Raw genomic sequence first — 144,179 nt, 5'->3', positions numbered from 1 at the left:
AATAGTGATCATAATTATAACAAGTGCAGTCTTATACACGTTGATAAACTTTATGGAAAAAAAATTCAACCATTTTCCTCAAGACTACCCATAACATGGTTCCGTAGTGTGTATGGCCTTCACATTGCTTGCCTGAATGTGGAGGCTCAAAAAGTTTCATGGCCGTTTTGGCTTATACTGACCCATGGCAGCGCTGTCAGTAATAGCTACTGTATTACACACACACACACACACACACACACACACAAGTGAGCGACAGGTATGGACGGAAGGAAACAGCATGAAATCGAAATACTCAGGAATTATTTATTTTTGTCCACCAATTTTTGGTTGTGTGTGGAAGGTTTTCTGTGTTAACGGCCTAAAAAAAAGGGAGTTTTCAGACAAGTCCAGACAAAATGGATGAAAATTAAATTCCATTTAAGGTCATTTTATTTGTTCCATCAGCGGGCCCTGCTGTGGTATGTTCGGGCCGACCAACCAATATGGCTGGGCTTCAACATTTCCAACATTTTAACAATCACACTTCATCTGACGAAAGACCATAAATCGACTCCACTAAACGTGTTGATAATCTGATTTTGGTCAAAGTGTGAAAGGCATTTTGTAACCATTATCCTTGTGATATTTGTGATATTTTTAATATTGAGTATTCAATCAAAGACACTTCTACACAATCGCTCTGACAAATACAATGCACTGTAAAAACATAAATTTACTTTGGTTTAATGTATCCGCATTCTCTTTCCCAAGATAGGACTAATAGCACTAATACCATTTGTACACTGTGAAAAAACACAATTTGTATTTTTACAATAAAGTGTTATGATATTTATGGCAATACTGTCGGTTAGCGTAAGAAAGCAGGCAAGTTGTACGCTGTTAAACAATTTGCTCAGAATGTTTTTATTTCGATCTTTAACATAGAGAAAAATACAAGAGGCAGTTAATTCTGTAAACCATTATTTCTTTGTTGAAAATGCAGAAAACCAAATTTTCACATTCGTAAATTTTTAAATATTTTGTAGACTTGCCCAACTTTAAATTTGGATTTCACTCAACGTTTTTTTTGTATTTATTTACAGTGTACACACTGCTAATTCTGATAAATGAAATTCTCGTAAGATGCTTAAAAAAATCTACATTGTTTTTGACCGGACAAGCCTTTTAAATGTTGGCATATTGCCATGTACTGTAAATAAATTTTGTAATGCTCTCACTTCAGAATAAAATTGTTTTAATTTGTTTCTAAAATTTATCTAGGAAGTCTTGTCTCACAGTTCATGGCTGTTACTGGCCTCCCTTTGATTACTTGGCCATCACACCTCCTCCGAGGTCTTTGGGACATGCTCAACCCTCCCGCCTCTATCAGTCTGGTTTACCAAACTGGTGTCTCCCTTGTCACCAATAAAGAAACAAAGTAGTATAGTAAAAGACTTGTTCAGCCCATTGAGAGAGCAGCACCACTGGCGTGGGTCAGCAGTTTGAATGCATTTTAGTGCACAGGAGGTGAGAATCATCCAAATGGAATGGGTCCTATGCTGCTGATTTTTTTTTTTTAAATTCACAGACCAGATTTTTACACTGTGTCCTGCTTTGACAAATGTGTTAAAATGTTGATGCCAAATGCCAACGATGGGGTCCGCCTCCTGTTTATTAAAACTAGAAAATATTATTGTATTTATTTACTTTGTCATTTAGTCTTTCATTCATTATTTTGGTGTTATTTTATTAATTGGATATTTATTACGGTTTTTGCTCCATCTTTTGTCTGCACTTTCTTACAGCTGCGAATGTTTTTCAGTCCTTCATAAATAGAGCTGGGGTGAGAAAAGGTATATTTGAGAGCCTTAAATGACACAATACTGCCATCTAACGGCGGACGTAAAATAGCCACACACTGCGTACACAAGTTGATTGTTCTAAAATTAGGCTGCCTCGGAACAGAAATGAATGTTGTTTTTTACCATGATCCAATGTACTATCAATTCCAGCGCAAAACATTCACAATGTTCAAATGATGAATGATACACACAGAGTTTAAATTGTATATCCAATTTTGTCCATTTAAAGGCTGGCTTTCGGTACACCACATTGACACATTCTGTGTGCTAATTTGGAGATCCATCCAGAAGAATTATAACATTTATGCAGACAGTTGCGTGACTAGTACAAAATTATATTACATACACAAATGGTTTACCACCTTTGGCTCAGACGTCTGCTCGGACGAGGCACCTTTGTTGCATGCAGGACACTGTCAGGGTTATTTATTAATTATTTTCATTTTACTCAGGCTGGTGGCAAGGTTACCATTAGGTGGGGAACTCGTGACCTTTTTCACGTTTGAATGAACACATAACTCACCAATTTCAACTATGGGATGTATGGATTGTCTATTAGGCATGTTTGCAACAGAACATTGTTCATTCAAGGATTGGAGAACAATTTACTTTACTTTACACTTTTTTTAAAGGGACCATTTATTTTGAGATTTTTTTGTCATGTTTTCAAGATAAACAGGTAAATAAACCACCATATAATTTCATTTGTTTAGCTAAACCACCAACCATCCCTTTTATGAGATATTTTATTTGTCATATGATATAACTTGCTTGGTTTGGCGCAACTCAGTTTGAAACATCTGCGTTTTTAATTTTTTTTTGTGTGTGAATAAATCCTTTGCATTTAAATGAAAAAAATATATTTTACAATTAAAGAATACTAATTCAGTTTTATTAAAAATTTTTATTTGTTTATTTTTTTCTAATTCAGCTTTAGTATTCCTCTAATTGCATTTTAGACAATGTTCAAAATCTCAGTTGTTTGGAGGACCCATCACTCACTCAAACTTTCAGACCATTTTGTGTATTCACATAAAGTAATCAGATAAATTTCTGTACCTGGAGTTGCAACTTTTGGGACTGTATGATGCAAATATTAATAAAGGTCATTTTAACAGCCTTACTGAAAGGATGCCTTGAAAATCAGGAAGCTGGACGGTGCCCAGCCGGCTGCACTGTTGATGAATGTTTCTGTCGAAGTTCCTTCATTGAGCAAACTGAGCAATGGTGAGCAGTCAATGAGCAACGGTGAGCAGTCAAGAGGAGGTAATGTGCTCACAGTGGCCTCTCATTGTCACCATGGCAACAGATTGACATGAAAACACAGACATGATCAGATAGCTGATTCAGTCACCACATATCTAGTTGTTAGAGTTTACGTTTTTCGGCGTGTTCAATGGACCTGATGCAGAAATATGACGGTGATGATTGCCTCAAATGTTATTTTATTTTATTATCTTGCACCTACTATACACCTGACTAGATACAAATAAATTAATAAATAAATAAATACATAAATAAAGAATTATACCCCCAAACTTTACCTCTATACTTTAGTCATCTCAGGAAACTTAAAAATATTTTTGCTGTTATCTTAAATTAAGAATGTACTTTTACTTTTAATGTACTTTGTTTCAACTTAAATGAAGTGGGTCATAGTGAAGATTATAAAAGGTAAGTTTACTCACAAAACTTTGGACGAACGCAGCCTAAACACATACTATAAAATGTGGGCACTTCTGTAAGGCTCAAGCGCAAACACAATTATACACAAGTAATATGACGAATGAGAAGGTGACATATCTGACCCTGCACTGCAGGTTGTGGGAAGGTCATAGACTCTCCTCTTATGTCCAATCTTGTCATTCCTTTTAGAAAAAAAAAACATTTTATTGGCACTGTGATTAAATGTAGATTTGCAGCAATAAAACAGGTCAGAAGGTGAAAAATGTATGAAGGTGTCATCTGAAAAATATCAAGGGGCTCATAAAAGCCCACTGATGGCAGTTGCCACTCCCCCAGCTTGTGTATTATGACTTCCATTTTCTCCGAAGCTTTATGCAGTATTTGCTCGACACTTGCCGAAAAGTAGACATGACTCCATTCCGCTGCCGTCCAATATAACGTTACCAATCTAAGACAAATCTTACATTCTGTTGATGACTCATGGATTAGCACAAAAATCTGTATTTCTGCTGCTTCACATCATTCTGTTACATGTGCAAGCCGTTCCCTACAGTGAGAGCGGCCTTCACTGCCAGCAGGGTCCTTAGGGAGCTTGGCCGCCCATGTGGGACCCATTAAAGAGGGTTGCAGTGGGTGAGAGAGTACAGAATGTGACGGTGGTAGGTCAAAACACTTTGTGACCAAGGAGGGCTATCATTTATTGTAATTCAGGTCCTGTCAGACTGAAGGAGAAGGAAAGTGAAGTAGCGTGGCGTGCGCTGGTTCTCATCTGTCTCAAACCCCCCTCAACACCCCGCCTTTCACGGACAATGGCTCTGTGGCTGGATGAAACGGAAGAAGGGGCCACAATCCATGCGTCCATCTATCCATTTTTATGTACCGTGTCCTGGCTGAGTCCCGGGTTCAAGACAGGGTGTACCCTCAACTAGTCGCCAATCAATCACAGGGAACATATAGACAAACAATTTAATTTAAAATAAAAAAAAAAAGAATAAATAAATAAATAAATATATATATATATATATATATATATATATATATATATATATATATATATATATATATATATATATATATATATATATATATATATATATATATATATATATATATATATATATATATAATTATTAAATTATTCCAAGATATATTTCAACCAGTTATTTAGGCACGTGGTTGAAAATGCTGATGTGGTGGAGCGAAGAGATGTTTTTCAATAGGGGGCCTAGTTTTGCAATATGAGTTACTGTCGTTAAGACAACAATGCAGTTTAGTGAACAAGATCAGTCAATAGTGCTTGTCCTCATTAGGTTGGAGCGTATCTAGCCTATTTTTTATGAAAAGTGGGATGATTCTTTTCCTGGGAGTCAGTCAATCACAAGGCACAAACAGACAATAATTCACGCCACTGGCCAATAGAGGGCGCTAGCGGGCCGCCATGAGACTCACCATGTTACTTTGAATGAAACAAAATGGAAATGAAATAAGACATTAATAATTGTTAAAACACATGTGTCTATATTTTTAAAGGCGTGTGATAATCGTTAAACACTTGATGATGATTAAAGTTGTTTCATTCATCTGTCTTGTGACATGTTTCTGCCCTCGGAGGCGCAAAATTGTTACCACAGACTGTCGTTCAAAGTTGTACATGCAAAAGTAGCTCCGCATTATTACAACGGATTGGAACGTTAGGAGGATTCTTGCTGCCCAAGCTAAATGCGTAGGATTTGCGTAAAATAACCCTCCTAATATGGGGTCGACGTCACACGTCCAGGGGCGTTACTAGTTTTATGGACAGATGGGGCTGAGCCCCCAAGAGATGTCCAGGATGTGAACGAATCCAATTGCATAAGCGTAATTTACAAGCAGCTAACAAAAACGGATGACACGGTGTAAAGCTTCAAAGTCAACAGATTACATTTGTTATTTCATTTTTTAATGTAGTATAAAAAGTATTTTAAAAAAACACATTCGTACATTGTATGTAAAAACTGAATGCAAAAAAAAAAAAGGGTTACAGTGTTTTTCAGTTATAAGAAACTCCCAATATGCTTAAGTGGAACAGATTGGAAAACGACTCATGGCTGCAATAAAAGCAGAAAACCACTGATTTATGATCATATTTAAGAGAATGATGAGGAACGTAAATCCATCCATCCATCCATTATCTGTACCGCTTCTCCTCACAAGGGTCGCGGGGGGTGCAGTAGCCTATATCCAATGTAAGTAAATAAATAAAAAGAAATGAAAAGGAAAAAAATATAAAAATGTAGCTAAATCATTTAGTGGGGGCTTGAGAATATTTTAGGGGATGTTTAGCCACCCTAAAAAAGGCCTCACAACACCACTGCGTCTGTTAGATCGTTTGACTGACTGGTTGATCTGCGGTAGCGCTATGGAGATAATTAGAAAATCGCGGAAAGGACATTAAATAATAAAGTGGTGTCACATGAACAAAATCTTCCGAATACATTTGAGAAAATGCGTAATTCACTTTTTGTCCAGGATTGCATAAGGCATGTTTGGCGCAATAATAGGCAGTGCAACCACATTATTTCAACAGCGGTTGTTGGCTGACATGTTAACCACACGCACACACACACACGCACACGCACACGCACGCACACACAGACACACATGAATCACGTTACTACTGAGTTTGAGGTCTTTCAATTTGAATGGTTGTTGAAAACTTAATCTTTGTCAGACAGGAACACCATCTTTATTGTGTTGCGATGATTATGAAGTGTCTTTAAATTATGAATTAGCATCATATTAAGCTTTATATAATTCCTAATAATATCCAATTTGTTACTCAATAATTACTTGCTTACCTTTACTAAACTTCTTTCTTTGCCAATTGCCTCAGAGATGCTCACGTGAGTTGCGATCATGAAACCAGTCAGTAGAGGGCAGCATCTTCTTCTTCAACAAAGTGGGAGCGTTGGAAACGCCCTAAATTGTTCTGTTGTCACATTTGGCCTCTTGAAAGAAAGAGGGAAGGCTTGTGCAAACCTTATGTTAAACTGGCATCTGTAGGTCCAATATTCTGCTAATGGTGAGATGATGAATTCGGATTCATAAAATAATTTTAAATCATTGATCACATACAGCCATTATGCTATTAGTTAGCAGTTGGATGTCTAAAATTTGGTCTAAGGGGAAAAGATGTGAGATAAAATGTTGTGCGTGCAGGCTTGGCAACAATATAAGGCTGAATTCAACTAGTACAGGTTTAAGATTGCGGCAATCATTCCGTTAATGATCTGTCTGTGCCTTTCCACATGGGGGCAGTGGTTAGCCCTGATTTCATATTGTGCCCCCAGAAAACAAAAACAACAACGCAGCTTAGCACAAACTGTCACAATAAATCAGTTAGTGTAACCATTCAGCACTACAGATGGAAGACCTCTGTCAAAATCCCAACGGCACAAAGTCAAGCTTACGCATCACTTGTGTTACGTATTCAACGACCTTGTTCTTCAATCAAGGGAGCTTTGAGGATAAACCAACACGTTCTGGGCCCTAAAATAAGCCTTTTCCGTCTCTGGCTTTGAAACGGGATCTTAAAAACAAGAGGTTGGCCCAGACGCAGTCTCTAATTAGACGGCCTACAGATGCTGGAACACACACACGCACACACACGCAGACGCATACACACACATGGGGGACTCACGTATGCACGTACTGTATGCAAACATACACACAAAAACACGCAGACACACACACACTCAGGCACACACCCACGCTCACACACGCTGGATATAAAAATACAGGCTTGATCAAAGAGGCCAAAAGCAAACATTTTGAGTACACTTAGTCTCCAAAAACACTGACATGGAACAAATGTTCAGGGAGCAGTTTTATTTTCTTATTTGTTTATTTTTTTCTTCCATCGAAGCGATGTCACATTTAAGCCATAAATGCTACCACAAGGCTTGTGTGTGTGTGTGTGTGTCTTTGTGTGTGTTGGTTTGTTTGGATGTGAGTGAAAGGATGCCTGTCGCTTTCTATCTATGGGCTGTTTCAGCAAAGTGTCAATGATCAGCAGCGCAGCCATCGCCATCTTTTCTCATGCTGATGTTCAATTTTCCCACACAAAGAGCATGCATCATGTGTACAAAGGACGGCTTCACGCAGGCCTGTAACTCTCTATCTATGTTCCCTTTCTCTCTCTCAGACATACACACACACACACACGCACACACACAGAGTCCCAGAGTGACGAATAACAGTCATTCTTGTCTTCTGCTCGAGTGCATTGAGATATTCACGCGACGACGTGAGACTTGATATCACCTTTAAGTTTTTCTAAATATTTGCATTCCATTCGAAAGTACGCAGTGTGTATATCAAAACATTACCTCTTAGTCTGGTTGTGCTGTGAGGCTTACTTGAAAAAAGCGCTCATTTGTGTTGTGTGGCTGTTTTCTCGTGGTAAGCTCTTCTGATTTTTTTTTTTTATTATTAAGCAATGTTGGATTTATAATTGTGTTAGGTATGATATATTCATTTTTGATTGTCAATAATTTTGGATCACATGGAGTTTGGTCAATAAACAGTATTGATAGCAATTTTAATTTTTCTGCATTGCTTTGCGTTATTAATTCAGTCTTGGATTTCACTTAATTGGCAATAAGAGCAGTATAGTAATTCACTATGGCTAGTTTCTTGTAAAAATGGACAGATGGAATTTAAATAAAAAAAAGTAGTGTTGCAGTTCAAGTAATACCACTATTAATGTAAAATAAAATTGCAATGTTTGGTGTGTACCAACTAATCAAGAAATAACTTTGGCTGTAAATATTGAAATAGCTTGCCATGAACTGGTAAAAATAATTTGACAGAAGTTCCCTTCGCACGTCATTAACTATGCAAAGACAGATTTAGAACATTTCGAGTCGATGTTTTGAGCTCCTACTGTGACTCACATTAGAATGAATTCATCCTTTGACATAACATAATTTCTCAACGAGAATTACGCTGCAGTCACTGTGTTACATTTGCTTTTTGCATTTGAATTTAATGACAATTGGACAATTGTGGGTACAAAGCCCTTCTTATTTTTATATTGTTCAAATAAACAATTGAATATCGGATTGTTGGACTCGATGTTAATTCTTGGTTCATCAAACAAAGAAATTTAAGTATTTATCACTAATGAGTAATGACCTGGTACTATTATAATTATTATTATTATTATTATTATTATTATTATTATTATTATTATTACTCTGGCATTGATAAGTGCGAACACATTTTGTTTCTTGCTGCGGGCTATTGATGTTGAACATACACGCACACACAAATGCAGCACATTCAATGAATCTCCCTCCCCATTTGAATAAATCAACGCATGAAGCATATCATTCTCCATGTAAGGGCAATTTAAAGGAACATTATGGCCTGTTTTAAAATCTCATTAGCAGGGCAGCTGCACTTTGCACCCCATGCTGACGACTCAGGCTGTCTTTTTGTTTTGGTTTTTGTATGAGGGGCCCCAAACACAAACCTTAGCCCCCACCCGTAACCTTCTCGAAGACCCATACCTCTCCTTGCTCAGCATGCTTAAAAAAAAATAATTGAAAAAAAAGAGAAAAAAAAACAACTAATTCACTCCCCCCACCCCAAAAAAAAAAACATTCGGGCCTAATGTCTTGCAAGATAATTGTATTTATATTGTGATCAACCGTAAAAGATGCAAACACAAATCCTCCATTGACTGTTGGGAAAAGTAAAAATAAATACATAACTAAACAACAACAATAACAATTTGATTAAAAGCTCTGCTTTATTCTAAATAGTGTTCATGGAACATAACCGTAGTAAAAGGTGATACATCTCCCTATGCCCTCATTAGGCTGTTAACTCGGCTTTGTTGCTGATTCCATCTGCAGAGATTCCCATAGAGCTTATAGTAGTTGACGAATTACCATTCGAACTATATGCCATCTTTTTTTAATATATTTTTTTTCAGTGGAAAATTTGCATTTGTTAAACTAAACGACTATATTCAATCATAGTTCGATTCAAATGTATTTTTGTTCACGCAAGTAAATGACAATGTTGATGGAAAGGCTGAACTTTAGCTAATATTATTTCTGAGTGTTTCCCCTTCTTAAAAATAAATAAATAAATAAGAAGAATAGTATTCCCCCCCCCCCGAGGAAAAAAAAGCAACATAACAAAAGGAAATATACTGGATCCTATTTTCTCTGCTAGGAATCATTAATTTGTATTATTTAATTCAGTTTTTTTTTACTATGTTTGTACAATGACATTATTTTCCTCCTGCTTTACAAAAATATGCGAAAAAGAAAACGCCCACGCTTGGAGCATTCACTTTATGGTAATAACACACTCGCTAAGAAAACGTTGCAAACCCTGAACTATGCATTCATATGATGGCCACTTTGTCACACCCTTGAATAGACCTCATTCTGGCATTGTCAGTATGAATTTGGTGTTAAATTGTCAGTGTTAGGTGGAAAAAGAGATGGGGTGGAGCGGGCATGGGGGGTGAAAAGTTGCCTAATTCAGAGAGATGTTGAATTTAGCAAGCACACTTTATAAATATTCCCAAAGTTTGCAGCCTGTATTTTATGAGGAGGTTACATGAGACGAGATGGAGACGGACATGAATAGGATTTTGGCAGTTATGAACCCATCATTTGGTCTTTTTTTGCTCTTTTGCTTTTGCCTGTTTCTTTCTTTTCTTTCTTTTTTTTTTTTACAGCGTTGTCTTCTCTTTCTTCAGCGCCAAAAGGAATGAGCAAGACCTCAGATTGAAAACATGTTCAATTATGCTGTCACAAAATTCTGTCTGTCACTAGACTAAATAAGCAAGTTATTGGCTGCATATTTGTTTACTAAACAGCGCGTTGGTTTCCAGCATTCTGTGTCAATATTGCTCTTGCGGTCTCCATATGTGCCAAAGGAAGAGCTGGATTTAGAATAATTCAGTCGACCATTTACACTTGTTCTCGTGTGTCAGGGATGTTAAATAAATGCATCTCAAGAAAGATTGTTTCATCTTATTGGGGTAAATATAAATTTGGAAATATTAAATTAAGCATCTCGCAGCTGTCAGTGGGGTGCAGTGCTGCAAATGACTACAGCTAACATTTCTCCAACAGTAACAAAAATGAGAATTATTAACTTTGTCAAGACAGACTGAATATGTAATATTTCCTGTCATTAACATGATTTAATCCAATTGTCATTCTTTTTTTCCCTTCACAAATATCTTCACTGTATTGTTCCCACTTATAAATGATACCAAATGTGCGTTTTTTCCCCCCTCATGAATTAGCAGTATGCTATTTGACATGTTCCGTGCAAAAAGAGAGCAAAGAAAAAGCGAATCAGATATGATTGAAGCTTTGTGGTCCCTCCACCTGATCCACACATCCACCAGATCGACTGATAGAGGCCGAAGGAGAGCATACACGCCCCAGACAGGATATTAGGTTGGACGTTTCCTTCTTCCACTCGCCAAAGGCGGCCCCTTCTCCCCTTCGTGTTCTCCACACAAGACAGAAGAAAAGATAAAGATGTGAGGGAGGCTGACAGGCTGCCTGGAATCACCGCAGCCGTTGCTGTTTGGATTTTGAGACGGTTTCTGATTTGATCTTGAGAGGTTGATTAGTGTTATAACCAAACAAGGGATGATGTTCGTCTCCATGTCTGAGGTGCAGGAAGCTTTTCGACAGTGAAATATAGCTATTTTTCTTTTTTCATGCTTGCTGAACTCATATGTTCGTTTTCATTAATATGCTGCACTTTCACCATCTGAAAAAAAAAAAAGGTTAAAGTCATCATTTTAATTGATCTGTTTAAAGGGATTGGGCATTTGCTTGAAAGTCTCAACTCCGATTTTGACGCTATCGGATGCGAGCAGGATAATGTTTAATGAGAATGGAACTCAATTTCCCATGGTTGATGTCAGGTGTCATGTGGTGGTGCTTTTTTCAGATCATCAGCTAATTGAGACTAAATTGACAGTTGACACAGATGAGTTCAGGGGTTCGCAATAGTGCTTGGTGGAACGTTCTACACTAACATGACGTGGTTAGTGTGACTGGAATTCACCCCAGAAATATTTGCCTCAGAACAATGAATTTGAGTTAAACTTACCAATCAACATTGTGAGCTATAATTAAATATAATACCACGCTATTTAATAAAATAAAATACAAGCATTTGGGAATTTTATTTTACAACCACAAAAATAAAGAATTTTCAACAAACAAATTTATCAATCCTAACTGGTAATTTTTCACCACACGTTCAAACTATACAATATTTCCGATTTTAAGTTTTGGGATACAATGTAAGATTAAACTAAAAAAATAATAATAGTGCTTTAATAAAGTATGAAGTTTGTCAAAAACATTCAACAGTGCACGTTTAAATGTCTGGTCCAGTAGTAAGCCATCAGATTTAGTGTGCATGCATGCTGCCAGTGGTACGTGGATGTACATTTCACATGTGCAAGCATATGTGCATGCATGCAGGAATATTTCCTCTCATATGACTCTCTCTGCCTTCATGCTTGTAAGGAATAGCGTGCATTGGATACCATAAACTTCTGAAGTTCAAACAGTGTTTCATGCAGGTTTAAATCAGCGAGTTCCACAACTAATGGTGTGCAAATGAGTAACTCTTCCCAACTTCCCACATTACCCCTCGCTGTGATTTTTTTATACAGCTTTATTATAAAATGACCTCATTACCATGTAAAAGTGGATTCATGTGTGCATGTTGTGCATCTGCATGTGAACTGACACATATTTTACAGCTAGCCAAGCGCGATTAAAATGTGAATCCTAATGAGACAGGCAACATCGTGCAACGTATGTCTTGATCAGATGGGGCCTGAGCCGCCTCCCCCCCCCATACCCATTTAGGCCTGGAGCGAAGCACCTCCGTGACATCTGAACAACAACATGAATGTTTTCCTTAGTTTCTCAGGGAATGCAAAGGTTGAAAACAGCCAAAGCATGGATGCATTTTATGATATTCTGTGGAGTGCCAAGTATGATGTTCGAAGTAAATATGGTTTTAATCTCCATGCAAAAGCAGATAAAATTTTGCAGAACAGTATCAGTCATGGTTTAGACTTGAATATAGAATATAGTGGCCTGTAACCTCTACTCACGTATGCAGCCGACTTTGAGGAGTCACTGATGAAAATAGACAATCATGCACTACAGGTAGTTTTGCTTTCAGTTTTACTTGCTTGACGCTTGTTGGAGAAATTTTCGGACTTTGAAAAAGGCAAATTCAAGTACCATGTTAGTTGTACATTTTTGGCATTTTATCTCAGGGCAAAAAAACCCTGCTAAGTGACCTCCATGGGGCCTCACAATTCAACGATGCTGGCTTGTGGTGCTCGTGGGCACAACTGAATCTGTAAGTGGGAAGTTTTGAGAACTGTTTCTATAAAAAGAATGTAAGAAAGATGCATGCTAAGCAGTCAGGTTTAATGGTTTTCTTTAACAGTTATATTTTACAGGACAATGATTGTACTCAAGGATCTGGGAAAGCTATTAGAACTCTTTAAATCTAAATACACATTCTATTTCATGATTTTACATTAATTTCCCAAATTGTTAAAAAGTAAAAAAAAAATAAAAATCTATATATATATATATATATATATATATATATATATATATATATATAAATAAATATAAATATATATGCATATATATATATATATATATATATATATATATATATACGTATATATATACATATATATATATATAAATAAATATAAATATATATGCGTATATATATATATATATATATATATATATATATACGTATATATATACATATATATATATATAAATAAATATAAATATATATGCGTATATATATATATATATATGTATATATATATATACGTATATATATATATGTATATATATGTATGTATATATATATTTTATATATATATATATATATACATATATATATATATATATATCTAAATAAATATAAATATATATGCATATATATATATATATATATGTATATATATATATATATATATATATACGTATATATATACATATATATATATATATATATAAATAAATATAAATATATATGCGTATATATATATATATATATATATATATATATGTATATATATATATATATATACGTATATATATATATATGTATATATATGTATGTATATATATATATTTTATATATATATATATATATATCTAAATAAATATAAATATATATGCGTATATATATATATATATATATATATATTTATATATATATATATATATATATATATATATATATATATATATATATATATACATATATATATATATACATATATATATACATATATATATATATACAGTGCGTTCAATCAACCGACCACGCATGATTGTGGAATGTGGGAGGAAACCAGACTACCTAGAGAAAACCCACGCAGGCACGGGGAGAACATGCAAACTCCACACAGGAAGGCCAGAGCCGGAATCGAACCCTGCCCCTCTGAACTGTGAGGCCATCGTGCTTACCAGTCGCCCACTGGGCAAAGACCTTTGTTCCCCAGTAGTGCAATTTTTATGGGAGAACAAATTCTTTCTCTGTCTCGCATTCACTCTCCTTATCCCATCCTCTTAAATGCAGCCTACTGTAATTGCCTTATACACTGCAAGTTAAATGAGAAAATGTCTGGCGAAGTCAATCACCGGGTGCAGGCTATTTGCTCCCGGCGGCAGATTATTTCAGTGAATGAGTCCCCAAAATGGGATCATTATGGAGTGGCCTTTATAATGAGGGAATGACAGAGTGTTATTCTAAAAAGGCACGGTGCTTTGTTAGTTAACTATTTCATTTATTTAATGTTCACCATTCGATCAGTTTGCCTTCCCACAGGATGGGGTAGGATAGTTGCAGCGCATTTAGGAGATCATTTAAAAGAACCTCATGAACAGAGGAGGTAAAAGAAATGTGAGTGTATAAGCCCAGGAATAAACGTGAATGACCTGTGGTATAAATGTTTTTGCAGTTGAGTTTGTACATTTTTCGTCAATTAATATGAGAATTTCTTTTTGATTTACAAATGGATATTCCCTTTTGAGTGCCACTGAAACATACAATTTGGATGTATGTTTTACTAAATGTGACTGTGCGGTGACTAAAAAAAAAAAAAAGAAGTCAAACATGCACAATATAGATTAGATTAAATAAAACATTGTTTGGTTATCAGTGGATGTAGTGAGAGCTATGAATCGACACTTGTAGAGGAGAGACAGTTGGGGCAGTGAAGCAACTCACTGCAGACAGAGATGCTCTTGTGTGACACATCCCAACTCTGTAAACAAGCAAAACATCCGAAAAGTGGACTCATTCTTATATACAAGTTTACGTTTCATAGTCACATGGAAAAAAATAATTCCCTTTCTATTTACAACACTCCACTAAAAATAAAACAAATGTGGACCCGAATTGACGAATGGATATGATTATGGTTGGTACTTTAATTACACAAATCCATAGAGCACAATGAATATATGAGCTGGATTCTGCACACAGTCAGTCGATCCAGCACCAGCGAGGCTGGAGAGAGATTTTGAATCGTGCCCATTTTTTTTTTTTTTTTTTTTTCGTTCAGTGAGGAGCTGGAAGTTTTCCCAGTTTCACGGTAGGCTGAAGCCCCAAGTGATGACTTCACCCCTAGATGACCTAATTGGGTAACTGTCATGACATTACAGCTAAATCCTCCTTATATAAAGCTTGACTTTGAATCATGCAGTGAATTATGGTCTTAAGAATGTCACCTTCTGGGATTTGCATTCTTTTTTCCTTTTTTTTTTAATGGTGTCAGAGGACAAATAATAAATAGGGGGTGCCTGTTTTTGAGCGGACCTGTGAATGCCAAATCACATCTTCAGTTCTGTCGCTAAATGTTCATGACAGACGAAGCCTTGAGCAACTTCACAACAGGCGCAATAGGAACTGAGATGTTTTTTGAAATGTACTCTTGACACTAAAATCATGAGTCATAACAACCGCGATAAATATTTATTAAAATACCAACAACAATCAAATGTATTTCTCGTATTAAACAACACGGCTTTGCCACATTACGAGAGTATGCTTTTGGCTACATTTATGCTATGTTTCTCGTTTGCGCAGCTTTTTTTCCCTTCTATAATCACGCCATCCTTCATTTTCTTATGGTCCCTTATGGTCTCCATGACGGCCTTCAGGGGGCTACTGATTCCAGGATGCTCAAAAGTGCACTTCGGTTTACTCCACTCCATCACGGATGACAGTATGTTCTCTCCTGGCCGGTCACGTTCTGATGGGGTCCCTCATTTTTTCTAAACATTCTGTCAAGGCTTTTTCAAGATGGAGCGTGGACGTTCGGCAGCTTTGAATGGTGCTCCTCTGCCAGCCCAGTTCTGGAGTCTGCGTCAGCATGGTGGCGCACGTACTGTTTGATAATAATAGTTTTCCGTCAGAAACTAATTCACTAATCCTCTAAAGTCTCTTTGTACTGGAAGATGTGCAAAAAAAAAAAAGCCCGTTATTCACATACACACTCCAGTGTGTTCTCATTGCCAGAAAATACTTTCTCTTTCTCACTCTCTCGCAAACACACACACAAACACTCATCCAACTCATTCAACATTAGGCATTACAAATTGATAAGCCACAGCGGGCATTGTAGCTAAATTAAACTCATTGCTTAGCTTGAATGAGGAAGAAAGACCTTTACAAAGACAATTCTACCTGTCATTTCTTTATTGTTAGCTGGAGGGTGTCGAAGCAGATACTTTATTCCTACTTGCTTATGTTCTTCTTGTCAAGAGGTGTTGGTTTGATGCTTTTGTTTGGTCACACAGAGCGCGAGTGCAGGGGTGGTTGCCTGGGTGTCTCTCCCACTGTGAAAGCACGCTTTAAAGATACTCATAGCCTCCCCATTGGACACCACTGCCCTGTCTATGTCAATAAAGTCAGACACTGACAAGATTGTCAGGAAGATTTTGACTTTAGACAAATTCTGTGTGTGATTGGAGAGATATTGAAGTATATTCCCACTGGGTAGGCCTGGCTGAACCTCGCCAAGACCATGGAGATGTTTTAAAGCACAAAAGATAAGAAGAATTGGACAACAATGTGAAATGAAATACCAACAACCTATTATTGATGAATTAATTTTTCAAGATGATAATTTAGTGGTATAAGGACCAAAAAATGTCTCGAGTTGGTAAATGGTTTGGTCAAGCGGATTCCTACAGCATATTTTGTCCATAAGTGGACAACGTATTTCATGCTTTACATTTACTCTAAGAAACAATTCAACACCCTTTAATGCTATAGTGCACTTTTGAGGAAGAGTTAATCTCTACTAAATAGTTTGAGTCATGACAACCAAGCAGCGCAGAAAAACGTTCCTCTAACATCAGCCCTTAATATATATATATATATATGAGAAATGCTATTTCAAAGTAGCTGTGGAGAGATTATAGTAAATGACTTAAAATGGAGTACAGTATTAGTAAAAGCTGGCGTCACGACCCGTCAATCCCCCCCCGCACCCCCAAGTATTGGAATAGCCATGTAAATTAAATGTAAGGAGTACAAATTGCTACAACCATGTTTCAAAGACTTCAGTTAAAGGATTGTCTTGTATCCGTCACTAAAAAACATTTAGGCATGTCTTAAATGTATTTCCGTTCTTGGTGATGACGATATCTGTGTGTGTGTGTGTGTGTGAGTGTCATGGGGGCGGAAGTGCCGTTGTGTTGATTGAGTCACATCCAGCAGTGCTGCTGTGGTTGAGAAACAGCCTCCGGTATTAGCATGTATAAACAGGCTTATAAAAGGAGCACTATTTGGTTGTTCATTTTCATCCCCTTAACGGTAAACAAGGCGGAACAGGCCCTGACATCCACAAATAAATAGAGACCCAACACACGCAAAGTCAGATACCGAGGCGGGTTGTTTTAGTTAAGGTCAATCCTGTTTAAATTACGATTTTTTTTTTTCTTTTTTGGGGGCATTTTGTTGGCAGCGCTTTTCTGCCTTGGGAATCATGTATTCTTAAATCTATTGTTGTGTTTTAGGCACGGCATACCGGCCGCATGTTTATGAGTGTGTGTGGATGTGGGCACTGGCCACTGACGATTGTTCGTCAAATGCAAAAAAGATTTTGCCCGATGGGCACCCTATTGCGAGATTTTGTCAGAAGCCTGTTGGGGGAAAATATCCAATATCAAATCGCTCCATGGAATTTTGAGAGTCTTGCATAGCACAAAATGACACCGCCGTATTAGTTTCCACACAGAGATTAAGTAAAAATACTTAAAACATTAATGCGGTAATCAAAAATACTACTATTACTACTACCACTACTACTAATAATAATAATAATAATTCTAATATCCTAGCTATGTATGCTTCCTCCAATCAAGTTTGACATGCCCTTGGGCAAGGCTTATCAATCCCCAGAGTCCTGGAAAATGTTCAGTTTATTACTTATAGCGTGTCTTTGCTCCTATGATGACTGATATCGCAAGGTCATTTTATGAAGTACGCATACATCGCATTTTAAGGAGCCATGTCTTTACTGTCAATAAATGTGAAAATAAATAAATTGATAAGATTGATGTAGCAAAACATGCTCTTTGGTATAGTATAAAACAGTCTGAGGTTGTTGATATTTATTCTGTCTGAAATGTGCCCCTGAAGGTCAACTAGTGACAGAAAAGAAATTGCTAATAAAACAATTTAATTCAAATTGTTCACACTCCTTTCAGCCATGCTGATTTACAGCATAACTAGCTTGGAAATATGCCACTCATAAGGATAACGATGATAATCACAATAGAGGACAGGTTATTTATTAGATGCCATTGAAGAACTCATTTCAACGACGGCAGCGGAGACAATGCAGCCAGCGTGTCATAATGGGAAATCCCAGCCTGGCGCTTTTAAAACGGCACAAAAACAAAGACCGGATTAAAAGCATGGATTGAAATGGTAAAGCAAAGTCAAATACATTTGTTAGTGTAAGGCAACGCACACTCTGAGCTCCCTCCTGTGACCCGCTCTCGGTTATTTATGATGTTGAAATTAATCTCACTTAGCACGATGGGCTCTCGAAGAGGCGCCCTCCTTCTTAGGCGGCCGCCAAGAGAGGGATGAGTGAGACTAAAAAGTGGTGAGAGAGAGCACAGAGTCACTGAGGACTTATTCAAATCCTCCCTCACAGATTAGCAATCGCGCCTTGACAAGCGGCCGTGTGAGTTATTATTTATTACATTTTTTTAATCGAATCGGTTTCTTAGCCACGTGTCAGAGATTGGTGGGGGGTGGGGGGCGTTGCTGAGGGTAATCCGTTTGGAATTTAGTGTGATGAGGCAGAAGACAAACTCGCCAGTGTGTCACAGAGTTCTGAGGATGCAGAAAGTTAAACATGCAAATGAGGTTTACAGGCTTTGAAGCTGCTGTCTACGCAATCGCCACTCTCTTGGCATTGTTTGGCCTAGATAAATGGAGAATTTTATCACGATGAGAAGATGAAAAACGATGAGCTGGCGTGACTAATAATTCATCTACATTCAAATTTACCTGAATGTTTGACGGGCTTCCTGATGCACCATAGCAGTACAGTAGTCAGGTTTTTGCATTACAAGCCAACACAAGTGTTTCTAATACAACTAGTTTTGCTGTTTTTGTTTAATAAAAAACATAAATACTTTCAATTTTGAGGCTGTAATGTTAAAACAGTGCTTTTTTTCCCATGGGGAACGACATCAGCCGGGGCTCTAGGCAATTGCTTGCCTTGCCTACTGTGCCGTAATGCCACTCCACACATGTACAACATGTATGTAGGGGTGCATGAATGAAGACATAATGACTTGACTACATAAATGACTTGACTACGTAAATGTATATATATATATATATATATATGGAGAGAGAGAGAGAGACATTAAAATTGAATTAACAATACTAAATGAGAATACAAATTATTTTTACATTTTGTTAAGAAATAATACAATCATAAAATATCTGAATCCAACAGTCTCTGTTTGGGGTTTTTAATTGGACAGAGAATTTAATTGCAGTTGTTCGATCCAGCTTCTTTTATCTTGGGCAGCTGGCTAAGGTAAACTATTCCCTTTCTCAACAGCACTTAGAAAACAATCACAATTATGCATGGCTTTGTTACATCTCGGCTACATTACAGTAATTTATTTTTATTTTGGAGTCAAGTGTTTCCTCTCCAATCTGCTGCTGCTTGTCCCTTAACTGGAGCATGAAAGAGGTAACACATAACCCCAATTCTGGCCTCACTTCACTGATTCCCAGTTCGTTTAAGAGTTCATTTTAAGACATTGTCTATTTGTCTTAAAATCTTGCAATGGCCTCGCCACACTGTACCTCTCCGAGGTCCTCCATTCCTACGCACCTCCTCGCTACCTCAGGTCTGCAGACCAGACACTCCTGGAGGTGCCAAGGACTAAGCAGAGCCTCAGGGGGGATCGAGCCCTTTCTGTTGCTGGTCCTTCTCTCTGGAATGACCTTCCATTAAATGTTATACCAGCTCCCTATCGCTCCACTTTAAAAAAACTCATTTGAAGAAGCATTTTTAATCTTTGACTTTCGACCCAACATGAGACACTGACACTGTTCTGTTGTTTTTTGGTGTCTACTGTATAAGTGTTAATATCATTAATTTGTGTTTTAATGTCTTGTATTTTTGCTGTTTTATGTTGTACTTTATGTAAAGTGCTTTGTTACAGCTGCAGCTGTTGTGAAATGCGCTACACAAATAAAGTTGCATTATAATATATGAGTTGTATAAAACATATCAATAATACAGACATCATACAAAATAACGGTATTTTACTGAGAGCAGCAATCCAGTAATACTATAATCCATAACAAATTAAATAAATGAAAAATAAACTGCCTATAAACATATTGTATTTTACTGGAACTTATAAGTGTAGCAACAACCTGTAGGAAATTTCAGTAATTCAATTTGAAACATCAGTATTTTACTGAATCGCTCCTGCCAGTAAAAGACTGTAATTTTTGTAACTTGTTAACTATTCTCTGTTTTTAGTTTGATTCATGAGATTCATCAAATGATAACCGTTAACATTTATAATGAAATTAACAAACCACAGGTGACAAGCGCTGTCCAATGAAATCAAAATATCTCTTTGGTTCCTCACTGGGACAGTGTTAGACGAAGATAAACCAAGAGTGCAAGTGAACACCAGTCACCATGGCTAACTTGTTCTCAACTCTAATTGAATAAGCGGCTTTGTGGTGTGGAAAATTGGACCATACTACTACAAATAAAAATGTGAAAAATCACAGCGACACCTAATTAACATCAAGCTAACAAAGTTACCACGCATGCATAAAACGCACACAAGATGATAATGATTGCAGACTTCTGGATTCCAAATGGTGCTCATTTCAAATCAACAGATATGCAAGTTTAAGTTTCATTTTCAGTTTGTTAAATGTTCTCATTTTTTTATGTAAAGGATGACAGGCAGTTATAATCAGCCCTAATCTGATTGTGATGCTCAACATATCAAATCAGTAGCTCTGAATTCCCAGCTATCATTTGAATGACTAAAAGTAGCTTAAGCATTTCCAAATATTTGGAAAACAGATAATTGGACTCAGTGGTGGGTTTGTTATTGCTTTAGACCTCCTAAAGCAACAGCAGGATTAAAAAAAAAACAAAACAAAAGCAGCAGTATAAACACATAGTGTATGAGCCACATGTGTTTGTAAGGCTTTGACCAGATTCATGAATTATTGTCAGAAAAATCTGTGGCAATGTTTAAATGTAACTAATGAGTTGTTTCTTGACCCCTTCAATCATCCAGTCTGAAATTCGTCCCAAGTCATAAATGGGAAGATGGTGGACACCATTGTCAATAAAATCATCAATCATTTAGTACTCAATTTTGCAACCAACTGTTCATGCAATACAGTCAAAATGAAATATGAATAGCAAAGAATAACTGATCATTGATTTAGTTAAGAATAATTTTGATCATGTGAAATTTGATTATGTAAGCATTTGTCAAAGGTGACCTTTCATAGAAAACTTTCACCTAATAAAGTTCAATCGCAGCAAATAGCCTGAAGAACCTCAGGCATTTAATCAAAGATTTTACGAAACATATACAAATTTACAATTAGCATTTCTATCCGCTTCATATTTTTCAATATAATATTGGGATCATTTCAAAGTGTGCCCCATTTTGGCTTTGGTCAGCTGATCACAATGCGAGTCGGATTCTGTGTGATGACATCTTTGGTTATGTGGCGCCGCAGTTATATGTTTTAATTTGTGCAACAGGTTGTTAGTCTTCATGTTCGAAACACACCAAGGTTTGGATGATAGCATTCACAATGTCTTAAACAAAATGCACTCTCAGGGGAATCGTACCATTTTCACCAGACCGAAGCAGTCAAGCGTGAAACATACAATTAAAAAGAAATTCTTAAAGGGCAAAGCACGGACTAGATGCTTTATCACAGAAATGTATGTTTCATTGCTAATTTCTTGTTTATTTTTGCATGATTCATGAAACACTATCAATTGTCTTTGTGTTTATTTTCAATGCGCAACCCGTATATTAACTGGGCGTGATTTCTGACGATGCAGGAAATTGTCATTGGTGAAAACAGAATGGTATGGTATGCGTGTGGGTGTGCGTGTGCGTGTGTGTGTGTGTGTGTGTGTATGTATGCGTGCATGTGCTTGCGGATGTAGTAAACGTTCCACTGTTGTAAATGAATAACAGGTGTTGAGGCCACGCCTGGACTTTCAGCTCTAAAGACACAAATACCATGTAATAGTTACCATGTTGCTAATAATACACTAAGCATTGCCTGCTAGGGCAATTCATTGCGTTTCGCAAACAAAATACAAATAGGTCAAACTGGAAAAACACCAGAACATTTATGCACACTCACTGTATGCGTGGAAAATTTACACCGTCTGAGGAAATATGCATTTAAATGCCATGCTCCCTTGAGGTTTTGTTATTATTTCAGTGTGGTTCAGCTGCCTGTAAAAAACTATTTAAAAAATAACATTAAACTAAAATAAACAGACAGCTCTGCTAGTGTTAATGTGTAAATAATGTTCTTTTATTTTCTGTCCATTTATTTTTAGATTACAAAAGAATGTTTATTTACTATTATACTTATTTGACTAGACTGCAAGTAAATGATTTTCCCGTAAGAAACAATAGTATTCCTTATGATGATATCTGCCTGACTTAACATGCATATAATAATACAACCAACTTCTTATGATGACACCATTGTCAAAATTAAATAAATAAAATTTGAACTTATTTTTTTACAATGCACTGAAAAAAGGTTTTGTTCAATTGGCACAATTTCATCAAGTGGTTGCCCTGTTTTAAGTAGACTATATTACTACAATATATGCTACTTAAAAAAACAATTGCAACTGGATCCAGATGACTTTATTTTGGGCAGCCGCTTAAAGAAATAAAATGGAGTGAATTCCACAATTTTTTTGCACATTCACCCATTTCCAGTGGTAGGCCTCATTTCACAAGCTTTTTCATTTTTTCACGATGGGAAAAATGCAAAATGCCTTTTTCTTACTTCCATCACAATTACAATCCAACACAACTGTTAATATTCTCGATGAAATGATTATCTTGCCTTCTTCATGTGCAGGTTTCTCTGTCTGTTTCATTGCTGTAAAGTTTTCTACATTGCCACATTTTTGGTCTCCCTCTTTGGTTCTTTGCCAACCGCGCCTGCACCTCACTGTTCTTTCTTCACCTACCCCCCACCTTCCTCGCTGTCTTTTTCCTTCCCGTTTTGCTTGTGTGCCAGGGTCTAGGATGGCTCGGCACAGTGTACAGCCCGGTGGCCTAAAAGTGAATACTTACGTAACTGCCAACTGTCTGCAATCATTAGGGGCAACCCTTAAAAAAGACATGCTTCGCCGACAGCTGCGTCCCCTCGCCTTTGCCAGCCTTTCAGATCATATTTGCTTTAAAGGGCTCATCCGCATTATGTTTAACCCTAGAGCACTGCGTGTGCACTGTAGACTAAGGGGGAAACAGACAGACGATGCACAATTTATGCAGCGTTCCACAATTGGAAGAATACATGATGATTATGAGAACCGATCTAATTAGTGTGTGGCATTAACACATTTTATGACCCGACTTTTAAAGCACTAATTGAGCATTGGTAGATAAATAAATTTGTTTCTAACCAATATTCTTATTTTATGAATGTCATCATTATTAAAACATTGATAGGACATTTAACTGAGTCGCAAGCAGAAATATTGCTAAACTTACACCATACACAGCAACTCCTTTTTTCCACCTCAATTCTCCAAGGACGGCAAATTCTATGTAAAGTAGTGTGTGAAATCAAGGCTAAGATATGCTTTGAGGAGACTCATTTGTTTCTATTAACTACTGACAATTGCCTGGCAGTTTCTGCTGAGACATGAACATACATTTCCGTGCTTTCAGCTCGACCTCTCACAGTACGCTAAGTGACAGCTGGGTCAGGTCCCCACATATTGGGGACACAGCTGCCCTGCAGATATGCACACACGCTTACACATGAACACACACACTCGCCGGGCAAAAAGGAACAGGAAAGCGGAGCATGTGAAAAAACCTCGGAGCAGAAACATGCAACAATTTTTCTTTTTTTTTTTTAGTATTTTGTAAATTTGGTTGTTTGGTAAATTACTATACATGGTCGGAAAGGAAATGGAATCTATCCGGAGCGTACCACACAATAATATTATTCCTCATAATCTTGAAACAAAGCAACCCCATAATAAGAAAAAAATATATAAAGTGGATCAAATTATATTTTTAAAGCAATGTTAAAGGTGAAATAAAATAAACTGGTCATATTAAGTACAGAAGATGATATCCAAAACCTTTTCAGAGGGAGTTATCTTCAGCAGCCCATTCTTGACACACTCACAAATAATAGTAAGTACGAACGATACGATGAAAACTTTTTCCTTGCAACTTTTACTCGGCAGCTAAATATCTCAATATTTCTTTTATGTTGTGTCAAAGTAGGGGTGACATTGCTGTGGGTTCAATGGATACTTTAATTAAACTGACTGTCTAAGATACTCCAGGATGAAAGGGAGCTTGTCTGAAATTACAAATATACTCTTCAGATCAAAAGGGTTTGAGGCAAACCAAAAACTGTCTTCTGTCAAATGTGCCTTGCCTGCTCTTGTACTTGGGATATCTTGTGTTTGTCGCAATCACAAACCGATTTGGAGTACGTATTCACTCAACTGACACTTCATAAAGGAGGTCCTTTGCAAGAGTGCTATCATAAAGAATGCTTAGCACTGTAGACTCACAGCAAGAAGGTCCCTGGTTCAATTCCAGCATGCAAGCTTGTTTTGGGGTTTTTCTGTGTGGAGTTTGCATAATCTGCCTGTTTGATGCCTGCATGGGTTTTCTCTGGTTTCCTCTCACAGCTGAAAACAGTCCATTTCAATCAGCGTCATTGACTAAGGTGCTGACACATGATCTTGATTTGGTCCCAGGGTGCAATACGATAGCTGACCACTGCCCCTGCGGAATGGCATGCACAAAGTAGAAGACAAATTTCACTGAACATTGCTTTGTGTGACAAATTAATTAGCTTTACCTTTATCAAAAAGTCTGTCTTTCTACCGTCAAGGAGGCTTTATTTTGTCAACACGTAAACCGACTGCATAATATCAGTGAGTGTGTCCAATAATTTCCCCCTCTAATTGGTCCAAACACTTATCAGTAAAAATAATAATTTTAACGGTGGACAACGTATGTCCGCCTCACAGTGCAAAGGTGCAGGGTTCAATTCCGTCTCCGGCCTTCCTGCGTGGAGTTTGCATGTTCTCCCTGTGCCTGCGTGGGTTTTCTTTGGGTACTCCAGTTTCCTCCCACATCCCATAAACATGCATGTTAGGTTGATTGAACACTCTAAATTGGCCGTAGGTGTGAGTGTGAGAGTGGATGGTTGTTCGTCTTTGTGTGCCTTGCGATTGGCTGGCAACCCGTCTGAGAAGCGGAACAGATAATGAATGAATGGCATAATATCTTAACGCATCTAAATTATTTGAGAAATGCAGTAGTGTACCGCAAGTTCACTGGTCCCCAACCTTTTTTATTACAAGTCCATAACACGTATAGGTGCTGGCCGCATATTGTGCAGAGCGGGCTTTGTATGTCATCTGTTTCTTACTAATTTCGCTAGCTTGTGGCTGTAATATTAACGTAATGCGACCAAGAGTGTTAGCATCTTGACATGAGTCCATCATAGATCGATATGACGGAGAGAAGAAAGTCACTTCAAAATAAAATATTTTCACCCTCGCAAAATAGATAAACCGGAAGTACTGCAAGTTTTTTTTTTCCTTTCATGTGGCCCACTTCTCTATTGGGATGAGTAAAAATAAAGAATATTTCAACTCGAATACATAGTAGGTACCTACTATCATGGATATCGAGTTAATTGTTTATGATTTACTTTAGATATTTGACTGAATTGAAAAAGTACACAATATTTGTGTGTCTGTCCATATAACATTACAAAAATAGAACATTTGTCCAGCCCGTGAGCTCCAAAATGATGAAACAAATAAGTGATGACACATTCAAGGCCCATAATTTTATTTAGCTGTGACAAACGATTTGAAAAAGATATTTCGCTCTTCAACAACAAAAACAGAAAGAGCAAGCACAAGTGTGTCAGCCTTGCATAAACGGTCCCCTAACAGAGGCTCACGGGGCCATGAATCAACCATGAAGGATAATCAAATCACATGCAAATGTGTTTTATCTACCGCTGATGCTTGATGCCCTGAGGGGTCTTGTCAGTTGTAAGGGGCGGGGCAGGACATAATGAGGGGTCATGCTTGAGAGGGCCTTTGTAAACATGGTAAGTGTGGGATCTTTTATTGGGGACAAAACTAAGGAATTGTTCAAGACAAAGGGTGTGTGAGATGGGAGCACACTCACTTAATATCAGTTCAATGAAGAGCTTGGGGTTTTTCTTTTGGGTAAATTAAGTACTGCAACTGCCCTCTGAATTGCTGCAATCAGATGCAGCAATACACTTATGAAGTGGCTGCATGGTGCTATCCTCAAAGTGTTTTGGGTTTTTTTTCTTTGGGGAGCAGTTTTGCTAATCAGTGATTTAATTGCAATTCTTAACAGGTTAATCCCAGGGACTTGAAGCAAGGATTTTATTAAACAATAAAAATACAATATAATAAATGAAAAATGTTTTTATGTACTAATCAACTGTTTTTATTTCTGAAATCCACCATAATAAATTTTTGTTTGTTTCAAATTCAAAGAGAAATTTACATTTTAATTTAAACTTAGTATTTCTGTCTGGGTGGTGTGGTCTATTAGCTAAATTGTTTGAAAAAAAGATAAGAGCTACTGTAATGTAATTTTGAGAACATTCATTGTGCGGACCTCAAAAATTAAATTAAAAACTCAGGACTGTACTGTGAATACAAACAAATAACATTACAGTACAGGAGGTCATCAGGATGTGACATACTCAACCCCCGACATTTGGACTTTATGACGGCCGTGCCTCGTCTGACATTTTAGGTTCACAAAGCGATAAAATGCGGTTCAGATCGAATTTTTTTACATTCTGAACGGCTTACTTACAACAATTACAATCTAATGTATGTAATAATGCAAAGAGGGTGTTTTTTTAAGCAATAATATAATTTATGAGTCATGTAAAAAAATTAAATATAACGGTAAATAAAAATTCAATTTTACATTTTGTCTGATAAGATGACATAAGATGATGAACCCAAACCATGAGTTGAATTGGCCTGACTGGTATTGAAACACCAGTACAAGTACTGGAGGGGAACACAGATTCATTCGGGCCTTTTCACTTTATTGAAATACAAAGTTGGGAATAAATCCTCATTCAAAATTGTCTTTATATCTTTTAAAGAGGTGAGAGAATTGTAGGGTTAAGCAATATAGTGGACTTGTGAGTTTTTCAGACATAGATGTATTTATTCATTTGTTTTCTTTTCTTTTTTGCCTTGACTTCCAAGCAGCAATGGCAAGTGAGTAAAGTGTTGTAAATTAGCCTTCAGTAATACTTTCTCCCAAGAAAGGCAAACATGTCAGCAATTGTGCTTTTAAGAAACCCTGGTTTCCGTTTAGCTCTCTAGCACTTGCTGGCAAGGTATGCCCTCCTCGGTCCACACTCCCAGAGCTGTGCAGAGGGGAGAGAGTACGGCGGAGGTGGGTGAAGAGTAAGAGAGAGCGAAAGAGAGAACCAGGGAGAGACAGAGAGAACAAAAGAGAGAGTGAGAGACAGAGAAAGTGAGAGCGCAACAAGGCACCCCCGAGAGAGGCCACTTCATTTAAAGACACGTATAACTGTGTGTGTGTGTGACTTTTGGTTAATTACACTTCATAAAGCCAGTTTATTTTGTGACATTATCTTTTATTTATGCTTTTATATTCAAATATTTATAACTTATTTAACATTTATGGTGTTATTTTCATCGCTTGAAATGATGTTGCAAAAAATGGCGGTGGGTTTATTGGGGGTTGGAAAGGATTACTGACATTTCTATTCATTTCAATGTGGAAAGTTGATTTGATATAAAAATGAAGCTTGGTCGCGGAGCACAAACTCATTAAACTCACAAGTTCATAAGTTTATCAGTAGATCCATTCACGTGCTAAACAGAGCCACGTGCAGGAAGGCTTGTTTTAATTACAGAAGAGGCGTCTCAATAGCATGGCAATTGAAGGCCCGGCTTGAAAGGGGCCGTAAGGGTTTGTCACATGTTGGGCAGTTTATTGCAATGAAGTCTCAGGCAACTGCTTTTCCAAAACACAATGGGGGACAGAGGAAAACAAGGGTTGGTTAACATGATTGCACTTGTTTCTTTGCAAAGGCCTGCGTGTGCTCTGTTGTCCCGCTGCTGCGTTCTCTCTCAGGGGGAAGTGCGTCATACTGATGACAAAAGCGGCAAGTGCTCCAGAGCATTCTGGCTGCTTAATTATAGCCCTAAAATACAGGAAGTGTCCGTTCAATGAGGATTATGAGGCGGCAAAGAAACAGCACATTCTGGGCACGAGAATGGACCAGAGTCTCAGCTTTTCGGTGACTTGGTCGACACATTGCTTGCTCCATTGAGAGATAATCAACAGTAAAATTGAATGAATTCATTATTTTAAAAATTAGGTTGCGCTTTTGACTGCTGCTTTTGACATCAATACATACATTTAGGAATATTTTGAGTTTTCAAGATGTTTTTTTTTTGTGTGTTCCTATAAATGGGGACTAATGAGAAAACGTTCACAATGAGAGAAAAAGACAAAAATTATATCACTTAGATGCTGACATAATCAACCTTGTTAATGGCATCTTTCTGTTAAAAAATAAATAAATCAATTGCAAGCAAACTATTCACAATTGTTAGCCTGACAAGGTCGTAAGAATAATTCACATGAACATTGTTTTCCGGATATGCACTTGGAGAGAATTTGTCAAGCTGAAAACATTGAGCCCTCCATGCCTCGTGTGCACAAATGCATCTCAAATGAGTGGTGTCCTACTTGTTCAATTCATTACTGAGATTTTTCAACGCTTTCATCTTATGTTGAGGCAGCCTCCGTGCACGACTACAAATGGTGTTTCGTATGAGTTGTCCTTGTGTGTAAGTGTGTTGAGCGTAAATAAAAAAAAAAAAAAAAAAAAGAGAGAGAGAACAATAAGGGGTTGGTATTTTGTACACATCCGTATTATCTCTTGTGGTTCAAGAGAGGAGGAGAAGGTGGCCGTAATTACAACTGTCTGCCTGAGTCACTAGCATTCTCTCGTTCCTTAAAAATAGACAGCAACAACAGGCTACAGTGGTGTTCGCCTTTTAGCCTGAGGGCAAATTCTCTCCGCCAACAAGATAGGTAGTTTGAGCCAGCATCCCAACGGATCCCCAGAACTCGTTCCCTTGGGTCTTGTTGACTTGAAGCATGGGTAGAGTTAAGCTTGGCTAAATCCACTGTTCATTTTATTTTGTACCTGATTCGCTGCTTTTGGCCCATCCCTTTTTGGCCTTTTAAAATCCGCTGTATGAAAGCCACGCTAAGCTCCGAAATGGTGGCTGAAGGAGAAGGCTCAAATGAGTCTTTTAAGTGTTCAGAGAATATTCTTCTGTCAAACTGAGACAGAGATCATCCCAGAGGCGTTGTGCTAGATCCATCCCGACTGCTCTGATAGGGTCTTGGTGTGTAGGCATTTTATTCTTAATTCACTTCCAGTGTCTGAAGATGCCGACTCAAACGAAAAACTTCAGATGGAACATTAATCGAACATCTGGAAAGACAAGGGTCGGCCCATCAGTGGAAAGCTGGCTACGGCTTAAACCTGCAGTAATTCCATGCATTCTTTGTGGGAGGAACTTTCCCGCATATGTGAAGAATTTTATTTGATGCTTCCATAAAGTTTATGACAAGGCTTGGGTTTCAGCCAGGATATCCAGGCTGGTTTCTCACTATAGACAAGTTGGAGAGCATGTTCTGGAAGATCACATAAGCACACTTCCACAATGCTGTAAATACTTCAGTGATGCAAAAGATGCACCACAGAAATATCAATGTATTGATAAAATGTATCCCGCAAAAACTGCGCATGATTTTTCACTTTACCTTATTGATGATGGTAACCATTAACTTGATCGACCAAGACAACAATACCAGAACAATAAGTTTCGGAATACAAAATAAGATCACTCCTAAATCTTTGGTGTGGTGCGGAGTGATGGACATTGACCCGTGACAAGTAGACAAAAATAATATTGAAATAGAGCGGCACGGTGGACAACTGGTGAGCACGATGGGATCACAGTGCAGTGGGCGTGGGATCAATTCTGGCTCTGGCCTTCCTGTGTGGAGTTTGCGTGTTCTCCCCGTGCCTGCATGGGTTTTCTGCGGGTACTCCCGCATTCCAAAAACCCGTTGATTGAACAATCTAAATTGCCCCGAGGTATGAGTGTGAAAGCGGATGGTTGTTTGTCTATGTGTGCCCTGCGATTGGCTGGCAACCAGTTCAAAGTGTCCCCCGCCTACTGCATGAAGACGGCTGGGATAAGCTCCAGCACCCCTGCGACCCTTGTGAGGAGAAACAGAACAGATAATGGATGGATGGATGTCACTGAAATGCATGACAGGAGAGGTTCCTTCTGCAGTCGAGGCCTTAAATAAGAAAAAATTGAGACTTGAGGAGCACCACAATGAACATGAACACTTATTTCATGTCTTGATACATAAATATTTACATATTTTGTAACAAATGAATGTAAAGTAAAATATGTCTTTTTCTTTTTTTTTTCATTTTAGAAAGGCACCATTGTTGTATTTTCATTAATTCATAATTAACCCCTCACTTATTTTTTTTTGCTCACTAACCACTATTGCCTGTTTATTATTATTATTTGCATTGTTTTTGAAAATTGTTCAAATACATCGCCTTTTCTTACTAGGCATGGAATATAGAAAAATATGTTTTTTTAAAAATACTAATGTGTTTTATGCAAAACAAATCACAGTATAATGCCTGCTATTGTTGTAAAGATTTATTGATCGTGACTGAATGAATGAATTATGTTATATGGTGGCAGTATTTAGCAAATTAAGGCCACAGCAAATTGTCACAAAATAGCTGATGAACTGTATTAAAACCAGGCATCAGTCTTAAATGTAAAACAAATATTTTAGAGGTTGTATAACAATGTATACTTTTTTAACAGGAGAGTATTTTACGTGTGTGAATCAATTCTATGGAAATGCGATAACATTCACAGCCATTCACAAAATAAAAAAAAAAATCAATAAAAAAATTGTGATAACTACATTTTTTGGCAAATAAAGATATAATGTACACATTTTAGACAAGCAGAGAGAAATTGACTGCCTATTTTGGTCAACATGGAGGAAGCAGATGGAAGAATATCCTCTTATGCTGACTGAAGGCTTGACATTGCCAATCTTCATGGCTAATTGTATTACTGTACTTTATGTTTTCTATGTGCATCTCGAAATTACATTTGGAAACTAACCGAATGCTGTTTTGCGATCATCCTGACTTCTGCGTTGGCACCATGCCTCAATCTGGTTGCTAATGTTCTTTAAAAATACTCCTCTAATCCATTGAATATGAAAATTTGATACGGCACAAATGCAAAAATCTGACACCCCTCCCGCTTGTATACCCGTAAATTATTTTCTGTTGTTGTGACATAAAAAAGGGCGAAGCAACTTTATAACGCCCAGTGTATGTCGATTTCCCAGAGGGGCAGAAACAGAATCAACATCACATCAAAATAATTCCCAGTACCCAATTATCCCGTGATCCATATACAGAAGGTATGGCGAGTGGCCTGGAAAACAAATCTCTAATCAGGAAACAGGCGTAGTGAATCATAAATGTGATGACTGTGGCAGGTCAAAAGCCAAAAAGGGGAAGTGCAATTGGCCGGACGACAAACATGGAAAAAAATAATTCTCAACACAAATGCACTCGAAATGCCACATTAAAATTCAGCTGAGAAAATAGATCACTGACATTTACGTTCTTCTCTGCCCTAATTAACTGTGGTCCAACAAGCCGAGAGCAGTCACTAAATTGTCAGTAATTACCATCCTGACCACCACAGCTCAAGATGTTGTCAGGTCATCCCAAACATTGCTGTAATTAAACCAGATGCTTCCCTATCACATAACGGAAGACCTACAGAACACGGCAAAATTATATATATTTTTTTTTGGTAGCAGAGGATAGCATGATTTTGGTGATGGTTAAAGAGTTGTATTTTTACTTTGATTTCCTTTCCAAAGTATTTTGTCAAGATGGAATTTTAGCCAAATGTCCTCGTTGATGCTATTGTGCAAAGCAAAAGTTAGGCCAAGATTAACTTCCGCGATAGTGCTTCTTCGTTTGTTGAAAAGAGAGAAGAAAAGAACACAACGAAGAAACGGCAGCAAGAGAAAAAGTGCTCTGCACAACAACAAGAAAGGATTAAAAGTGGATAAATTCCAGCAGGATTTGAGCCAAAATGCACCATGGGATTCTAGTTAAGTCCATTTTAGAATAAAAATTTAATTTTAAATTTTTACACATTGACTTTGCATCTCCCATGAGTAACTACTTGTTTGAGCCACAAAAATACATCCGCCAAAAGCCTCTGGTGGCTGGAATTTATTTACGTTAAGTGGCGGTCCTCAATGTAAAAAAAAAATAAAAAAATTCCACCTTCATCCCTGTGTCATGCGCACACTCTTGGTTGACAATGAAGCGCTCTCAAGCGGCTTCACTACCGCAAAGCACCGTTCCATGCTGGCTGTCAACATCCCAACCAATTTTACCCTCCACACTCTTGCGCCTTTCTCATTGCATCATTTGCACTCATGGTCGACAAAGAAGAGCTTTAAAGTGATAACGCCTGCTAACTACACATTGCAAGAGCAGCGTATAAGTGCCAATGCAAACAAAAGCGCTCCTACAGCACAACTGCACTGTTTAATCCACAATGCTTTGAGTTGCAACTTACGGTATAATGGTGTCCTGAGTAACACCCAAAAAAATATCCCACTCGGATATTTTGATAACAACACCGATCTGTTCAGTAAGTTGTGGCATCCAGAGAAGATGCATTTTCGGTGTGTTGCTAACTGCATGCTGCAGTGGTAGAATGGGCCAAGTAATTCTAAATAAGTAAGACGCAATTGTACCGGATAAGTGCCGATCCGAACAAAGGCGCTCAGGTTCGTTTACAGTGGCAAATGGGCGACTCACTTCGCTTTAGTCACAGCCCAAGAAAAATGAAGGAAAACTGAAATGATGAAAAACCATTTAAAGCTTTACACAATGTAAGATATAATTCTCAGTCTTTGCACATTCTCAGCAGTCCTCTTCAAACATATATTTATGTATTTATTCACTTTAAAGGGTCTTTAAGGATACTAAAGATTTTAAACGATGCCACGAAAAGAAAACCGTATGCCAAATCATCTCTGAACAGTTTTCGTTTAATCTCTGGAGCTCTGATACAAGACCAAAGACTGCTTAATCTAATAAAATATTTTATCTTTTTTTTTTTTATTTATTTATTTATTTATTGCATTTTTAAAAGCTTTGACCTATGGATTAGTGGTACTCTTGACCTACAAGTGCTTGTTTCGATTCAAGCCTGGCTAGTTGAACAGCATTTACAAAGAACATCTCAACACAAAATCCACTGTTGACATAAACAATCAAGACAGAAAAACTGTCCGGCAAGGACACAGTGATAGGTCAAGCTTGAGACAAAGCGTTCAGATAGAATGCCTCACGGCCATGGAATGTTATTGCTGTCAATCACTTTGTGAACAAAATCTAAGGTGGCACTGACCAAGTCCAAAGGTGACTTTATCCTTTGAGATTTTGTCATTGTGCTTTTCCAAATAAGAGAAAACGTGGATCACTGAGAGAGATGACATTTGTCATATCGTGACAACCTGAATATGATTGTGTCTGACACTTTCCTCCCAAGACAGGATAGTTCATAATGGTTCACTCAGAGGTTTACTCTTAATGTGAATATTTAGTTTCAGTCAATCTATACTAGTCAAAAGCTTTGTGGAAAAACAGTATATATGACACTATATCCACACTATATTAATGAAATCAGTGTGTCAATGCTACAACATGTAAGGTGTAAAATAAATAAAACAATATCTTAAATGATGAATACATTTTTACCACAATCAAGAAAATGCATTTGCAAATTAAATTATAAAAAAAAAAAAACTCTTGAGTTGCATCACTAGGGTAGCCGAGGCAACTTCAGTTTATGCTTGAGAGAACAAGTAAGTAGGCCATTTGCCATTGGATGCGTCACACACCCCGAGGTGAGCATTTATTTTTTTCAACACACACACATCAACCAAGCTTCACCGCATACTTGTGACAAAATTGCGACCAAAAGTTGAGTCATTTCTACGGTGAATAAAGTCAGATTATCCGCATGCAAAATCATAAAATTTTATTTTAATTTAAGACATTTCACTGTGGGAGCATGTACCACTTTATAGCCCAAATCAGAACTCAAGTCACACACAAACACGATCGATCACAGTGGAAAGCAATCTCCAAGTATCCACTTCACAGATATGTGATCTCCCTGGACAACTTTGCATCCCTGCTCGGGGAGGTCTGCATGTAGTTCCTCGCAAATTTCATGCCAGACACGAGCAAATCATTTTTTTTTCTCTTCCGCCATGCTATCAGCACACCTCTTGCCCTCTACATGCAAACGGAATGAGAGGAGCCGCTTTGTTTGGCGGTGAATGAAGTTGGCTGTGTTCACACCCACAATGGCACAGACCGCCCTTCTTTGAATGCGCCAGGTAGTGTGCGTCTGCGCAAAAACTAACACTCAGCAGTGACATGGCACTACCTGTAAATATATGTATAAATAAATAAATAAATAAATACATAAATTATGCAATATATGCATATATATATATATATATATATTGAATATATATATATATATATATATATATTAATCTAACCAAGTATTGTATCCAGTGCATTTCATTTTACTATTTAAAAATAAAACTTTTCATGAGGAACTACCTTGATTGATGTCTGCTCCTGATGATATGATGACTCGTATAATACTTGGCCCACTTGATGAGAGCAGGATTTAAATCTTTCATCGTCAGAGGATACGTTGCATGTGGTTCAATCCTCGATGTCAAACTATCTTTAGTATTTACCCAGATGTAAATCCCCACTGTGACAAAAATTGACGCGGTGAGGTTTGACTTATCTCTGTTCTGCACTGCAGTCATGTCATAGTTAAGAAATACATTGGGATATTTTCCAGTTTTTATCCCGAATGAAATATATAGAAATACAAAAAAACACAACCCTGTTGTGTTTAGTAGGAGAAATGGGTAATAGTAGAATGCCACATTCACTCTACAGTTACTCAAGTACCTTTTTGGAGTAATTTTTTCTTCTTTACTTCCCTAGGAAGACAGCATGACAGCTATAAGGTTTAGCGATGTGCAAAACTGCAAGCTTTTGTATTGCCACGATAACAATTAGGCATGGGGTTTATGTCCAAATACTTTTTTCAGATTGTGTCTGCACCATCAAATATCTAAATATGAGTCAGTCTTCAAGATACTTTCTTATTCCTTCCTCACGATTTCTTGACTTGTTCATAAAAAATAGCCTGGTCTTTATTCATGTTTGTTATTTTTGGGGGAATGTTTTGAACTGAATAAAACAAAACAAATCACGTCCATACAGTGTTAAATAAATAAATTCAGTAAATCAAAATTATTATTTATTTTGAAAAAATTATCAGAAACAGAGATGCGAATATATAAATTAAATATGAAATAAAAGTGCAATCACTTCCTTTCTGAAACAAAGTGCACAAAATGATCACCTCACACAGCAAATATAATACCACATTTCATTTTGGTTTCTAATCAAATTTGTGCTCATCAAATACAATACAAAAAATATATATATTTTAAAAATAAATCTCCCTTTTGGTATACTTCCTTTCTGTCATTGCGAAAAATAAAAATTAAACAAATAAAAAAGTGACGTACAATAAATAGAGTACAAATAACTAAACCCTCGAAAGCCTTAAGTTCAAAGAAGAACAATATTTTCATGTTTGATGAAGCCGATAAACACACGTTAAACTTGATACACAATCGTATAGCACATGTATCGATCAATATCATTACGAACGTAATTATTTTTATTGGTGAATTCATTTATCATACAGACAGTTTTTGTTGTCATTTCTTCAGTTTCACTTCACTTCACAGTACACTCATTCATACAGACACACACACACGCGCACACACCCACACGTATACATTAAAGCTCTTTGTTCATAGACAGCACAGCCGCGCCGGAGCATAAAAACTGGCATAGCCTGATCTTTGTGCCAATGCAAGCCTTGATCCGCTTGTTTGGGAATTTGGTTCGTCTCTCTCTGCGCCGTGTAGTGGGCGTTCCAGTGTACTGAGGACATTTCCTTGGCCAGTGCTCCTGACAGTTAGATGGCTTAAAGTAAATTAAACTTTAAGCATACTGGAACCATGTCTAAGTATTGGTACAGGTTGTGTTATGCAAATTTGACTGTAGCATTGCCTTTCCGATGAGTTTATTATTCCTGTTATTTAAATCTGTTTACGGTATCTCTCAAAGTGCCTGATAATAACATAGCACAAGTGTAGTTGCCATACTTGTGTTATGATATGTTAAATTATTATTCAGAACAAAATTGTGGCATTCTTGACATATTTTCCAAGACAACTGGGTGAAAATGTTGTCTGACAGAGTGGATTTATTGATTGATTCATTTAAACACATACTGTATGTACAGATGAAAGTAAATAATAAATCACAAATGAATCAACCACTCCTCAAATACTCGCTGTTTATACAGAAATAAAACATGTTTGGCTACAAATGCAAATATGGTAAATCCAAAATTAAAACATTACGGACCAGTAAAATGGACAAGAGTAGGCTATTTCAAAATGCTAATAAAACGAATGGCATATATTATGGGAATTAAATACCATTTTTTTAATGAAGCCACATCGTGAAAAAAATGATGTATAATATGAGAACTATGATACAACAGATCACATTCTTTGATGTGACTGGGCGAGCCATTCCCTTTCCTTGTTATAAATCCGTGGTGAGATTAGATGAAATTTGAATACGAATAGACGTATGTGGGCTAATTATAGCTCCTTTTTCCACTGCCTCGTCAGTGTCAAGCGACATTTGGTGCAATCTGAAAACTCGAGTATGAGTGGAGGGGGAAGCAAAGAAGAAATAAGAAAGTGGAATAATTGAGCGAGTAGGGAGGAGTCAAAAGATCAATCCACATTTTGGGATTATGTGTGTTCAGATAAGATCCTACATAATAACTCCCCCACTCGAGATCTGACTCCTATTTGGTTTAGACTTTCAAGGTTGCATTGAATAATTTTCTAACAACACCCCCCAACACACACACACACACACACACAAAACACTTTTGTGAGTTATCCCTCCTCCCCCAATCGTGCATATGCCGCTAGCCAAATGTACACCTAGATCTGCCGCCACGGTTTCTAAATGCAATTAGCGCTTATCTCAACGAAGACCAAACTACCTTCATCATCAGGTTCATCATCATCACATCTATATTCAAGCCATTCCAGTCGCTGCAAGAGTGAAACTAAGGGGATCCAACCACATAAGAACATTGAGTGCTTTACAGAAGGAGGATTGCAGAAAATCTATTGAGGTCACAGCACGGGAGAAAGGAGACACCTCGACCAAAAGATATCCACTGCTGGATTACAATGGCAATCGCTGCCACAGTGGCAGGCTGCTTGAGAATGATGAAAATGTGCGTTATACTGCATTTAGAGTCTCAATTGGGTTCGTTTTTACCCATTTAAAAAAAATTCAAGGATTTACAATATTCACTGATGATGTTGTGGTATGTTGGCCTTCATTCCATAAGAGGGCGAAACAAATTGTTCTGCAGCAACTTTTATGAGCGAATGATCATCCTTTCTGCTCCTCTCCATAGTGTCCAAAAAAAATAAATAGCAACATGTCTGGCTGGTGCAAAAACATAATGACAGGAATAGCATAAGTAGCTAGAAAATTGAGATAACATAAAAATTCAGTAAAATGTCAATATGCCAGCAAACATATTGAACTCAAAATGTAAAGGAGGTGAAATTCAGTCATTGTTTTGAATATCGTTTTAAATAGTATAAATTATGTGATTTTGGCCTCTCAAATGTGAAAACTTTCGGATTTCCTTAGCCCCCCTTAAATTTTTTGTATCAAACACTTACTCTGTCATCGCCAACCTTGAATGAGAGTCAGACCCCAATTTGAAATCTGAAAAACTTCTTTAGCTCACTCATACCTCAGTGCTTGAGAGGAGGGTAATTTATTTGAGTGAGTCACATTTCTCATAACAGTAGGGTGTGGCATAGACATATACACATATCTAACATGCAGCACTCAAACCTGATCCCCATCGAGTTCTGCTGATGGAAATATAGTAAGTAATACAGTTCAGGCCAGCCTTTGTTTTAGTCACACAGCCCACACCGTTTTATAATATACTGTATTTTATATTTATCATTCATTCTTTTCCATTGTGTCATCTACAGATCTCCACCTTTCTGTAACGAATATTTCCTTCATCAGCCACATAGGCCAAACCACAAAACCACGTCTTCAACGGTTTGTTACCACTTCCACCTTCTTGTTCGTACTGCGTATGCTAGTCTATGTACGTGTAGTCTTTCTTTCACTGTGGATAGAGCAGATGTTTGGCCAGAATGAGAACAAATGAACTATATTTATAACTCATGCACTAAAGGGGAAAAGGCCGTCTGATGGCTCAAAGGCAAATATGCTGAACCCTTTCAAAGTATTGGCATTATGCAAGATATGCCCCTTTTCACGGGTCTTTAGTTGACTCCTTGAAAGAGAGACCTTCCTCACTTCTCTCCACATTTCAATTAGTCCCAAGGCATTAGATGCCTATCTGTCCATAATCTAGTTTACCAATCATTTTATCAAATATGCCGTAAGTAATCTTGGTTCACAATTCCACTGTTCTTTCGTTGTCCCCTCAGCCATGCAAACCTCGTTTACCTTTTACCCTTGCAACACTCTCTGAACAGAACGGAGAGAAAGGTAAAGCTGGAAAATTGTAAGTGATTGGGGGATCTTGCTTTCAGATTAATCTGCAAATTAATTTAAATAATTTTCAAATGAATTAGTGAGGCCATATTATCCGTATCGATTTAAAGTTATCTGCTTTTGTCCCATGGAAACTTCACTTTGAACCTTAAAATGCATAGCACTGGCGTTGGGCAACATCCTTAGTTTTCCAAAACCATCATTATTCAAGAAATCATTCCCCTTAACTTTGCAACGTCAAAGAGAGCAAGCCTTTTTCAATACATAGATTGCTCGGTCATAAAATAGAATAAATAAATACTAGAATAAATAAATATAATAATAAATACAATAACACTTTATAATAAGTACACAATAATAAGCATTAGCTAAGCATTTGTAAATACTGCAAGTGAGCGTATGAGTACTAGTTGATTGCAGTTGCTTTTTTATCTATTATATTCTATCTATTTTTTATCTAACCACATTTATGAAATATTCCTACAAAAATAAAGCCACTTACTGCAAAAGGACTCACTTTAAATACAGTAGGCTTTACACTCAGAAGCACAACAAAGCACGGCGCTCTATTTTTATTTATTTATTTTATTTTTTAAACTTTTTTGTCTTGAAGTGAAAACAGACACAAAGTGTAGTGGTTGTCCAACGGCCTACAGAGTGATGATACAGACCGTCTTAAAATTGAGTTGTCATTTGGACAGTCCTTGTCCTTTGAGGAAACAGCAACCGTCTACCAGCCGTGTGTGCCTTAAGTCCCCTTGAAATCCTCGGGAGTGATAATGATGAGAACATTGGACACCCTGGATAAATGGAATATGTCTTCTTTCAGTCCTCTGCATGTATGATGGACTAAAGTTAAAATTGTCAAGGGAATTCCTGCCATGTGGGTGTTTTATTTGACTTTTCTACTCATTTTCTATAGTTATTGTGCTAAATTACGGTCGCGGGCACTCGTTGGAACAAATTGGTTATGAAAGATTTTATTCCACTTTTTTTGTCAACTCGAGGGCCAACTTTGATGAAACTGTCCAGAAAGCAATGTAAGTAAGTGGGAATTGTGCAATTATCTTGAATTTTGATCAATTAAGGCTTCAATATTTGGTATTTTACAATACAAAATACATGAAGTGGAGAGTGTCATGAGTGACACTTCTCATCAACAATATGTGAGTATAAAAATGATTCAAAGAAAAATGATGCATGCAGTATATTTACTATGTAAAAGTGTTGATATGCTTGACTTGTTAGATAATAATCTTCAAAAAAGATTTTAAGGACTTTACCGAGCCCAGTAAAAATGAGAATGTTCTCAAATTCACACTTTAGATGATGCTAAACATTCATGTTCAAAGATGGTAGAAATAAATAGGCTAATTTAAAAGGTCAGATCATTGTAGCAGAAAAAGCAGCAAAAAAAAAAAAAAAGCCTCTATTGCATAAGTCACACTTTGTCAAAAATGAGCAAAAGTACAGCCAGCCAAACTGTGCTCATTCGTAATGACCCGAGGCAAGTCATATGAATTGCGCGACACAGTCATCAAAACTTCATCCGTACGCCGCGGTAATATGATTCAGTTGTGCAGGGATATTCTTCATTTTCAGCCGGTTATGAGGTGGCTGGTGAGATGACGATGAGTAAATTTGTTATTTCAGAAGTGGCTATCAAAAAGGGAGCACTTTGCGTAAATCAGTGCACAACAAGTAAAGTAGCTCTCAGTTTCAAAATGCTTGGTGACCCCTGCATTATATACACAATATTAAAAAAATAATTACTTATAAATATAGATTTTTTTTTTAATGTCAACAGAAAAAAACAAATGGAAGTCACATGACCCCCGAAAAAACACATCTTTGACTTTTATCTGCCGTGTCTTGTTTCCAGACGTTGACTAAATAAATATAGCATTACAGTTGCAGTCCTACGATGCCCCACCCCCATCTGAGGATGTGATGTAGTGTGTGTGTGGAAACACAAGAATCCTGCATCATAACCAGTTATCGTTTTACCTGCTCACTCATTGAAATCCTTTCAGCTGAATGTCATAAAGGTTCAAAGAAAACTAGCAAAGTGAATTCAATGAAAACATATGCAACATGTTCACAGAATTTAGGGCTGACTTAGAAGCTTATTCAAAGATGATGAAAAGAAAAGGGGATTTTTAAAACATAGTTTGGTATAATGTCATTTAATAAATGGAATTAATAGCGCCATCCAAATTCAAAAAATTAAATAAAAATGTGTTTATACACTAAAGCTGTTACGATCATGCATGTATAACCTGTATGCCTTTTTTACTTCAATAATGTTAAGCGCGGGTACAGCTGAAAAACTCGTGTGCAGACAAAGACAATATATTCAGTATTTCTTTAAAAGTGCTTTTATGTGCTAATCCTTTGAGTGCGACTTCATGACAGGCTTCTAAATTTAGCAAGGAAACATCCATTATTTTAATATTTAATTCAACTAGCTCTTAAAATCAACTCCAACTTCAAATGGAGTGCTTTGGAAAAGTGATGACAGATCCTCTAGGCTCCAGAGAATGCGAGTCTAGATTTGTCAGCTTTTCTTTTCACTTACACATATAGTCAGGGGTCATTCCCAAAACCAAACGTGACCATATTTCCAAACCTTGTGGCCGAGCAGAAGAAAAAAATGGCCTAGTAGATGCCTGCTGGCTCCCTCGCACACACTGGCTCCATTCTTCCATGGCATGAATTGGAAAGGGGGGTGCTGGAGCTTTTTAAGCCTATGTTAAAGAGTGTATTGGTGCAGACAGTGTACAAGTTCAGCTGGAAAGTTGGAATGAATGTATGCGCGTGTAAACTTGCTGCAGCTGAGTGTGTTTTATGTATTTTAAAGCATTGCTGCTTGTGTGTGTGGGTGTGTGGGTGTGGGTGTGGGTGTTGCCTGTTTTGTGTGCAGAAGTTTTAGGGCGCAGCTGGGTTCCATGCATTTAGGCGATGATGTGTGCATGTGACAGAGAGAGGGAGGAGGAGACATCCACAGAGAGCATGTCAGGATGTGTGCAGGAGTATTGGGGCCGATGACCCCATGCACCCCTTCTGTTACACACACACATTCAAACCAATGCCTCCACCCACCCTATAGCCTCATCTAGCCACACCTCCACTCGGCAATGCTCTGGTCGGTACACAATGTTCTCACCAAGTGCGGCCTGTTATCTCACTACACAGGGTGACAAAACAGCAAATAGAAATTTCCCAAGGTGCATGTTAAGGTTAAATTGAGGTTTTAATTTTTATAGCTGTCCGTGCCACATCGTCACTTGCTGATGAAACGATATTCTGCATTATTAGTTTGCAGGGTCTCTTAACAAGCCTAAAAACTGGGAGTGTATTGTGTTAAAATTTTTTGTCTTTGTACATTTTCACAAAAGAAGTAATGATGATGATCCGGAGTGGAGAATTGTAATGATGAAAAATAAAGCATAGACAGACACGATTCCCCCAGTCAAATTAATAATCATTTAATATTTATGTTCAATGGGCATCTTGCTGGATTAGAGGAGGCATATACTTAGAGAAAAGTCCCCCAAAAGAAAATTCTGAACGGATGCCAGCCCCAGTTGTACCTTCCAACATAGCTTCCTCAGAGTTCCGCTTCGACCACCCTGATTTTGATGCAAATGAGGGACGACCGCGCGAATTGGCTGGGAAAGATTTACGTTCCATCCCACAACAGCACAAAGACGCAGACACCCCATTACGCCCAATTCTACTGGCGTCGTCTAGCAAAATACCAAAAGAAAGAAAACTCCACCCATGCACACATTTTTTGAAAGTTTTTATTTTATGTATACACATGTGGACGCTAGTACAAGCGAGGTCGCGAGCATGAGCAACTAAGACTTGTGTCCGCAGTGTTTCCAATATTTATTTTGCGATTTATCCGAAAAGGGGACTAGCAAAAAGTGGTCCTAATCTTAGCAAAGTTTTTATTGGCGGAAAGAGGGCCAAAAGCATTGCCTGATAATACCATATGCAAATCTACAATTTTCTGTCATGTACGTATTGGGTGCATTCAGTCATCACTGATTCAGTATAATTCACTGTCAATAATTTTCAAGAAGCAGCTCATAGGAATTGACGGTTGGGGCACAAATTATTGTAAAAATTTGAAACAATTTGAAAGTGTAAAGAGGTAATTTTAATGACACTTTTTTGTCTAGATCTGCATTTCCTAATTATAACAATACATATCATATCAACACGTATACATTTATTGAAACAAGACTTTTTTTTTTTTCGAAATACAAACTCAAAATTGAGATTACTGTTGACTTGGCAAGTGTTCCAGTTTCTCATGTGGAGCTTTTGCAAAATTAATTGCCCACCTCAGCACTACAGGCTAGTTCACCAACATAAGGCACTGAAGGAGGTGACCCAGAGACGGCTTGGCTATAATAGAAACACCCAAGTATAATAAAAAATAAATAAATTAATTTTAAAAAAGTACAATTCCTGTATGTTATGTGCTCCTTTTACACAAGTGTACTACTGTATGGTGAGATTTTTGCATCAAAGCTTCCCATTCAGTTCGTTTAGCTCCCTGTTACTGTGAAATTCTGTTCCACATTCCAACATAACCATGTTGAAGGCCTACAACTAAATGCTTTTCACTACTTGTAACATAAGGCCTTTAAATCTCAGAGAAATAACGGCAGCTCACCTTTGTGCCAGCCTAAGGCACAGAGCGACATCTCGACTCCCGCCTTGCATTTCTTACTTTGTTGCCTTTGCCAAAGTCTGCCACTCCAACTCGCTTCCTCACCTGCCTCCTTATGGCTGCAGCGCTCAGAAGGCACGGACCATCGAGTCACGCCATCTGCTTCAGTGGGACATGCAGTGGAAGAGGGGTACGGGCTTCCTACCTACGTCAGTCTTCTTCCTCCCTCAAGAAAATCCTTTCTCCTTCCGTCACCCTCTCTTGTTCCGTGTACCAATTCCCATACTCTATTTCTTGTCGTAAAGATAAAACCTCCTAATAATTTTCAAGGGATGAAGAGTTGGATTTATGAACTGCCGTTGCCATGACAACCATAGCTAACTTTGGATTTTGGGAGGGGTCTAGGGGGTTTTTAGGTGGCAATTGTGAGCTCGTGGGGGAGTCAGAAGACAGAGTAGAGGCATTGTTGTATTGGCATTCATGGTGTCAGCAAACCAGAAGTAATGACTTGGCTCTATAAAAGGAAAGCATTAAACACTTTTCTCCGTTGGTGCATACTTTAAAAACCTCGCAACACAACATGGCTTCAGGAGGGAATAATGCTCATTTTGTCATTTGATCAGAATCAGTCTTGATTGGTTTCGACACAACATCAATGAAACGTGTTGAATCCACCATTTGAAATGTTGTTGCAGTTCTTTACAGAAAAATGCTCAGCACTGTCAACTTGATTAGATTTTCGCTAGCCGGTCAGCTCCTCGATCCCATTCTGCAAGTAACGTTCTTTACTGTCTTCTGTGTATACACATGATGTACATATGTGTTTTCAGCTCCTTATCAGGACGTCACAGCGTTCTCTGTAAAGCAAAGACTTGATGACATATTTTACAGTGAAATGACAGGGAGAGGTACACACATGCAGGGAAATTGTTTGGGGGTGGTTGGGGGGAAAAAAGAACTACTGACACCTCAGACTCCACTTCACAGGCAGTGAAGGAAGAAAGTGAGCAAGCCGCTAAGCCTTTCCTCCCCGCAGCTGCCTGCAAAGGGGAGATATTACCGTTCACATTTAAACGGACACATGGATCCCACTGTGGTGTGTGTGTGCGTGTGTGTGTGCGCGTGTGGGGGGGTGTGCGCGTACGTGTATGTTTAAGGTATTTATCTTTTTTGCTTTTTTTTTTTGTCTATCAAGTAAAACCCTTGCACTTTGCAGTAGTTCGGCTGCGGTCAGAATTCTTTGCGATTTTGTTAAACATTACAAAACAACTGTAATTCTCTGTTGTTGAGGCTTTCCAGACTATACAGGTAGTCGACTTGTCGATTTTACTACTACAACTACTTCTAATGACATTTTTGGCTTGAGGAGGGGAGAGGAGACTTGCAGCAATAAATGAGTGTGCTTAATGAAACGTTACATGTAAAAATGTACGCCAGCAATATTTCCACGAGCACACTTTAAAAAGGACTTCGAACTGAGCTGCCGAGAGGAACAAGAGAAACATTTACCGAGACACAGGTGCCCTATTGAATGTAATAATGTGTTCTCAGAGAGCAGTGAGTTAATAATAGCATAATCAAACATGACATGATATTGTTTTCCTCCTGAGTGTCAACTGTTTCGGAAGGAAACAAGGTTGTGCAAAAGTCTGTAAAATAAATCCTCAAATGGACAACAGCTGGAGTCGGCGTACAAACCAAATGGATAACAAGGAGGAAGTCTGAGTGACTTGTCTAAAGCCTCCTCTCATGACTTATGCACTTTCATGTTGCATTATATTTAATTATAGATCATAGTGGGGCAGCCCCTAACACGGCCTGCTTGCCTCACAGGTACAAACAGTTAAATAATTCAGCAGTGAACATGTCAGATAGGAAGCAGCATGAATACAGCGAGAGAGAATATACTCGCTCTTATTCACGTTTAGTCCTCATCTCGCTGCAGGACAAAATAAGGATTTGATTACGTTAATGATGTTACATTTGATAAAAAAGTACATTTTCAGGAAACTAACTGAAAATGTCATTTTATGAGGGACAGAAAACAGCATCCCATGAGGAAACTACTTATCCCAAAAGGGAAGGGATCCCATTAAATTCTAGAGAGTGGTTAAGTGATAAGAGCTTGAATGATTGATATTTTGGAGTCCTATATCGAGGGGAAACTGTTATGGCCCGACACCAATACCCACCCTACACCGTACGGTATTCAATGAAGTCCACATAGTGTTTGAGGGCGTAGTTTACAAGATGGCACAAGCGTGCGAAAAGTGCAAAATTGAGACAGTGTGTGTTACGCCATCGACTTGTCAATCAAACATGGTGTAGTATTTGCGATTTCACGGCTTAAAATCACATTTAAAAAAGGACAGCAAGACACAGCTTTGTGGAGAAAAAAGTGGTAGAACTGAGAAAAATTTCAGTTCTATATCTTGCTGAAAACAAAAAAAAAATAATAATCATTGGCATAGTCCAAAAATATAAGATGGCAATTGGTTAAATAATACGTCTGATCTCATATATAAAGTGTCTTAAGTGATTGTACAAACCTTGCTTGAAATTACAGCGAATAACATGCACTTCCGAAAAGTATCATTCTCATGAAAGGATGACGAGACATAAAGTAAAGAGAAGATGGAGTAGCCATGCTAATTGCGAAGCTAAAAATTCCCTTTAAAAAACTGAATTCGGTGGTGAGTGATTGGGTACACCAATAGACTGAGAAACAGTTTCTTTCCGAGAGCCATCTCTATTCTGAACTCTCACACACACACAAGAACACCCTTACCTTGCAGAACAGCATTGTGATGTGTTTTTATATACCCTATTCAGTACTAAATTCCATTGCACTCTCTTATTTAATTATCTAATTTATATATTTGTTTGTATTATTGTTGTATTGCACTGGAGAGGGGAGCCCTCTAATCTCGTTGCACACTTGAGTACAATGACAATAAAGGGATTTCTAATTCTAATTCTAATTCTAACACTTGTTGTCATATTTGACCTCTGGTACAGTAAATATTTTTACATCAAGTAACACTGAACAATTATCAACTTATGTTGAAAGATGATTTGTTGAATTTTTTTGATGAGTATAAAGTTTTTATTTATGTCGTAGAAAAAAAAAAAGATCGTAAAACTGTTAAAATTACATACAAAAATGTGACAAAATATATTTTGGGAGTAACTTTAAATGCTGTCCTTGTATTTCCAGCCAGCACACAGCAAGTAACAATAAAGAAGGATTTAGCCTTTGGAGACCCCCTACAAAAATAAGATTGCAGATTCAGGTCAAACAGTGGCAGTCTAAAACCATGTTTCACTAACATTTTAGTTGAACTAAGATCTAGTCTGACGGTCCACCACAGGAAGTGTAGAGGGAATGGCGATAGCTAAAAACTCAAGTAAATAGTGTGACGTCACACTACCGCAACACGGTTTAAGTTGCACAATGAAATAATATCCACACGTTGGTGGGAACGATGAAATGCCATGCCATGTGTCAGAAAATGAAATATGGAAATAAGATATGATTTATTGGACAGCCAGCAAAATGTGATGCGGGATAGAGTGACAAGCTAGCAAGAGAGCGGAAGTGTTAGAGGAATGAAAGCAATGAACAAGAAGCATCCAGAATGAATTCCCTGAGATGGTCATGCATGGCTGAGCTGAATTGGCCTGGATCGAGGAGGTGAAGGCTGGGTGGGGGTTTGAGCGGCTTCTGCACGTCCAGCTGGACAGAAAGACGACAGAGAGCGAGAGGCCCCCAGGTGCTGACAGGTGTAGGCCTCCACTCCAGCTGAGGCCTCAAAGCTGACCTGGATATTTGGATAACTCTCTCTATGGCTCTCTCTCTCCCTCTTATGTTTGCTGTTTGCCATCTGATTTAAAATAGCTCTTCCAATGCGAAGGCTGCAACGTAGTGACAATTAAGATGGCAGATTGTGAAATAGTTTTTTTTAAATCTGTGAGACAGACCTCACATATAAAGATATAGAAAATTAGGTACTTAACAGTTTTGCTCAAATTATGTGTGGACTGCTACACTCAGACACAGACAGAACACTACGCACATTAAGATTATGTCGCACCATCGATTTCAAATCCAAGTCCTCCAAAGCAGAAAACTTGCGTGATCACACGCTTGCTTTTATACAGAACACGACATTGAGTATGACATAATTGGTTCTATTTACTGATATTTCCTTGTATTTCAGTTAGGGTGCTCCGTTGATTGGCTACATTATATCCATCACGTCACAGTACGCAGATTCAAATGACTCTTGGAGATATTGGCCTTCCCCACACACAAAGATTTTTCAAATAATGAGAATGTTAAATATTTAAGATTCCCCGGCCGACTCGCTTTGGACCCTATTATTGGGACAAACACATCTCAAACACAATGATAATCTAATAGGACCTTGTTGACGGGAATGGGCGAAACTGGGACAAAACAGCCCGATTGTTTTTATGTGTGTACCCAGCCGAAGGTGGCATTTTCACTTCGTGGAGAAAAACACTTGCATTAGACTATACAATAAACAAATAATCTATTGTGAACAACTAATTGGAATGTGGAATGTGAAGCTTTTCATAACACTGATCAAATTTAGCCACCAGGCCAATGTGACATCTGAGAATCAGCAAATATGTTGGAATTTTAGTTGACGTGGGCTTTTATAATGTTTACGTTATGTAACTCTCGTGGCAGCCAAATCTTTCAAGCGCTGTTTGACTGCAACATGTTTTTTTCACCCTTATTTTGAAACTGAAGATAGATAAGGTAAGAAACATTTTTATGTTTCCATATTTTTATAATTACGGCGGTACAATTTATCACTGTAATGTAATTAGTGCAATTCAACAAAATACACACACAAATAAGTGTACAACTACAATAACGTAATATTCAATTGATTATTTCTCTCAATGTTGATTAGTCAATCATGAACATTATTATCTTTGTAATCATTGAATTGAGTCTCATTTGATTTTCTGTGTGTACCTATTGGAGTTTCTGAATTGTATAATTAGTGGAGTTAGTTCTAATTGCACTAACTCCACTAATAATACGATTCATATCTGAATGCATTTTACTCATGGCTATTTAAATGTATTATCAACTTGCAATCACGTGAAAGAGACTCATAGCTTTCCAATTAAAACTAATAAGTGATTTGTTCATCTTCCTTTCAATGTACTATTATTTGAACGTTCTACATGAAAAAAAATAATTGTCCTCACTGCCTCATTATGGTGTGCCTTTCAGCATGACAAGTAAATGAGTGTTGCAACAAGACAAGTTATCAAAGTCAAATAAGGTCAGAGCTGCTGAACAAAAACCGAGCTATATGTTTTTCATCTGACGACTATATCAAACAATTAATTCAAGAAAAGTAAAATATTTTTTTTTTATCAGTCTTAAGATGAAATAAAATGTGTTGAATGAGATTGACACATACATAACAATTATAACAATATATAGTTTAGCCATATATATATATATATATATATATATATATATATTTATTTATTTTTTATTTTTTTTAAACAACAGAGTTGAGTTCTTGGTCACACATGCAGAGCTATACATTTTGTCTCTGTCGGCTTGGTGCCGCGTCATTCAGGTTTCCTGTGAGGAAATCCGTGAGAACACTCTTCTTTTGGCACCCAACTGTACAACTTTCATCATGAGTGGGAAAGACAATTTGTTTTAGCTGTTAAATATAAGCGCTCAGACCAACATGCAAGCTTGTGCATCCGTGCATGCTCCTACCCAAGGCAGACACACAATACTTGAAACGAGCTTCTCACGCCCATGCACCCGACCACCCATACTCATAGTCATACTCATACTCATGTGGATATTATCAGTTGTGCTCAGCTGAGGCTCCAGGCTTGTCCGGTCCCTGTGGCGTAACGGTGACCAGGGGAGGAAGAGCTTATCTGGGCTTCAGGCCCCCCTCCCTTGGCCCCATGCCTTGGCTCCAGAAGCTGGGAGGCAGATGCCATGCAGGCTCCCGGTGAGGCCTGTTACTGTGGACAAAGCTTGTCGCATTCAATGCTGAAGGGACAAGCTTTTGAACCTCATAGTCAATCTTGGTGTGCATGTGTAAATGTGTAGAGGATGAAGGTAGCAGCTTTTAGTAGTTGGCAAATCATTTTGCCCATCTGGATGAACACAGCACTCAAAAAAAACGACACATTCTATCCAGTTATTTCTCTTGCGCTTTCATTGAATGAGGTAGTAATAGACATGGATCATAATGAGGCTAATTATAAGGCATATTGTGAACTGTCTGGACAAAGCTCTTTTCAATTCCAGCATAATTCCAGCAAGGTGCATAAAGGCAGCTCCCAAAAAATTTAGCTACAAAAGAGAAACACATTTTAATTGAGCATAAGTGTAAACGCTGCAAATTTGTAAGTGTCGTGGCATTTTTTTGAATGAATTCGAAATGATCTATAATTTCACATGAGCACTCTACCAGCTCATCACAACATTTCTCATGGACTCATTGCATCATCGCCTTCATTCACAATAAACAATTTCCTCCTCGAAATGGAGGGCTTTTCTTAGCCCAAACAAAGGCAAGAACAGGTGTATGTTGGAATGCGCAGCTGAAAATCTCCAGATGAGTCTTGCAGCTAGTTAACAGCTTTGAAAGGTTGCTTTCGTCTCAGAGAATTAAGCCAAGTGTTCACAAAACACGAGTCTAAATATAGCGATGGAACATGAAACAGATTAACGCCACACAGTGATGGGTCTCGAAGACGGCGGCACGCAGCTTTCTTCCCGCTTTGACTGGCACAGCTTTGAACCCCACGGATTGAATTCAGTGAGTAAATATCTGTGGGTGTGTACGTGTGTCTACCTAGGAGCCTTACGGTGTATCTTCTCCTCAGAACCAAGGGTGAATAACAGTTCAGGGTTTGGGGCAAATCATGTGCGTTCAAATGTCTGGTGGATGTCTAGGGCATGCGACGCAATGCGGTACAGGAAATATGACGCCACTGGAGTTTGTTCCCAGGGTGAACATCTTCCTTTTGGCTGTTTAAAGGTATTACCGACTGCCATTTTAGCTTCGGGGGTGAACCATGTCGTTCGGATTTACAAAGCCACCCCCCCCCACTTTGGAAAACAGTAAACGCTTTGACTTTCTCAAACCCCGGTTTGTTCGTTCGGCGAAGACTCGGTGTGTTTTAATATTGAATTTTTTCCTTTGATGTGCAATCACACATGCGCATGCCCGCCACTCGCACAATTACACAGACACAATGCATTTGCTGAGATGGAGCGACTGCGGTGTGTTTGACCCATTTTGCAGAGGCAGGCTTTTGCTTTCATAACGATTGAGTGTGAAGGAGCGCATGTGTGTATGAATGCATATCCAGTAGCTTGCAACAGGGTGATGTCGCACGGCAGGCTTTTAAAATCTTGAAAAGTACTAAGCTACTGTCTGGCTAAAAAAAAAAAAAAAATGTCTGTCCGACACATTTGCTCAAAAAAGAAAATCCGTCTGTAAGCTGAAAATTCAATGCAAAGAATACAATAATGAGAAGTGTCATTAAATTCGAGCTAAATTGTTAGGTTGTATGCAATGAAAGCTATTTAACGTATTGATGTGAACATGTTCCTCAAGCGGTTATTAAGTGTTCTCTCACAACAGTGCAGGGGTGTCACTGACATTATATTTTGTGTCACGATAGCATGTTGCCTTATTCCTGTCACTTCCCGTTAAGGCAGGAGGCAATTGGAACGGGCGCCTTGCCTTGAAGCTATCGCAGTAAGGGTGTCTGCCACGAAGTAGAAGGAAGAGGTAGTAGAGGTCATGGTGGTGGGGGTTTGGAAGTGCCACAAAAATCAGGGAGCGGCTGCCGACCCTTGCAGCGCATCATGGCAGCAGTCAAGTGAATGTGAAAACAAGAGAAAGCTTTGCGGAATATTGATTTAATGCCGCAGCCGGAGTAGGGGAGGGCAGCAAGATGTGCGCTCCAGATTACATTCGCTCTATTTCCCACTCATACAGAACCTTGGGTTCCTCAGCCTCCACACTCCAGAGAACCAGATGGAGACAGTGAGAGGATGTTCCTTCATTGGCTTTTGTGAAGTCCAACTGTGTAGAACGCAATGATGGATGAGAATAAAATATACAGGACATGTAAAACGATGATCCCATTGTTTATCTAGAAAACATCAAGGCATCTTTTTGGCATTCAAATCTATTGCTTGTGCCTTTCAATTAGCTCCCTGCCTTCTAAATAATAAATGGCTTCAGACCTCATTAGCATCAAACATAGATTAGGAAACTCGGTTTAGGGCCATCCAATAACGAGACACTTATCGAAATAAAGGATACGCAGGATGGAAATGTTTGTGTTGGATGTGACAGGTTTTTACTAAATTAACATGTTTTATTCAAGAAAGAGACGAACAGCTTTCAATTAATCTCACTGAATTGAATGGGAATTGTGATTGCATGGCATGTTATTTTTGCACTGCTGATAGGGATAAGTTAAAAATAATATATACAAGACATTCTATTTGACAATGTTGTTAGGGTCAGTCATCTATAAAATATAGATCACGTAATCAAATAGTCCTGAAGTTCTTATAAAGTGTTGAGGACACGAACCTATTAAAAATAAAAATAAAAAATACTATAAAATTGGTTCAGAATAAAATGTCTTCCTCTGTGCTCCCTTATTAATGTTTAAACATGATGTGCTTTTTAAAGAGGTGGAAGAATTCACTTATACATTTTATGACTTCTAATGTCCACATGATTAGGTTGGCAGCCAGACGTGAGGTGCCGAAAAGAACATCTTAAAATGTGCGTCCCCCCAAAAAATCTTTTAACAGTATTTGAATCGACTGCACGCACCAGTCCTACCCACTCGCCCCCCCCCCCCCTCTCCTCCCACCGCCGATGAAAATGATGAACAGAAGAAGCGTACTCCCATTGTGGTGCACGGCCAAGTGAGGAGGCGCCTCTACTGGCGTCCTGGGCCAATGGAACACTGCGCAGCTTGGTCGCAGTGTGCGCGCCTGGCCAATGGCGCGCGCCCCCCCCTGCTCACATGATGCCGCCTTTCTATATGTTGGCTCTCCGCTCAGCGCTCAATAGTGACCAGCCCAGGCATCATTGCAGACCTGACATCGGCCGAACCGGACGTCCAGGCTCTACGGTATGTGCATTGACAATGTGTGCTTGAAAAAAACAACAACCCCCCCCACCCAAAAAAAAAAATAACACCACATGAAGATGTGCACATGATGACTCTCACTGCCGAGGAAGGACACACTTTTTCCGCAAGCAGACGACCGGAGACGCACGGCGGCGAGACATAAACGCCCATAAGTTGCTGAAAGGAATCGTAAGTACAACATTCGTATACTTTTATTTGTAATTACTGCTATCTATAAATCCATTTGACAAATAGCAATTATCACCGTGAGCAATTTGGAGGATCATCAAGCTTGTTTTTTTTTTCTTTTCTTTTAAAGGTGGTACTTTTTTCGCGAACGCGTGAGCTCAATGAGGAATCAAACATAATGAAATGCTGCACGAAATTATTTGTAGTGTTTTGCACGTGTGCTTGTCATGTCACCTCTTTGTGCCGCCACGTGATTTTTTTTCTTTGTGATACATGCGGGGAGCGGGGATGGGGGGGGGGCAGCTGTCTGCACAGCGCCATAGCATGAAATATAGATAAAAAACACGCGGTAAACCCGATGACCCGAGCCTGGCTGTCTGGCTGGCTGGCTGTGCACCCGCTCCACAAGGCTCAATGAGGACAATTAGGGAGGGGGGCTGGGGTGGATAGAGGGAAAAAAATTGAGTTCTTAAAGGACTCTATAAACAGGGCTGCACTTCACTTCAACCCTCAGGGGTGGGTGGTTCATAACCGAATACTAAACTACTTCAGTGAATAAATAAGTAAATATGCAAACATCTACTTTCTCAAAGAATGTGAGATACATTTTCAGTCAGAACACCCTCAGCCCATTTCACAGCCGCACAACATTGCCTCCCACCACCACCACACCCTAGAGAGGTCATGTCACTCCCAGAACCTCTTTATCGATTTGAAACCGGTGGGGTCACGGTGGGTGCGGTGGGGGATGTAGAAATGAGGTACATTTTAAAGTCCAGCCTAAAAACGGCTTCCTTGCGATTGTACGTTTATTCTGCCTCATAACATGAAATGGCATGCAGGACAAGCACCATTTGATGTTCCAAAAGGCGTCATATGGCTTTAATTAGGACCTTTAAAATGTGTCTGCCCTCTTCTCGGCGGCGGCACTGAGGAGCTACAAAGAAGCGGCGCTGGTTTATTTAAAAAAAAAAAAAAAAAGCAACACAGAATGTCACTTAGCTGAAAATCTTATCAAATTTTTATGAACCTACTTTTTTTTCCTTTGCTGCACCCCCTCTCACTCCCTCCCTTCTTTGATGCTGGTATTATGTAGGCAACACTCTTATTCCCGCTTTGTCGGCGTGCACCCCCCACCCGCCACTGCCACCACCACCCTCAACCTAACCACCACCTACAGTCTCTCCAGCCACCAGACACCTGGAGGCTCGACATAATGATCAAGATATGTTCCAGTCCACCTGAAATACTGGCGGTTCTTTCTTTCTCTATTTTCTTTTGCCTTTTTATATTATTTTTATGTCCGCCTAATGGTCCGACTGCCTCCCCCCCTCTTCCGCACAGGTCCTTGTCTGTACTTAAGGCACACAATGTTGTTCAGGAGTTACTGCTCATGCGGCATTGATGTGCAGTTTCTGTGGAGCCCTGCTATTCATGGGGAATAGAGATCAAACCAGAACGCAAATAGCAAATTTTTGGGAATAATTTCCCTAAAAGTGATTCTTATCTTAACAGTATGATCCCAACTTTAATTGCATTTCAAACACATATGCAAGTATGCTTAAAAATACACTACAGGACACTTAATGATGCTAAGCGCGCATATACACAATGTCCAGTACCTGTTCTTACACTTCAACAACTCTGATGATGATGATGGTGATGATTAATTACTTGAGCAATGCAATGCGGCGTAAAACAATAAACAATTGACAGCAAAGTGCCAAAGTTACATCGAGGGTGCCCGCACTGCTATGCTGGTGGGAACTGCAGCTGCTTCGTAGGCCGACTAAAATTAACACGGTTCAGTGTTATTAGAGATTCTACTGGTTTTGATGCCGTGTTCAGTCCTAGTATGGTGTTGTTAGGAAAAGCATCCACCGAAAACGCGGGTGACGCCATCTTATCTATTGTCTCCCACGTGGTCAATTGTCGAACATTGCTGCTGTTGGATTTGTGATTGGATGGGTAAGTTGGGGGCTGGAAGTGGAGCAAGTGAGCGTGTGTGTGGAGGTGGAACTTCCACCTTCTGCCTTCCACTGTAGAAGTTTGGTTGAGCGGGCAACCAGTTGTAGTAGATGTTTATTTTTGTCATGTTTACAGCTGATAGTAATCACTTGGTCTCTTGATTAGAGAGATGTTACTAGAAAATAAATATATTTATCCGCGGGAATATATATATATTTTTTTAACAATTTCGTTTTTACATATAACGGAAGATAATTTCCTGTGAATAGAAAAATTGTGCACTACCAAACCGTGAATATGCGGGGGTCCGTCATACATAAATGTGAGACTGGAGGATGGGTGACTCACACAGCGACAGCAGACATTCCCAAGGAAACATCAAAGAGTTCTGTGTGTGAACGTGTGTGCAGTTGGGTGCGTGTGTGGGCGTGTGTGTGTGTATAGCTAGTTTTATAACACACGCTTTTACATGAAATGTGCAGTTTTTGGGTTGTCTTTTTGTTCGGTAGGGTAATACATAAGGACAGCATTGTCTTTTTGTTCATGCATACTGTATATGTACTGACTAGAACATCAGCGTCAAAAATGGATCTTTTGACTTTGAAGATCAGATGCCATTTCTTTTTTTTAATTTTACAAAACCCTCAGTTGCGGACTGCCGCAGCTCCCCTTTACTCAGTGGCTGGGAGTTTTCAGATGGAGGCTGAAAGTTGTTTCTGAAGTCGAGCAGAAAGAAACACTAATTATAGGAGGTCACTGGTAAAAATGGATCAGCACACGTTCGTTTTGACTTCTTCAAGAGCATCTTTCTTTAGAGAAGGGCAGACGTTTTTGAAGTGTTGGTTAGGGATTACATCATCCGAATGCTGCCGCTTTTGTGTGATAATGAGACAGAATATTTAATAGAAAACAATTGTTTTAGATTGATAGCTCTATTCATACATATATTTATTGCAGATAAGATCCATAACCCTGGAAAAACAAAATGCACGTTATTTAATCTATCTCACAGCTGTCAAAAAAAAAAACATTGATACTGTTGGGCCAAACATTGGCAGTTTTGGTAAACATGTTTGTTAGAGGATTATTTGTCGCTTCAGCTTCCAAAACAGCATAATCTCGTCACATGTGACAAACGAAACGTAAAAAAAAAAACGTGCACACTGCACAGGGGTCCAGTCGCTATCCTGACACTTGTTTGTGTGTTTACTGAGAGCTGACGTGTGTCATGGCGTCAAGGGGATTGAGGATACTTCTTCCTCCGCCAGGACCCTTTGAAGGGGGAAGTAATAAAAAGTTCAATGGGTGCAACAAGCTGTTTTTCCCTCCTACACTTTGAGGCTTTTCTACCTGGAGATGAATAGGAGGCCCCTCCATAACGAAGGGGGAAAAGAGAACATTTTATTGAAGGCTAAGGATGTGGGGGATGCTTTTACAACTTATAGACACTTGGTGTGAAATAGTCTAATGCTAACCAGCACTGCTATGTTGAAAAAAAAAAAAAGAAGTCCTTCTCTTCGTACGAAAAATGGAAGAGAATTGCAAAGAACCACGCAAATTATGCAAACACTTAGTTTAAGTAGGTCAAACGTAAACAGTCCGGTTAAATCCTCCTTGCAGTGAAATAGCTCCATCCCAGTGTGAACGTGCAACCTCCATGTTAATGACTTTGGACAATCACAAAGACACAGATTAGGATTTTCAATAACCAGATTTATGCGTGAAGGGGTGAAGTCATGGTCAGTGCAGAGTCATTCAATTACCACCGTGCCCTTTCCTGGGAAAAGTCCCCAGCCGTAAAGAGGTTAATTGTTTTTGAATCTCCATCCATGGAGAGAAAATGGAATGGGAATGGGGGGGGGGGGGTTGGATAATTGGGCCGACTATGGATTACTGCAATTTTTCCAAAAGAAAAAGAGGTGGTGGCGGAAATGCAAGGAAGGAAGGGGTGTGAACACGTCACAAGAGTTGCTTGGTCCTTGCAGGGAGAAGGAGAACCTCATTCATGTTCAGACCCACAAGATGACCTTTGACCCTCACATGCTTCTCCTTGCTCCAGGTGCAAGCCCTCACTGCCTTCAGCTCCCACACAGACAAGCATTGCAAGTTAATTTTTCACACAGTAAGCAAATTTGCCCCTATTTTTTTTAATGCTATTGTCATGGGTAGTCTTCTAGCAAGTCCTAATACTTTTTTTTCTCTTCTAAAATGTTTGCTGTTCTAGAAAATTGATTCCACACCTTTCAAAAAGGGTAATAAACGAAAAACTGATGATGAGAACTGCTGAAATAATCACAGGAGTGCTAATCAGATGCATGCCATGTATAATTACTGCAATGTTTGATAACAGCAGCGCAAATCACCGAAGGCCATGAGTGAAAGTTTCCTCCCGCTATTAATAAGTGTTCGTAAATTTCAAGAAGTGGAAGGAGCAAGCCCTCTTCATGGCCCACTGGTTAAAGCACAGCGAGGTTAATGAACTAATCGTCATACTTGCCGCAACCATCTGGGGGAAGACAAGGCAGATGCTTGCTGCTCGACACTGTTGCACCATGCATGGGAGAACGTGGCACGACCATATCGCTTGATGAACACATTTAACATTTGCCAAATGCTTGCGCAAGTCAAATCCCTGTGGCATGATGGGAAAATTGCTAATTTTCTAGCATTTAGATGAGATTGAGATGAGAAAGTTCAATCATACTTGCAAATACGTTCAAACGCCAGTCGAAAAATGTTTACTTCCGCGCTTCTGTCGTGTACATAGAGGGACATGCCTTAACCACAGACTCTACATTGTATCAATACATTTGAAAATGATTTACGTAAATATTTTTTATTCACAATTCTTCTTATTTATTATTATGCCTGAATGATTTTCATTCAGCATTTTTATTCCTTGATGTTGACTTGTGCATGCATACCCCAACTTAATTTTTCAACGTGTTGGTATAATGTAGGCCAAATGCAAAATAAATTGTAATAATTAAAAACAATAAAAATATTTGCCTGTGCAAGTAAATACCCGGTGGCAATATGGGAAAACCGTCAAACAGAAATCATGCACTGTACATATAATAATAAATAATAGAAATTACAAATATACAATTTTTACTTCATTTATGAACATATTTGTATAATGCAGGCCAAATGATAAATAAATAACATATTTTTTTACGTGTGTATGCGCTAATCACTACCCTGTGGCATTATGGGGAAAAATGCCATATTTGTAGCATTTAGCCTCCAAGCACTTTCAAATGTACTTGCAAATTACCTTCAAACGTACTTGCAAATATCTTCAAACGTACAATATTTAAATACGTTCAAATATACTCGCAAATATGTTCAATTTTTTTCTTCATCCAAAAGGTTTCGTGGAAATCCTTAAGTGAATTTCGTTTGTGAGTTTCTTGGGTGTTCAGCTGTCCATATCGTTAACATAATACAGATGCAGAGTTTGATAAGACAATGCCTGAATACAAATTTCACAACCTTTTTAGACTTTAGAGCTAAAGTCTATAAATAGTTATTACCTTAGCATACACACAAATTCATGATGGAAAAATATAACAGTCACAGCTTGCAAACACGTTGCAGTCCTCTTCCCCAAGAAAAACTGGCCCTAAATTTGAAACTTTTCATCGTATTTGACGACACGATCATTACAAATGATCTTATACAACATAAAACGACAATTGATGTCTGCCCATTTCAACATGTAAGGTAAAACATTCTTGATGCATAAGAGGACTTTGAGGACTGCCTGCGATAATGAAACGGAGTGACAATGGGGATCTAGTTGAAAACAAAACAAAAGATTGGCAATGCGACAATCGCACCCTGCTTGCTGGAATCAGATTAGAAAGCGAAGACCTAATGGGACGGTTATTGGGCCCCAGGGCAGCTTGATTTGACGACCATCTCTTATTGGCACACTGGTTTATAAATGTACAAAAGCAAAAGTGAGAAGCATCTTTTTAGAAGAATAGCTGACGTGGGGGTGAATGGCAAAATGAGGATCATAATAATCCCAGTTGGACGGAGGGAAGAAATAAATTGAGTTATTTCTTAAAACCTCCTTTTGGCCTCTCTCTGGAATGACATTTACCATTTTCTTCACTTTAATGATTTAAAAAAAAGAATAAAATCCTCTTACTTTTCACAAAGCGTCAGAGCCGGTGTGAGTGTTCATCTCAGATTAGCTCTTTGTACTGTAATCAGAGGTGAAAGGGTTGTGGTGGGAGGGCTTGCATAGGACAATCCAGCTGCCAGGTTGAATAGAGAACATTTTCACAGTTTTATGAGAGCTGTGTATTTGTCGGATGGTGCTAGCAAAGCTGAATATGATTTAAATGATGATGTTCGCCTTGAAACCAGCAAGATGTCAGGTTAGAGTCATTCCTCAGATGAACGCTCTTCTGTGCTCTCAACTTTTCTTGAGCTGACGTCGGCACTGTCTGAGCTTTTTCCTCACAGAACTAAGCTTGTACAACATTTATGCGGCGGTGAAGATGAAAAGACATCATCGCTTCACTTCATGTCAGCAAATTCCTGCCTAGAAGTAGGCTGGTGTTCTCGTCTCATCCTCCACTATAAGTATTTGTTTCTAAAAATATCCCTGACTCCTCCTTGTTAATTTGTGCTGTTTGTAAGTGCATGTTTTTAGTAAAATACCACTTCATACCGCGAGAGGCAAAAGTGAGCCGTAATAGGATGAAATTAGATATTTTACAAAGCCCAGGAAAGGAATGCCTTCAAGAAAAAAAAAAGTCATCAGTTGTCCCACTGTATGATACCTCGTATGAATTTTGTGTGCCAAAGCAGAAACTTGCATGTTATAATTTTTCTACAAATTGTTCCTAAAATTACAGGTCTTAAGGATGGGAAGTCAGGTCATTTAACATGAAGGGATGGCGCGTAATTACTCGGGTAGATATCCTTAGTTAGCCTCTGTTTCAGAATTCTAAGTGAGATTTTCAGTTTTTCCACTTTTGGAGCCTTTTATGCTTGAAAACCTCCCATGAATGAACCCATACATACTTGGGGTTTTATCGTCGATGCGGGACCATCGGGCGTAATGAAGTTCTGTTTCCCAGCATGAGTCGGAAAGCCTCATGATTACCAGTGCTTCTCTCATCATCTCCTACCTAATTGAAGACAATATAATGAGACAACGGGGTCTCGCTTATCATTCTGCATCAAAGGTGCGCTCTACGGAACGTGCCGGTTCGTTAAAATGACAAGGGGGTCATTAGACGTATGGGTACTTGAATTCAGTCGAGTTTGTTTAATTTGGCTCGAGAAGACGGACAATTATGGCACATTTCCCGAGAGACTGCTCATTTCGGTCAGCTTCTCCACTTCATGGCTGCCCACCCTTGTAAACACTGGATGTGTCTGGGTCATATGTAGGGTGAAAAGGGGCGGGGGGTCTGAGGCGGGAATGGATTTGGTGGAGGTCTGCCTCTGGAGGAGTTGTCTCAGATGATTAGGAGACCCGTGTGGGGAGGGTCCCCCAGTGCCTGGCCTCCTTCACCTCCCTAATATGCTCTGAATAGGCCCCCCTCCACTGTGCGTTTGTTGTGGGCTTTGATGGGAGGGAGGGGGGGGATTATGTCTGGCCATGGTTTAGGAGTGTTTGTCATCTGCCCCCTCGAGGCCCGCATTGGTTCCTTTGTCTGGGTGTCAGGCATGGGTACAATGTCACAGTACACAATGTGCTTCAACAATAAGGGCATCTCGGGTGAGGAACGAACACAGGATTTCATGTCTGGGTTTGTAATTTTCATCGAATTGGTTTATTGGTTGGGAACTGGTAGTGGCAATGCACTTTTACAACAGACTGGGTTAGTGATATAAACCTCCATATTCATAAATCAATTGTAATTATCTTAAATTGATATCTGTGATAACATGACAATGCTCATTGAAAATGAGCACAATTTTGCCTGCATGAAATCGGTTATTCCGGGTTTTTTTTGTTTAACAGTCAGAACGGATTTATGTCGTCTCTAAATGTTGATAAAAATTCGATACAGTACGTATTGTTTATCTGCCAATGCGACTTCAGTGTAAACAGACAGGTTGCCTCTATCCAGTCAATGCAATTCAGATGTCAGCAGAGGTGTCAAATCCAAGTCCAGAACGTAAAAACTCTGCTCCAGTTTGGTGCTTTTATTTAACCATTTGGTAAACATGCTCGTGTGCTACTGTAAAAGCACAGATCATTAAATGTGGTCTAAAAATGATTATGTATTAGATCCACCATCCATCAACTAGTCATCAGCAATTAGTGTATCCTTCATCTTATAATGAAAATAATTGTTGATGGCGGCCATCCGAGCAATACCAAGGTTTCCTTTTTTTAAGTCCGCGAGGGAGAGCCCAGTCCAACTAAACGGTATGTCATTTTTTTTAGTTATTATTATTGCTTACTTCCGTGCTGTTGCCGTTTTAATATTTTTAAAAAAGCTCCCCATATATATATATATATATATATATATATATATATGGATAATTGAGCATATTTAATAAAAAATAGGTTTTAACACAAAATTATGTGACATACAGTTCGGCACCCATTCACAGATTTTTTTAAAAATATATTTTTAAATTGTTTTATATATTTATTTTGGGGGGCAGTCAACCCCCGCTTTTAAGTCAGCGCTTATTCGAGAATTTTTTTTTATTCTAATGTAATTGAATGGGCATCAATTATTCATGGGTATACGCTATTCGGAGGCGGCCTCTGTCCGTATCCCTTGTGAATAGGGAGTGCACTGTATAAAAGTAACAGTGACAACTGACAAGAGTCGATTAATAACCAGACTTACTCAACAAAATTCTGAACAATCAATTGATCAATGAAGTCCTTCTTTGATTGTGAGCTGAATGGTGTAACACAGTGTAAACATAATAGCCATAACCCAACTGTACTTTTTAATTTAGTGCCGTATTTGGCTAAGGATTGAACACAAGTTCTATCTGATCACTTATAAATAGAAAGCAAATATATGAATGTATGATGAAACCACACATTCACGTCCCAAACATTTCAGGATTGTGTCTGTAAAGTCTAGAAATTTGATTTACTGAGGTCATTACGAAATCTTGAAATACATTCGACCATGTGATTAAATTCAAAGGTTACATGAAAAGTAATAGTCCAAAGAATATTGTTCCTCTGGAAAATATATTTAGTTTGAGGCATGGCTTGTCAAGTGTAATGTTACATCTTCTACACATTGACAAATGCATACCGATAAGTAATTCAGCAACAAATCAAGATTAATTGGAATTTTCTGGGGGTTTTTTCATGATTGATTTGCTAAAAATTCCCACTATTGCTGCGTGACAAATTATAACGTTTGTCTTCCTGCCTCAGTTTTACTCTACTTGAATTAGAACTGACTCGGAGTAATAAGAAATAATGTCACTTGCCTTGTTACAATAAACACGACTAACAACGCGCTCCCCTCAAGGGCACGCTTGAATGGATACACCAAGCAGATCTGTTGAGATGACACACAAGATCCGCTATTTTTGTCTTCCGATGCTCTCATGCCTGGCTTGTCATTTGTGAAGTTTCCATTTTTATTTTTTAAATTAATTTAAAGCATTTTTTGGAGCGGGGTTCAAGTTTTTGGTTTTAGAGTGGAGACTGACACATCAGTCAGAACAAGTCACGACTGTTTTGTGTGCTCGCACAGTTTTTGGACTTGGGTGAAAATTGCACTTGATCAAAGCGGATTATATCCCCCCCCCCCTTCATTTTTTGGAGTGCAGCCGGTTTCCGTAGGTTGGGGTTCTTGCACACACACTTACAGACACATAATGTATGCAAATCATCTATCAAATTGAGTCTGTTTTTTTCGGCTGGTACAAGAAAGCAAATCCAGTGTGAATGATCTTTGTGTGGGCAGGAAGCCTTGAAGCCTTGCATCATGTCTGCCAGGTTCTCCCTGAGGACGATTCAGCCTCCTTTACATTCACACTCACACACGCCATCTATTGTTTTGCCTCGCATCCCAGCAGAAGTCTGTCTTCATCTGTCCTATTGATTAATGAAGGAGGCGCAGCAGGGGAGTCCGAGGGAGGCGGGAGTCTAGATCAAGGCTGAGCTGCATCACTGGGAGTTGCACACACGCACACACATGTTCACACAACGCTGTCTGTCGTGTTCCGTCTGCGTCGGTTATGGAAGGCAGCAATGGCATATATGTGTAGATGTTGAGAGACATGTTGCGTATAAAAATACTGCTGGCACACACATAAAAGCTAAAACTAAAATCGTTTTGATGTATGTGATGTTGATTAGTTAGGGTTAAGGATGTGAGCTGCTCTGACATCTGAGCTGAAGCGCGCAAGTTTGTTTTTGACGAACAAAACAGGAACTTTTTGGCCAACTCAAATCACCTCAAATGATGCTTGCCATGAGACCAATTAGAAGAGAAGAACCTGTTGTAGTTGCAGGGCTGGTTTCAGTACCCAAATGAAATGGCTAAAATTGTCTCTCCTTGGGCAAGTTGAGTATTTTTTTTTAAATTTTTATTCTTTTGCTAGAAGAAAAAAAAAATAATAAAGCTGTGTACTTAGAGACTATTTTTATTTACTTGTGTGGAATATCACCCACCTATTTGGAGCTGTGTGTCAAATTAAGTTTTTCCCCTTTATGGAGCAAAAATAAAACTGAGTGTCAGGTTTGTTTCTATTTCCCACATTGTTGCTCTAGTGGTTGAAATTACTGGTGGTAAGAATTCCTTCAACTTATGACTTTTTGCTTCCAGATTGGCTTAGTTCAGTCAGGAAGGTCGCTTTTAACGTCACAGGGACATGCAAAAATAAATGGAAGGTCAGGACAATTGCAATTGCAAAAAGGGCAATCATTCTTTTGGTTTCTTTCAGCATCACTGCCTCCACCTTCCATACCTTCACTCCATCCTTCGCGTCAACAGTGTTCATGTTGCGACATGCCTTTGTCACTGCTGAACAGCATCATCCACAGCATGGTAAAGGGCTCGCAGAAAAGAAGGGGAGTGGGGGGTGTTGTCGGTGGACTGGGGGGTTTGGGGCTTTTAAACAAAGGATCACTGTTTCTGCCTGGCTGTGGCTTTTTGGGAGGGTCTCCACCCGGCTGGTGTGGTGCGGGTTGGGCGGGCGGCGGAGTTTGGGCTGGAAAAAGAGTGTGACTGAGGAGGGTTTATCATTAAAATGAATGAGGAGAGGAGCGAGGCTGTCTGTTTTGTTCACAGGAATAAAGAGGACCAACAGTGCAAGTCATTTCTTTTTTTTTTCCCCCAACTCACACTGGCAAAGCTGCAGCTAGTGCGTGTGAGGGAGCGCGTGAGATAGGCCATTAATGGGAATGATACATTGTCTACGTGCCATTATACACAATTTGGTTAACCTTTGTGCATTATCCGCGCAGCTGTACAAAACAAATGAGACAACACGCTTGTGTGTTTGCGCTCGTGGTGGCAGCTGTCACAGCTGTAAGCAAATTCATACGATGCCATGTATGCACCCTGAGCACATACTGTAGAAACATGCTTGTACGCACGCACAAGCCCTGTCAATTTTCGAGACAGTGGCACAATGATGATCACTCGTCGCTGCGGCATAATTAATTTTTCACGATAATGGAAAGGAGATGAAGTATACAGGACTGGGAAGCCAGTAGCAAGTCAATGGAGGTCTCCAAACTAAATTTGGCAACAACGCTTATGAAAATTTTTTTTTTTCAAAAGTCATTCATCCTGAAAGTTACTTTCCCGTCTACCATACCTAACCTTAACTTGAACCTCATTCCTTGTTCCACTGAGCAAACTTTTTCCCTCAACTCAAACACACAGGTTTGCCTTCTGCCTCTCAAAAAAGGGACTAAAAGTTTGGATACAATAGAAAACATTGAAGTAAATATACCCTGCCTTTTATGTCAGCAAATTCTGCAGGAGGTCGTGAACTACCACCAGCTGCGCTTATCTTGTTCATACATTTTTCAAACACGCTGTGGGGAGATTGACTGGAAGTGGCAATAACTAGAGATTAAATAAAGTATATTTAATTTTTCAGGCCAGTTTTTGATATGAGCTCATTTCATACCGCGTATCCCTTCTTTGCTCTATTCCGGTTAAGGTCATGTAAGGGTCTGCCATAAGAGGACGAAACAAGAACCAGTGCCTCCAACACAGAGGGGGAGAAAGGGATGCCCCAGAGCACAACACGACAAGGAAAAGACAAAAGTGATGAAAGCGAGGTAAGAGAAGTCACTTTGCCCTAGGCTTACACATTGTCTCAGGTCGGCGTGCGCCTTCTGGTACCCTTCTTACCGTTTACCTCATTCATCTGTGTCCCAGAACTGGGATCCCCTCTTTTGCGTTCATCTGTTTGTTTTGTGTATATTTGTATGTGTGTGTCTGTCTGGAGTTGAGTCACAGCTGCCAGGTGAAGACTTTAACTTCCTGTCTGATTCACCTGCTACATCCTGTCTGTCATTTCCAGCATTTCCTTATTTTTCACTAACATTCTGCTGTTTTAACATTTTACTGGTTGACCTATTACAACATTTGGATTCAACTCAAATTCACATATACAGTAGTATTCACACACTACAGTAATTACGGTTAACGCAAATACAATAATATTTCACCCCTAACAGCTGTTAGATGTCCCAACAAGTTCTGAGTTATCTCATAGAACATGATAATGCAAAAGACTATCACAGCTAGGAAAAAACTGTTTGAGTAATGCTCTCTCTCTCTCTCTCTCTCTCTCTCTCTCTCTCTTTGTATCTCTGTATCAGTGCAGCACTAAATCATGTTCTCGTATGCAAGACGAGCATGGAGAAGGGACTCGTTAAAGAGGAGAGGTGAATGGGCGAAGAAAATGTTTTTCCCCCCTGTGCCTTTGTCATGACAACACACCCTCCGGTCACCAGCTCTGATGACGGCCTCACCGTCCAGGACTTTTACAGTTTTGCACTCTGAATTAAACACTGCACGCACAAATGCATGGTCCCTATTTGAAGTTTTACATTTTTGTTTTAATTATAGGCATATACACTGTAATATTTTTGTATTCAATACAATCACGTGCTCATTTAATTTGAATGCTATTTATATTAAGGCAAGCGTGTTAAAAGGTTATTTCCAGTCTTCTGCTGCTCTTTTTCCCTGTTAAACCTCCCTTCTGTTCCTTCTTTCTTTAGCAGTCACAGCTTCACGGTCTCCTCACTTTGGTTGCCCACACACACACACACATACCATCTTTCTGCTTTCAGACTTATTGTTCCTGTCGCCTTGACGGCAGAGTTGCCTTTGCAATGGTCCAGGTTTTTCTTCCACCTCCCATGGCCACTAAAGTCAGTCGTTTCAAAAACAGGAAACAAGAGGTCAGAGGTCCAATGACTGCTTGATCGGACCTTTTTAAACACATCTCATCAAGAATTTGGTTCGAGCCACCTTTTTCTTTCATTTGAATTGATGGATGCGAATGCAGACACAATTATGTACTAGCCTATTGATTTAGTAGCTGCTATAATGAGGCACGTGAAGCCAGGGAGGGAAGAAGAAAAAAGAAAAAAAAAGGCGAGTATGTTCAAACCACCCACCCTCCGCTCATTTCCTCTGGAGTGTCTTCTCAGTCTATTCTTTGAGCAGTTGTCCAAGTCTCTCTAAACCTGCTGGACGAAAAGAAGTCGGGTGGCTTTCTTTGTGCATGCACGGGCAGAGAGTTCAACGCCACACTTTGTCACATGGTGTCATATTTCAAAAGACGCTTACGGGAAGTGACAGCCAAGTGAGTCACTCAGTCAAGTCCGTTTGATTCACTTCAGCACAACGGGACAGAGCAAGTCATTGTCCCTTTCACGCTCACGCCAAAAGGACAAGCGGAAGATGGGCGGCAGTTTACATCGGCAAGGAGCACGAAAATGACTGCTGTAAATGGCAATGAAACGCGAACAGTGGTGTTACACCTGCATCCACACAAAGTATGGCAGTGATCAATTTTTAGTGCTATTTAGTGTTAAACAGTACAATTTAACTGTGCTTAGTCTTACACTGCGACAAACAGGAAAGGGAGCAATGTCTACTAATGTAACTCATAAGGCTAATGCAGTAATTGGCCTCCAAGGTTAGGACTGTTGAGACTATTTCTGGAGTGAAAAGTCATTATACAACTGTAAGTACAATCAGTCCTTTTTTCTTTTTCTTTTTGGTTTGTGTCAGTAAGTGAAGCAATAACCAAAAAGAGAGCTCAAAATTTTGCAGGAAAACAACTACTTTTGAAACTGCCAATATATGTCTATATATATATATATATATATATATAGAGAGAGAGAGAGAGAGAGAGAGAGAGAGCGAGAGAGAGAGAGAGAGAGAGAGGCTTTGTAATTAATTGTGATTAATCACATTTCAACAAACAAATTATTTATTTTTAAAAAGGTATTTAATGTATCACTGCAACAAAAACACGTGTGAAGTTTGTAAATTTGAAAACAAATTTGTAATTGCATTTCAATACAAAACAAAGGAAAAAAACAATCCCTTGCCATTTAAGTTTTTTTTCTCAACAATATCCATCCATCCATCCATCATCTATACCGCTTCTCCTCACTAGGGTCGCGGGGGGTGCTGGAGCCTATCCCAGCTTTCTTCGGGCAGTAGGCGGGGGACACCCTGAACTGGTTGCCAGCCAATTGCAGGGCACACAAAGACGAACAACAATCCGCGCTCAGACTCATACCTAGGGGCAATTTAGAGTGTTCAATCGGCCTACAATGCATGTTTTTGGAATGTGGGAGGAAACCGGAGTACCCGGAGGAAACACACACAAGCACGGGGAGAACATGCAAACTCCACACAGGATGGCCGGAGCCGGGATCAAACCCACGCCCGATGCTGTCTCTCACTGTGAGGCCATCGTGCTAACCAGTCGGCCACCGTGCCGCCCTTCCTCAACAGTATTAGCTCTAAATTAAGTCTGTGTGGCAGTTAAAAATTTATATTAGATCAACGATCTGTCTTCTGCCACTAATAGTGGTCTACGGTCCAGGGGTAGCTACTACTTTATTACTTTGCTGAATTTGTGTTTGCTGGACGTTGACGTACTAGATTTGGTCCTGAAGCCAGTGCTTTGATTCAGCCTTGTTTGCTACAAACTCGTACTGGGATGGCTCAGTTTAGTTCAAAGCTCCTGTAGTTTCTGGGATCGCTGCGACGTGATTTGCATGTGGGTGGTACCTGCCACAGATCTGAATAGAAACCGACATACACCACTGCGCTGGTGGGGGCAATGTTCCCATTAAGGCAATGCATGGATATTGAAAATAAGTCACAACTTACATATTTGTAGAGCAACATTTACTTATTTGCTAAGAATATAGCATGTGCTATTAAAACATAAAAATGGAAAAACGAGAAAAAATTATATTCTGAAGTCCACAAGCGTTGAGTATGGTGACTCCTTACCCCCACTGCACGTAGCTCAAGGAAGCATGTCGTATCTACCTGTTCTTCATTTCGATAGTAACAGATGGTTAAAGCGCTTTGGCGGTATGCCATCTGATTTTTGCACAAGTTACACAAAACCATGCTTTTCCATTAGGTTGTTAAACCGCGAGGTGCATTGTTTGCCAAGCACTCATGTTTGTGTCAATGTTATTGGTTGACCGGGAAATAGCGCACTGAAGAAGGTTCCGCTTGGTTTGGAATGCAATCTACAATTATTTTATTAATGCATCAATTCTTTTGTAGTTAATTAATTCTAATTAACACAGTCAGTCATCATTTGACTGGTCAAATTCAGATAAAAGCAGACAATTGCGATATATTTTTGTGCAGCCCTAATGAGCATCCCAACCTTGACAGACTTTCAGCAAATCATGAGTGTTAGTTCATGAACCACCCAGAGTGGCAGATTTGTTTTTCCATGATGAAGACAGAACTGTATTGTACCTACGAAACATTAAAACCGTGGCCATTTTAGCATTCATTTTTATCAGTGTTTGAAAAAATTAAAAGACTCAGTGGCAGGGGCTCCCCCCCCAAGGCTTTCCGTCAAGCCTTCCGAGAGGAGACAAAGGCTCACATTGACTGCTGGGTGTCGATAAGACCTATCATTAGTCTGCCGGTGGTGGGATTACCAACACACACTAAAACGCTTATGCACACACGAATACACAGTGCTCTTGGGTCCTCACGCTCCCTCACCCCCCATTTTTCTTTTACATTCACAAGCTTGAATATTTCTATGCGTGGCAAAGTAGGGAGCGGTAGCTAGACTTGATTTAAATCAAAGAGACAGATTAGACAACCCGCTCTTCTAATTACAGCACAACTCATGCCAGTTTACAACAGTGTCCACACACAGTAACATGATGTCAATATTCAAGCAAAGTAAAACTAATTCCAAGTATACTCTAATATGGGAAAGAATATCAACTAAAATACCTGGATATTATAGTCAAAGCATCATAAGTGCCACTGTCGGGTCGCGACTAGAGATGTTGGTTTATTTAAATATCGCGATTACTTAATCGCAATCATCTTTGCAGTAGCAGGTCGAATTTCAAAGTTCCCAAGTAGATGATGAACCATAGCTTGCATTCTTATTCCCTCTCATTAGCATGGCCCCTGGAGAATATATGAGTTTACTTACCTTCGCTTGATCGGAGCTCCCGGCCAAACACAGAGCATCAGCTCAGGGTCATTAGCCTCCCTACTTGGTGCAAATAGCTTTCGATAGCAGCGCGGCCAAAATACAACAGGAGCACGATTAGGCCATTGATCTGTGGCGGATAGCACATTGGAAACATTATGAGGGAAGGAGTGGATGGGGATAATGGACATTTATTGCTGGTAGTCTTTTCCATTGTCAGGCGCTGTGAGCCTGCGTTGGTCTACTGATTATCAGTGGCTTCTGGGTGTCCTCATTTTTAGGTCTTGGACTCCAAATGCTTTTCACTTAAAAAAAATAACAATCCCAGGGACAAGTGGGCACAGGATCAAAGCTCTGAGCAAACACTCACTCAACGTCTTCATGTATTTATTGCCTCATTTACACTGAGTGGTATTATTGTAAACATGAGAATACAACAGTGCTGCCTTAATGTTTAAGTATAGAATTCATCAATGATGGCCAAACGGCCACCACGGCATGTGGATTAATGTTATCATCTCGCTTTGTCTCAGTGTTTCTTTTTGAATGAGCTCCACAGCTATGCAGTTTACACAGACACAGTAGCAGGCTTGTTATAAGTTGCTGAGCAGCATGTTAAAGAAAATTATTTGTCATTTTTAGTGCTGTTTTTTGGGGGACGGGTTACTTACGTTCCAGCAATAATACATCGATTGAATGAATAATAATAAATTTAAAACAAATATATATAAAAAAAAAAAAAAACATTAACTCAAGTCAATGGGTTTGAGTGTAATATCAAGAAGGACAGCAATGAAACATTCCATTCGGGAGCTTCAGAGAGAGGTAAAAGGACTAAGTTAAATCTAAATTATTAGTTATTAATGAGACAATTTCACTGTTAGCAGAGGATATATCTGGTACAAAAAAAAACTAAACAGAGTTTATATAGGCTAGTGCATCGTCTTGTGGCCACCATCATTTTGTGATAAGAACTATGGTTAGATCCATTTTACCCAAACTTCAATGATGAATATCATGGCATGCTTCTTTTGTGCTGAATCAGAGTTAAATTTCTGTGTCTGGGTGGTTCTGTACTTCAATAGAATCCCACAATGTCCATTTGCAAATTATAGATTGTATGCAATTGCCCTTAACCTTTCATCTTTGTCTACTACGAAGTAAAGGGACTTTTTAATTTGCAGTGTGTTTGTATTTGCAACCTTTGTCAAACTGTCCATGCAGTGAGTATACCATCCATTTGACCAACATGTTTAGTAAAGAAAATCTGTCCAAAAGGCATTGGTGGAGGCTCAGATGTTTGTTTTGAGCAGAGAGACACACCCAGAGGATGGATATAATCAAGACTGTTGGAAGTTTGGCAAGTTAACTGTTCTGGGTGGTCTAGCGCTCCAGGCCTCTACCACAATATGGTTTAAAACACAGATATATTCTGATAAACTCCCAAAGTCAGTGTGCTAATAGCCCACTATCTGACATAATAGGGTAAGTAAAATATGATCTGCCCTAATAGGGTTCAGAATAAAAATAATAAATACTTAATAAAAATGGTATGACACAAAATGTGTTTGTCCTCACAACCAAAATCAATTCCAACCATCAGAAATAACAGCCTATAGCCTATTTTGCACACTTTTATTTGGTTCTGACAAAAACTCATTTGGTATTTCTACCCACATGTCTGAATTGTATGTCAGTTGTTAAATTAAATTTCAAGCCCAGAATGTGGTTACTTTCCACAGAAGGCAACAATCCATGGAGCTTTCAACATCGCCCTCAATGATCTGGTGAGAGTTGGACTCCTAACTCTCATAATGTTTGTTTTCCTTCGCTCATTCCCGCCCTTGATCACTCGTAAACCCTGTGATTAAAAAGTTTATTGATGATTTCAAGCAGGGTTATTGCCTGCCTGACCCTGCTGTCATAGGAGAGAAACATTGCAATCGGATGGCCTAAAATAATCTTTCGGCATCCTGTGAATTTGTTGTGCAACTTGAATGCTGGCAAAATAGCACCAAAGTATGATCAAGACAAAAACAAATTGCGATTCAAATAAGATTACTTATACTGCGTTGAAAACAATTGAAAGCAGTCAAGCCCAAAGCCGAAGATTGAAGCAGTCAGTCTTGATTATCAGCATCTTTTATGATTAACACCATGTGTGCTATGAAACATTTCAAACGTCTGTAAAATGGCTCATTTAGCTGGCAGCACATTTGGTTTGAGCCAAACCAAAACATGCAGCTTATCCCGTTATTTGTACCCATGTAGCAGCAGAAAATTGAGGACTTTTAAAGAAAAAAAAAATCATCTTTGCAACATAGGAATTGTAGATTGCAAGTAATCGGCAAATGTGAGGCATTTAAACAGGAACACTATTTCTTTATGATGTGCCAGGGTTGATCAACAAAACAATCAGGATGCAATAATCAGGTCGGTTTCGATGAAACTGTTTTTGGTTGCTACTGGTTTAGAGAAAAAAATAATTAAGGGACTGTACTAAATGCCTGATCCAATTAAAAACTGCGTTGCAGAGTTATGTTTCCAATATATGAGGTACAACAAAAGTTCCTTCAACTTGACTTAAGTCAAATAATCGATATTACACATTGGCTACCAGTGACCGATAGAATTATTTGTGGATGGAATGTAAATATGCAGACTGCGAAATATCTCTGAATTTGTGACAAAATACTATAAAGCAATTTTTGCTGACATGGAAAGCAAACTCATTTTTGTGGAAGGGCCACATCGCAGTTGTGGTTTCCCTCAGAGGGCCGTTATGACTTTGAACCCATATAAATGATCACCTTACATTATCACATGCAGAGCACAAATTGATGGAAAGCCAGTTTTGAAATCAGAAGCGAGTCAGTAATTGTTTGTTCACCAATTCTATCTCAATGTTGTTAAAAGTGAAGACAATGTGCTACAAGCAGGACATGATTTGCCCTTCGTGGGCCACATAAAATGAGGTTGCGGGCCAGATCTGGCCCCCGGGCCCTGAGTTTGACACCTGTGCTGTAGAGGGATCCTGGGAGCATGGAACAAGAAAATCCTTCCTTACTGCAGCTTTAAGAACAAGAAATGAGATCAGTCGTAAGAGCACAAAAGATGCAATTTCTCCTGCGGCAGGCTTCCTGTGCTGACCCGTCTCACTTTATTTTAACATCAAAGCCGAATTTGAACAATTGAGGCAATTTCTCATCCAACCAAGGTCAGCCATTGTTTCCTCTCCGTGATCCGGCTGGGAGGAATTCTGAAGAAATATATTTTACTGACAAGTTTCTTTGTAGCAAGCCACCTTTCAACCATTTTTTGAGAGGGATTGCCGTTTTCTTCGGCAACTGCGTTTACAGATTGTCCCCATAATTTCTTTGAATTATCAAGTTAATTTATTACAACAGCGTTTGTGTGCAGCACGGGTTTCAACAGAGCATTGTGTAGGCTGCTTTAAATAACAAAAGCTTTACCGCCTGTAAAGAAAAGAGAGTTGCAATAAGGGTAAAAAGAAATCCCTCGAACCGGCTTTAGCATCTGCATGCAAATGTGTACGTTACGATCTGGGGCTTGTTGTGAACGCAAACCAGAAATGCTTAAACACACTTTTGGATATTTTTAGAAAGAAGCCCTTGCACTCACCACAGGGAAATTATGACCTCTGTCGAATGTTTGCCAAGAACCGAACGCTTCTTACAGCAGAGGATAGGGTGGGAACATCTCTTTGAAGAACCTCTCCAAAGTATTGTGTTCAAAGCGGCTTAAAATACTTTTTAAAATATTATCTTCCACTGGAATTTCAACGGGCTTAGTGGCCACAAATGAGCCCCGACCTTACTTTCAATTGGATTTATCCAAGTTTGGATTTTTCTCAGCAGACAATGAAAGGGCTTCATTTATGGGTGGGTTGTTTCAAGCTCACTCTCTCCCAATTTTTTTAAATTTTTTTTTGCGATTATTACAACACAATTTCTGAACATTACACTATTTGTAGGCACTCAGTGACAGCTCGTGTATAAGTTGCATAAAAAAAAAAGCAGACGAGACTGTAATTTTATATACTCTGGCCAATGCGCTGAGCTCACTTAAAGCTTCACTGATATTTAAGGGGTAGGCAAAAAAAAACGATGAATCGTGTTCAAATATACACCCAAGTGGGCTCTTCATCTTTGTTTCTCAAGACCACCCACGGTGTTTATAGGTTGTGAGTGGGCTTATTGTACATAAAGAAAACAGTGTGACTTATGTAGGGGAGACAAAGGGCATTTTTGAAGAGTTATTCCGTTTAATTATGCTCCTCATTATTCAATAGCTCTCAACACACATTACCGCATCAAATGTGTCACGAAATGATATGAAAGAAAAATCTTAAAAGTGCCGTGAGTGTACTGCATCACTGCGTGCAAGTGTGTGTGTATTCAATTACATTTTAATAGCGTGTAATACCAACCCACACCTCAAATTATCCTTTTTTTGTCTTGTTCTTTTTTTTGCCCAGGTCCAGACATGATGGAGGCACACACACACACATCCGACGGCACCTTGGGTCTGTCTGCGGTCTAAAACCAGCATACCACCCCCGCCATCCCCCCCGCGATTGTCGCCACATGCCATACACACCCTTGCCTTTTACGGTATGAGACTATAGACAAGAAAGATGACAGCAATCCTGTGGATGGGATATAACTTGCTCATTATGCCGTATTGTTATTCTAATGGAATGCTTTAAATAGAAACAGACGAGCTTTATTTTGTAAATATTTCTATCTAATAATTTAAAAAAAATGCACAACTGTGTAATTCAACCAAATATCATTTTGCAAAAGTAAACATACGCCTTAAGTGCGCGTGCTTCATCTCGTCTATTTTCAGCGTTCCCAACCAATCTCCTCGAGTTTAACAGCTGCACCACATATCCCACAAACCCCCTCACGCTTCCCAACCCAACAAGCGCCCCTCCCAAACCTCAGCATCCTGTAGCCTCCCTCCAAAAGCACAAGCCCCAAATTACCCCTCCCCGTGATTTATGTATCCATTGGAATCTTTTGTGACAATATAAATTAATATGAGGTCATTCATGAAATCCTGTCCGAAAAAGCAAGACTGTTACATTAAAACTAATCCAAGGCAAGCACTGGCTGTCGTGCTAGGACTCGGTTTCATCAGTTGGGTTTTGCTTGATTGTCGCTCATTTGCTTCCCGGTCCTTCCGAGGCACAACTCAAGAGTGTGATTGCCGGCTATTAAAGCACTCGAAAATCAGAGAGGAAGGCACTATGCTCTGCTTTTTGGATGAGTCTATTGATGCACATATTTTGCCATACAATGTAAATGACACTGCATGGATTGTGCGGGAGACTGGAGGGTGCTTCGGCCGGGTGACGATAATGACAAGGAACGTTATTATTTGGTGCCCCGAGGAGTCTCTCGTGCATTTTAGGTGTGTGTGTGTGTGTCAGAGGAAGGGAGGGATAAAGTGAGAGCGAAGTACTCTTACTCTTCCTGCAGCCTAGTGCCTATTATTCACCTCTGCCGCTTCCTCTCTGGTTCGCTCCTCTCTCATGACATTATTCACTGGAAGTCCACATCGACTTTCTCATATATTCCCAGCAATGGTGAAAACATTTTGATATGTGAGGTTAGATCAAAGAAAAGAGCATTGTATTAAATGCTCTTCATTAAATAACAAGGATTGCAAATAAAATAAAATGAAAGAACAAATTGTTGGTTAAGCTCACATGAAATTAAAAGCCATGAAATAATATTTGTAAATTGTGTAAATTACGTAAAATGAATACAAAAGAGTCAAGTTAGCGCGTCCAAGTGTGAGGTAAATTGAGGCTCTTGCCTTCCTGTGTTTGCAAAGTTTTCCTTGCGCTTGCTCTAAGGGTCTCTCCGGTGTGAATATAGGTGGGAAAGTTGTTTGCAACCGTAAACTACAGTGGAACCTTCGAATTCCTCAACCGCCGCTTTTTGCTTGTTATCTAAGCTCAAAACTCTTCCTCCGGTTACGCACATTTTCGTTCAGCTAACAGAACCAGTTTGAATCCTTATATAGTATATCTTCAATTTCTTCACCTTGTGCAGGTGGCACCAAATCAAGTGACCAATTAGTGCCGCCATATTCACCCCATGCAAAATTTTGACAGGCACGTGTCCAGTTTATGCTTTTGTCCTCCCAGCTGGGATCCATCTGTAATTTCCTGTATGTGTCCGTAATTGCAGGGCAACAGATAAAGACAAGCAACATTCCAGCTCTGACGAGACAGAGGATGTCAAGATGTACACACACACACACACACCCACACACAGCCAGAGGCGCGTGAGCAGGTGAGCATTAAGTCAGGCAACTAAACAGATCACGTCGCGGTTTGATATCAGCAGACAGACAGAGGAGGCCGGTCTATACCTGCAGGGAGAGAGCAGCACCCTCACCAGGAATGTCCTCCCACTTGTGAGACGCACATAAATGGAACTGTGGGCTTCTCTCGCAGACATCCAAGTGACCGGCTGAAACTGGTCTTCAATTGACATTAATCATCAGAAATGTGATTAGTATCGCAGACAGCAAAACCACAAAGAAACCGAATTACAATAATCCTAATTCGGATCATCGTCAATGTTAACATCGTCTCATTTTTCTGGTTTGGATTTAGACATAATTCACAAAGAATTAATGTAAATGTTGCGCAGAAGTGGGTTGGATGGGGCGAGCCTTGATCTGTGCGGAAATCAATATGTTATCATTTTAGTTCATTTTTTGCATGATCTATTGTAGTGATAGACCGATTATCGGGATTGATATTAGGCATTTTGCTGATTATCGGCATCTGTCTTTTTTTTTTAAACTTTCACGTTGTCCATTTTCTAAGATCTAAAAAAAAAAGCTTTAACATGTAAATCCCTAAAGTTGTTTAAAACTTATGTGCTTAAAGGCAATTAAACTAAGTCAAAAATGGAGTTATTAGTTTTCCAAATTTTTGACACAATTTTACCTCTTTTTTTCAACAAATGAATATATTGGTCATCAACCTCCATGTCTACTAATAATCGGTATCGAAACCATATCGGTCTATCACTAATCTCTTGCTATATGTTAAAAGTAACACTAATTTTAGCTTCAATTAAAGCTCCATTACCAAGGTAAAACAAAACATATCATCCGCAATTCTAATCCTAAACTCCTTTACTATACTCTTCCCTCCTCTACTTCGTATTGAAGTTCAACCCGAGCCAAGAAAGAAACGGTTATTTTATCTATTGACGTTATATTTGAGCACACATTCACAAGCTACTCTGAAATTGACTGCAGGCACTTCCTTTGTTACTTTGGAGTAATATCATCGCCCCTGTGTGAATTTATCTTTCTAGGATTACAAAGATGTTACAACAAGGTAACCAGCATCATTGGGGAAACTTTGACGGTATCAATTACCAAGACTTGTTCTGCGAGCTTGCAGTTGTGGGAACTCCACAGAGAACATTTGCTGGTGCGTTTTAGACTGATATGTATGATTTTTTTATGATCGGTAGTGAATTTAGAATTCAGCTGCTCTCCAAGCAGAACCAAGAACTCTTTCGGAGGAACTCAAAAAAAAAAAGAGTGCTAACAATTCTCATCTCCGGTGCAGATTTACATACACTCCTCTTCGTACTAACTTTGTTAGTAAGCGCCTCCTGAACGTTTATATTTTCCTGAAGCAACCACCGCCTACGCTTATCTAAGGCTGACTCAGTAGCTAAATGTCAGAGCTGTCCATGCCATTAAGGCCAACATCTTTGAAGGCTGGACCCGCTGAAACCCCACCCTCACTTCCCCCTTGTCTCTTCGCATTGCCCTCTCGCTCCCACTCTGACTTTGCCTTCATCCATCTCCCACACATCCAGGCTGGTTTGAGGGCTGATGTGTGCGCAGACCTTGTCATTCACATTAGGGCAACATTGTCAGCTCAGGGCCCTTTCCTCTCTCTTCATGGCCCAGATCTTTCTTCCTGTCACCCCCCGTCCTGCGGCAAGAGAAGACCTTATAAAGCAACATCCTTCTCATCCACTTCTGTCAATTCCAACACTGTCATTCAAATCCCTGGTTCGTGTGGGAGCATAGAAGCAGTTTGCAGTGAAAAGAAAATGCAATTTTTTTTTTAATTGGGATTTTTTTTTTAGGACACAGGCGGTAGAAGATGAACACGCAGAGGGGATATGGGGTGCTCTTTAACACCAACTATGTATAAAATTAATATCTGAAATACTTAATGGTTGATTGTTGTGTCAGATGGAAATTTGGTTCACAATACCCAATCAACTCATCTGACTGTTCTTTAAAAGCTTTCCAAATATCTGCTGGCCCCGTTTTGACTCGTGGCCTCAAATGTAATTTTACATGTTTTCTAATGAGCACAATACCGACATTGCCTCAAAGAGCAACAAACAACACTTCACTGTTCAGTAAAACGTTTCATGCGAGGCGTTGGGCATTTTTAATCGTTGAAAAGGAAGTTTGACATCATAGCGAAACTGATTTTTAATTGATGTTAGTCAACAGTTTCATCTTGCACATTGCAAAAGGCACTTTGTGCATGACCGTGCCCTTGCAGACCCTGCCACGCCTAAAAACTGCCGTGACTCAGCTGTTTCAAGATGACATTTTCCTCTCTACTGCTATTTTAAACGAAATAAAGCCCTTTTCTAAACACCGACACTATCCTTAGTGTCATAATGAGAACGTGTTATCGGAGTTACGTGCATCCAACGCTTGGTGACACTTCATGACAGGCCAGTGTTAACATTGCTGGCATTTAACAATGAGTGAGGCAAAGCCAGTTCTTTGTGAAAGGGCCTTGGTTAGTGGAGACTATGGAGTGTGCACTGGCTCTAATAATACACTTCTTTTTATATTCATATCAACAGAACAGTTCCTCTATTTTCAAACCTTTCCACTGTAATTCTCAGGGTCAGCAATGTGTGGTGCACACGTAAGGTGGGGCTATATGCATAGCAATATATTTGTGTCATGTATGCTTACTAATGTGATTGTGTTTTGAATTAGCATTGATTGCAGGCATTTGCAGATTGGGGCAGAAGCAAAGAACAGTGATCCCCAATCTTTTTTTCCGCCAGAACTTTTGTTTGTTTAATATTAGTGCAATGCAACTGAGATAATTAGCATCTTTTCCCCCCCCCATCAGTGCAGCCCGATCCGCGGCCCGGTGTTTAGAGAAGAAGATGGTGTTAAAGTATGCTAACACTGTGAGAGCATTTGTCAACATAGAAACATTGAAGCCATGTTTTTTTTTATGTCTGGTCACCATCGGTTTGCGCTTGCCCCAGTGAACATTCAACGCTGTCGGTGAGTTTGGCTAAATTGAAGAACCATCGACCGTTGATTGTACCCTGTAGTAGGCCGTTACGCCCAAAAGAAGCAAAATGTAAAGATCCTGCAAACGGGCATTGGCAATGACTCGTTGACCTTTCTTTACAATCAAGATGACAAAATTAGTTTTTATTTTTGCAAGAAAAAAACCCACAAAGGTCACAATCAACATTCATTGCTGTCGGTGGGTTTAACTGTATAGAAGAGCTCACTGAACGATGAATGCAACTGTGTCCCAGATTTCATCCGCCGCTCACAACGAATAATGTCACGATATGCTGATGATGCTATTGTTTATATCTGCGCCTGCCCTGCTCCAAGCCATCCACCAATAACAGGCGAACACGGCCAGCACGAACTGACAGGAAGTTCAGATTGCATCTAGATCACACTGGCTGTGCTGGAGGGGTTCAAGTCTAGCAACAAAATCAAAGCAGGAAGCGGGGTTGGTTGAAAATGCAGAGATAGTTGGGGAAAATATGACCTTTAAAATAAATTGCATTTACTTTTGATATATGAGATTGCTGAAAATATTAACTGAAGCAATCGAGCAAATAAGTACATTTATATTACTAGTTTTTTTTAATGAATGTGAACATGAACAGAATGATTATTTTTTTTCCATTGCCCATTTATTAAAACATCATTGATTGTTACATTACTTGCTGCTTACATTTTATTAAATAATTGCCACTTCAATGTGTCAGATTATTTTTTTTCCTTAACAATTCCATCCACAGCCATCTCAACCAACTGCCCTCAAAGTATTTGGAGCATTCCGACTGACTTTGGACGAAAGGTGAGGTACACATGGGACTGGTCACCAGCCAATTTCAAGACACACAAACAACCCATCTCACTCATATTTTTTCATAAGGACAATTAAAAGTCCGGACTTCTCAATGAACCTAACATGCATGGTTATGAGATGCAGGCGGAAGCACTGCCTCGGCTGAGATTCAAACCGGCACTTCTGGACTGTGGGAGACAGATGAACTAATCACCGTAATAGTCCACCTCAAGGTTTTTATAGTTAATGGAAACTAACAAAATAACTAAAACTACAATTGGGGAAAAAGTTAAAAATCATTAACAAACTAAAACAACGATTCAAAATTAAAGACAATAATATATATATATATACATATATATATACACATATATGTATTTGACAAACAAATGTGACACTGTGAGAAAAGTCAAGATGACGTTTAACAAGTCGCCGAGGACTTTATTATTTTTAAGTATGATTCATTAAAAATAAATAAATCACTTGTTATAGTTGTTTTGGGAACACACAATAAAATCGATTATCCCGCATTAGGTCAAGGGAAAAAAATCCAGGTGACAGGCTAGGTAACTAGGTCGAAGTTATATTGGAAAACATTTTAAATTAGTTGCCAATTATGACCATTTTGTGCATATAAAATATCTTATTAAAAATACCATTAAGACACATTAATAGCGCTATAGGTTTGTATTTACAATAGTACATAAAGATGTGATGTACACTACATCTGGCTGCAATGCAATAACAGTTATGGTTCAAGATAAAATGTGTGATTCTTCCAATGGCCACTAGAGGGACTCCATAAATATTCTCACAACAAAACCATGTAGACAGTTCAATCCTTGTTTTTTCTCCTTTATTAAAAAAAATAAAAGACTGAAAGTTAAAGAAAAGACATGGCATTAAAATTTTCTATTTGTACTCACAATAAAAAGAAAAGAACGCGGCTTTACAATCCTAGTCATGACAAAAACTGTGACGCACTGACGGCATGTCTTGATTATGCAGAACATCACATTACTCAAATTCTAAAACAGAATAAACAGTATGGTTTAAGACTATAAACCTATTCAACTCCCATTCAGGATCACATGCTTTTATGTACATAAACACTCATATTTCAATATGTGACAGTTTGTAATATTAAAATATACACAGTAGTCAAACATTCATCAAGTACAATGAGAATTCCCCCCCTATAAAAAAATAGTAGCACAACATAAAATCAAAGTCAGATCATGAAAACAAATTATTTTCCACTTCAGCAATTACTGCTATACATAACTAACCAGAACTCCATTGCTAGTACCAGCAAGCCTCGTATACTTTGCATTTTTAATCCACTAAATAAAAATGGTTTCTCTTCTTGGGGCTAGCAGTTTAAATTATGAATCTTGAAGAGATTTAAAACAAAACAAAACATGTCCTACAACTGTTGAGATCATTACACTAAAATTGCAGCATTGCCGTCACTGAACAAAAATTTTTTTTTTATGACTGATTGTGCGTGTTAATGATTCATGCGAATGTCAATGTTCCGTAAAAAAAGTGAACTAATTTGTGATTTATGTAATTAATTCATGTTGCGTGAATAATCTGATGAAATCTGCTCTGATATCGGAAGAGAACCTTGCCCATGGAACATAATTAGTGAAATGGTTGGCAGACCGTCCGGCATTCGAACCAGCGAACCGCTAAATGAGTGCGTCTATATCTACGGATAGTTAATCGTGGGAGTAGAATCGGGACTCTGTTGTAGTGGCTCGGGCTGCTCGATTATGAAAAAAATATTAATCATGATTACTTCAGCAATAATTGCCAGCACCCCCCCGCGACCCTTGTGAGGAGAAGCGGTTAAGATAATGGACGGACGGATGAACTTGCGATTATTTTTTGGGAGGGTACAAAATAATTTTTTTAAAAAATGCATAAAAGGAAACAATATTATAATAATTCAAATGTATTTTATCTTGAGATTAAAAAAAAAGAAAACAAATCATTGCATGGCTTCCTTGTATAGATATAGTGCATTGGCGTTTACCTGTGATACACTAAAAACATACACTATACAATATACACTATACAATATACACTATAATGATACACTATAAAATGTTGTAATATCTAAAAACGCTCACATTTCTAATTCAAGTACACTCACATTGTAAAATCAGAAATATTTTAACATCGTTTCATATATAATAATCATATACTCTGTGTATAATAATCTTTTTTACGATTATGACAATTTTGCAATCATTGAGTGTAATAATCGTAATCGGAATTGAATTTCAATTAATTGCACAGACCTATTATAAACCATGCAAATGCATGTTTTAATAAATACAACGCAAAGGAAGTCTGTGCATACTTAAGCATCTAGTTAGAAATAAACAATCAATGCTAAGCATCATGTTCATACACCATCGCAGTGGTATGCATACTTTTTACACAAAGTAAAAAGCGATATGTGGTTGAACCAAAGCCCAAGTAATAAGCTTAAAAAAAGGACTATATACAGCCGGGGAAGTGTGGTTGGTAAATGTCCTCAGATGTAACCAATAATAAAGTAATTGTTCATGGATCATCAGGATCGAAAGTAATCATGATATTTTCTGTTCATTTATTACTGTCTTATGTCTGCTGGTCTGAGCTGTCGCTCACCTTCAGCCAGGAAAATCTGCATGGCCCTGTAGAGCAGGTGGACACCGAGCTCACGCTTTTTCTTCAGCTGCCAATTTGACACCACGCCATAGAAATCCCCACGCTTCAAATTGGTGAGCATCTTCAACCCTGCGACATGAACAGAGGGAGGAAGGGAGGACGGATGACAAAATGCAGTTCAGAACTAACATATTTGTGGGGTATGCTGAATTTTTTCACTAAAACTCGAGCTACATTCTAGGAACTTCCATAGAATATATATATTAATCTGTCTGTGATTTCTCAAATCCTAACGGACACCTCATAATAGGTATTAACAAGGGCATTACAGAGACAATAATATGGAACTGGTGATTATGTCACACGTTAAATGGTTGCTTTTTTCACTTACCAATGGCCTCGACCATGCAGGCCTCTCTTGTGTAGGCCTCCACGGGAATGACGTTCTGGAAGCAATGCAATGAGACGACCCCCTGCCCGGCATTCCATATCTGAAGTATTTGCTGCACTTTGGGGCACAGTTTCTGTCACACAGTCGAAAGAAACTGTTGCATCAATGCAGTATTTTATTTATATTTATAATAGGTTCGAGAATGTCAGCAACTTCTTTTTTAACTCCTGCATATTATGTATCGTATTTTCACGACCATAAGGCGCATCTAACAGTCATAAATTTTCTCCAAAATGAACGGGGTGTGTTAGCACCCTCTGTTGGTGAAGGTTTGAGACTACAGTCAGTTGACAACAGACCAGTATGTCCATGCAGGAGAAGGTGGGATAAAAGGACCGCTCTCCACGATATCGTAGTCGGTCTTCTCGTTGATGATATTGCAAGCAAGAAACATCACAGGTCAGATTAAGATTTACACAACAGATGCTGCCCAAAGCACACCACTCACAACATCTGTCTAACCAGCCATCTGATTGGCTGAGGCTGAAGCACACCCAGAATGCTTTGTAGCACTTGGAATATGACTGGCATGAGAATACATGTTTAGTGTTAATTGTATTTCTTTGTTCCTTGTTTTGGTGGCTTCATTGTTTGCTAGGTTGCCGTTCAGCGGAAGTTGGGTGATAGCTGTTAGTTGGTATGGCAGATGTAACACCGCGACCGTACATAGTCTGTTGACTAGTGACTTGCCTTCATCAGCATTGTGTGATCTAGCGACTGTGAGCTTGTGCGTACGTTTTTTTAAAGTTGGTAGAGTCGGTCATTGTCGTGAGTGCCACAGTATGCGCCCAGTAATGCAAGTGCGCCTTATGAGTGTGTTAAATACAGAAATTGTTCCCGCAACTGAGCCTGCGACTTTTAATGTGGTACGCCTTATGGTCATAAAAATACAGTACTCAACATTTAACATTTGAGAAATTATGCGATACATAATGATACAGATTAGATCAATTGTTAGACTTCACCTTTGAGGTCTTATCGCCTTTGTGGTACTCCAAGGCCTCGTAAAGATGACTGTAGGGGCGTGAGCGTTTTCCTTTGCCCACATAAAAAATGGCATTGACAAATGTCTGGAAGCAGTCCTGCGTGGTCATTCCGTGACTACGGCACGGAAGATTTTGTGTCACTCTGACGGAAAAAATAAGCAAATAAGATCAATTAAATTGTGGAATTCTATTATCACATGAAATCCATCGGTCAGATAAAATTTCAAAAGAGGTTGCACAGCTAACTAAATAGGTGTCTAGAAGGTTAAGCCACGCGACGGCTGGTGCCTTCTGACATACATGTAATATACATATAGCCATTTGTATTATTCTGGCTATTTCAAACAAAAGATGCACAATCCTGGATGGGGAAAAAAATGAAAAAAGTGGTCATACATCTCACAGTGAAGGACTAAAAGATGCAAGATAACACCATGCTGTAACCAAAAATGACAGAAACATATTTCAAGGATTTCCTTCATATTTCAATAAATTAATTAGATAATAAAAATCAACGCTTGCACATGGTAAAAATTGTAGTTTGAACAGGCTTGACAACAATCCTAATCATCACCTTGGGTCAAGGAGCAGGTAGTTAAAGCTGGACTTGATATTGCCCTCCCTCCACTTTCTGTTCTGATCTGGTTGATCAAATTGTTGGCATAAGGCCTGCTCATCATCTTGACAGTCAGGCAGCTTGAAAGTTCGCAGGGCCAAATTCAGTTCTGCGCTATAACCTGAATGTGCTACACACAGAAAAGAGGAAACAAAAACAAGGTAAGTCTAGATCAAACAAATTAAACAGACTATTTGAATGTACGACAATACTGATACCGTTTCGTGGTTTTTCCACTTGATCTTTGTGCTGAGATGGTTTCGAGTTGGACTCCTGCAACAAGCGGCACAGCCTTTGAACGTAGACTGGTCTGGTTCGACGACTAATGGGGCCCGGACTTACCCCCACCTCTATGAGCCTCCGTCTGAGCTCTTTATCCGTCATCCCTTCGGTCCCCAGCAACAATCTACACTCAACCTCATTGGCCTTCTTGTCATTTGGGCCTTCTGGAGGTTTCTGGTTTTCTTTGCAATCTCGCATTTTGGTCTGCATGGAGCGCCAGTCATAGAGGATGGTCTCCTCACTGCTAGAGGTACTGATGCCGGAGCTGTGCGAGGTATTAGCTGTAGGTGGAATGTGGGCCTCAATCAGTTTGTGACCCTGCTCCGTATCTGTGTAAAGGTACTCCACTGGTTCATCTGCGTTCTCAATGTGCGGACGCCCCCCAGGAGTGTAAGACAGGTTGGCCAGGTGCTGTGATCTACGGTGAGCTGATAGCAGACTCATGCTGTATCTGGGAGTGCATCCAGTGCCTGGAGTGCACGGAAGGTCTGAGTTTTCCCTTCCCCTCCTCGGGGAAAAATAGCTGGAGCTGGATGAAGACGAGACAGATTCTGATTGAGAGCCAGCGTCCCCCGTGATCCAGACATCTTCCCGTTGTTGGCAAGGTACTTCGGGAAAGTCATTTGCCTTCTTTGTTGCCTCATCTGTACTTGTCACATCATCTGTCAAAAAATCCCTACCTTCAGGAAGTCCAACCTCTTGTCCTTGAAGAGCCTGGATAACCTCTGCAAGATTTCTTTCATAGGAGTCAATTGAGGATTCATGATTCTCCTCTAAAATAATTGTGTCACAAAGAGTCTGTGACTCAACAAATGTGCCACAGATGCTTTTGGGTAAAATGAGGGTATCAGCCTGGCTCGAGCTCACACAAGAACCTACTCTGAGGGTGCCGGACAGAGATTCTGGGTAATCTCTGGGCAAGGAGTCTGGTCCTGTGCAATTCTCTGAATTGGACGATATGCACCAGGGGGACCGTGGTGAACTGTAGTTTTTATTTTGAGATCTGGGAGTTGTGTGCCTTGGTCGCACCGGTTTAGCCAAAGTCTCCTCGAAAAGACAAGAAGTGTGAAAGAGGCTCTCAGGGGTCCTGCTATTTCTAAGTGAGCAGCGACTCTGCCTCGACTGCGTCCGGCCTGTAACAAATGGACTTGAGGTAAATGGTTCTTTGAATGGGTTATCTGACTGAATGTCTTCCATTGGGTAGTTTCCCTCACTTGAAGTTATTACAACAGGATCATTGCCAGCATTAAGCACACCGGTACTGGAATGATTATCCTTAGTCAGGCTCAGTTCATCAGGTTTAAAAACATCAACTAGAGCTTCACTTTGAACTTGTTGGACATCTCCTTCAGGGTGTTTGGTAGTTTGTTCAGATGGAGAGAGCCGTTTTGGGTGCATGAAAATATCCAGGGCACTGGTGTAATGGTCACTTTCACAACTACTATAACTACTGCTGCCTCCACTGCTACTGCTGGGCTTACTTGGATGGGTCGGATGTTCGTATGCGTTTCCAAGTACTTCATTTACGACCTCATTCCCCTCTTTATCGCCATCTTCCAAAGCACAATGACTGATGACTGTTTTCTCCAAGTCCACGTCTGTACTTTCACTCCTTTCCCGGCAAAAAAGAAAGACATGGTCTGGTGAGGTGACATCTATGCCTTGCTGCGGTAGAACTGTTGCCAAACGTTCAGAATCGAGGAAGCCAGAATACTCAGATAGGTTGAAAGACATGCTGTCGTTACCCTGTGCACCAACAGCAGCTGCCATTTTTTTGGGTGATTCAGGACTGAAAACAGGAAAATATTCATCAATATCACAGAAGCTGACACTTTTACCATTCGCTCGTCTGGACAGAAATGTGGGCAGAGAGTTAAGTTTAGCAGTCGTTATTTGTCCATTCTCTGCCTGTCGATTAAGTCCACCTCCCTCTGCCAAGAGGACATCCTCATCAGGAAACAAATCGTTCTCCTTAGGAAAGGGTATTACGGGTCCCGCTGTGGATATCCGTGTGCTTGATAAAAGGGAGACATCGTCAGCTGCCCAGTGTAGGAAAGTGCTGGAGTTCGGATTATGTTGCATTTCAGTGTCGCCATCAAAAGGTTTGTTATACATGAATGCGTTGCAACCCGTCCTTCCATTTCTGTTTGAGCGCTGAAAAAATGATGACCTCCGTGTGCTGCTTAAAGGGGCTTCACCAAGGTCACTTATCAGAGACGACTGTGAAGTGAAGCTGCAGCCAGATTCGGTGAAGACAGATGTGTCTGTGTGGTCGGAACATACCGCTATGGAGAGATAAAAGATGAAGAGGAAACTGATAAATATCATAGCAGAACTCTGAAGAGGTTTAGCTATAAAACATACCTAATGTTGCACTTCACTATCAAGTTCTTTTTTTAAGGACCTGGAAAATGCATTTTGAATTTCCATAACCTTTCCAGGTTTTTCATGACCGTAAAAACTCTGAGAATGGCTTCAGAAGAAGAAAATACTTGCTCTGCAGTGGTCCAGTCAATGCTCTAACCTACTTCATTTGTTCATTTTTATTTTAGGCAATATAAAAAACAACAGTCAGTGTCATATTCCAACAAACAAAAGACCAAATTGGTAACAAATGTAAATTTTGCCTGAAAAGGAGTGGAAAGAAAGACTGTTCCATACTGTACTGTGTTAAAGTTGCACGGTGCACAAATGAATTGTATTTTTGGTAAAACAATAAAAATTCTTACCATATTTGAATTGAGCTAAGTCCTCTTCTTCTGTGCCAACATAACTGGACAGAAAATCTAGTAAAAGCTGAGCACACCTTCTGTTGTCCTCGAGTTCCGCAAGGTGCACCGGTGTATTTCCTTCCTGCATGAAAGAAGAAGTGTTTTAAGATACACTGTGTACATTTTGTGACCAAATATACAGGCGGTAGAACGTACGTTATCTTTTATTTTGGGGTTCCCACCATTCATCAAAAGCAACTTAAGATTTTGATAGCATCCCCAAATTGCAGCGACGTGAAGGGGGGTTAGGCCTTCTGAAGATCTGTGAGGAACAGAGAAAAATTCCATGACTTTTTTTTTTTTGTTTTGTTTTTTTATTTCAAGGCTCAAGAGGAAGCGGATTTGCATTTTTGGCAATTTTGCACTTCAATCCAACATATTGACAAGCAAAACTGCAAAAGGGCATTTCTACGAGCTTTCAAATATTATGGAAATCAGTGAACGCACGTTGACCTTTTTTCTGGACTGATGATGTAACAAAAACTTCAATCAGATCAGTGAACAAGTTAGCAAAAGGAACAACATCCAGTGACGACATACAGTATATTATTTTATCAACTTTTACTCAAAGTTGACGTATTTGGAGATGAACAGTGCAATTGTTACATCAGTTAGCAAATTATTGTCATGAAATATCATCTCCAATCCGAAAAGCATCTCATGACGCATACATGTTCAATCAGTTAATGAAGCAAAATATTTATTGCCAAACTCAGTTTCTTTTCCCAACAAAATTATTTCCATAAAGTTAAGTAAATTAAAAAAAATATCACAAAAGCCAAAAAACATGAGTCACTCACCTAACATTCGGGTCAGCGCCGTGTTGCAAAAGTAGTTTCAAACAACGCACGTTTTTTTCAGTTTCTTTGCCTACAGCCAAATGTATGGCCGCTACCCCTTTACTTCCCACAAGGTCAGGGATTGCACCCTGGGATAGAAGTAGCTGCACAGATCTGTGGAGGAAGAGAAACGTTCTCAAAATTCATCAGAAACGTAACTACGTCAGAATTAATTGTACCAAAGATGAAGAGAGAACGCTACTCAAATGCTTGTCCTGCTTAAATAACGCATGAATTTAAAAAAAAAAAAAATTTTTGTCATTGAATGATTTTTATTTATTTTTTGGTCATTGATGTAATTCATGCAGTTTTGCTTTAACACACACTGACATAATCAGCGCCTCAGATGTTGTACCACCATCTCATCTAATTCTGAACAAATTACAACATTAATAGAAAGTGTAAATGCCTTGTGTTCTAATTACAGATTTATTCCAAACAAATACAGCAAAGTCCAGTTTATGGTGAGTAAAGTGCTTTTGACATTGCAATACACTTATGGCACAGTACACATCTGTTTCACAGTTCTGGAGTTCAAAGTTCCAATATCAGTTCCAGCCTTTGTTTGCATGTTATCCCCGTGCTTGCATAGGTTTTCTCCAATTACTTGGCTTTCTCCCACACATTTCGAACACCATGTATATCCGGTTAAGTGAAGAAAACATCACTACATGTGTGATCACCAGTCACTTGAACCAGAAGTAACCGGTTCTGTAGCTACAAAAAAAAAAATATTCCTCCGGGACTGCACAACCAGTTTTTTTTTTTCAAACAATCATGCATCATTGATACTAAGTAAAAAGATGCATGGAAGAAAAAAGTCACTACAATTAGATGTGGAAATGTCGACAGAAAGAGAGAGAGGGAGGGAGTGGGAGATTTTTAAATAAACGCTGAATGACGCTTGATTGTGATTACGCGCTTACTTACCGAAAAATACTCCACATCATGTCATGTGCTGCTTTTTTCCAGTTAAATCATTTTAGACATACACATTGTAGCAGCATCGCCAACGTAATACATTTTCTCACAGAGGTCCATTTGGATCAGTAAAGTATCCTAACTAACGAATATCCTCTTACGCTTATTAAACGTCACCCAAAGTGCATTTTGACGATGGCCACGAAAACATAAAAATCAAAAATATGACGTACAGAAGATTTATCCGAATCGAATGATTCGATGGGGGTTTTCGGGCAGCAGGCATTGCATAAACAAAAGAGCCATGTTTACATCACCTCGGCTCTCCATTCTTCACAGCTGCACATAGTTGGCTTTCCAATCTCCTCTGCTTCCGATCCATGACCACATTCGTTCAAAACATAAATCTATTCTCAGTCATTACGGTGGTATTATCTACATCGATGCAGCAACTTGATCGAGGTAACACAATTGCAGCTTGCAGGCTAAGACAGAAACCAACAAGTTGCGTTTGGACATGATGTGTGCATATCGCAACACGGTCGACGGCGCACGCTTTCTGCAGTTCAATATTGCAATTGTACCTCGACTACATAATTTAATGCAAGGTCGTCGTACACCTTAGAAGTAGAAACATTGTTTATTATTTCCGACAAACCAAAACTTCCCTCCAAAGAAAAAGGAACCTCCTTTTTGATGACGATTACGGATGTCGCGATCCGACTACCAAGGTTTAGGCGCATTACCGCTACCTCCCGGATTGGAGTGTGCAGCAAATATTTTTTTTACAATAAATTAACTCACACACACTCACGCACGCACACGCACAAACGCAATGGCCTAGTAATTCATCCTTTTTCCTTTAGATTACGAATCAACTAATCACCTAATTCAACTTTTATTTTTCATTTTGATGACGTCACACATCAGTCAATACTGTATGTAGTATCCCTAAAACTTAAGATGTGCAAATGAAAAATAGATCTATTAAAAAAAAGTATCGCTAAAACTGTTCAGATATAATGGAAGTTTCATATTTTACCCCCCGCCCCCCAATAAGATTAATTTTAATTTTATTTCACTGGCATGTTCTCCCCTTGCTTGTGTGGGTTTTCTACTGGTAGGGCCTCATTCAATTTCTTCCCACATTCCAAAAACATGTTAATTCCATTAAAAGTCAAGATCAGGAGTTGATAAGTAGTGGGACATTGTGATTTGAAAGGAATGTTGTAGAAGTAATCATTTTGAAGTATAAACACTTGCAGGCATATAAAGAAAGTGCTGCATATTGTTATTTATCAGTTATTTATTCTATCTGGGTAAATCAATTGTTGACAGCTATTGTGAGAACTTATATACACGATCAGTGTGCACATAGATGACTATCATTATTAAAAATAACTTATAATTAATGATAATTTTAGCAAATCTGTTTATTTCCAAAGTGTGTATAAGAGTACTTTTGGTTTCAATAATGTCGGTGAGCCCTGTTTTAATGCGTGAATGTGAGTGAAAATTGTTCTTTCTCAAAATGATCTCTGCGAGTGGTACCAGTCCAGGGTGTACCCTACATCTCAGCTGAAGCCAATTGGAACAGGCTCCTGCACACCCAAGGCCATATAGTGAAGGTAAGAGGCATAGAAGATGGGTGAAGATAATATGCATTCAAAATATGTTCAAAATTAATTACAAGATTACTTTAAAAAAGCATGCGAAGGCCAGTGGCTTTAAGCCACAAAGACATCAAATTCGAATGTACAACAAACAATTATTTTAAGGTCAATAAATAAAAATTACTCGACAAATGTAGTGGGGTTTTGCCACTCTCGATAGTAGCCCATCCATAATATTGTTGGATAAACAAGTGATGACATTCAGGCACAATTATGACGAGGAGACACAGAAAAGAATTAGGCCAATGAGGAGAAGCAGCAAGTTTGGATAGACGGATGCAGCACTGTTCGGAGAGTTGATTTTGCAGTCCTCGTAAGGCGGCAGACAAGCTGCGTAAGCCATTACGTGGGCAATGTAGTTCTGTTCCTGGACCCCATGGAAGAGGTGGGACATTGGACCTTTGGCGTATATAGCCACATCCTCTATGCCGTGGGTCTCTGAATCCAGAGGGACTGTGGCCTGTTGACGATACTCTTTACCCCCTGAAAGAGAAAGGTAAAATGGATGCACTACAGACACAATTTAAGTACGAAAGAGTAGATATGATGCAGATTTGAATTCAAGAGGAAAGGAGGAATGGTGCATACCACTTATCTGTATGTATACATTTGACCCCCCATGAATGTCAAGTTAAGAACCTTCTGAACAAAATAAGTTCCTGCGAGTTTATCAGCTTTGTGTTCAGTGAAAAAAAAAAAGGGTTGCCAGGTCTTATAGTCCACACAGTCAGTTTGTGAGTAAATTAAGACAAGATCAGAATCATAACAAAATGGATACTTCTCGTGACATTTCTGTTTGGTGGTGTTCTGTTAGATTTTTGTCATTTAAAATGGGCAACTTGGTTCAATATAGGTTTGGAAACATCTAGGGCTCCACATGTTACTCCACAAGATGGAGCTACTATATTACAAACTCCCGCTGACAGTCCACTTACTTGAAATTGTCTCATTGACATCTGGACGAGTGCCATTGATAAACTGATATCCTGGACCATTTGCATATCCAGCGATAGTAAAGTGCTTGTTGTCATCAGCAATTCCGCGGGACACTCCTGTAAATCATGTGATAGATTAGCATCGGAAAGCGTTTCTCCACTCAACTTGTGTACACCTTAAAAGCATCACCTAAAATGGGATTTCCTCTGGCTGAGTGTCCACCCAGTGAGAAGACGTGTGAGTGGTCTGCAGTGACTATAGATAGCGTGTCCAGCTCATTTGTAAGTTCAGCTGCTCGCCCGATGGCTCGATCAAACTCAATAGCCTCAGTGAGAGATCTTATGGCCCTCCCGGCATGGTGTCCGTGGTCTATTCTCCCACTTGATATTCAAAGACAAATAACTCTCAGGATCACAAATCTGTTTTGGTCATTCCACAATTGGAGAAATTGAATAATTTAAGAATGCACTTGTTGGGTTAATTATTATTCTCCTAAAACAAAATGTAACTATAGCTGTTGACCAACTTAAATATAAAAATATCTTTTTTTTAATTTTCTAAATTTACCATTTTTAATAGAAATAAAAAATATATATTTTTAATTTTCTAATTTTTAAAAATGTAATTTTATTGTTTTATTACAAACATGTTTTAAATAGTAAATATGCTCTCAAATTGTGCCTTGCAATGTAGATAAAATGGAGTATGTCACAAACCAACTCCTGTTACTCATAATATCAGAAAAAAAATTACATTTTTCCGTTTTTACTACATAATTGAGTTTATTCTTGACCAATTGCATAACAGCTAACAGCTTGCATGAGCTCTTGAGCAAAAACTACAACATTAGAATTGATCTTCAACCCTGTACTTCAACCCCATTACTATAAATAGCGTAATACTAAAATTAAAATAGTGTTAAAATAAAATGTAACTTGCTTTATTAAATTGTAATAGATTTAATCAGCAATTATTGGAAATATCTGGTTTTCAGGTCCCTGAGTGTCTGCGAAAGACAAACACAGCAAATTACTGTACCGTATACAATCGGACAAATAACGTAACTTATAAAAAACTAAGCTTTCTGGAATATCCTGTTCACTAATATCAAATATATTACATTGATCTGTATAATATGTATATTTTCTGTTTGTGTCTGATGAGAAACAATTATACTTATCTTCCACAAAAAGGAAATATCCTTTTGTGTTTCTGCTCAGAATCTTAATAGCTTTCTCTGTCATCTCAGTTAAGGATGGGTCGCTAGACGGATCACGCTCTATCTCATAGCGACAGTCCTTGGGCTCAAAAAGACCTGAAAACAGTGAGAAGAATACAAAATTAAAACAATATGGCAGCTTGTTTGAATTGATTGATAAATGAAACACAAATCAAGCCTCGTGTTTGTTACAATACATACCCATCAGGAAGTCTGTTTTCTTCGGATTGACATCGTCAAACTGTTTCTTATTCCAAACATATTTAGCTTTCTGTTGGCCATGAAAAGTACACAAAAAAAAACCATTACAGAAATTTTGGCTTGGCTGGCAAATAATATGAAGAATGTTTCATTCTAATGGGCGTTGCACATACTATTCAAGCCAAACGTCCACACTTGTAAAATACGGCCCTTACCTTTTTATTCTTTAGCCACTCAACAATAAGGTTTTGTCCATCATTTCGATCGCCTTTTACGTTGGGATATTCTGGGTCTTGCATGTCTCTGGGAACCATGTACTCTCGACCACCACCGAGTATGACCTTAATATGGCACATTTCAGCAGCATTATTGTTTACTCTTGGTCAATGATGATGAAGAACATGTAAAGTTGTGGTAAATATCTGTAACCATTCAAGTAAAGTCATGTATGTTCTCCGCTTTAAAACTTACATTTATCTCAACGTTGTGAACAAGCTGGTATGAAATGTCTCGACAGCCGTTTTTGACAGCCTCAGAAGAGAGATCCGAGTCGGCGTACCAACCTCGGTTGGCAGTGTGAGCATAGTTTGCGCCTGGAGATGCATGCTGAACTCGAGTTGTAGTGACAATCCCAACTGATTTGCCTGAAAAAAAAAAAAAAAAAGACGTGATCGTGTGAATATATATCAGAGCTGAAAAGAACCTAAATAAAATACAGATGGGCCAGTGTAACTTTTGCACACCAATCTGCATCTGACATGTCAATCAAACAGCCTCACTCCATTAGAATCACAGTGTTATTAGTACTAGCAGTAGCCAGAGATAGGCATTCCATCCCACGGACGGAATGGTCCGTCATTCTGTTCTGGACTAGTAAAAAATAGATAGAGCAGCAAAATCTAAGTTCACGTTACTGCTTCAATGCGAAAAGGTGCCCAGTAAGGAATGAGCCCAGGCTCCTGTTAGTTATGCGACCTAAGAATCCCTTCCACACCCCCTCTTTCTGCACATTTCTCTGTCATCCCTCCAGCCCTTTTTCCTTTGTGTCGCCTGTAAATACAATTTTAGAAGCATTGATTTGAAATTCTTGCACAACTCAATCACTGGCAAGCGGGAAGGTATTACTGTAAAATGATGATAATCACAATTAAATAACCCAAATTATCATTCCACCAAGTTTTATTTTGCGTAATAAATCAGACCCGCTAAGCCTTTTGCACATTTAAAATTGTAACAAGCAATAAGCCAAAATATTTTCGTTGTAAGCTACACCCCACAAAATGCAACTGAAATTACAAAGATGACAGTGATATATTTAATTTTACAGTATGTCTATATCTAACAACCTTGCATGTGTGTGCAATTTTGGGTGGTGAGATGAGTCAAAAGATTTCACGTGTCCCCTGTGCAGCAATTATTTTCTTGCGTTCTATGAATACAGTGTAATTATCTTGGATTCACTTTCCATCTTCTGTCTTATAAAAAATGAAATACAGGCACACGTAAATGTGGGGTCGTCTTCTTCGTCTTCCCTTTCTTTTATGGTTTGCTGATGCGCCGCACAGTGGATGCGAGAAGAAGACTACTTTTAGCTAAATGATAGTGACAAAACTGTAACATTACGCTTTTGAAGTAGTCAATGATTGGGAACTGAACCCACGTTGCATGCACCAAATTCAGGAAAGTATACCACTAAACCATGTTAGAAGCACCAATTTAAATTTACAACCTGAATTCCATGAAATTGTTTCATTTCCTTCCCAAAAGTGCATTTTCTTCAATCTATAGCATTACTCTTGGCCGCCGATTTACGTTAATTCCTGTATGCGAATGTTAGATATTTCTGGGCCAATTACATTTCATCCTGCATGTCCTCTATGTCAATCTAATCTGGCCAAGGCCTTTGCAATCAATTTGAAAATATTTTTTTTTAAATTTACCCCACTCACAATAAAGTCAGCATTTTTTCATCTACTGATTGGTTGGTCCAAGCATGTTAAGTTTGTCAAGCAAAACACGCCTTTAGCCATTTGTATAAATGAATAAATTTAATGATCAGACTCTTTGGTGGTTTTTATGTTTATGTTGTGTTATCAAATGAATATTTATTCTAAACTTATTCAGATGATAATGTGCGCTACTTGTGGCCCGTTACGTTTACGTGGTATGCATTTTTGCAAATCGGTGCTTTTTTTTTTTTTTTAAACAATCGTGTCGTGACAGTGGTACTGTTAAGAGGTAGATTTAGTCGATTAAGTCCCCAAGGAAGGCTGAGGTACTGAATGTGGCGAACGTCACTGCCATCAGTGTTACTTAACAATATCCAGCTTTAAGTCATAATTTGAAGGAGCATGGGTCTAAATTTCCATATGAAACATGCATTGAGGAGAGTTTTAAACACAGCGCATTTGAATTTGACTAATTGAGCAAAAACTAATGTTACCTGCTTGCTTGGCTCGATACAGCACAGATTTGACTTCATTCCCATAGGTGGCACTGCAGTTGTATCTTGGAGTGGCAGCAGTGACTCCCAGAGTGCCGTAGTTGGCTTTCACTCCACATAAGTACGCAGTGGCTGTACCGGCACTATCTGGCATTTGTTGGTCTACATTGTATGTCTGCAAGGTCAAACAACAACGAAAAACTCATCAATTGTATCTGGTATGATATGCTCATGGCTATAAAATATGTCCATAGCAATTCAACTTTAGTAGTTGCAGTAGATATTGACAGAGGTACTGCGCCCAGAATTCTGCCTGCAAATTTAAGAAAGAGAGGCCAAGGCCGTGCATTTTCTTTCTACTACTGTTGGAATACCAACCAATGAGCGATGACAATTATTTTAGGTATCATCGTTTTTTATTGTAATACATTATCCAGTCACACATCCCCCCCCCCCAATTAGACCACCACATCTTGTTCCTCCTCCTTGAAGACCAGCACCACCGCCTCACCCGCACATCTATGAGTGGGGTCACCCAGTACCTCAGTCACCACTGATGTTGCAACAATAATCACTTTGCATAACGTATTACGTTTTTAATTACACAAAGGCAAGAAAGGCCAGGCATAAGTCAAGTGCAACGTTACGTAATCCCAAAGTCAGCTCCGACCCACACATGGCTTGTTACTTTGTTGCTTAGTTGCCTGTACAACAAGCAACTGTCCAACAAAGCATTTAAACAAATTGCAGCCTTCATGCTAACTTTTTTATTGTGTGTGACTCAGTACTACTCAGTGCGTGCCGCATACCCTTGGCATGCGCGTGTCGCTGCATGCTGTACATGCAGGATAATATGAGTTGTTCTGTATTTGTTGAACAGTTGTCTTATGTTTGGTTGAAAGATGGTTTTGTGTATTGGAAATGAGAGAGGAATTAGTGCCTATTCAAATTAAAATGAAAAAATATGCTGGGTTATGTCGTCTTTGAATGGACCGGCTGTTCAGGAGTCTTCCTGAATTTCCCAATGGCCACCAACCCCCGTACTCATAGTACTTTGTGAACATGTGACCAGTTCCATATTTACTTTTAACTTTGTCTTTTCCTTCATTCTTTGTCTCTGAATTGAGTGACTTTTTGTTCTTTGAGTTTGGGTTGGGTGTTTTGCTATTGTGTTTTATTGTGTTGCTTCTGATTTCTATTTCCTTGCATAAGACTATGTCAGTCTGTTTTGTGCTGAGTTTTTTTTTGTGTGTTGTTATGAGACCTATTCCTGGATATAAATATACCTGTACCAGACAGAGAACATCTTGTGTTTGTAATCTGAGTTATAAAAAGCGTGCTGACCTTAGACAATGCCAGATGAGGAAAGGTATCCATGACCAGACTGGTCTCTTCTCCAGACCGTCCTGCCATTTGGCCTTTGAGAATGCGGGCGGCAGTTACTGTTGTTACTCCCATACCTAAAAGTGGGTGGGAAATGTTCGTTAACATCAACAACCACACCACAAGACTGTCATTGCACAATTAACTCCACAAAGCTCCAATATTATTGTCCCTCCATATTGGAGTATTGTGTGCCATATTGTATTTAGTCCCAACTTGTTTTCATTAAATGACATCAACAGTAGGCACAGATAAAATACAAATATTGTCTCTGAGCATGTACATGTAGATCTGAGAGTGTGTTGTAAATGTACATATGGCACTCATCAATACATTTGAAATGATGTTGAACGTAAATCACTGACCATGGTTTATACAATAAACAGATAATGAGAAGAAAATTAACCTTTAATTCCCCCTTAATTGAGACACAAGTGGATAGAATCCAGATAATAAGTTTTATAGATATTGCCAGATTAGCATTGACTACTGATACCATTGACCACAATGTTACGGTTTTCTACAAGGTCATCAGAACGCTCATCGAAAATGCGTGTCATCCAAGACAGAAACACCTTTGCTGTCCATTTTTTTTTTTTACTTTTTTCCAGGCAAATTGTCCAACAAGTCATAATTCACCCGCCTCCGCCATAATACTTTCTTTTCTCCATTTAGTTCACTAATTTTATCACTTTATTTGCGAACTATACTACCACAGTGATTAAACTTTCTCTTCCATGATCCAATAGCGTATAATTACCTTCGTAATTCAAAGAGGCTGTATAATTAGGAAGATAAACTCACCGTCCCCGAGGAAGAGGATGATGTTCTTGGCTTGGTGGAGATTAGGCTGAATATTGAGGGCTGTGTGAAGGGCTTGCTTCCCTTGGTTGTTCCAGTAACCGGCATGGAGCTCTTCCTCTTTTCAGAGGAAAGAAATAATGAGTGAGTATCATCCACTTGTGGACTTGGAAGATTCCAGTAATTTATGACAACTCTTTGGCATTCTGGTCTGAATGTCATGCTGAAATTACAAATAGTCAACAGCAATGAATTATAATGAAACAAGTGATGAAAATTTACCGTTAACAGAAACTGTCCTCTGGATTAAAATGAAAATCAGTAATCCACACACAACAAATATATGCTTCCCGGCCATATTATAGACTTTAGTTGAGTTTGAAAATAATGCACGGGGGAAAACTCACCTTTATCTTTTTATAGTCACAGTTAAGGAACAAAGGGCACCTATGTTTTACAACAGGCAAAAGAAAACGTTACAACACACACACACACACCCCTACACACGCACACGAGCGACTAGAGTCGGGGCGCTAAATCTATGGAGCTCTTGTCCTTCGATCGGTTATTGTCTACAAGGTTTTCAATGAATGCATCTTCCAGTAAATATGACCAGTAGATAAATTTTGAGGTTCATTACATGTGATAGTTATGAGCTCCACGTGCAAATACAATCACTTGTACAGTTATACTTGACATTGGGTGTGTTAGTGAGTTCTAGTGATCTATTATCTTATTTATACTGCCAATAATTATAGTGTATGTTCATGGTGATCATAACAGTATCATTACAAATCTCCAATAGATTACTTTATGGCCATTCTTTCTTTTAAAATACATTATACATGTTTGTATATAATTGCTGAAAACTTGTGACTGAGAGCTGTGTCAAAATGATAACAATTTTATTTTCATTTTAGAGGGCAGCAGACAGCATGGACATGAGAAATTAATTACAATGTAATCATAAGTAAGTGTAACAGTCCCAAGTGCATCACACCAATCCAGTGAATTTTGTGTAAATTCACCCATTAAAGTTTTCTTTAATGTGATGTGATTCATCGCTCATTGAAAAATAAGGTAAGAGAGTAAAATTCAAAGTAAATAAAAATGAAAGTCTAATAAAATAAAAAAAGACTAATGACTAGACTAAAGACTAAAATATTTTAATAACTACAAATTGCATAATATGTATAAAATCTCTAATATCAATCAATTAAAATAAAATACATACATCACTTAAATTTCATATGACTGATTTCATTTATTTTATCCAACTGTAAAGCAGAAGGCCAATAACTAAAAAACATTTTTAAAAAATGCATAATTATTATGAATGTATAATGATAAATAATATAAAAGCACAAAGAATAAACTGAATACTGTTATTAAGGTAGCATTAATATTGTTTATTTTTTTATATCAGACATTCTGCAAAAACAGTGTATAAAAATACATTTTGCATATAAAATACATTCACGGATAATTAAAATAGATTAGTGACAGCAACTCGGACAAACAAAAAAAGTTGCCTTTGGTCCCCATGAGGTTCAGATTTGACAGCATTGCTTTAGAAAAATAAAAAAATACAAATAAAATCCTGATAAGATGTACAGTACCATTATTAATTCTTAAGGTCTATTGGTATTACAGCTTAGAATGGCAGTTTGGCTCCTGGTTCTGAGTCCAGCCCTTCTTTCAGTATCCACGAGTGCGCCAAAAAACTGAACAATTATCCTTCAGCCAACTTGTTGCCTTGAAGTTATTCTTGGTGTGTCACGCGTAAATAATCAAAATGATGAGAATAGGACAGAAACCTGGCCACCACATTTTTGTTGACAACATAATATGAAAATATTGCTTCGAATAAAATTACCAAACAAGGCTTTGTATTTTCCAACAACTGCCTGGAGTTTACTTAAAATAATGTTTGTGTTTCTTGCTTTTGCTAATGTGTAAATAGTCGCTTGAATTTCAAAATGAGATGGCTAAATACACATTTACTTGATTTATTCCCTGCTACAAGTAGGTATGCTATTTACTTGCATTGTTATAGCTGTGTGAATTGATGCATGTGTATAGTTTGTGTGTGGATGTCATCTCACCAGCCAGAGGAGGCCAGTGAGTCCAAATATTAGGCTTGAGGGTGTGTTCACATGTGCAGAGGATTTGTGAGAATGAGGTTGAGGGGGACAGTCTGTGTAGGGTTCCAAACAGGCTGCATAGGCCATAACATGAGCTACATAGTTCTGTTCTTTGACCCCATGAAAGAGGTGAGCCATGGGGCCTTTGGCGTAAATGGCGACATCCTCGCCACCGTGTGTCTCAGCATCGAGAGGAACGGCGGCCTGCTGCATGTACTCCTCGTCATCTGCAAATCAAATGAGTAGAGAAGAGAATGTAACTGAGCTCTACCCGTATGAAACCACAAAGAAAACGCAGAAACACCATAATTGTTCAAGCCTTGAGTTTATCTCTTGCTTTGGCTGGACGCCCATTTTTGGGAAGGGGGAGGGGGAATGTTCAAAAAGGGTTCGATGAACAAAGGCCAGCGGTTGATTTTAGTCCGGCCCATGAATCAGCACTGGTGCATGTGATGAACCTCCTCACGACAGAAATTGCCTCTGAATGCGTCAATACTACCAACGACCAACTGTTAGTGTATGAAAAGAGGTGGCCACAGGGTTAAGGTCAGAATGGGACCAATATCGCAGCCGTCAAAAAAGGGTCAAGTGCCCCGCTCTGCCAGTTAGTAAAATCTAACATTGTTTTCAAATTTTTGGACTGCAGAACCAATGACCAGTAAATCAATCAAATCTCAATCTCCTTTTGTTTTCTATTATAAATACAAATGTATAAAGCTATAATAAAATGGTACCTTTTTCAGAAAAAACAGTGTCAATGTGAGGCTTCTCAAAAAAAATTCGATACATTTTACAAATGAATCCCTCAATTGTAATCCCACTTTATCCAAGGTACCAGATGTGTTGCACCTGTCAAAACAGATACGACTGTTTTATGGAAGCAGGCAAAATTGAGGGCTTACAAAACGAATTCAACCCAAGAAAGAATAACACACACCAATAATGCAATGACTGCATCAAATGGTGCGGAGCAGGAGCGGAATAACTGGGTGAGTACTTTTACAGTGTCCCACAAAGAAACACAAATAGTTTTTTTTTTTTTTAAATATATCCTGTACATTTACACAGAAGAGTTTAAAACAAAACTGAGCAGAGCACAGTGAATCCTATAAATATTATAGCTGAACTTTTGCTTCCCAGTGATTAAAAGCAAGCTATAATTACATCAATACACCCAAGCTGAGACAAGTTCTTGCATCTGAAAGTTATTATCATGTCCTTACAGTAATCCACCATCGTGATGTTCCCTCTGGTTCCATTTATATGCACATAACCAGGGCCGTTGGCGTACAGGATGCTGGTGAAAGGCATTTGGTCATCCGCTTTTTTTGGTGCCAGCCCTGGGCCGCCAAAAGAAATGTGGTGAAGGAGAATAATAATACACTGGTCAAACAGAACATGAATTTAAATGACTCATACCAAAGATTGGATTTCCTCGGGGTGTGTTGCCGCCGAAAGTGAAGACATGAGAGTGGTCAGCTGTGACAACAGTCAATGTATCCGATTCTTTGGTCAGCTGTGAAGCTCGATCAATTGCTCGGTCAAACATCACAGCCTCTGTCAGTGCAAGTTTGGCTATGCCATCGTGGTGGCCATGATCAATTCTCCCTCGTACTGAAAAACAAGAAAACATTATTTTATTTATATATATATATATATATATATATATATATATATATATATATATATATATATATAATATATATATATATATATATATATATATAATATATATATATATATATATATATATATATATATATATATATATATATATATATATATATATATATATATATATATATATATATAAAGGTACATGAGTTCCAGACGTTACAGTTCATGACACATCCTTCTACTGCTAATATCAAGTACTCATCTTCCACAAAAAGAAAATAGCCTTTTGGATTCTTGCTCAGGATCTGAATGGCTTTCTCCGTCATCTCCACAATAGAGGGGTCCCGGGTGGTGTTTCGAAAAACTTCAAATCTCATATCCTTTGGCTCAAACAGACCTTGAACAAAAAAGGTGAGATTATAGAGCTGTTTAGAATGATACAACAAAAATAAGATGGAATATCAGACAAAAAAAAAAGACATTGATTCTTATCTAACCCAAAAGGTTTCAGTGGTGGAAACAAAAATTAGAGCGAGAAGAGGGCATGCTAGGAAAAACAAGTTGTAAATGGACTTAATTGTTAACAGGTGACTTTCGAAGAGTTAGCTGCAAATGCCAAATTGTTCACAGGCAAGGACGGTGAGACTTTTATTTCAATTGTGTAACACTGTGATGATAATAGAAACCAAACACCTCCACTAACATTTAGCCCATGCTGTTGCCCAAAGTGTTCGACAATCTGAAATGACTGAAAATGAACATTGAACTACCTGTGAGCTGCACCGAAAGCCAACAACCAATGAATCTATAAATAGTTGTGGATACACGCTCGTACAAATGCAAAGTATAGCGTGGACTTACCAGAAATGGTGATGCAACAAAATGGTAAACACATGCTTTCAAACCTATGTCATGACTTACAGGCATTTAAATAAAGAAAGTGAATATTTCGCCTTTTCAGCAATTTGAACATGAAAATGCTTTCAAAGTATAAATCTTTTGTTTATTTGCCCAAATAGAAGGCGTCGAGCTGGTGCACGGTGCATAGTCAGAACAAGAAACGTGCCCTTGGATTCTTATCACCATTGTAAGGAGTTAATGACATACGGCTATCAATTTGCGGTGTCACACTTTGATGACTTCATATAGCTGTTAAGATGAAAGTTGACGTGTAGTACCTGAACCCTGCAAACGTTTCACAACAGAAGATAAGCTGGAGTTCTGTCTATCAACAACTAGGTAGCCTTCACACAGGCATGCTAATAATGTTGCCGGTTGCATTCATACGGTATGCTTGCCTGTCGCATTCGTATACCAAGTTAAAAGTTACCCACCCATGAGTCGATCAGTAGTTTTAATGTTTATTTCATCAAACTCCTTCCTGTGCCAAACATAGCGTGATTTCTTGTTCTGAAAGACAAATTAGTCCGCACATTAGACAAAGCATTGACACGATCTGGTTTGTACCATCTTTTTAAGTGTCATAAAAAAGTACTGATTTTGAAAAGCCATTTTAGATGACTTTACTGGTTTAGCTTTCAGCCAGACGTCTATAAGGTTCCTCTGGTCTTTGCGGTCCCCCTTGCGAGAGTTGGAGGTTGGATACTCAGGGTCCGAAGTACCTTTTGGTGTCATGTACATCCTCCCTCCTCCCAGGATCACCTTAAAGGGACACCAAGAGTTGTTATATTTTTTACTACACCGACTTTAACAGTTCTATCTTCTTTTTGCACTGCCATAACACTGCACCATTGTTTGCGGAATAAAAAAAAAAAAAAAAGTCTTTTGGTAACTGATGCTGTTGTTTTCCCATCACAAAATGATCAATCAATTAACATTCTGGGATGCTATTTTGCTTTTGTTCATGCATAGCCTTCATAAATAAATGAGGCAGTACAATGTCACTGTCAGTTTCATGTTTTGGCACTATTACGCAGCTTCTGTGTAAAAGATGCTAATGACAGCCGTTGGATGTCAACTTTAGCCAAAAAGGATTAACTGACTTAGTCAAAAAAAGAAACCTCATGTTTTTTTTTTTCATGATAAACAGTAGGTTTGACATTTGGCAACATGGCTAATTGCCCTTCATTTGGGCGCTCATACATAGAAAAGTGATGGCAAAGAAAGCAACACTAAAGAGTGGCTTGTAATTTGTCAAGTCAAGAAAGAACACACGAATTGGCATGCTGATGGCTTCCTGGATGACGTGAAGTAAAGTATTATGTTGAAAGGGTCAGCTGAGCCAATTGGATGCCTGAGGGGGGGGAAAAATTACTAACCAGCTGTTGTACACTGGCTGCGGATCAGCTGACAGGCAGAATTGTCAACTGAGCAAGACTTTGTAACATGACTGAACGTTGTGCACAAGTACGCGTGTATCATTTACAGCATTTTTTTCAAATCCTAGAACATTAAGTGCACTAACAACCTAACCTAACCCAAACAAATGCTAAACATTAAACTCCCTGTTCATAATTATGACAATCCACTGTTTCTGTACATCTATCCTGTCAAAGTTCTTTGATCGTTCCACCAGACCAAAGTCCTTGCACACCCATTACACTGTAGGAAAATTCGGTCATAAAATAATAAATAGTCACCCGTACTGCCAAGCAATACACATCGTAATCTTTTCTATAAGGTGAATGTGTTGATAAAATGAATATCATATATAATAGGAGAGAGTAAATATGCCTGTGGAATTCCATCCGTCCAACTATCAATTGTCTACCGTAAATTAAGTGCCACTGTACCGCATATGTGCCACCGTACCAATTCTACCATGCAATTCCACAAGTTTAAAAGAATTGGACCGTATTTTTTTGTTTGTGTGGGGGGGGGGGCACAAATCAGTACAATCTTGAATATTTGTAAAAATAACAGAGATGATCTCACGTCAATGTCAACGTTGGTAACGAGTTGGGTGGCGATGTCCACACACCCTTGATGACGTGCGCTACTGGGAAGATCCGCATCACTGTACCAGCTACGGCTGACTGAGTGGGCATAGGCAGCAGCTGGTGATGCGTGCTGGACCCGAGTGGTAGTCACGATACCAACTGATTTACCTGGACAGTGAAGACAAAAAAAAAAAAAAAGATTTGTTAACATTTTAAAATGATTGATTTACCTGCAAGCAGACCGCTGATAGTATCTGACATGCTGATATGACCTTCTAGGCTGCTACTCAAGTGTTTGTTTTTTTTTGTTTGTTTTTTGGGGGAAATTATATTTATTAACAACTGTAACATTCTACGTTACTCTATTAAAGGAAGTGCTATCTTTCCAATTTCAAAACATCTGAATGCTAAAATTAATACAGATAACAACAGTTTAAGCATTGCATAAGACCACTAGAACAAAATAATGTTTTGCAGATACGCTAAATCATGTTGTTGTTTTTCTGATACATTTGAAGACTACCTGTGCAAATTGTTTATGCTACATCTTGTATATTAATGTGATACCTTTGAACAAAGTTGCAACTGTAATAAAAAAAAAAAAAACGCTGAATATGCTCGATCATTTATTTAGGCATCATTCATTCTGGCTGACTTTTCACAAGTGACAACATCTCTCTGCGGGCCGCAAAAAGAGGTCTTTAAACATATGTATATGTATTAAAACAACAGACCAGTTTGACGTCAGTTTAAACATACGGTAGCCCATAAACAAGGAAATGGATGTACCCGTTGACGTAATGCCAAGGTCACCAAACATTTAAACCAATGGAGTCGTATTAGGAGTACGTGCAAACAGCATGTGGGTTGTTTCAGGTGTCCAGTAAATGTCAACAGATTTTCAACATGGGGAACATACACTGTCGTTAAAATTGGCTATGCAAAATCAGAATAGGGCATTCTTACCATTAATAACAGTGTTGCCTTAGTCTTTTCTGTCTATGCAATGCAGTCCTAGTTTAGCAAGTTTTAATATAAATATATAGCATGCTGTACTTTAAGGAAGCTAAAACAAGTCCATCATACTATCATGAATTGTCTCCGAATGAGGCCTGCGCTGAACATTGAACTATAACTGTTGTGATTCCAGTAACATGCTTATCAGATGATGGTTTTATTCATCTTATATACAGATAAGAATCGCTTGAACTTGTTGACCCTTACCTTTGGCTTTTGCACGTCGCAGCACGGAGTAGACCTCATTGCCAAAGGTGGTGTTACATTCATAGGCCACTGCATTGCCGCTCAGACCCACAGTTTTGGCGTTTGCTTTGACGCCACAGTGGTAGGCTGTGGCTGTGCTAGCACTGTCTGCCACCTGCTTGTCTACGCTGTATGTCTGGTGAGGAAAAATACATTTGTTAAGAAATAAAAAATGAACTTTGGAAAAAGACACTGAATGACAGCAAACGGCAATTATTCTTTGTAAAGACAGATTTTAGTGATTATGAAGGTGTATAAAGGACTAGTATAAAGGACATATGTCTGTCAGCTTTTCAAAATGTTAATTGTTTAATGGTGAACTATATATGCTATATTATAAATGCACATATGTTGTGAGCCAATCTGGATTTCGTTTTGTACACTTCTTTCATATCAAGAAGTTGATGTACAATTCTTTTACTCTTTTACTATCTGTTTTCCATCACAGACATGGTGTACACAGTATTAAATGTTTAACCCTCCTGTTAGGTTGCCGGTCAAACTGACATATTCCAATTTTTTTTTTTTTTTAGTAAGTGTAGTAGCTCAATGAACTAACGAATGGTGATTAATATAGTTAATTAAATATTTTTTTTAAATGATTCGTTTGGAGAATGGGTCAAATTGACCCTATAATTGAAACGCATTTCCGGCCACATGTAACAGGAGGGTTAAGTCCATTCCTCTCAATGAGGATTCAGCCGACACAATTCAATAACCCGTTGTATAGAACCGTCAAGGTTCTACTTGCTCTTTGGTGTAATTTCCGGTCTGCACCTGAAAATGACTTTGTCCAACATTGCACTGCCCTTATATTGATCAATTATTCAATTGAATTCTTAATAGCACAATGGCCTCACAATGCCGAGGTCGAAGGTTCGATTCCGGCTCCGGCCTTCCTGTGTGGAGTTTTCATGTTCTCCCCGTGCCTGCGTGGGTTTCCTCCAGGTACTCCGGTTTCCTCCCACATTCCCAAATCATGCATGGCAGGTCGCTTGAACACTATAAATTGCCCCTATGTATGAGTGTGAGTGCGCATGGTTGTTTGTTTACATGCCCTGCGATTGACTGGCAACCAGTTCAGGGTGTCCCCCGCCTAGTGCCCAAAGATAGCTGGGGTTAATACACGTTTTTTTCTGAGAAAGAGAGACCAGCACATGATAAAATACAGTACATAACAGTTAGAGTACATTTTTAAACATTCCTTCTCTCTGTGATTATCACAATTGAAGACATGTTGGATTCAACTTTGATCCCACCTTAAACCCATTTTGTCCCGTTTATCCACAATGTCAGCATTTCGATATAAACTGTTAACTTTTCTTAAGTTTGGGGGCCAAAGTCTTCATAAGAAGGTAAAAGCCAACATATTACGCAAGTAAATCATTTAAAAAGGAAAAACTGCACACAGACTAACAACTGAGCTTCCTTTCACGTATGAACTAGATATATTGTACCTGCTCTCCCACATTGTGATTGATTAAAAAAATGAAATGATCACCCAAAAAATGTAACGAGATCTAATTCAAGAGCTGTCTTGACAAAAATAACAATGTTGAGCTTTGATTACAGTGTCAGCCAAGTATGAATGAAATTAAACTTAGCATATGACAAAAATATTTGTGTTTTTACGTCCTATTTATTAAATATGTAGTGTCAATGTGTTGTCACCTTAGAAAGTGCCACATATGGAAAGGTGTCCATGGCCAGCATTGTCTCCTCCCCTGCATTTCCCTGCATTTGACCTTCCAGAATTCGAGCTGCCGACACAGTGGACACGCCCATCCCTGGAAGACAATCACAGACAGGTTACTGAGTTGCTGTTTGAATTTGTTTAACTTGCCTATTTGGCTCATTTCCACCTGTAACTACGATGTTTAAATTTGAAAAATAAAATAAAATTGAAACACAGGCACAATACGATAGAGTTAGAAAGTTATCTGAGGATATTTGAATGAAGAATCAACGATCACAAACAGGAAAATGTAGTTTGTGAGGAAGTAGACATACAGTACTTGGACAATGAAAAAAATCACAGTTCTAGATTTCTTGCTTTTAAATATGCTATTCAATCTCCCATTTTGGGTATAATTTCTTTTTTAAAAAATACACATTTCAAAAACTTTGTTTAAAACAAAAGCATTTATTTTTCAGCATATTCTTTTGGATATTCTCGTCAGTTAATGACCTCACTGACCCTTGAAAGTTTCCAATGGTCTCCTCAGTTTATGAACATCCAAAATCCAAACCAGACATTTCCCCCCTTGTTTGAAAAAAAAAAAACTGTTTGTTTGAAGAACTAGGACTATTCGTGTCAAACTGAGGTAAAAAGAGGATTTGACCGTCTTCCAAGTAAACAAAGTCAATGCCATTAACATCAACTGAAAGTGCAAACGGACCTGCACATTCAAGTCAGTGGTTTTCAGACAGAGCAGTGCTCGGCAAGTATTAGCACCACTGTTTAAAGAATAAGCCATGTGTCAACATCTGCAAAGTTACTGCTGTGCAGTGTCATAGAATTTTACTAAGCAGCATAGGACAACTCATGTCGAGCTTGTCTTTGCTTGTGGTATTTTTTTTCTCGAACAATTACAGTGTTTCTATCCATCCATCCATTCTCTGTTCCACGTATCCTCACAAGAGTAATGAGTGTTCTGGAGTCATTTTTAAAATGTTATGTCATCCAAAGGTTTTTGTGTTTGTTGTGTGTTTAACGCCACCTTATTTGCATACGACTGACAGGTTTGGTTTCTTGCTCATTTGTGTACCATGACATTGATTGTTCAAGAAATAAATATTGCTGAATTCATATGCTCAAATTCTTATTTGGGTTCTGCCTACAAGACTAGACAAAGACCAAAATTAAGACATGAAAACCACAGAGCAAGAGCTGTCTAAGTATGGAGAAACAAGCAATTGTGAAGATTAGAGAAAATGGAAAATCAAATCAAATCAGAGCCATTGCCTAAACGTCGGTCATAGTCAGTGAAATCATTCAGATTTTCCAAAGAAACCACTAGTGTACAAAATAACAGATGTTGCATGGGTGGACCAATGAAAACAACAGTACAGGATGGTAGAAACATTGTGAGAGATGTAAAGAACGATCCTAACATCTGCTAGTGACATCAGCAATAACCTACAGAAAGCAGGAGGGGACGTATCACAATGTACACGTTGCATAAGACTTCATGAAGAAAAGTACAAAAGAGTATAAATGATGCAAGACACAGTATCAAAAAGAATAGAAGTGACTAAAGGGGAACACACAACAATGATAGGAAGCTTCAGTCAAGCATCACAAAAGAAGAAAGAAAAAAAATTGATGCTAATGGTTCAGGATTGATGACGTTATTGCAAGCAGAGGTTTGCATTCAGTCGGTTTCAAGACTATTAGTCTTTAAAGGTTTGATTTAAAACAGAGCATCTGGTAGAGGGTACACCACATCAAAATATGCTGTCTTTAAACCAAAAATAATAAAATAAATAAATATATATATATATATATATATATAAATAAATGCTCAACCACAGTGAATATACCGTTCTAACTTTGATGACGACTTTCCGCAGAGATCGGCATCACTTCAGTTACATTGCTGAAAGCGGTCGCATCTTGCTGATCTAATCTGACAACCGCCGCTGCACAAATTCGCATCGCCACCTGAATTGTTGCTCCTCATCCTGAACCCCTACTGTAAATAAGTCTTCATTCCTGATTTATATAATATAATGGGTAATCTGTCACACAATGTCATTATGCATTTTAGATTATCTCGCCACCAGATAAATATAATGCTGCATATTGATGTTTAGATATCTTTTAGGATGAACATAGTCATCCCAAAACATTCCTTCTTCTAACAACTTGCCTGTCAATATGGTAGAAACATGAGGACCAATAATAATGGTGAATACTCAAAGAGGAATTCAACCCCAAAATATTACTTGCAAAAATATGTTATATATGCCTTCACTCGCCTAAACATGGCATTCTGATTAATATTGCGTTCGTGGAATATGAGTTGAGCCGAAAAATCCACCCGTTATTAACCATCTCAGGGGGCGGCTATTTTTTCACTTCTGTCAACGAAAATGACATCACAGTTGCTCAGGGCTCAGCTAACAACCAATTAAGGCTCACCTGTCTTCTGAAGCTGAGACATTATTGGTCGTTAGCTGAGCCCTGAGCAGCTGGGATGTCATATTCAGTCAACAGAAGTGACAAAATGGCTGCCTCCTGACATAGCTAAAAACAGGTGGAATTTACTGCTTAAGTCATATTCCACAAATGTAATATTAATCAGAATGCCATGTCTGCATAGAAAATATTCTTGTGGAGAAAATATTTTGGTTGACTTCCAATTAAACTACGGTATATATATTCAACGATTGAAACTGAAAAATGTTATTATATAGATATTTTGAAAGCCTCCAGAAGCCCTGATTAAATCTCATTTGGGGGAAAGGCCTTTTCCAGTCCAGCATGACTCCTCCCCAGTGCATAAGGCAAGGTCCATAAAGACATGCTTGGACGAGTTTAATGTGGAAATAACTTGAAAGGCCTGAGTCTCAAGCCCATCTGACTACATATGGAATGAACATTGAAAGTGAGCCAGGCTCATTTGGCCTGATGTATTGGATAAATATTTTCACAAAGAACTTCAACTGTTATATCTGCAAAGAAGGGATAAATTCCATATACTTTTTTTGTTGTATCCTCTACTGTTAATTCGGGTAAGGATGAATGAAGGCTCAGGTGTAGACGGATGACTTTTTAATTACAACGAAGCAAAACAGGAAGACTTGAAGAGCTCTCATTTACATTGCTCAACCGCACGCGCTGCTTGATGACGTCACGCATAACCACGTGATTCAACACAGACCACAAATACATAACATCTCCTCCCCTCTTACATCAGAAGCAGTAAATTCCCTTTTTCAGCTTTTTTTCTTTAGACTCTTTAACTAGGTAAGAAAACACCAACAACTCAGAACATTTTTTTTTTTTCCCAACACCTTTCTGACCTACAAATTCAAACGATCAGGTGCCTTCCTTTCCCGAGTAGGATAGCGACGTTCTAGCGCTACAGCAGTCTTTTCCATATGACTAGGTTCTAGTACTGGTGCGCTCTCTTCCACAGATTTATCTGAACCATGAACAACAGCAGGGCTAACGGAATTTGCCACAGGTAAAGGTACATTACAGGGTTCAGGTAAACATTCCTCAACATTTTTGTCACAATCGATAGTCACAGACAATTCAGGGGTGCTTGGAGACGCCCTTAAAAGTTGGTCCACATGGCGGCGCCAAACACCATCAGCTGACTGAACTGTGTAGGAGACAGGTCCTGTTTGGGCAATCACAGTAGCAGGAATCCACTTAGTTTTGCCTTGATAATTCCTTGCGAGCACTTTCTCTCCTGGTGTGAAAACTCTGTCTTTTGCATGAATGTCCCGTTGCATTATTTGTTTCCTTTGACTTGCCCGAACAATGTCTTTCACTGCTGCAGGCTTAAGAAGATCCAAGTTGGTCCGTAGTTCTCTGTTGAACATCAGGCTGGCGGGTGATGTCTTGGTAGTTGAATGTGGAGTGGTCCGGTATTTGAGAAGAAACTCATGTAGTCTCTGGTGGAGCGTTCCTTGTCCTTGTGATGTTTTAAGTGCATTTTTTAGTGTTTGCACGAACCTCTCTGCTAACCCATTCGTTGCAGGGTGGTATGGAGCTGACTTGATGTGCTGTACTCCATTGACATGCAGAAAGTCTGACATTTCTTTTGACACAAGTTGAGGGCCATTATCTGAAACAAGTTGGGCAGGAGCACCAAATCTACTAAAGATTTCTCCCAATTCCTCAACTGTCTTTTCGGCAGTTGTGGATTTCATTATAGCCACCTCTGGCCACTTACTGTGTGCATCAACAGCAATCAGGAACATTCTGTCTTCAAATGGACCCGCAAAATCGATATGAATCCGATACCAAGGGTCCTGAGGAAAATCCCATGGATGGAGTGGTGCTGCTGGAGGATTGTTACGGGTTTTGTGACAGGATGGGCAACTCATGGCCATATGCTCGACTTCCTTGTTTAGCCCTGGCCACCAAAAGTAGCTTCTGGCCATCTCCTTCATTTTCACTATTCCACTGTGTCCCGCATGAAGCTGCTCCAACATTTTAGCACGCAGTGACTGTGGAATGATGACCCTCCTTCCCCACAGCAGACACCCGGACTGGACAGTAAGTTCCCACCTCCTATTACTGTAAGGTTTCAGTGTAGCACTATCACCTACTGAACGTCCATTCATGACCATGTCCATAACCACTGACAAGTCAGGGTCAGTATGTGTCGCCTTTTTCACTTGGGATGCAGTTATAGGCGCTCTTTCAACGCTCCTGAAGTAGAAGATGTCCACGGTGTTCGACTCATGTTTCGTGACAGGGAGTGGCAACCTTGAAAGTCCATCTGCGTTGCCATGAGAGACTGATTTCCGATACTTAATGTCGTAGGAGTGAGCCGACAACAGTAAAGCCCATCGCTGGAGACGCGAAGCTGCCAGAGATGGTATTCCTGTGTGTGGTCCCAAGATAGTTGTCAGAGGTCGATGATCTGTGAGCAGAGTAAACTTCCTTCCATATAAGTATTGGTGAAATTTTCTCACGCCAAAAACAATGCCCAGTGCTTCTCGTTCCAGTTGAGCATAGTTCGACTCTGCCTTGTTCAATGTCCTGGATGCAAACGCAATAGGTCTGTCCTCACCATTTGGAAACACATGAGAGATGACAGCACCCACTCCATAGGGTGACGCGTCGCATGCCAGTTGGATTGGTAATGACGGATTGAAATGTGTTAACACCTTAGACGTGGTTAATGCATTTTTAGCATCATGAAATGCTTGTTGACATTCACTAGTCCATTTCCATTTCTTGTCTTGACATAACAGTTCATGTAGCGGTCGTAGCAGTGAAGCTAAATTCGGTATGAACCTTCCATAATAATTCAACAATCCGAGAAAAGATCGCAGCTGACTCACGTTCTCAGGTGGCGGGGCGTCCACAATGGCTGTGATCTTTGAAGGTGACGTATGCAGGCCTTTCCCATCGATGACGTGCCCTAGATACTCCACAGATGGTTTCAGGAAGTCACATTTCTCCTTGCGAACTCTGAGTCCATAATCACGTAATCTTTGCAGTGTGGCATCCAAATTTTGAAGATGTTCTTCATCGGTTGCTCCGGTGCACAGTATGTCATCCAAATAACACTGTACACCACGTAATCCACTGAGAATTTGATCCATGGCACGCTGAAATATTGCTGGAGCCGATGTAATACCAAATGGCAGTCTGCAATACCTAAACAGTCCTTTTTGAGTGTTTATGGTTAGTATTTCACGTGACTCTTCCTCCACATGCATTTGCAGATATGCTTGGTTTAAGTCAATCTTACTGAACTTTTGTCCACCGCTCAGTCCAGCAAACAAATCATCAATCAGTGGGAGTGGATATTGCTCTGCACTCAACACCGGATTGACAGTCACTTTGAAATCTCCACATGTGCGTATTCCTCCATTCTTTTTAGGTACTGGCACAATGGGAGTTGCCCATTCACTTGTTAAAACAGGTTCCAGCACTCCACTTTTGACCAATGCTTCCAAGTCTGCCTCGACTTTGTCACGAATGGCATAAGGCACTGTCCTAGCCTTCATAAACACTGGTTTGCTTCCTTGCTTAATGTGTAGTTTCACTGTGATATTTTTCATGCTGCCCAACTCTGGTCGGAAAACCTCCTCATTCTTCTCAAGGATGGTTTGCAGTTGTAAATTCTCGTTTGACAACTGTCTGACTTCTTGCCAATCAAGACGTAATGCTTTCAGCCACACACGCCCCATGATTGGTGCAAAGTTTCCTCTCGTAACATACACTGGTAGCTTAGCAGTTTGACTGTTACACTCAACCGTTATATCGGTCATTCCTTTAATGTGCACTTTGTGTCCTGTATATGCCTTGAAAACAGTGTCAGAGGGGCGTAAAGGAACATGTTTCATGCACCGTTTGTAGATCTGATATGACACTAGTGATGCCTTGGACCCTGTGTCTATCTGCATTTTAACTGGATGCCCTTCTAGGTTAGTCTGAGCCCAATAGCAATCTGAGCTTTCATCTGCATTCATTATACGCACTGTGTTGACGTTCATTTCTTCATCAGAAGATGAGCTTTTGTCATTTTTTACAGTGTACACTTTTTTTTTATTTCTGAATTTGTCTTTTAAATCCCGTTTCTTACTCTTTTCCATAGTTTTTCTGTTCCGACATGCTCTTTCCACATGTCCTTTCTTGCCACATTGACGACAGTCCATTTCTTTACACCAGCAGGTAGATGCAAGATGACCTGTGTTACCACACCTATAGCACGGTCCCGGAGAGCTGCTCTGACTGCCGGCAACGTTGTGCACTCTTCCTGTAGCATTTAGTTGCTGAGCCTCTCTGGACGCCATTTCCATTGTAACACTGATGTTGATAGCCTTTTCCAGGGTCAGGTCACTTTCAGTCAGCAACTTTTTCTGTGCTGCTTCATTCCTTAATCCACACACTAGTCTGTCCCTTAGTGTGTCATTTAGCACCTCTTTGAACTCACAATGTTCAGCTAGCTTTCTCAAAGCTGCCACAAACATGGTTACGGACTCCCCCTCCTCTTGACAGCGCTTGTGAAATCTATATCTCTCGGCAATTACAAGAGGTTTTGGTGAAAAATGTCCAGTGAGAACACCCACTATCTCTTCATATGTTTTACTCCCCGGAGCAGCTGGTCGTACCAGACTACGAAGCAAAGTAAATGTCTTCGGGCCCATCACACTCAAAAACGTTGGTACTTTCCTTTCGTCCTCAATAGCATTAGCTTGAACGAAATAGCCAAAACGTTCCGTGTACGAGCTCCACTGCTCAACGTCCTCGTCAAAGGGGCCAATCGAGCCGATAACTCCCGCCATTCTGCGCCTGGTTAATCAGCCTGCCACTTACTTGACTGTCTTCCTCAAAACTTTTAATGTCCGCGGCTTCCAAAAACCTTGTGCCGCCACTTCTCCTCCGCACTCAGCGCAAAGTCCACCCCGAGAGAGAAAAAAAAAAACGTCGCAGGTTCAGACGTCCTCGTCGCCACTTTTGTTGTATCCTCTACTGTTAATTCGGGTAAGGATGAATGAAGGCTCAGGTGTAGACGGATGACTTTTTAATTACAACGAAGCAAAACAGGAAGACTTGAAGAGCTCTCATTTACATTGCTCAACCGCACGCGCTGCTTGATGACGTCACGCATAACCACGTGATTCAACACAGACCACAAATACATAACATTTTTGATTTGTTTGTCTGTATAATGGCCAAGCGATGCCATATTTTTGTCGCTATCCCAAAGGTGGGCTTTAGATGCCAATTTGCAGGCTGGTCATTATTCCACATTACAATTTTTCAGTGACTCCACCCAGAACAAAATTATTGGAATTAATCTTATTAATCAGCGTACTGGCACGCTGAACCTCAGTCAGCTTTACACAATCTGTTCCAAATGGTTGGTCCAGGCAGTCATTTTCCTGCTGAGCACATGCATACGGCCCTCTTATTGCATCCACATCCACTCAGTCCAACTGGAACGAGTACTTATCGACTACCTACACATACATATTGTTCTGCGTTCACACGTGAACTCTACTTTTCAACAGTTTGTCATACTGTGACATTACCGCAATAGCTTTTTTGATAGAACATATTCTGAAAATAAAGGTTAAAAAAATATATATATATACCATCTCCAAGGAACAAGATCATGTTTTTGGCTTGGTGCTCCCGAGGGCGGAGTTTCAGCGCAGCATCCAGAGTTGACATGGCCTGCGCATCCCAGTAGGCTGGTTCTCTTTCATGTTCGTACAGGACTGTGAAGATGGCCAAGAATGGGATTAGTGCACGCGTTAAACAATGTCAGAAGAGATTATGAGTGTCAAGTCTAGTGTACTATTTGACACTATTTAACATAAAAACCTGTATTCAACTTGAACAAAATGAAAAAAAAACAATCAAGAAGCAAATATTACAATATTTCACGTCCATTTAGACAGATGCATCCCTCCATTGTCTATAAACAGGTTGACACCGGGGGAAAAAATGTGCTCAATACCACTTATGTGCACTTATGTGCCGGATTGTTGATTTCTCTCTCTGCTTACACATCTGAGTTTGTGCATTCTGTTCTCAGGACAGTCTGTCCTCACACACATTAACATGTTGAGTTTACCTGCATCTGCACACACAGTGCTCGAAATAGCCCAACCACAGGGACCACTAGTATCCATGTTGACTCCTCACCTTGGCTTTCCACAGCAGCCCAATCTCCTGCCAGCAACACAGTTCCCAGAAGAATGAGTGGGAGATTCCGAAGCCAGCGATGTGGCGTCTGCATCCCTAGTGCGATGTGACCTGGAGGTTGAAGATGCTGGACACGACCGGTTTTCAGAAGCAAACGCCAAAAACCAAAACGGCAGAAGCGCATGCAGAGCGAGACCGGTCTTTTTAAAGCCCCGCTGGGTGTGTAGTAAGAAAGGGCCCTCGCCAGCTCATAGGCTTGGAGAGAATTTGAGAGAGGGAGGAACCAGAGAGAGAGAGAGAGAGTGAGAGAGAGAAAAAGAGAGAAAGCGGGGTGGGGGGGGGGGCCAGAGACCACACAGGAGTACTGTAGCATCACAACCCCTCTCCACCCTCTCTTTATTGTTTTAAAGGGGTTACTTTAATGCAGTCCCCCCCCACCCCTCACACAAACGCGAGTGATAGAAACTTGAATGGGCCCTTGATGTGGTAAATGTCTACCAGCAGCATGCAGCCGGCTTAAATATGGGAGAAAAATGAGTAGGAGGGAAAACTGCTACACCATTTTTCTTGGCATCCAACACAAGGCAAATCATAACCATTTCTATTTCCATTTCTTCCCCCTTCCCGTTGAAAAGAAAGCTCATGCAGTTCTTGAGAATGATTGAGTCTTGATGTGCTGTTTCATATGAGTGGAAAATGGTTGCATTTCCATTTCCACCTCCTTCCTCTAGCTTTGCATTAAAAACAGACCAACATTTCCCCTCTCACCCAATCAACTTCACTTTTTTTTTTCCTTCACGTTTAGCATTTTTCTGCAGTGAGTTGGTAAAAAGCGCCTGCAGGATGAAAATGCTTCTCTCCCGCGCAAGCACAAGAGCTAACGTGTGAAATGAGGTGATTTGAGCCGACTCTTGTTCAACACGGCCAGAGGAATCACATTTCAGGCAGGGTCGACTCTCACCTCGTGAACCTCATTAAAGCATCTCTCCTTTCTGCCAGCCGCTCAACCGTTGCCAACAAGGCTTAATGGTTAGTCAAGTGCTTAATCAAAACTGCGGTCAAACTGAACTTTAGCTCTGCAATCTGGGGAAAAGAGGCCAACACCGCATCAACTGGGAATGCCACCGGGGGCATGCGTGAACATGATACAATAACTTGTAAAGACATGTTACTCTGTCCGTTCGTCATGGGTCGGCCCCAGAGAGAAAGTCCAAATCATAAGTGTATATAGCTGTGGGCTGGTTTTACTGTGGCTCATCCATCCAGGCAAATGTGCATACAGTCAGTTATTATAGCAGCTGTCAGTACTTGAAGCGTGGCAGTGAGCTCTGAGATTTTTTTTATGCTGGTTTTCCAGCAGCCAAAAGATAATAATGTGATGTTTTTTGTTTTTATCTCAAACAGATCCACCCAGACACACAACTATTCATGCTCTCGCCCACACCTGCAGCCGTCAATTAACCCAATGCATGTTTTTAGCATTTCGGAAAACAGCCGGAGCACCACACAAAAAGCTAAGGCTGAGTTTTCAACCGAGAGCCTTTGAATCAGTGGCAGCTGTGCAAACGCACTGATTGGCAACCTGGGTGCTGTGACGCACTCATATGCCGTGAGAGATCATCAGGGGTCCTAGGGGAAATTATTCTATTTCATTAATTTGTTCAAAAAGTATTAGTGTTTACAAATGTATTTTTGTTCATCTATCTACGCCAGCCACATATAATGACAGGCAGAATTAAATATTACTGCACCAGATGACGGAAGGTAAATAATTAACTGTTGCCAGTCATGCAGCAGTGAGCAGGCCCAAATTTCAAAATAAGTGTATTTGTGGCTGAATTCAGTATTCGTGTTTTCTGTGACATTTTCATTCAGTGATGTGCTGTGAGTTTTTTAGAATGCAAATTAGGAGCTCAATCAAGTTTGAAAACATGGAACACGGTACAGCCTCAAAGAAATCGTACGAAAGAAAATCCTCTGCATAATCTGAAAGTATGGTTCATGCTTTTTATTAGACTGTGACAATATAAAAAATATACATTATCTTGTACCTCAAAGGGGCATTTAACATTAAACGAGTTTGAATAATGTTATCTCATTCATTCCATAAGACATAAATAAACCTTGATAAAAAAAGGTCATCTCCGCCTCCCAAGGACATATTTACATGTTTTAGCCTTTTTTTTTTTTTTTTTGCGTCATAGCTCTGTGTTTTCATAGCATTAGAACTGAATATTCTGTTGGTCTCGCAAAATCAGTCCAAATCCAGAAAAACGCTGGAATTGAGGGGTTTCCTCTCGCGGAAATGGCTGTGATTAAATGAGTTAAGAGTTTCCAAACATAACATTAAAAAATGCCGCTTACGCAAATCCCGATGCACCAGTTGTTATGCTCGATTTGACCTTCTGTCAGCATTGCATCAAAGGTGTTCATCAAATAAGAAAGACAACTTTTGCAGCTGGGAATCCTTGGGTAAGAGGAATCAACACACACAGACTAATATTTTAAATGTTGGCTTGAAATGTAGGCTTATGTAGCAAAATAAACCAACAAAAAAAACAAAAACGACGCATTTGAACTAGAAGGATTGGTGGGGCGTTTGAACTGCGGCAAAATAAAGGAGAATTTTAATCAACACACATCCATGCTGTATCTGACTGCCTCATATTCTTTGCCTCCCTGCCTCACCACTAAGCTTCCCGCTTAGCCTAGATCCCATCCACATCAAAGCGCCTCATTACAGACCTTTCACATTTGCAGGAAGATTCTGGAAAGAAAGATACATTGTATATCAAAAAGCACCGCTTAGCTTACGTTTAATTTTTTACTTCATAAAGTTACTTTCCAAAGATGTGGCTCATGGTCTGCCTTAAGACCTGCTATGGACAAAACTGTGAAATAATGGATATAATGGCTACAAGCGTTTGAGGAAAAGTCAGAGCCCAAATAAATAAAAGCCAAGTCCAATAATGTCAATAAATCAAGATGTCCAATCATTTGTCGGGTGTAAATTTGGACTCCGGTGCCTGTTCGACAGGGCTTATATTTACTTTTCTGAATCCTTGCCAAAGCGAGTTTCCTTTTCCCGCACGGCCACCCAGTCTTGAGGATCATGCTTGTGGGAGGAACATTGTGTCAAGTGGTCAGGAGACTGCACACTCTGGCGCTTGAGGTCAGACATAGGTTTATTTACATGGTGGAGCCTTACTGACGCCTGTTGGGCCTAAGTCCAAAAACATCCTCCACCATGGCCACTGTGTGCGCCAGGTGCTGTCCAGATATACTGTGAAGTGAGGTGCAACTGACGTTTGATTGCAGTCGGCACTATATTGTAATTTATCAATAAAGCATAAAGTATACAGTACAAATGCAGTACTTTTTGAGCAATGCCAGAGTACCCCTGGTTTGCAAGTTTTACCCCCCTGGGTCTCAGCGTTTAAGAAAACATTTCAAACGTATGGAGTGGTGGGGGCCAAATTGTTCAGTTGAGCAAATGCTCATCCTTTTCTAGTAAACTGTTCCTCTCCATAGTGGCCAAATAAGTACCATGGTTCTCTGGTTGACCTCAATGGTGGGAGACCACTCAGTCAGTATCTCACTGAGCGGTGAAGGTTGCAAAAGGTTGCTGAGCTGTTTGCCAGATGTTCACAAGCAGTTTTTCTTGTCACACAGAAAAACATCTTTAAGATGTCTGTGACAGTTGGGAGGGGGGTGCAAGTGATGGTATTGGGATTGGGCCTTATTCTACCCTGCAGATTTGACCAAAAAAGAGGGAAATGAATGACATTCGGCCCATGTAAAAAAGAATTTCTCTTCAAGTCTTCATATCGTATTATTACATAGTTGTATATGTGAAATTATAATCATTGTTTTAAATTCACCTACGTCCTTTGTCCTAGCGTATCTACCATACTTTGTGACCTTCAGTGCATGCACCCCAGTGTGTACTTCAATGAGGAACGTAGGGTGTAGTGTGGGATTGGGAACTAGACTTCAATCGACCAAAGATTTAAGACGTTCCTTTTGCGCACTCGAGCGCATACCCAGAGATGTCAGCTCATCTTTGTGTTTGTGACATTTCCTGTGATCATGTGAGAGCTCTGCCCAGGAGGTCTGCTTTATAGACTGGTAGTAGAACAGAATCTTCATATATGTGGTAATCTGTGTTGAGAATATTGGAGCGGACCACACACATATGACCAAAACCGTTTAAAGCCTGATTTTCTTCTTTTTTTTTTTTTTTTTTTTTTATGTGTGAGGTGTGAGGTTTGTCACAGACAAAATAAAATAAAATAAAATGAGATAGAATCCAATTAAATAAAGTAAAATAAAGTAAAATAAAATAAAATAATACCAGAATTTAGAGATCTGATTGCGTAGGGAGTCCGATGTAATGGAGAGAAGTCTGTCAAATTAAAATAATTTTTAGCATTGAATCATAAATAAACCAGAAGTACTGCAATTATTATTATTTTTTCTGTCATCTGTGCGGCTTGGCCCAATACTGGTCCACGGCCCGGTGGTTGGGGACCACTGGAACCTGCTGGAGACAAACGCATGTACAAGGTTAGAGCTCTCTGAGTCAGGTTTAGAAACTATTGCTCTTCCTTGATATGATCTGTAAGTTAAAACTCATGTCTGAGTCCAAATATTATCCCTACGTTTGGAACTTTATTTTAAAGTTTTATAGGAAGAGTTTCAAGTTGAATGATTACGCGTCCTCTTTTCATTATTTTTTTTTAGTTACCAATTTCAATCAAGTACATTCTGTCTTCCAGACTTGAAGTCCCAGCAAGTGTTCTAACCTCCGTAACAGGATCACGTGATCGACTGTGTCAAAGGCAGCACTCAGGTCAAGTAGGACTAAGATTTTGTCTGCACATGCGTTCCAATCGATATCATTCACCACTTTGATCAGCGCTGTCGCAGTGCAGGATAAACTGACGCTATACTTTGAATTTAAATGATTGTGGAGCATCTCAGATCTTGATTCCGACCTCATTGAGACATCTCTAGCACTGAGGGAGTTGAACTCATTTTTGATGTCAGAAAGCCTATTAAGAGATCCGACTCAGGAAAAAGTCAATAATTTTGTCCATCAAACCCTTGCAGTCCAAATTAATCTGCATTTACTTGCTTTGAACACTGCTCATACTCACACACAACACCACAAACATAAATTTACATTTAAACAATTTCTTCCTATCAAAGTTCAAACTAAATTGATGAAGTCAGTGATCAAAGTGATGATTCCGACTGATTCACTTCAATATTATTGCAAATGAATTGCAATTATATCTGTCGAAGTAGGAAGGTGGGGTCAAACTTTTTATGAAAAAAACAAAAAAGACACAACTGACAGCTGTACTCAATTTTAACTAATGACATAACAAAGAAGTTGAGACAAGCATGAAAGGAAAGAAGCAGCTGTAAGACACAACGGAATGTCTTATAATTGGCAGAGACATCAACAATTATCTGAACAAGCCTGTCTGCAGAAGCAAATTCATATTTATGAACACATCATTTTTAGGCCTCTTCTTTTAAGCGAGTGGATGCTGTTTCAAATAATGACCATGAAAGAAATAGTAGTGCCGAGAAAACCTCTTCACCTCATGTCCCATTTTAGTCAGAATGAGTAAAATGCTTTTAAACCTGAGCTCTGACGAAAATGTCTAGGAAAAATATACAGAGGTATTATGGATTAAACTCCATTTTGGGTCTGTGGTTAGACCTCATGGAACTAATGTAGGTATGTAGGTAGCACTGTCTTCTATATTTTAGCTTGATGATGTGATCAAGCGTGTGTGTGTGTGTGTGTGTGTGTGTGTGTGTGTGTGTGTGTGTGGTGGGGTGGGTGCTCTGACAACATTTTCCATCTGTCAGTGTGACTCTTGCTGGCTGCCTTCAATTAACCTCCTTAGAAACCACAACAGACTAAACTGGAAAAGCAATCAGGTATACAGAGCAAATATTATTTCTGAAAACTATGAAAGTTTGATGCATTGAATTACTGCACACCAAAATAGAGACGAGGAAATGTTTAAACTGCTCTGATTATGCTAGTTTGAGGGAGAGAAGGCAAAGCTGTCAGAGGGTTTGTAACGGTCTGGGAAACACTAAAGCCTATTTAAAAGCCCAAGAGATCTTTAACAGTAAAATGTAACTCTAAAACACACTGGATGTCTTGTTTTTTTTCTACTTAAGCATTTTAATCACAACAGTTCCACGTTCTCAAAGTAAAGAACCCATTTCACGCAGATCCTGTGTAAAAAATAGTTCATCCAGATGGCTTTGAGGCCGACTGCCTTGAAGTGGAAAAAAAGTCAACCTGAATCCAGGACAATTAAGGGTGAGTAGAAAGGTTAACCTCCCCCACCAGCACCAACTGAGACTCTGAGTAATTTTTTTTTTTAACAAGGATACACATTTTTATAAGTAATATTGGATTTTAAAATTAAATAAAATTATGAAAACTCATTTTAGTTAAAAATCCGTAAACAGCTGGTGTCACCCTTGCACACAACTACCCTTACCTTGTAGAACTGCAACATAATGTGTTTTATTTATGTAATTTCATATTTATTTTATATTTAATTATGTATTCTTTAAAATTGATATATTTAATTAAATTATTTGTTATATTGCACTGGAGAGGGGAGCTCTCCAATCTCGATGTACACTGAGTACAATGACAATAAAGGGCCTTCTGAGACAGATTCTCATTAACTTACCTCTACTCCATGGGTCAGCAACTTTTTTGAAACTGACAGCTAATTTTTGGATACCGATGAAAGTAAAGGGCTATGATGCACACTTCTAAAATAACAAATCTGCTGAAATTACCTTTAATAATGTTATTCTATACTATTAATATCAATAATATTCATTTTTGTGAAGAAACTGATCGTGACAATGATTTCTTTCAATATTAAAATGAAGCATTTTATTTATAGAATTTATCTATGACAGTATTTAAATTTTTCAAATGATCATTTCATCATCATTCCTTGAAAATTATATTTATATTTTGAACAGGCCTGACGGTTATTCATGCAGTCCTTGAGGACTATGATGCCCGTCTGTGAGCACCATGTTAGTGATCCCTGTTCTACACTATATACTAAGTAGAGTTAAAATTACATATTATTGCTCACTTATAGGTCTACTTTATATTCCAATGTAACATACCTAATTTATAAGAACTAGGTTTTTATTATGGAACGCTTGACCAAACCAAGTTCTTTTTTTATCTTTGAAGGTGACAGGACTTCTCGTTTGTTGTTGGCAGAGCCAAGGCAGAAGTGGCATGAGTATCCATAACCCCGGTGCCAAGGTATGAGTGAAAAAAATCTAATCTGTTCCTTCAATTTGCAAATATGCACCCTCAGTAAACTAAACAGTAAACTCCAGAAAAACATGTTTAGAAAGTGCTGAAAGTGCGCCACCTAGTGGTAATAAATGGTGCTAGGCGTTTGGCTTTCTATCTTATCCTTTCTTGTGAGTCGTGGCAATCTTATTTGTAAAGGATTTTATTTGTACGATCGATTATAACGTGATCAGCAATAAGTGACAGAATGTACAATTAATATTTATTTATCTAAATTAACAGAAGTTGAGTAGGAAACAACAATAATGCTTATGAGGTGGAACCAATTATTATCCGGAACAACAAATTCTAGCCGGATTTATTATGAGTGCGAACTCTGCCCATTCGGATGGATGTTTTCGCGCTTTAACAATTAAATCTACTTCGTCAACACACGACTATGGCTGTTCCTGGTACGTAGCAGTTTAGTACCTTTGTGTTTCTAAGTATACATTTTGTTGTTTTACACTGCGGGAGTGGATGAACCTTCCGGGAACTTGCTAAGTTTCACTAGCCGAAGCAAAGACTGAAGTACTGTTGTGAAGCTTTTGCAATCATCCTCCTGCATTCTTCATATTTTACGGATCTATTCTAACATAGAATATACCTATATTTTCTATTAGTTTTCCGTCCCATGTGCACGGTTTTATTTGCAACGTACCCATTTTTTTATCCTTTTTAATTAAACAGGCCCGAATAAGGACAACATTAGAGCTGGATGCAAGAAATGCGGATATCGTAAGTATACATTCGATCAGAAGTTCCATAGTCACTAGAGACGTGTGCGTCCCAGTCTGGATCTTCATTGTTCTGTTTGCGATTTAAATTAAGAGAGACAAAACCTTGTCGTTTCCTTTGTTTCCTAGCAATCCCGATGCCTTACTTCCTCCCATTCAATTGTTGTGCATAACATAATCGTGCTTTTTGCCATTATTGTCCAATCATTCAAGTTTTTTTTCTGTTTGTTTGTTTGTTTTTCAAGCTGGCCATTTGACTTTTGAGTGTAGAAACTTTGTGAGAGTTGACCCCCAGAAAGACATTGTTCTGGATGTTAGTAGCACCAGCACTGAGGAGAGTGAAGAAGAAGTACTGGGCCGAAGTGGGCCAGGTCGGCGAGGTAAGACATTCTAATACCGAACAATACATGGTTTAGTAAACATGGCAATAATTGGATGGTTATATTGTAGGTTGCTTTTGGGTCTGTTTATGCATTGCATGTTTTGTGAGATCAGTTAGGCACCGATACCACTTTTTTTCCTCCAACAGAGTACAATTCATTAATTGCGTACTCACTGATACCAAGTACTAATTTTTAATAATGCAGTTGTTTTAGTTGTTAAAATGTTTGTTTTACTCAAATATTGTTCAAAAGTACAACAATTTCTTTTTTAAACGTGGCGTAGGGCTGGGCGATTATGGATAACATAATAATCACACTTATTTTTGATTGATAATTAAGTCACTATTAGTAAATAGTGACTTGCATCCATCCATTAGGTGTTCTGCTTCTCCTCACAAGGGTCGCTGTAGCCTATCCCAGCTGTCTTTAGGCAGTAGGCGGGGTACACCCTGAACTGGTTGCGAGCCAATCGCAGGGCACCCAAAAACGAACAACCATCCGCTCTCCCACTCACACCTAGGGACAATTTAGATTGTCCAATCAATCTACCATACATGTCTTGTCTCTCATTTTTACTTGAGTATCTCCACATGGCTAATGTGGCTGCTACCCCATCTGCCCTGAAGCTAAATGCCAGGTTGGTAATGTGGTATCGGTGTGGTAATATTTTTCCAGGTCAGAATAGGAGTACTATTGTATATAAAATAAAGTATCGACACTGATGCTGGTATCGGTATTTGTGTATGCCCACAAGATTATTGATGGCACTTCTCACCGATTTTGCATGTTTTAGTCTCTTCTGATGATGACCGTAGAAAAGAGAAACACAAGCAGAAGAAGAACAAAGAAAGAAAATCAAGAAAGAGGTATGTTATTTCCATTGTGTGGGTGAACAACACAAGGCCATTTTACATGATGATTTCCCCAAATTTCTCACTGATGATGTTTTCCCAAATTATTGAGGAGTGGCGCATGGGCCATCCAAATGAACCACAATAATCCACAATTTTTAATTTAGCTTTTTTATGCAAAAACTCATTGTGAATTATATTTCTACTGGAGTGGAACATTTGTACATGTACAATGTTAGAAATGAACATTTGAGTGATATTTAGTTTTTTTGTTGTTGTTTATTATCAAAAAAAAAATTACTTGTAATTACATTTTCCTTGTACCGTACTTGTTTTCTCTTACATACAATAATTTAAAAGCCACTTAACTACTGTACTTTGCAGAAGTCTGCGTTTCATTGAGTCCTCTTGTTTTTTTAGATATTCTTCCCCATCAAGTGACGAAGAAGCTACCAGGAAGAAAAAGAAACGTGGCAGGTCCCCCTCCGCATCTGATGATGAGGAACAAAGAAAGAAAAAGAAACTGAAAAGCCAAAAGAAGAAAAGTAAGAAGAACAAACGGGATCATGGAAAGCATAAAAAGAGACACAGGAAGAAGAAACAGGAAAGTTCCTCTTCGTCCTCCAGCTCGAGTGAATCAGACAGTGACTGAACTGTATCCGGGGGTCCAGTTTTTATTTTTTTTCCCATTCCATGGACGTTTTCTTGGCACAAATCAAAGGTGAATTGGTAAAATGAACTGTGGGAGAGCTACACAAGAAAACAGCAGTTTTTACATGGAAACATTTTGGGTTACTTGGGAACGATATGGAAGTCGTAAGAGAATCTACTGAAAAGTTACATGCAATGAGGCTCAATTCATGCAAACTAGGTTTTACAAAATATATCATACAAGGTTTTCTGATGGAACAGAGCTCACGTTTTAAATTGTTTCTTTACCTTACATCAATAAACAAGCAACTATTTTACTGCACTTAGTCAGTCCAGCCAGTTGATGAATAGTTCAACTCAGATTTATCTCCTTTGGATATTTTGTGATCATTTTTATCAATGTTGCAGTGAAAGTTAAGTCTTTGAACCTGGAAAGCCAAATATACACATCCCTGCTTTTTGAGGAGTGTCAAGATAATGTGAAAGGTCTTATTTTGTTTTTATTTTATGGACAAAAATGCAGCTTTATTTGAAATCAGTTCCGCAAGCGGTTCAATCAGTCTGAATCCCCACTAAGTGATCATTGTACAGTCTTGTTTTAATTTTTACTCAGAAATCTGTATCTGTCATTGTGCTAACAGCAAAACAATATTTGATGGAACATGAGACACAAGGACTTTGGGTTATGGAACAGCTCATTCTTTTCCAGTAGATGGCAGCAACATGCAATCTGCACTCGACACACATTGCCAATGTTCAAGGCTCATTTGAATAGTTTCTGTGGCTTGAACATTGTTCTACACCACAGGTGTCAAACTCCGGTCCTGGAGGGCTGCTTTCCTGCAAGTTTTCCACCTGTCCTAATTCAAATGAGCAGAATACTTATCAGGCTTCTTCGGAGCTTGCTGACGAGCTGATCATTTGGATCAGGTGTGTTGCAGCCGGGGGAAATTGAAAATATGCAGGAAGGTGGCCCTCCAGGACTTGAGTTTGACACCAATGTTATAGACCAACACATAAAGAAAGTGTTTTTTGTACCACTCTCAATGTATAACTCACTTTTTTTCAACAGGGATCTTGGTAACGTGCCTCCCAAGAGTATATTTGACGCAGTAGCTGTACTTTTATAAGGCACTGAGGGGAAACTTTAATTCAGCAGTCCGCCTAGTGGGCACACTAAGAACATTGCGATATAAAAATAAATTCTCTGAATTTGCTCGCACATCTTGTTTAACATGCTCACCGCAGTGTTGATCTGAAGTCAGAGTTTTAATACGACAGAGGTGCAGGCCACATCTAGACAAACGCACGTTCACACCAATTTGAGAGGCCTCAATGAACCGTATTTATATGCCGGGCGCAAGTCTAGTGTAAAGCGCATTCTGACTGCGCGTACGGTGGAGTTTTCTTTCTTCTGGTATTTTGCCAGACCTTTGCGGCGGTAGAATTGGGCTTAATGAGCTGTTCGCCCTGTTGTGTGATGGAAGTCGACTTTTCCCGGCTGATCCGCTCGGTGTCTCTCATTTGCATCAAAATACGGGCAGTCGAAGGGCTAACCTTAGTACATTGGGGAAACCAAAAAAATAGATAAATAATACCCAATTTGGGGATTTCAGCCATCAGATTGGAAAAGCAGCACACTAACTGCTCAGCTAAAACTTTGGGCAGCTGGCTCGCCAAATTGCCTTATAGCCGCAATGGAAGTTCCAACTGAGTGGCATCTGTTTATGCGTTCGCATATTCGGGACCTTTCTCAAAGTCTACACCCTCTGCATCCCAGCAAAATTCCCCTTCAACATGCACATTTATCTATTCTTGATTTGCCGATCAAAGGGCACCTAATACATTTATGTCAACCTGGGCAATGCATTGTGTGTGTTTATCACACATAGTCACTGCCCTATGAAAAACATTTGGGTACATTTTTTTTTAAACTTATTTATTTTGATGTCAATGGTGTTTCCGTGTTATGGACATTCCATAAACATGAACATTTAAAAAAAATTACAAAATTGCACGTTTTTCACAGGTCAGCAATGATATTTTGTTATTATTATTATTATGAAAACCCGTCAAAGAGAAAAAACTAGGGCAGATTCAGAATTATTGCAAGAAATTAATCTGATAAAGTTTACTTGCATCTCTGACTTAAACATTTATTAAAACATGTTGACCAGTGTTATTACTCCAACTGATATTGCGGTTATCCTTTGGTGTGAGTTGTTTTATTTATTTATTTTTTTTTTTTTTACTTTTCTTCCCGAAATACTCCGAAAATGGTCAGACCAACATTTTAATGTGTGCGGACGTCATGATTGCGCCATGTAATGGAATAAGGCAGTGGCAGGTGGTCCTTTTCAGACCTGAACCTTCAGTGGGGACTTAAGTGACCCAGTTCACCTCTTAATTACCACCACCATATGCAATAGAATTGACAACAAAACAGAATTGGTTACATAATGACGCCAATTCCGTTCAGAAAATGACCTGAAGCTTGCACTGTTGATGGACTTCAGAAATGCAGAAATGACTGATTGTATCAATTGTTACTATTTGTCCTCAAGGTCATTCACCAACATAGAAATGGCAAGGAAAAGTTCACAAGAAATTGCCACAATCTAAATGAAATGAAAATGAATTTTGACAGTGTCAGTTAAAGTATGCACCAAAAGTTATAGTTCCGCTGTTTTGTAGACTCCCGCGTGTGCGTTAACCACAAATGCGCAACTGAGCAATTTGGAAAACCATACAATCATATTGCAATTGGCACCTTATGTTTATGCATCCAGCATTAAGTCATTGTGGTCAGCCATTTGCAAAAAAAAAAGGCCATTTAGTCTCAGTTTGACATGAATTCAACAAAGATGTTTGCATGGAGACTCAATCGTTGCACTGCTGCTGTTCAATTCTCTTCAAAGGGACTTTGAAAATCTCATTTTCATGCAAATGGCTCCACGGAGTCGCATTTGCGCTCCGCTTTCCTGTGCAGCCCAAAAGGCTCAATAAAAGCCAATGGGCTGAGGGGAACTAGTTGTTGTTGCACAAACAGCGTATGTTTTGCTCAGTGTGGCTGCACATAGACACTTCCACTTTGGCTTCATTTCGCGTTCTCCCACCATCTGGGCCATTATGAAGTTAACTCTGTTAAGGAGTTTATTTCATGAATATTTGAAACTAGTAAGTATATGAAATATATAACAGTCATATGCATACCATTTTTTTTTTAAATCTCAACTGATTTTCATAATGTTGGTTAATTACAAAGAAACTTTAGACTCTAGATGCATCAGATAAACAGCAAATGGACTAAAACTGCAAACTTTTGGTGCGCACTTTGACATAGCGCACCTTACCTGACACTGGATGGACATGCGGGAAGTCAAAATGTAATACAAAAAAAAAAAAATAGCCATCATTGGCACAGCAACAGAGCAACAGAATTGTTTAGATTATTTCTCCTGGCCACTTGATAGTTGCAAAACAGAATTTGTGGATGACTTCATGAAGTGCAATTTTGTAAATCAATACAGGCAATATTACAAGACAAGTTTATTTGTACATTTTCATCTCAAACTTGAATCACTCCTGCATAAAAAATTCACACCTTGTTCCAATAATTGAATGTTTTACCCGTAAACTTCCGATCATGTGCTCCCTCCACTTCACATAAAAAAAAAACACAATATAAATATTTCCAGGAATTAAATGAAAATCACTTAGGATGGTTACACTTTGATGGTAGCAGCCCAATTAGCGATGGCGCCAGTTGTGTGTCTGCAACCACTATTGAAATATTATTTCAGAGATGTCCTTACTTAAGGACATGAGCAGGTTGGAGACTGTACATTTGCTACCAATTTAGGTTGTACATCTTAGATTTCATTTCTCTCTTCCTATCCATGCCGTTAAAAACAGAGCACAAGTAGTGAATAACCTCTAGGATAAATAGACTGTCGTCCATATGTCTCAAGTCATACAAAAAAGAGGCTGTAATAAATACCACACAGCTTCACAGGAAGTGTGTTCAACATACTCCCAAAACCCACACTGAAAGATAATAAGGGGCCAAACGGGGTGAGGATATTCTCTTGAAAACCTTCTTGGTTGTTGGGGTTTTGTCAGAGTTCCTGCAAGTTTCTCTTTCAGACTGCAGCTTGTTTATACAATGTGCAATTAAACAAAAACACCCCGACTGGGTGGCTCACACGGGGGACTTTGCTCAGGATCAAATTCTCTATGAGCATGAAAGATAACCTGTGCTGGCCTGACTTTTAACAGAGAAGTTGCTGGAGTAAGATATAAGAGTCGGTTGGAATCACGGATAGCGTTCTTATTAAATAATGTTTTGGAGATGAACGAAACTTAACAGGGTGTCGTAAACTTGAGCCTGATGGTGACCAGGAGACAGAAGCTGCTGTATCCTAAGCAGCCAAAGTCTCGAGCAAGTTCTGAGGGTGAAAGGCAGGTGGTGATGCAAGTTCTGCTAAAATATTTCTATTATGTATCCATCGTCTGATTGGCTTCAAGGACAAACGATGTCATGTTCTTTTTTCGTGACTATTTTCTTTTCTAGAATGCTGTTCCGTATCTTATATCTATTATAGAGGATTTGTGTCCAATGGGAGGTTTACGTCCTTTTGCTTGTAAAAAAAAATAAATAAATAAATCAAATCAAATGACACAAACAAAATCAAGTTATTTTTTGTTCTCTTACATCAGCCTTGTTTCCCTTATTCCCCCAGTCATACCAGCCCCCCACCTTTTTTTTTCTCTGAATGGAAAAAGGTCTTCATATTGCTCATTTTGCCCAAAGAGTGTACCAGCTGGTGCATGGATACAAACCAGGAACCCTCTCATCACAATGTTTCTTCTTAGTAACCCTGCTCAGTTGGAGAGTTAAGCGCCTCACTCAAGGCCATCTAATGAGCACGCTGCGCAAATTTGATCTCAGGAGGAGTATCGTCAAATAACTTCACTGAAGTTGTTGTAAACAGTCACATTTTAACTGAATCATCCAAGCTTCATCTTATCCACATTTGCCACCTTACTAACATCAGAAGTTTTCAAGGTGCAGCACTGGGTTAAGATTAGGTTATTTAACTTTTTGAAATTGCAACCAGTACCAATGATATTTGAGTTTGAAGTTGGTTATTATCAGATCCATAAATGCTCAGTACTTCTGTAATAATATTGTAAGAATACGTCACTCATGTAATAACACAGTTATAACCACAACACAGTTAGAGCACATCACCATCTCTTCTGTTCCATGGTTGTAAAGTCTAACTGCTCTCCTGTTCAATTCCTATTTTTTTTCCAGTCACATGCAAGCAAGGCCTTTAACCCAGCATCCTCGTTTCCACATATATTATTTTTTTCATGAAATTGATTTTTAATGAAATGGATTTAAAAGCATAGAGAGCTCGGGGTGGGGGAGTAATGCGTAGGTGTACGTTTAGTGCACTGTTGTACACTTTAAGATAAGTTTATTCAATCAAGCCTGCAAGCTTGGCTTTTAATTGTGAACATCAATGCAGTTAATGAATGGAGAAATTCTAGGCTAATGACTTCTTGTCTCAGGAAAACAACAAAGAGCAAGTTTCTTTTGGAACCTTGTTTCTCACACAGAAAGCAACGGCTTTAGCTTCAGCTTCAGGGACTTCAATCACTACTTTTAGGAAATAGTATACACATTTAGTGAGGAATATATTAGTACTGTTTTCTGTCGGTTAAATCCAGAGTCTGTTGGATCCCTTAAATTGAGGTTCTACTATATAAGGAATGACTGCGATTTTATGGACTTTACATAAAGCTTTTGCTAACCAACTATATTAAAATGTCAAAATACAGACACTTGAAAGTGATGCACGAAGATTATCAGTTTTCAGAAAAAGGAAGCATTACCCAACACTTGCATTAAACACCGATGCTTGGTTTCTGCACCAGTGGCTGGTTCAAACTTCTCCCCAGTGTCTTTTTTTTTTTTTTTTCAAAGTGAGAGTGTTGTCATTTTTCATTCATGACTTCAAACTGCAGTTGTAAAAATTGGTAAGGAGCATAACCACAGAGAGGTAACCAGAGATGTTTTCTCAGTCATTCCCTCTTGGCTTTGGCTAAAACCACGCCTGCAGCACATGGGAAAGGTGAGAGTGAGGAAGACTGAGACAACGAGAGCATGAAACACTGGCAAAGAATAAAAGAAAGAGAGTAAATATAGCATGAGGGCTGATAAAGCGAATGAGACTGATGGGAGGATGAAAGTGACAGAGGGATTATTTTTCTGCATGAACTTCAAATTCCAGGTTCAAAGTCAGCGGAAAGTAAAAACAATTGACATTTGAAGCAGTGCAAAACATAAAAATGCTAAGACCTTTATTTGAATATTCAATCCTGTTTTGTTATTATTACTTATTCTAACTAGGCTGAATCAGATGTAACACAATACACTTGATCCATTTCACAAATACGGTATAGTATACGGTCTACACATTCTCAACGTGTGTAATAAAATTACATTTCTGTTTAAATATGCATTAAAAAAAAATACCGTGGCAGTTGTTACTCAGCTTGTGACTCTCACTTGATGACGAAGTTTTGAGTAGGTCCAAAATCGGTATCACATAGTTCTTAATCGTTGCACGTTTCAGGAATTATTTTCAAACCTCTTACATGTCTTTGAATTCACATTTTTGTGTATTTTATAATTGTAAACATAAAACAAATCAAAAAGTCTTTGTAACTTTACCAACAAGTTACAATTGATTGCTTGAATCTGTATATGTAACATAACTGGTATATATTCTTCCTTTTCCTCTGTTGTGAGGTTCTTTTTCTTGCAATACCCTTGTTGCTGGGTCTTCTTTTGAAAAAAAAAAAAAAAGCCCCAAAAAAAAGATAACATTACAAAGAGTTAATCTGGTGATCCCTGACGATGTAAGGTCTTGCTGATAGCCGTGGACGATGATAAGTGTCAAAACTTGGCATTGAGGAAGCAATACTATTTTTGTTAAGAAGTACTGGAGTCGTATTTGGGAATACTGACTTGTTACAAATAGCGTAATACTTTTGAAAAAAAAAAAAAGAAAAAAACCAGGATCTTCAATCAAGGTAAATAATGTTAGCCGTTTCCAAACACACTGGGATGGACGAGTTACGGATGGAGAAGGTGAAATTTAGGGTATAATGTGTCATGCATGGAGGTCAATCTGAAATGATGAATGGTTTAATTTAAGAGATTGCAGGACTTTGCTTTTCTGCAAAAACAGAGTTAGAAGAATGTTCCAACCTTTTCCATTCAACAGCTGCAAAGGTGTAGCAAATTATAGGAAAATGTCTTTTGAGTCCTGTTGATTGTAGCACTATTGAAATCTGCTGAGTATATTTAATTGCATTGGTTGTATTTTTTAAGATGGGCCAACTGTTTCTATTAGGTTTACGTCTGTGTGGTGGGTACATAAAGCATCATAGCAGGCTAGGGTGGTCCGGGTGCTGAAAGGGGTTTGTGTTGAAGAGCTCTGATTGATCTGTGCTAGAGATTGGTGGCAGTCTGGGTCATGCGGTTCCATGCGCAGGTTGAGAGTGATTATATCAGTGGGAGATTGGAGTTATGCCCTCATTCCAAGAACAATCTGCTTTTCGCACCCTGGGAAAGTGATTCGTGCCAACTTTGCATTTTTACTTCATGTTGACTGCTACATTATGCAAGTTCACAAGTGCTTTGTTTTGAAAGCTGTCTTATTTTCTCATTGTTGCATTTATGTCTATCCGTACATTTTATCTGCAGCCTATCCTCACAAAGGTCATGGGTGAACTGGAGCCTATGTTAGTTGAAAGGTAACTCCCTGACTACTCGCCAGTCAATCACACGTAGAAAACCGTTTGCGCTCATGTTGAAACCAATGGACAATTTAGAATCTTCAATTACCCAAACATGCATGTTTTGGAAAGTGGAAGGAAGCTGGAGTGCATACAGAAAAAAAATGCCCTTGAAATTTACGTTTTGATGGCAATAATTTCACACTGATTGTTTTTTTTAAAAATAATTTTTTAAATTTGAACAAATCAGAGGTCAGCCACTATTCAGGAGCGGATTGTGTTCAAAGGGTTGTCTGTTGTCATTTATCATGTGTGATTTCATTTTGACACAATCAGCTAGTGTTTTTTTTTTTTATGACCGCTTTTGCCCTCCAAATCACACTGATTGATTACTCAATTTCTATACAGCCTGTATATATCCTGTTCGGGGACACAGGATGAATGATAACTTTCGTACCAAAACAAAAACACTGTAAGTGAATTATGTTTTGGGTTGGGGGTTGATCAAAATACTTTTGTATCGTCTATTCATCTTTTGAGTCATCAGTGTTTTTAAAAGCAGTAATTGGAAACTAAAGCAGTCGACCTTGAGCAAAGACCAAAAATCTATTCAAACTATGTTAGATTGATGATGTCACTATTTTGACTACGGCAACAGTTTGATCTAAAGGAGCCAGCGCCAAGTTATACATGAAAGGCGTTTCAAGCTCAAAGTGGTCGATTCAAATCAAAAGATTAAACCTATTACTCTGGGAACACCCGTTTGAGTCATTGAAGTCAATTTCAAAGCAGCCGGGTGAGGGAATTGTTTCTTCATGGTAAGTCAAATTGAAAGGCAGAATAAATTAGTTTCTTTTCTGACAATCTGACCAACGTTCATGTCTGTCCACTGCGGTGAAAATGTTCAACAAGGAGATGCAAAGAGCAGCTAAACAGAGGTGAGATCAAGTCAGTTAAATAAGATCTCGTTTGGAACTGTACCTTTTTTACAGGGGCTGGCTTCATTCCGAGGCAATTAACATTATGTGCCGGTTATTTACCGTACGGCTTCTCATCCATAGGTAAATATGGTGCTCTAATACAATTCGGTCCTCAAGTTTTTCTACCACACCCTTTATTGACGCAGACTGCGGAGACAGGAAATTCATCTTAACGTCGAAAACCCACCCAAACTGACTTAGATGTTATTTGGGCGCTGCCCTTTCAAAACAAAGACAGTTAAAATAAATTGTGATTCACTCATTTGTAATGTATCGAGGTGAACATCCTAGTTTGAGGGTAGATCAAAATTCAAGGGCTTTGTTTAAAGTACAAAAATGAGCTCATTTGCGCACTGGTATCGACTTAGCACCTTATAAACACATTTTTGCCACTTGCTGTTGACTGAAAATGACATCCCATGTGGAGTGCTCAGGTAACAACCAATCATGGCTCACCTATCGTTCAAAAGCTGAGCTCTGATTGGTTGTTATCTGAGCCCTCAACATGTGATGTCATTTTCAGTTGACAGCAAGTGGCACAATGTGTTTTTTAACGATCAGTTATCAAATTCAGTATAGTCCAAATATTAACTTTTTACTGCTGAAAATTTCAAAATGTGTAAAGTAACCCGTTAAAGTGAAACTTTCAAGCAAATGTTAGTATTTTAGATAATACATTCTGAATGATAATGACATCCTGATAAATGAGCAATTTTGACTTTTTGGATGAAAAATGTATTTTATTGCAAAATTAACAGGGACACTGATAAATACAAGCGTGTGAGAAATTAACTTCATTGCATAAGACACAGGTGCTGAAGAACAGCTCCCTCGCTGTCCGCATGACAACATGAGAAAACTATTTGTCCTCACGTGTAACTACTGTAAAGCATCTGTATGGTCTTCCTTTATAAATCAGAATTGTAGTTGGCAATAATTGTATCTTGTCCAAATGAAATGATTGCAAACAAGGGAAAACAAATTCACATGTGTATGTTGTTGCGTTTGCAGCTTCGTATTCCATATTTCCTTTCGGCTCACCGCACCAACACAACACCACGACAAGTTTAGGATGTTTCCATCTTGCTGTTTATTTTTCAGTCACTCGACACAACATGTCTTCCCACAGCCAACATCCATAAAAGGCATTTCAACAAACGTAAAACGTCATCACGTAAACCACGCGAGATTTACGACAGTAACGAAAATATATGTGACATTCAACAAAATACACACATACCCAAATTTACATAATGACATATAATTAAATATATCATTACTTAAACTAAAGAATACCATGAGAGCATATAATTCAACACCCTCCCTTGCTCTCATCAGCTCAAAACAATGACCTTTAATTTCCAAAGAACCAAGTTTTAAATTTTTCAATCCTAATCCTAGATGCTGCTTTTGTTAATATGTCTGCAATCATGTTTTCTGACGGACAGTATGCAATGTCTATTTTTCCATTTTGAAGTGCTTCACGGATGAAGTGAAACCTAACATCAATGTGTTTAGATCTCTGTCTATTCACTGGGTTTTTGGTCAAAGCAATGGCCCCTTGATTGTCTCCATAAATCCTTGTGCAACTGTATGTTGTATGATCCATACCATTTAACAACTGAATTAAATACATGCTTTCTTGTGTAGTGGTTGCCAAAGCAATGTATTCGGCTTCACAAGTTGAAAGAGCCACTATAGGCTGCTTCTTCGACTTCCATGAGATTGCAGGGCCTTGTTTTGTCATGCTGAAGCAGTAGCCCGTAGTGCTACGTCTGTCTTCTACAGATGATGCCCAATCAGAGTCACTGAACGCCACCAGGTTTAAATCTTCATCATTTTTCTTGTATATTAATTCGTAATCCATGGTACCTTTTAGATATCTCAAAACATGTTTAGCAGTCACTAAATTGCATGCTTTTGGGTTTGCAAGTGTTTGTGACAATTTGCTCACTATCCAGCTGATATCTGGTCTTGTACACGTCATGGCATAAATCAGGCTACCTACAATCTCACGGTACTCTTTAGGGTTGGCCATCTCATTTTTATTACTTTCTTCATTCACCCCCAGTATTGGTTCACTTGGTGTGTATCTGGGTTTACAGTCTGACATTCCAAATCTTTCAAGCACTTTGACGATATACCTTTTCTGACTCATTTTGATTTCTTCACCCTTTTGCTCAAACTGAATGCCCAAGAAGTACGATATTTTGCCCAAATCTTTCATATTGAACCTGGATTTCATGGTGTCTTTGAATTTATTAAGTAGATCACTGTTGCTTGCTGCCACTATTAGATCATCTACCCAAATGATAATAATGATCACCTCATTTTCTATCTGTTTCCTGTATACGCAGTGATCAGATAGATTTCTCACAAAATTTCCTTGCTCTAGGTGATCATTTAGAAGCTTGTACCAGTTCCTTCCAGATTGTTTAAGGCCATAGAGGGATTTCTTTAGCCTATATACCAACTTCTCGCCTTTTTCTGATGTCTTTTCAAAACCCTCAGGCTGCTCTAAGAAGATTTCTTCATCTATCGGCGCATGCAAATAAGCTGTTTTTACATCCATTTGGTGGACGATGAGATTGTTTTGGACTGCTATCTGCATCAAAGCCCGTACAGATGTGATGTTAGCTGTTGGAGCAAACGTCTCATGGTAGTCAATGCCTTCTGTTTGACTGTAGCCCTTAGCAACGTATCTAGCTTTATATACTTTTCCTCTTTCTGAATTTTCTTTCAAGGCATATACCCATTTCCCCCCTATTAAGTTCCTGCTTTCGGGTAAAGAAACCAGTTCAAATGTTTCATTTTCTTGGAGTGACTGAATTTCTTCCTTCATTGCTTGTATCCATCCGGGTGCCTCGACAGACATCCGGGCTTCACTATACGTTTGTGGAACGTCACATATGGCTCTGTAACAATGATCAACGTTTGTGTTAGCAATATCGTTGTCATTGAGGTCTGTCAGATAATCATTTAAGTATTTTGGAGGATTCTTTTCTCTTTTTGGATAACGGTGGTTTATACCGTAATCAGGACTTGCATTTTTCGTTTTGTCACCTCGTGTTTCTGACGCCTCATCATACTGTGACGCATCTGTATTTATCATGCCCTCGTTCTCATTAAAGTCATGACTTTCACTGCCAACTTCGTGTGGTTTATCTTCAAAACCCTCAGTGTTAGAAAATGTACTCCTGCTTCCCATGATTTCTGAATCCAATTCATCTGTTTGTGTCTCTCTTTCCATGCACTTATTTTTGATGAATTTTACCAGTCTGTGTTTCGATACTTTTTCAGTTTGTGGGTTATACACCAGATATGCAGGGCTGTTTTTACTGTACCCCACAAAAATCCCCTTTTCACCTCTTGCATCTAATTTCTTGTGATTGTGCTTGTATACATAACATTCTGATCCAAACACCCACAGTTTGGAAAGATCTGGTTTTCTTCCTGTCATCATGAAATATGGAGTGTTTTTAACTCTGTCATTGTAACATCTGTTACGGATATGAGCAGCATTTTGGACAGCATAAGGCCACAGCACTTTTGGTAACCCCTTTTCTAATAACAGGCACCGTCCCATTTCAAAGAGTGTTCTCCATTGTCTTTCGGCTGTACCATTTTGGTGTGGAGAGTATGGGGATGAAGTTTCATGTCTAATTCCTTTATCCCTCAAGAGCGACTGAAAGGCATTGTTGGTGTATTCTGTACCATTATCCGATCTAATGCATTTAACACTGCCGTATGGGGCACTGTCAGCAAGAAATTTTTCTGTTGCTAATAGTGTGTCACTTTTGCTTTTGAGAAAATAAACAGACACGGCCCCTGAAAAATCGTCTATGAATGAAACTGCATACTTGTAACCATCCTGACTAGTTGGTTCAATGGGGCCTGCCAAGTCAGTGTGCACCATCTCAAGAGGTGCATTAGCTTTTGCATTCAATGTCCTATTTCTACTATTGATGAATTTTCCCTCTGTGCACACATTGCATTCTACTTTAGAGTCACCTGTAATTGTCATGCCCTTTACCACATTTGGCAATTTTAACACATCATCCATATTACAGTGTCCCAAAATTTCATGCCACGTTTTGACATCACAAGTCAGATTCGCATTGTCCTTTGACTTCATGTCAGTAAATGACTCATCATAGTTTTGTTCGTTGTGATTTACCGTTCTCACGAAGTACAGTCTTTCATGTTCCTCGACGTCGAAAACTGTTCCATCTTTGGTTATGAGTTCATTTTGTCCTTCCTTGAATGTTACTATGGCTCCATCCGACGTAGCTGCTTTCACTGACATGATGCTTTGAGGGTACGTTGGTATATACAAGGCTTTCTTCAACGTGACACCGACACATCTTCCTTTCGCGTCCTGGAGGAAGACCTTGGCATCTCCTCTTTTCAATGCAACATTGTTTTTCCTGGTTCCGTCTGCTAGTTCCATATAATGTCTTGCTGGGTTGAAAGTCTCATCAAACGTTGTGAATTTGTGTTCCTCATTTACAACATGTGATGTTGCTCCACAGTCCACCATTAATGCATTCCTTTTAGCATTGTATGAGAGATATTTGTGGTTGACCTTGAACACAAATGTCTCTTCCTCCTCATGATCCTGTTGTCTTTCTGCCGTTTGTTTTGCTTCATCTTTCATCTTGGTTTTTCTCCTGCATGTCTCATCACTGTGTGTAGCACTCCTGTGGTAGTTGCACCACTTCGTCACCCCTCTTTGGCGGCAATCTCTCACAAGATGTCCACGGTTTCCACATCCGTAGCAGACGACCGATGATATGTCTACTTTCATTACATTGTCTGTCTTTGTGTTAGAGTCAAACTTTTCCGTCTCCTCGTAGCTTCGTAGCCGACTTTTAAACTGTGCAAACGTTAAGTCATCGCTGCTTTGTGTAGTGTGGACGCAGAAAGGCTTGTATGTTTCTGGGAGGCCCTTCAGAATCATAGCTATTATCAGTCCATCACTTATTATCTCCTTTGCATTTCTCAAGGAGGTTACTGCCTTCTCAGCACGAATGACATAGTCGGTTATAGTTTCCTCAGTTTCTTTCTTTAAGGAAGTTAATTCCGTATACAGGGCAATAATTCTGGGCTTACCCTGACTCGCGTAATGGCCGCGTAGTATTTCCAACGCCTTTTTGCCGTCGTCTGCCGCTTCTCTCATCACCAATGACAGGCTTGTGTCGTCGAGAAACTGAATTAGCTCCGCGTAGCATTCTTCATTCTTTTGTGGATCGGGTGCGGCGGTAGACAGTATAGTGTCTTTCAATCCGAGTATCCTCAAATGGCCGAGGAACTTTACCTCCCAAAGTTCGTAGTTGTTTTCATTTCCGTCGAAAACTAACCGTTGCCATCTTCCTCCTCCTGTGCCGCGCCTGGGCCCATAACCTGTTGCGTTTGCAGCTTCGTATTCCATATTTCCTTTCGGCTCACCGCACCAACACAACACCACGACAAGTTTAGGATGTTTCCATCTTGCTGTTTATTTTTCAGTCACTCGACACAACATGTCTTCCCACAGCCAACATCCATAAAAGGCATTTCAACAAACGTAAAACGTCATCACGTAAACCACGCGAGATTTACGACAGTAACGAAAATATATGTGACATTCAACAAAATACACACATACCCAAATTTACATAATGACATATAATTAAATATATCATTACTTAAACTAAAGAATACCATGAGAGCATATAATTCAACATATGTCTTTATTTCTTTGAAGGAGCCACTTCAATTTTAGTGTTGAGCACAGAATTCCTATGAGTTGGAATCTGGGCTAGGGTCCAAAGTTACACGTCCTCGCCATGACAAAAATCAAACTGTATGTCTGGCTATGTTTTACAAGCTAATTGAACATGTTCCTGAACAGAATATTACGCACTTTGACGGCCTGTCCGTTCATTTTTGGTTGTCAAGCAATATTGTTTTATTTGGGCCAACAACCCACATACCTCCCAATAAGATGATGTAATAGGTCCGGAAAATCATGACACAGTGAAGTAAAATGCTGATTAGATTTGCAATTAACACATCACATTGACAGGTGAAGTTCCTGCCTTAATTTCGATGGTATCGAACTTGGGATCCCTTGCTCACAATCTGCACTGTGAACTGCCCGGGCCTTGGACTACCAAACTAAAATTAAGAGGGATTTCCATTTTGCTATGGAAATGACACGGATGCCCTTGTGAAATCCCCTTGTGTAATCAGTGACATCATACCATAGATCACGGTGGATGTAGTTATACAGGATCACCCTCGAACGGATTCATTGTCTAATTATAGTGATGCATTAGCCCTGCGGAAACTATTGGCTGTCTCAAAATGCTATCCTACCTTTAGCACTCTGGCTGAACATAAATTCCAATATGGGTTAAGAATGAGAAGACAAATGACTCTTCAATATGTCTGTGCAAGACCACAGTGCCCATGTCTGAGGATGTATTATGGGCCCATTTGCTCATCAACCTCTAGAGGAACTCCAATAAAGCAAAGTGAATTTATGACTAAGCAAATAATGATCTGACATAAAACCAGAGAAAGAGGAATTATGCATTTTAAAATTGGCTCTGAGTTGTTGACTGGGAGGCCTCAGTGACCTGGTTGAGACGTCGCAGGGCAAGAGGCACGCTATGCCAAAGATGACATGTCATCTTTTATACTTGGCAAATAATGGGAGACCCCTTCACGCGGCGGCACAACTTCCTGAAGAGTTTACCAGCATAGCACTTAAGGATGTTGATGATTTTACTGCACAATGCTGTTTTAAACCTACTGGTTTATATAATTTTGGAGGTGGGAGGGATCTTTTTTTTATGCCCTTGCCTGACTGTTTGTCTTAGCACACACATAGAAAAGGTTTCTTGATGAGATGCTCTAGGAAATGACTAATTAACAACAACAAAAAGCAGTTTGTTTTTTTTTAGGTTCAGAAAGGGAACGGTAGGTCATCATACTCACACACACAAAATAAAACGTGTCCACTGCAAGTCCAAAAAAAAAAAGTATGTTGTATTTCTCTTGAATACATTATTTTCACAATCTTGGCATGAACCATGTTTTGAAACATGCAGACAAAACGTCTGTTCAATCAGGAATGGATCACAGTGACAGGCCCCACGCTCTGTACTCGTGAAACATCCGTCACAGACGTCCGCGGGGGACACAGATGAATTCACTTTCAATTGCACAAAGTAAGTTATACTGTTCATTAACTTTATAGATGGAATTGCTGGCTTTGCCAAGGCATGGAGTTTCAATTTGGTAGCCTGAGGTTCTAGTCTACTCCATTAGTAGGCAATGTGGTCCTGATGGCTTCACCAAGTCGTGACTTTCAGTGTTGCTGGGTCAGCTTTATTTGCATATAAAGCTGCTGCAGTCAAAAGTAGAATAAAAAATGTCAATTGTGTTGATTTGGTACTTTCTCAAAGTTGAGGAGCTACTCATCTGGAAGGACTCCAAGTTGGGCTGGAAGAAGCCAGATGAAGTGGCTCGGGCATCTAAACGCCTTGTGGATGTCAGAAACAGATGTAAGACTGATTAATGGAGATCAGTTGATGGATGGATGGAACCTTAGACAGTTGGGACCGTACCGTGCTAGGCAATACCAGCTTCAGACAGACACACTATTCTACTACTGCTAATTATTACGATAGGAAGGAGAGTTGTCATATTTTCCCACTCTGTATATGTATCATCAGAATTCAGTGACATATTATTATCATTGAATGGTTATCTCTTAAAAAGCACTCCAAAAATATCTCACAGTATTCCTGATCGACGAGTGAAAACATTGATTAAATACAACAGACTCCATATATTCCACCTGTCATCACACGTTTATGGTGATTACCTTCAAAATGGATTAGTAAAATAAAATACAGGCCATGTTCTATTTCAAAACGACTTCCTTTTATTCCCATTTAGAGGGTTAACTTTAACCACAACCTTGATTTGTATAACAGATCAGTATATTTCAGAACACATGGAAAGTTGAAAAGGTCAAAATATTAAGTAATATTGTATTACTTTATTAATAATTATAAAATAATATTTAAAAAAAATACCTAAAGCATGTCAACACTGGAGTTAAATGTTTCCGTGATTTCTGACGTGTTTATGGTGCATTCATAGCAAAACGTATAATCATTTGTACGTATTTTGGAGGGCAGCTACGGTATGTTCTTTGAGTCGGGAGCTTATTAGATGACAGCGCCACTTCCCGGGGGCTCTGGTTGCCAAGGTTTGCATCCCCTCTCACCCCCGTAAAGCCTTTTAGTGTGAAATATGCCCCCGAAAGCACCCGAGATGATGTCATCTGGAGAGGACACACATGCGTGCACACGTGCACCCACATTCACATGCATACACACACACCCTAAGTAAGTCCATATGACTTTTACGTCAATGATAGGTTGAAAAGATTGATGTGTGAGAAATGAACAAAAAGAATGCTTTCAAACTAGCAATGCATCACTTAAGACGCCAGTCAGTGTAAATAATTACATTCTAAGATCCAAACGTGTACTGCTGGTTGATTTGCCCGCTTTCGTCATCTCAGGTTTACCCTTATAGGAGGCTGGTGAGAGCTGAATGGTGCTTGTTAAAGTGGATGAATCACCCAACTGCAACGCACATCCTCTGAAGTG

The 144,179-nt window shown here is 39.0% G+C and overlaps 4 protein-coding genes and 2 long non-coding RNA genes across 11 annotated transcripts; 3 read left to right on the top strand and 3 right to left on the bottom strand.

Moving 5' to 3' along the window:
- Nucleotides 1–53,080: 53,080 nt before the first annotated feature.
- Nucleotides 53,081–80,169, top strand: LOC148324227 (uncharacterized). 5 transcript variants are annotated; one of them, XR_015846355.1, is made up of 6 exons: nucleotides 53,081–53,472; nucleotides 65,578–65,698; nucleotides 66,245–66,310; nucleotides 74,600–74,735; nucleotides 76,326–76,430; nucleotides 77,472–80,169. It is a non-coding gene; the product is annotated as an uncharacterized LOC148324227 (long non-coding RNA). The 5 variants fall into 5 exon arrangements; XR_015846354.1 differs by having other exon boundaries at nucleotides 76,326–80,169; XR_015846358.1 differs by lacking the exon at nucleotides 66,245–66,310 and having other exon boundaries at nucleotides 53,081–53,283; nucleotides 53,394–53,472; nucleotides 74,600–80,169.
- Nucleotides 80,170–81,171: 1,002 nt separating this feature from the next.
- ankle1 (ankyrin repeat and LEM domain containing 1) lies at nucleotides 81,172–90,456 on the bottom strand. Of its 2 annotated transcripts, none has more exons than XM_088312261.1 (9): nucleotides 90,108–90,456; nucleotides 88,831–88,983; nucleotides 88,187–88,292; nucleotides 87,989–88,112; nucleotides 85,196–87,544; nucleotides 84,936–85,107; nucleotides 84,341–84,503; nucleotides 83,316–83,448; nucleotides 81,172–83,053 (listed from the first exon to the last, which is right to left on the bottom strand). In XM_088312261.1, exons 1-9 carry the CDS (start codon nucleotides 90,170–90,172, stop codon nucleotides 82,887–82,889), a joined length of 3,432 nt encoding a protein of 1,143 aa, XP_088168387.1. In that variant the 5' UTR covers nucleotides 90,173–90,456; the 3' UTR covers nucleotides 81,172–82,886. The 2 variants fall into 2 exon arrangements, with proteins under 2 accessions (XP_088168387.1, XP_088168388.1); XM_088312262.1 differs by having other exon boundaries at nucleotides 90,024–90,170.
- Nucleotides 90,457–91,674: 1,218 nt separating this feature from the next.
- LOC148324225 (alkaline phosphatase-like) lies at nucleotides 91,675–98,804 on the bottom strand. Its single transcript, XM_088313065.1, has 11 exons — nucleotides 98,729–98,804; nucleotides 98,450–98,566; nucleotides 97,607–97,722; nucleotides 96,263–96,437; nucleotides 94,291–94,463; nucleotides 94,035–94,160; nucleotides 93,820–93,889; nucleotides 93,576–93,714; nucleotides 92,589–92,779; nucleotides 92,399–92,515; nucleotides 91,675–91,946 (listed from the first exon to the last, which is right to left on the bottom strand). Exons 1-11 carry the CDS (start codon nucleotides 98,802–98,804, stop codon nucleotides 91,675–91,677), a joined length of 1,572 nt encoding a protein of 523 aa, XP_088169191.1.
- A 1,071-nt stretch (nucleotides 98,805–99,875) lies between these two features.
- Nucleotides 99,876–116,956, bottom strand: alpi.1 (alkaline phosphatase, intestinal, tandem duplicate 1). Its single transcript, XM_088313791.1, has 11 exons — nucleotides 116,722–116,956; nucleotides 116,166–116,291; nucleotides 108,042–108,157; nucleotides 106,332–106,506; nucleotides 105,103–105,275; nucleotides 103,735–103,869; nucleotides 103,542–103,617; nucleotides 102,470–102,604; nucleotides 102,010–102,201; nucleotides 101,814–101,930; nucleotides 99,876–100,817 (listed from the first exon to the last, which is right to left on the bottom strand). Exons 1-11 carry the CDS (start codon nucleotides 116,903–116,905, stop codon nucleotides 100,543–100,545), a joined length of 1,704 nt encoding a protein of 567 aa, XP_088169917.1. The 5' UTR covers nucleotides 116,906–116,956; the 3' UTR covers nucleotides 99,876–100,542.
- A 5,631-nt stretch (nucleotides 116,957–122,587) lies between these two features.
- LOC148324223 (uncharacterized) lies at nucleotides 122,588–124,051 on the top strand. The gene is made up of 3 exons (XR_015846256.1): nucleotides 122,588–122,679; nucleotides 122,929–123,073; nucleotides 123,983–124,051. It is a non-coding gene; the product is annotated as an uncharacterized LOC148324223 (long non-coding RNA).
- A 300-nt stretch (nucleotides 124,052–124,351) lies between these two features.
- Nucleotides 124,352–127,752, top strand: srek1ip1 (SREK1-interacting protein 1). The gene is made up of 5 exons (XM_088314215.1): nucleotides 124,352–124,503; nucleotides 124,781–124,828; nucleotides 125,073–125,207; nucleotides 126,004–126,076; nucleotides 126,482–127,752. The coding sequence occupies exons 1-5, from the start codon at nucleotides 124,491–124,493 to the stop codon at nucleotides 126,711–126,713; spliced, it is 501 nt and encodes a 166-aa protein (XP_088170341.1). The 5' UTR covers nucleotides 124,352–124,490; the 3' UTR covers nucleotides 126,714–127,752.
- Nucleotides 127,753–144,179: the final 16,427 nt, after the last annotated feature.

Source organism: Idiotropiscis lumnitzeri, chromosome 13 (assembly GCF_059441095.1).
Source record: "Idiotropiscis lumnitzeri isolate Australia: NSW breed Sydney's pygmy pipehorse chromosome 13, RoL_Ilum_1.0, whole genome shotgun sequence".
In the NCBI taxonomy this organism is placed as follows: Eukaryota; Metazoa; Chordata; class Actinopteri; order Syngnathiformes; family Syngnathidae; genus Idiotropiscis; species Idiotropiscis lumnitzeri.
Note: the sequence above shows the minus strand (reverse complement) of the source record. Positions and strands in the feature narration are given on the sequence as shown.

Bases quoted from the DNA above. Each gene is read 5' to 3' on its own strand.
- ankle1 (XM_088312261.1), bottom strand. From the start codon at position 90,172: ATGGATCGGAAGCAGAGGAGATTGGAAAGCCAACTATGTGCAGCTGTG. The intron at 87,545-87,988 runs GTAAGAATTTTT...ATCTCTCCATAG, and splicing joins CTTAGCTCAATTCAAATATG to CGGTATGTTCCGACCACACA. The intron at 83,449-84,340 runs GTGAAGTCTAAC...ACTGTGTGACAG, and splicing joins AAGGCGATAAGACCTCAAAG to AAACTGTGCCCCAAAGTGCA.
- LOC148324225 (XM_088313065.1), bottom strand. From the start codon at position 98,804: ATGGCCGGGAAGCATATATTTGTTGTGTGTGGATTACTGATTTTCATT. The intron at 92,780-93,575 runs GTATAATTGTTT...TTGAATATCAAG, and splicing joins TTCCTTTTTGTGGAAGATAA to TGGGAGAATAGACCACGGAC. The intron at 92,516-92,588 runs GTGATGCTTTTA...CATGATTTACAG, and splicing joins CAGAGGAAATCCCATTTTAG to GAGTGTCCCGCGGAATTGCT.
- alpi.1 (XM_088313791.1), bottom strand. From the start codon at position 116,905: ATGCGCTTCTGCCGTTTTGGTTTTTGGCGTTTGCTTCTGAAAACCGGT. The intron at 102,202-102,469 runs ATGAGTACTTGA...GTTTTTCAGTAC, and splicing joins CTATTTTCTTTTTGTGGAAG to GAGGGAGAATTGATCATGGC. The intron at 100,818-101,813 runs GTAAGGACATGA...TTTGATTTGCAG, and splicing joins CATCACGATGGTGGATTACT to ATGACGAGGAGTACATGCAG.
- srek1ip1 (XM_088314215.1), top strand. The intron at 124,829-125,072 runs GTAAGTATACAT...TTGTTTTTCAAG, and splicing joins ATGCAAGAAATGCGGATATC to CTGGCCATTTGACTTTTGAG. The intron at 126,077-126,481 runs GTATGTTATTTC...TTGTTTTTTTAG, and splicing joins GAAAGAAAATCAAGAAAGAG to ATATTCTTCCCCATCAAGTG.